The sequence below is a fragment of the Sorex fumeus genome, unplaced genomic scaffold (genome assembly GCF_029834395.1).
Source record: "Sorex fumeus unplaced genomic scaffold, SorFum_2.1 ptg000061l, whole genome shotgun sequence".
In the NCBI taxonomy this organism is placed as follows: domain Eukaryota; kingdom Metazoa; phylum Chordata; class Mammalia; order Eulipotyphla; family Soricidae; genus Sorex; species Sorex fumeus.
Window position 1 is genome coordinate 13,751,157 of NW_026606118.1, and position 144,179 is coordinate 13,895,335.

Here is a 144,179-nt window from a genome sequence, read left to right on the forward strand (position 1 = left end):
TGTGGCGTATTAGATATGCCAAACACAGTAACAACAAGTCTCATGATGGAGACGTTACTAGGCCCGCTCGAGCAAATGGGAGGACCATGACGGTGTAATATATAATATGTATTGAAGTTGGTGGACCGTCCCCCCACTGGTGACTTATGTGAGGCAGAGAGGAGAGAGATGACCACTTTCTACCTATCCACCTCTGTCACTCTAGGACTGGCTGGGAAGGCTGGAACTGATAAAGTCTGCCATGAACCTCTTCACAGTATGGGTCACATGTCCTGCGAGCCCCATTGGGTAGCCATCAAGACACATCTGATGTCTACTTGGCCTTCACAGTACAGGAGTTAATTCCCCATCACCCTATTTCTTGGGGAACCATGGGACTCAGGATGGAGCAAGAAATTGCTCTTTGCAGGTAAAGGAAAACCAGTCCAAAGTTTTCCCCAGACCTTCTGGGTCCTTGTCCTTCACACAGAAAATTATTTCAGAAGTAGAAGAGTAGTGAAGCAAAAGCAGATTTTATTCAGAGAATTTTTGAGAAAGGGGAAGGAGAGGGAGAGAGAGAACTTCAGAGAGTAACACACTCAGGAGAGAACATGGCTTCTTCAAAGGTGGAGAGAACCCCAGCACACATCTTAAGATGGCACCACATGTGCTTGACCATGTGGACACAAGCAACACATGGGCTCAGGCAATACATGAGCATGTTTTCTTTGTTCAAGCTATCTTGTATAGGCTTTTTCCCAAGCTGCCTTACTTAGGGCTTTCTAGCTAGGTAAGAATCCAGTGCTAGGGTGGTTACAAAGGGGATAGAGTTGGGAGTGATGGATGATCTTCTTTGAAACTCCTTCTCTTGACCTTCGTTTCTCCTGGAGCTTCTATTGGAAGGTGGGTTCAGCCATCTTTGGACTGGGCTAGGTCCAGGTAAAGGTCTTCTCAGGCCTTAGTTCTCAAGTTCAGAAGGTGGGTCCTGATAGCCTTAGGACTAGGTGGTATTCTTCCCAGAATTTCTTTGCTATGGAGTCCCTTCCCTAACCTACTTACCTACATCATATATATATATATACATATATATATGTATATTTACATATAAAACAACTGGAGCGATAGCACAGCAGGTAGGGCATCTGTTTTGCAGGCAGCCGATTCAGGTTCAATTCCTCCATCCCTCTCGGAGAGCCCAGAAAGCTACCGAGAGTCTCCTGCCCTTATGGCAGAGCCTGGCAAGCTCCCCATGGCGTATTCAATATGCCAAAAACAGTAACAAGTCTCACAATGGAGATGTTACTGGTGCCCACTCGAGCAAATCAATGAACAACAGGAGGACAGTGCTACATATAAAACAGCAGATGGGCCCAAACATCATTCTGACTGATGTTCCTCTGTATACCCTACAAATTGGTATAGAACTGGGTATTTAATTATCCACTAAAAGGCATTACTTCAGACACAGCATCTGGGTATGGTTCTCAGTTCCTTGAGTCTACTACCAAAGCTGGATGCTATAAGCTGAATTGAGTCTCTCTGAAAAAAATTAAAAGCTACCAAAGTCCTATGCCCCTTATCATGTGATTGTGTCCTTCTTTGAAAGTAGCACTTGGCAGATGATCAAGTTACAGATAAGTCATTAGAGTAAGTCCCAAGGCAGTGTCCTTATAAGAGAGGGAAAATATGTAAAACTCTCACACAGTTCAGTAACAAAAAATAAAACAAAAATCAAAAAGCAAGCCAAAATGATCCAACTGAAAAATGGACAGAAGAGAGATGCTTCACCAAAGAAGAAAGCCAACAGGCAAATAAAACGATGCTCAACATCATTAATTAGAAGGAAAATTGGAACCATAGTCACAAGACATCACTTCATACAGGCTATTATCAAAAAAATTGGAAACACTAAGTGTTGGCTAGGCTGTTGAGGAAAAGGAACCCTTGTATACTATTGGTAGGCATGCAGATGGTGCTGGAGCTGTCACAACGGGTCTCTGTTCACAATTTCCAGGTCCTTCAATAATTTCTTTTTTGGCTTTTTTGGTCATACCTGGGCATTGCTCAGGGGTTACTCCTTGCTCTGCACTCAGGAATTACTCCTGACCATATGGGATGCCAGGGATCAAACCCGGGTCAGCCACATGAAAGGCAAATGCTCTATGTACTCCAGCCCCAAGTTCTTCAATATTTTCAAGTATGAAAACATTGAGTAATAATGACACTTAGACTCTGAGTTGAAAAGTAGAAAAGTTGATTGGAAAGTAGAAGAGAAAGAAATAGGAACTCCATGTAGGGAGTAACTTCTTATAGGACTAAGTTAACTCTGTTTTGTTTTTTTTTTTGTAGGGGGCAGGATTATAGGAAAACTAGATTTTTATGTTATAGGGAATGCAGGAAGTTAAAGTTAAGGGTTTTCCTGTAAATCTTTTTTTTTAATTTATTTTTTTTATTTATTTTTTTTAATTTTTGGGTCACACCCGGCGATGCACAGGGCTTACTCCTGGCTCATGCACTCAGGAATCACTCCTGGCGGTGCTCGGGGGACCATATGGGATGCTGGGAATCGAACCCAGGTCGGTCGCGTGCAAGGCAAATGCCCTACCCGCTGTTCTATCGCTCCAGCTCCTCCTGTAAACCTTTTAGATGAAAACTGGGCGTGAAGAAGCCGCACTGCTACCGGATGGACACCGTGGCGCTACTCGGTATCTGTGGCTACCAGAAGTCCACCGAGCTACTCATCTGCGACCTTCCATTCCAGCAGCTGGTGCGCGAGATTGCCCAGGACTTCTAGACCAATCTGCGCTCCCAGAGCTCTGCCGTCATGGCACTGCAAGAGGCATGTGAGTCCTACCTGGTGGAGCTCTTTAAGGACACCAACCTCTGCACATTCCCCACCAAGCACGTCACCATCATGCCCAAGGACATTCAGCTGGTGTGCCGCATCCACAGAGAGAGGGCTTAAAGTTTATGATGCTAAAATCTCAGGGCTGGGACAAATGGAGACACTACTGGCACCCACTTGAGTAATCGATGATTAACGGGATGACAGTGACAGTGAATGGTACAGCTATTTCACTTCTCGGAATTTTATACAAAACAACTAATTTGTACAGTTTTGTGACCCCCCCCTTACATTCATGGCATCACTATTTATAATAGCCAAGATATGAAAACAATCTGTGTCCACTGATAAACAAGTGGGTAAGGAAGAGGGCTGGAGACAGGATAGGGCTTAAAGGGTGAAGCGTATGCTTAGTATTCAAGAGCTCTGGGTCTAATTCCCAGGATTACATGGTTCTCAGAGCATTGCAGAGAGTGACTCAAAACAGAGAATTAAATGAAATATATGTAAATAATGAACTTATTTGTGTGTATGTATACGGCCCAGCCGGGTTCAATTCCTCCACCCCTCTCGGAGAGCCCGGCAAGCTACTGAGAATATCTCGCTTGCATGGCAAAGCCTGGCAAGCTGCCCGTGACGTATTCAATATGCCAAACAGTAACAACAAGTCTCAAAATGGAGATGTTACTGGGCCTGCTCGAGCAAATCGATGAATGGGAGGACAGTGACAGTGATATATACATATATGCACGTTTATATGTGTGCATATGCATGCTACATATAAAAATATATAAAATACTACTAAGCTATTCAAAGCAATAAAATGTTGCTATTCACAACAACACAATGAATCTAGATTATATTAAATGTCAGATGTAAAAAGACGTATGCCATCATTTCACTTCCTGGACTATTAAAAATAAAGCAAAACAAATAAATAAGAAAAACTAACAAAATTAACATACACAGGCAACAGATTGGTGGTTACCAGAGGGGAAAGCAAATGGGAGTTTGCAAGATCGGTAAAGGGCTTAATTACAGCATCTAGACAGAAACTAGAATTTGGTTTGGGGACATGTTGCAGTATATACTGGTGTGTGTACAGTGTACGCAGATGTGAACACCTGAAACAGAATATATAATGCTAATAAACATTGCAAGCCAATAATATTATAAGCCAATACTATTTCAATTTTCTAAAATGAAAACCATATTTTTCAGGCTTTAAATTCCTCTCTAGAAAGTGTCAACAAAAACCTTTTGGGGAATGATAATAGATTGACTTCGAACAGTAAAAAACCATGTTGATATTATTTATTCAGTTCCAAGGGCATTAGATCTTGCAGATGATAACCAACTACTTTTTTTTTTCCCTTTCAGACTTTATAAAATGAGCCTCTAATGGGAACGATGCAAGGAGGAGCTGGTTTTACACAGGATGAATCAAGATGCTGGAGGTCAAATAGTCAATTCAAGGAGGTAATCAATACAAGGCGGGGGGGTGGAGGGGGGCTGGAGGGAGGCTGTCCTTGCAGGGCACAGTAGGACAGAGGGAGGAAGGGCGGAAGTTGGGCCCTGAGGTGCAGGCGCAGACTCAGAAGGAAAGGGATTTCACATTTATCCTGCCACCTCCTTTGCATCAGGAAAGTCACCCAACCCTGTGACTGCTTTGCAGCTGCCTACAGCCCAGCCTCCCTCCTCACCAGGCTTGGGACTCACCGCCCTTATTTGTCCACACAACACAGAGGCCAGGTTGCTGTTGTCATGGCTGAGTTTCTCTGGGACCCCTTTGCTCCTGCCCAGGCATTGCAGAGAGCTTAGCAGTTGGCAGGTCAGCTCTCAGCAGTACCCCCCACCTCCCCGGTCCCCCATTTGCCCATTCTTCATAGAGCGAGTGACACTCTGCCTGCAGTACACAGGGTCAGCATTCACCTGCCGTCCAGGGTGCCTATCTTCAGGCCAACATTCTGGAAAGAAAATGTTGTCTTCTCAAATCCATCAGCGCCAAACCCTTCCTCTAATATGAGTATTCTTGCCCTGAAAGTCCCCAGTGTGTTGGGGCTGGAGAGATAGCACAACGGGTAGGGCATTTGCCTTGCACGTGGCCGACCCGGGTACGATTCCCAGCATCCCATATGGTGCCCTGAGCACTGCCAGGAGTAACTCCTGAGTACAGAGCCAAGAGTAACCCCTGTGCATCACCAGGTGTGACACACACACACACACACACACACACACACACACAAGTCCCCAGTGTGACCAGCAAGAGTTTGTGGAAAGTCCTACTACCCCCCAGGATCTGGGATTTCTCCACTTCCTCAGATTTCCTTCCCAGACACTTTTTTTTAAAATTAATTTTTTATTAAGACACCATGACTCACATAGTTGAGTTTTAGGCATCCTATGTTCCAGCACCAATCCCACGACCAGTGCCCACTTCCCTCTGCCAGTGTCCTCAGGTTCCCTCCCTCCACCCCCACCTCTTGCCCTGATGCAGCCTGCCTCTTTGGCAAGCACATTTTTAAAATTTGGTTGTTAGAGTTTATATCTCCCGCTTTCAGTACTGTGGACTCTGTGGTTTGGATTTACAGCTATACGCTCCTTTACACCACCCATGTGCCCCAGGCCCTTGATCCCTGCCCCCATTACTTCCTGTCCATGTCTTTTTGCTATTTCCCTTGATTTATTTACTTTTTCTTTATAAATATCATTTTCCTTCTCTCCCCAACTCTTGTCATACTTTCTCTTTGTATTTCAAGACTGCTCAGTGTTAATGCTTTCGTTGTGTTCCATTCGCCATGTTTTCCCCCAGATAGTCATAAAAATCAAAAGCTTTACTATACATCAGCATGAAATATTCCAAGTAACTGAAGCATGCTTATGGCCTCGTGTTCAGTGAGCACTGTTTACCTGGGTCCCTGCCCATACTGCTCACTGAGTCCCACACTGTACCACCTGCTACGTCACATTTGGGTCTTTAGAATGCAATGAGTCTCATTCTCTAAGAGTTTTATTGAAGACACTCATCTCCTGAAATATATTCAAACATCTGGGTTCCAGCAAGAAATTTTCATACTATGTACAAATTAGACAAGCATCACGTTAAAAGAAAAGGGAAGGAGGGGAAGGAAAAGGTGGGGAGAAGGGAAAAAGAAAGAAGAAAGAACAAAGGAGGGAGGAAGAAGAAAGGGAGGGAGAGAGGACATAAATATTGACATTTCATCATCATTCTCTAGATTTTCATGCACACCAGAAACATCTTACCAGAATATTAAAGTAATTCTGCTGAATAATTTGGTTTTGGGGCCACACCCAGAAGTACTCAGGGGTTACTCCTGGTTCGATACTCAGAGATTACTCCTGGCAGGCTTGAGGGACTTATGGGGTGCCATGGATCAAACCCAGATTAGCCGCATGCAAGGCAAACACGCTACCTGCTGTATTATTCCTCTAGACTCCCTTGCCACCCCTGCAACAATTTTATTAGGTGATGATGATGAAAAACTCAATGACTTTTCCTTCTGATCAATTTAGCAGGAAGAATGGATGATGACTTAAAGAAGAAGTTCTGCTTTCTTCACAAAAGTCTTTTTAAATTTCTGGCTTTCTGGCTGAAGGAAAGAATATCAGTTCTGTGACTTATTTTAGGAAACAGCAAAATATGGTAGTCAAGGTCTTTATTAGAATGCAAGGGACACAGAAGGAGAAAGCTAGTGTGTGTGTGTGTGTGTGTGTGTGTGTGTGTGTGTGTGTGTGTGTGTGTAAGAGAGAGACAGACAAAGACAGAGAGAGAGAGAGAGAATGATTAAAGAGAGAATGCTTTCTTTCCTACAGCTCACAAGAAGACATTGGAAAGGAAAAAGAATGCAAACTGATGGTATTAGGGTAAGAAATGAGAAGAATTAAACAGATCAGAGCTGCCCACAAATGAGGACACCTGCAAGTAAGCCCCCCAGGCCCGGAGGAAGGATTCTGTTAATTGGAGAACATAGTTTAAGAGGTGCATGCAACACCAAGCCCCAGAGGGACTGGCTGCAGGTTTAATTAAAGATGAGCTTCCATAGCATTGTCCTTGATTGGAAAAACATCAGCCCCGAGAAAACCTTGAGAAAACACATGTGCCTTGTTAATGGAGTTCTCTTTCTCTGATCCTCAGATATGGCAGGCCACTTCCCCTCCTATAATTTGGCCCAGTGGGATGACTGCCAGTCATTGGATTTAGGTTTCTTGCCAAACTGCTAACTACTCTTCCCTCCTCCAAAGACGACCCCAAGAGGGAAAAAATGATACCAATACATTTCAATATTTTAAAAGTAGGCAGCATTGATATACACAGACAATGAACATCAAACAAACAGATAAAAAAATTCAGGTCCTCTAAGATCCAAACTACAGAATTCTGGGATGCAGACATTGGTCCTTCACAAACAGGGCCTCCACTCTTGATTCTAGAGACATCTAACTATGTCTCTATAGACTATAGACTGTAGAAGCACAGTTCTAACATTCCACTGGTTTAGCAGAATCAGATAAACAGTGGGAACAGACAAGAAGAACTAGAGCCCCAAAGTTTGTAATGGCACTCTAAATGGAAAACGAGCAGAATGTCCTGACCCCATGCCAGGCTGTCTTCACCAGAGCACCTGGGGGCGGGGGGTTGAGTTTCCATCCCCGCCCCAAGCAGAACCCCAGCAGCCGAAAACCTCCAGAACCCAATCACCACTATGCTCAAGGCCACTTTTCACACACTCGGACAAGCTCACCCAAGAGGGAACTGGCAGAAAAACCTAGGTATGCAGGACCTGTGACTGAGATCTCCAAGCCCGCTCAGCTCAGGACTGGGTCTCCTCCCCCCAGCTCCCCGGTTTTCCAGTAGCTTGTCAGTCTCACCCACAAACTGCCCCCAGCACCATGTAATCTCAAAGGCCAAGATCCAGAGACTATAAACTCAAGCTCCTGGAGTGACACAGAATCTCCTGGAGTGACCTCACATACTCTAGCCCACTTACATACCAAAAGCAGCACACATTTGTTTAGCTTTAACATACTTGCTTGTATTCTCTTATATGTGGACTTAAATATTTGGCTCCAGAATGAAATACTACAGCCTTCACACACTTCCCTCTTATTGTGGTGGGAAGGTGCTCGGTGGTGGGATTGGTATTTGAATATTATCTATCATGAACTATTTGAATATTATCTATCATGAACTATCGCCCTGGAGCGATAGCACAGTGGGTAGGGCATCTGCCTTGCACGCAGCCAACATGGCCGACCCTAGTTCGATTCCTCCGCCCCTCCCGGAGAGCCCGGCAAGCTACCGAGAGTATTCTATATGCCAGACACAGTAACAATAAAGTCTCCAATGGAGATGTTACTGGGCCCGCTCGAGTAAATCTACGATCAACAGGAGGGCCTTTACTTTACTTTACTTACTTATGAACTATTGTGAACTATTTTATGAAAATAAAATATATAAAAATTGCAAATAAATAAATGGAAAGTGAATAATAAAAAACTCTAAAGGCATTCAGCATATCCTTAGAATAATAAGATGCAGTATATCTAGCTATGCTCACACCTACTGTTACTTTCCCTTCCCACTTTTCAGATGAAGAAAGCAAGAGGAAAATACCTCAGGCAGCACCGGAAATCACTGCAGCAATGTGGGGGCTAGGGTGCAGGACAATTCCAAGCCCAATGTGAGTGAGGGAATGATGGGCATCACATCTTTGTAGCTACTCAATTTGTGATCTAATGAACAGACCACCTTGCACTGTTGGGAGTTATGGGACCTTGTCATTAATGCTTGCTCCTTGAATCCCAAAAGACAGTATTTAGCTAAATACGTTCGTTTAGCTAAAGAGATTAAATCCCAGAGAATCACTTGCCTGAGAGTAGCAGGCTGAGTTGATCTTTTTTTTTAAGGTTTTTTTTTTTTTATTAAATCACATTCGATATGCCAGACACAGTAACAACAAAGTCTCCAATGGAGACGTTACTGGGCCCGCTCGAGCAAATCGGGAGGGCCTTTACCTTACCTTACCTTATTAAATCACCACAAGATAAAAGTTATGAAGTTGTCCATGATTGGGTTTCAGTTATACAATGTTCCAACAGTCCTCCCTTCACCAGTATACATTTCCCACCACCAATATCCCAATTTCCCTCCTTTCATCCCTCATCCCCAGTCTGTCTCTATGGCACATGTTTTCTCTCTCTCTCTCTCTTTCTCTCCCTTCCTCCCTCTCTCCTCCCTCTATCTCTCCTTCCCTTCTCCCCTTCTACCCCCACTTCCCTTTTGGTCATTATGGTTTGTGGTACAGGTACTATAAGGCTATAAGGTTATCATGTGTATCTCTTCACCTACATTTAGCACTCAATTCTTGTCCAGAGTGTTCATTTCCAACTATCATTGTCATCATAGTGGTCCTTTCTCTGTCCTAGCTGCCTTCTTCCCCTTCCCCCTACTTCTAACAAGTTTCCAATCCTAGGCCGATTCTCCTGACCTTTATTTCTATTGTTTATGGGTAATAGTTTCATAATGTGTTTTTTATATGGGTGTTCTTTTCACTGGATCAATCCCCTATGGACCAGCCACAGCCTGCAGGAAAATCCCAATAAAGACTATACACACCCAAACACACCTCAATCTTAGTCCCTTAGGTCTTATTCTGGTATAGACTTTTCTTGACTGTATTTGCATTGAGCAATTTGTCTGTGAAGGAAATCCAGAGACCAATGCACCAGTGTCAGATGACTTAACACCAAGGCAGGGTTCGCTTCAGTACGTATTTGGTTTTCTTTTTTTTTTTAAATTTTAATTCACAGAGCTATACCATGTTTGGGGAAGACCTAGTTCATAGAGAAAGTCCCAAAGAGGTGATGGTCCATGTGTCCTTAGACTAGACTACTGTTTAACTTAGAATCCTAGTTCATCCTATAAGCACAAGATATACAGTTGGGAAATTTTGGCTTTGCAATCAGGTTGCCTTCCTTGAAATCATAGGATCACCTACTGGCTCTATGACCACAGGTACTTAATATCTCCAAATTTTAGCTTCCTTATGCCAGTTGCCCTACTAAATGGTGGTTACAGTTCTAGATGTCTGCATTGCACAGGCTTCGTTTAACCTTCCTCAGCTCAGCTCCTAACTGGAATTGCAAACTGGATGATGCTCATGCCTCAGGGTTTCTTACCAGATAAGAACAAGAATTTCTTAACAATTTAATGATATTCTAATGACCTCTGTTATTGTTTCCTATGCCTACTGCTGGCCTGACCCACCTACACTCATACCCTTTCCTTCATTAAGAAGTTTAACAGGATTGGGGCCAGAGAGATAGCACAGTGGGTAGGGTATTTGCCTTGCACGCAGCCGACCAGGGTTTGATTCCCGCATCCCATATGGTCCCCCAAGCACTGCCAGGAGTAATTCCTGAGTGCAAAGCCAGGAGTAACCCCTGAGCATTGCTGGATGTGACCCAAAAAGCAAATAAATAAAATAAAATTTGAAAAAAAATAGTTTAACAGGATCGAAGGTAATTAAAGCATAAGCCTTTACCTACAGGCTGTGCTGGTGAACTCAATGGAGAGTGACTGTCTGACACTAAAATGGCAGGGGGTATAAATGGGGGGGGGGGGGCATTGCTTATTTGCTGTCCTGGTTGAGAAGAAGGAGGGAAGGGCGTATGCATTTATGTCTGCTGCAATTCCATCCTACTCTCTAGTGATCCTTTCACACATGGTAATGTAAGCTTGCTCCCTATAGAAGTTATTCTTTGAAAACCATTAGCACTCCAGCTTGGTATCAGAACCACAGCTTAAACTGGGGAGACTGAACGGGTCAGAGTGATAGTCCAGCAGGTAGGGCGCTAGCCTTGCATGTGGTAGTCCCGGGTTTGATCCCCAGCATCCCCGATGGTCCCCCTGAGCACCTCTAGGAGTAATTCCTGAGCATAGAGCCAGGAGCAACTTCTGGACATCACCGGGTGTGATCCCAAAACAACAGCAGCAAGAATGGGGAGTCTTAAAACAGAGCAGTAGCAATAGCATTATTTGAAAACCTGAAATGCTGACCAGCAGTGGAGCTCTATCCACCTGCTGCTAAAGACAACTCCCTCCGACAGCCACCGGTAATTTAAAGGCATTTGTCAAGCCTTGGGTAAGAAGCCAATGAAATTTTTAAACCAAATTCAATACAATTGTCTGAACAGCTAGTCATAAAACAGCCCCTTTTAATCCAGAGCATGCATTAATATCGACTTTCTCAATTACCCGTGAATCATGCCCCAAGGACTTTTCAGCAAAAAAGCAACTTGAAACCCCAACACAAAGATAATGACCCCCCTACCTCCCTTGTAATGAAGTGTCTGATGGAGATGATGGTATTGACCGTTGGTTATGATTTCAAAGGCCCTTTTACTTTCTTGTTTTTCCCCAGACAATCATCACTGAATGAATATTAAGTCTGGTATTCATGGCCAGAGGGACACTTCAGCTCCCACTGGGTATCTGTGTTTATGCACCTGAGCCTGTTAGCCATCTGCCTCTGTCTGGTTCACCCTCTGTATGGCTCGGATGGGGAAGCAAGTGGATTCAGGGGGCACAAGTGTGGCTTCTTATTCCTAGCCTCTAATGGACAGTTGCTTTGTATAGTGGCATCAAAGTAATAACTTTCTGTATTTCCACATAAGGATCATAAATTATGGAACGGCACTTTGGATTAAATGAGACTCAAGATCAAGCATGTGTTGGAACGGAGCAATAGTACATCGGGTAGGGCATTCGCCTTGCACGCAACTGACCTGGGTTCAATCCCCAGCATCCCATATGGTCCCGCAAGCACAAGCACCGCCATAAGAGAATCCTGAGTGCAGAGCCAGGAGTAACCCCTGAGCATTGCTGAATGTGACCCAAAAATTAAAAAAAAAATCAAGCATGCACTAAAAAGAGCAATTAAGATCTCACTATTTCCTAGAAGTTATAAAATATCTTATGCAATTTAAATTCCCAGCCCAAATATAACAAAATAACTAACTGACTTTGTTTACATACCTAAAATATGTAAGCAAAACATAGAAGGAGCCTGAAAATTATTTGTCATGGGACAAGACATGGTTCTTTATTATTTTTTTTTTGCATGTGACTGTCCAGTTTTAATTTGTAATTTTTTTTATTGACTGAGGTGATTTACGACATTGTTAATGACAAGGTTCATTTTGAGGTGGGCTCCCCTAGCTGGTACTCAGGAGGTCTTGGGGTCTCTCCTTGTGATTCATGGGCCCAGCCGGCCTAGTTTCAATGCAAGGTCCTGAGGGTGTGGTGCTACTCAGGTGTGCAGGGTTACCCGGCCACTTTGGCAGTGCCAGGGTCCTCTAAGGATGCACCCCATGAAGCTTGGGGGACCATGTGGTGCCAGAGAGCAACTGAACTGAGATGGGCCACAAATAAGACACGCACCATAACTCCTGCCTCTCTGTACTATCTCTCTGAACCCATCACAGTTCTCTTGACCCAGGGATGGGGTTGAGGGGCCACCTCAGCCACACTCAGAGATTCCGATAGTCACACCCAGCAACAGTCAGCCAATAATTAACGTATGTTCAGACCCAGCAGTGCTCAGGGCCACCAGAACCACCAACAGGCAGCCTTCAGGGATCTTCAGGGTTCTGCCTAGTGGTGTATGGAGGCCCAGTGATGCCAAGGATCAAACCTGGGGCCGCAGACATGCAAGGCAGGGACTCCAATTCTTTGTGTTCTCTCCCCAGTACAAGACACATCTCCTCCTCGGGTTTTCCCTAGAGACTGGAGGACAGGGTAGGGATCTTTGCTCTGCCCGCCACTCCAGGTGGGACACCGGTGTACCTGCTAACCCAAGTGAGATGATGGGAGGGCACGGGAGCAGGGATTAGGTGAGAAAGGTATTTCTCTAGGCAGTTTCAGTACCCTTCATGCACCGGTTAGGCACAGGGCATTGGCAACTGAAGCTGATGCAGGATGCTGAAGATGTTGGCAGAATCACTATTACAGGTTCATGCTCCTGAGACCATCCATGAGACGCATCACCCAATGCAGAAGAAAGACACCAGGACCCCCCTCTCTTGAATGATAGTGTACAGGGGTGTGTGTGTGTGTGTGTGTGTGTGTGTGTGTGTGTGTGTGTAGAGGTGGGAGGGCGTCTGGCACATTACAGGCGTCCCTACAGGACTGTCCCTTCCTCAGAGGATAGCATCTCACAGAGAAGCTATGATCCATGGAAGGAATTCAGCAGGGTGGAACATCTGGCTTTGAGGCAGGAAGGAGGGAGATTGCCAAGTCAGACGTGGTAGGCAGGGGGATGTCTCAGGCTGATGGGGGAGGCTGCACTTGCCACAGCTATTTTGGGACCCCAGCAACATTGGGTTTTTGTACTATGGTGGTTCCCAAAGTCCCAGGCTCCAGTTCCCACCTGTTCAGAGTCTGGACATTTGGAGGACCTGATGATAATACAGATTCTCCCCACAAAGTTCGTGCTTTCTGCTCTTTCCCTTGGCTCTGCCTGGGTCTCCCTTCCCCACACCCCTTCTCCTCCCCCCCCACCCTCTCTCTCTCACACACACACACACACATATACAAACTTTTACTTTGTGTCTGGACTCTGGCTCAATCTAGTCTCTCTATCCTAGAAAATCTCAGAGATCTTGGGGATTTCTATAAACCTATAGGAGTTATAGCTTTAAAATCTTCACTTTAAAGATATAAACAGGCAATTCTCAGATTTTTTTCCTGGGACAAAAAAAACATGAACACATGTTTGAAACAGAAAATATGATTCAGAAAAGTCAAAACAATGCTATGCAATTTTCTTCCCAGTTTGAAGACTTTATTCTGCTCACAAGCCCTTCTTACCATCACCAATTTCAGAAAAAGGGTGAGTATAACTTTGGGATATTCCAGAGATTTGAGCCTACAGTATAGACTGTTTTGACACCCCTCTCCTTCCCCCAGTTTGGGGATGAAAACCAGAAAAAGGAAAGTATTCTGCTAAGTGCTGTATTTTGTTTTCTTTTAAAAGAATAAATGATCTTATTTGTCTCCTTATTCATGACCTATCAGAAAGGAGGCTTGAGCAATGATGTTCCTTTTAAAATAATCTAATCAGCACCTTAGCTGGGCTGGAGCGATAGCACAGCGGTAGGGCGTTTGCCTTGCACGCGGCCAACATGGCCAACCTGAGTTCGATTCCCCCGCCCCTCTCGGAGAGCCCGGCAAGCTACCGAGAGTATCTCACCCGCACAGCAGAGCCTGGCAAGCTCCCCGTGACGTATTCGATATGCCAGACACAGTAACAACAAAGTCTCCAATGGAGACTTTACTGGGCCCGCTTGAGCAAATCGATGATCAACGGGAGGGCTTTTACTTTACTTTTACTTACTTAATCAGCACCATGGAAGAATTATTTCTGCTACTGACTGTAGAAAAAACCCAAACAGTAAATCAGTCTCAAACAACTCGTGACCCGAAGGGCATGCTGGGTTACACTTGACATAGATCGTCTCGAGTCCTGGCACGTCAGTTTCATGGCACCTTATTCCATGAGCTCATTTTCTATTTTGGGCTTCAGTCACCACTGGGTGGGACAGTGATACTACAAATATATTAGTCACAAAGCTGCTTTTAGAGTTTAATTTGGAAACTTCCAAACAGCAAGTGATCGTGTGCTTGTCATATCATTTATTTGGGCACATCTCCAAAAAGAGAAGAGCAGGATGAACAATACTGTGATTTGTCTCCTCAATCTCATGTTAGCAGGTCAGTTTTTTTGTAAATTTGATGCCACTTTCATCAGCCTGTGGCCGTCATGTTCACCACACAGGGTACCATTCTTGGTGCCAAGAGGAAGAAAGTAAGTCAAGACTGTTCATAGAAACACCATTTTTAGACATGATCTCTCTCTCACTGTGTGTGTGATTTTTTAAGCCACACTCACACTCAGCTGTGCTTAGGACTTACTATTATCTATGCTCAGGGATCACTCCTAGCAGTACTCTGGGGGCAATATGCAGTACGGGGGCCAGCCGAGTACAAGGCAAGTGCCTTACCCTCTGTACTATCTCTCAGTCATGAAATGTCTTGAAATGAAAACTTCTGACCTTACATAGTTGAGTGTTAATGACCCACTGGGTTAGGTTCTAACTAGATTGTATGTACTAGTTATGAGAATAAGCCAAGCCTTGCTAAGAGACTCGGGACAGTGATTAGTGTGAAAACTTAGGCAGGGTCTAAAGTGTGACCTATGGCAAGCTGACAAGTTAACCAGCTCCAATGCCATGATCACTGCTGCCCAGAGACCCCAATACTCCTAGGTTCAAGAGAAAAGTCAGATTATTATAGCAAATAGCAGCAACCAGAACAGCAACATCTGGGGTGCTGATTTCCCCAGTTCTCCTGTGAGGGAAAAGGAGGCTAACGGATCACCAACTGTGTATGTGGTACACTGCATCACAGAACAAGAAACTATGAATTTAGGGAACCTGATCTCTTATACTGTGCAGTAAACTAGCCTGCCCTCTGCACTGGGAGAAAACATTCTCCAAGGATGCTTGCTTTACATAAACTCACCTGAAAACAACGGTTCAGGATTAAGATGTGCAGAAACACAAGACCCATGTAGCACTGTAGTCCTGTTGTTCATTGATTTGCTTGAACAGGCACCAGTAACATCTCCATTGTGAGACTTTTGGCATATCGAATATGCCGCGGGTAGCTTGCTAGGCTTTGACAAGTGGGCGGAATACTCTCTGTAACTTGCCGGGCTCTCTGAGAGGGGTGGAGGAATCAATCCCGGGTTGGCCACATGCAAGGTAAACACCCTACCCACTGGAGCAATTGCATAGCGGGTAGGGCATTTGCCTTTCATGTGGCTGACCTGGATTGGATTCCCAGTATCCCATATGGTCCCCTGAGCACTGCAAGGAGTAAGACCCATGTAGACTGGATCAATTCCACATGGCAGTGAAGTTCAAAGTGTTGTGTTTTGATTTTATTTTCTAAACTAGGCTACACTAGGAATACCTCCCTCTAAAGCCCACTAGAATAAGGTGCATTTTAAGTGTTTTTCAGCACTGTACTGGAGGAGCCTGGAGCTGAAGGAGAGGTGTGGCAGAGAGAACCTGGCTTTATTCACAGTTACCCAGTGAAAGAATCAGAACTCCAGATTTCCAAGACTTACACTGTTGCTTTAATATCAGGATTCTATTTCACTGCCGGATGTGGGTGGGAGCAGCCACAGAGCAGAGAGGAGTGGAGAATGATCCAGTCCCATAAGAAAATCACTCAGGGCCAAAGAGACAACACACTGGGTAAGGCACTTGCCTAGCATGCAGCTGACCCTGCTTTGATTCCCAGCACTGAATATGACCCCACAGTACCACCCTGATCACTGAGCTAAGAGCAAGCCCTGAACACCTCCGGGTGTGGCCCTCCAATAAAAACAAACCACTCCACAGGCAAGATAAGTCATGATCACATAAAAAGTAAAAAGTGACATATTTCTGGCAATGGAAGATAATTACATGAAGTCTGAATAGTTCTTGTTGACTCTCAGAAGACAGTGAGAAACTACCTAAAACAGTATTTTTATTATAAACAATCTTGTAAGTTATATCCCAAATTCAGAAGAAAATTAATCTCTAGGTTCTTGTTTTTTAAATCTTAGTTATAACTATCCAAAATCTTATGGGATCCACACACACATTTGAGGCAGTGAAGAAAAATGACCTCTTCGTCCATTTCCATTATGACTTCCACAAATTCCAATGAGCAAATATACCAAGTCCTTTTCTTTTCTTTCTTTCTTTCTTTCTTTCTTTCTTTCTTTCTTTCTTTTTTTCTTTTTGGGTCATACTCAGTGATGCACAGGGGTTACTCCTGGCTCTGCACTCAGGAATTACTCCTGGTGGTGCTCAAGGGACCATCTGTTGCTGGGAATTGAACCCAGGTCAGCCGGGTGCAAGGCAAATGCCATACCCGCTGTACTATCACTCCAGCCCCCAAGTCCTTTTATTTTCCCAGAAAAATATAGATAAGGGAATCCATAGTCATGGAAGACCCACCACGTCCTCTTAAGCTATTTGTGCCATATTGAGACTAGAGACCCAAAACAAGGGTCAAAGGAGAACTACAACATGACCCAATGAGACATATTCCAAAGTGTCTGCACACACTTTTCCCAAGAATGGAGGGCCTGCAAGCTTAGCTCTGCAACTGTGTGACCTTAAGCTCGTTCTCAACCACCTGAGTTTATTTCACATCTGTAAAGTTAGGATAATGCATTCTCTCATAAGATTAATGATGGAATTAAATGAGATCAGCCATGCAAGTACTTAACAGGCACTTAACAGGTACATGCAAGTACTTAACATGTGATGAATGAATAGGATCCATTATCATGATTATAGTATATGGGTGCCACCCATACCATTTAAACCTAGACTTTCCCCATGTTTAACTGTATACACTACAAAAAATATTCACTGCCCTGGTTTTATTCCCCTGGGGCTGTGCTTTCATGCCTTTCCAGTAGAAAATAAAAAATTCCAATATGCTAATATTTCAATGCACAAATGCCATCGCTGCCACCTGCTGAAATAGCACACACACAGTGAATTGGGGTCAAACTCATGCATGAGATTACACAAGAATGAGTGAGTGGCCCAGTGGTTATCAATCTGGGAGCTTGAAAAATGTCACTCTGCTGCTCCTACAGATCCTAATGAAATCAGTCAGGACCGGGGTCATTTTTTAATTTTCCCAGGTGATTCAAAAGTATATTTGGGTCTAGGAAACTTTATCCCAGCTTGAAAGAGTTCAGTTTTCTTGAAGAATTTTTTCTTATCATATTTACTCAGGAGGCAAACACATATTGATCCTTCAGATCCTTCAGAAAGAGGAGTTTGATTCACTGGACCCGTCCAACCTCAAGGATCTTGAAGTTGAACAGGACATTCCAACAGGTGGATGGACAGAAAGAACACTGTGAAAACAAAACACAAGGAGGGATATAGTGGAGGCACGGGACAATTCAGAAGATTAGTGGCTGGGGCCATAGTACAGCGAGTAGGGTGTTTGCCTTGTATGAGGCCGACTCAGGTTCAATCCCCAGCATCCCATATGGTCCCCCAAGCACCGCCAGGAGTAATTCCTGAGTGCAGAGCCAGGAGTAACCCCTGTCGCCGGGTGTGACCCAAAAAGCAAAAATAAATAAATACATAAATAAATAAATAATAAATAAGGAGATCTAGTCTACCTCCCAAGATGCAGTGTCTTGGTGAAGAGGGTGTTCTAGATCATGGAAACATTTCTTACAAAGCCCCAAAAGGAGAATATACATAGAATATTCCAGAAGCCCACAAGGAAATCAGCACCAGACAGTTATGCAAAGGCTGAAAGATGAGATAGGAAAATCAAGAGGAGGACTAGGTTTTATGTAGGTGAAGAAGTAGCACTATCTAAGCTGTTGTCCATAAAGACCATTCTAGCTGCCAGGTGGAGACTAGATATAATATTGCTTATGCCTCCTCCTCAAATGCCTTGCCACACCCTCGTTTTGTCCTCAGTCACCAAGTTTTTCTAATCCCTCTCAATTCTGTCCCCGGGTGAAATCCGCCTTTCTCACTGCAACTACCTTAGCGCAAGATTTCACCAAGGACAAAATTGAGAGGGATTAGAAACACTTGGTGACTGAGAATAAGTCAGGGACACAGAATAAGCTCAGAGCTTGAGTGCTGAAAGGCAGGTGACACAGGCCCTGAACAAGAGAAGAGAAAGAGTGTGTTAGGTGCTAGGGTCTGAGACCTCTTCAAGGAAAGTTTATCCTTGCTTTATCCAAAGGCCCTGCTCAGATTGCTTGAGCCTAGAGGGGAATTACTCAAAGTCTGTGTTTTTCTGTGCTATGGCATTCTACCAATTCTCATGACATTTGTTCATCTGAACTCATATTAAGGATTTCTATCAGAGGGGCAAAAAAGGATCTTCATGGAATGAGAAGGTCATGGAGTGGGGGTGGTTGTTGGGAGAGAGGCCAGGCCATGGACACAGATATGGTCTGGTTTTCATTTCTTTCTTTTTTTTTTTTTTTTTGCTTTTTGGGTCACACCCGGCAATGCACAGGGGTTACTCCTGGCTCATGCACTCAGGAATTACTCCTGGCAGTGCTCAGGGGCCATATGGGATGCTGGGAATCAAACCCATGCAAGGCAAATGCCCTACCCGCTGACTATAGCTCCAGCCCCTTGTCTGGTTTTCTTAACTCGGGAAGATGTCTCAGTTCCTTTTTCCACCCGAAATGGCCTTAAAACGAAAGCTATAAGCAGGCACTCGGAACCCTCATCAGCACAGTAAAATCATCACATTGGGGTGCTTTTTGCGAGGCAAACACATCAGCAGAGTTGTAAGCAGCTCCATTTATTTGAGTAAATAGCTTGTAAAGAAACTGTTGGTAAACATTACAAAATTAAATACATTTTCAAAAGCTTGCCAGTATACATAAAATTCACAAACATAGTTCTCTTAAAAAATAAAATATGTTCAGAGCACCCTTGATATAAAATGCCTGGCCCCGCATCCTGGGTCAGGGCCACCTGGAGACATCTTATGGGCAGGTGGGGTTTCTGCAGGGAGGCAACAGGGCCTCATGGATGGAAGGACGAGTTCCAACACTGACCCTGATCCTGCCCACATCCATCTGAAGGTTGATCCTTCTCTAAGGAGCTGGTATGTAACTGAGAGGGGCAGGGCAGACACCCCAGGCCTTGCTCCAAATAAGAGGATTGGGGTGTAAGAACTAGGGACAGGAGCCAGAGTTCTCACCGTTAAGTCAGAATTACCATCTCCACCACATTTCCAAACCGGCAAATGCTCCTAAACAGAAAGTGAGTCGTGCTCACCTCCACACCTCTTCTCTCTCTAGGACCCCTCACTCTTGTTTGACGCTGCCCAGGCACAGAAGTGACCAGAATCTACTTCAAAGGAGGAAGCTAGTGAATTGGCTAACTTCTTTATGACCTGCTTTCATGGAGAGAAAACAATACACAGTATTTGGTTGAAAGCAGAGAATGAATTGCTACACGGTGCTTCCTTTTCCCCCAATGCCATGCAGAGAGCTGTGGGCATTTCTCGAGCTATCCAAATAGTTCTTCAAACTAAGGGTTCATAAAACTTGAAAAATACCACAAATGAGGCAAGAAGTACATGACCTGGCAAAGCATCCCAATTAATGAAATAATAGCGAGTCTGTAAGTTCAAGCCCTGGGCCAACGTCACACGTTTGTCATGTAGCTCATTGAAACGATGGATACACTCAAATCTCTCACTTTGGTGCCTACAGTGAATGTTGGACAGGTCAGCAGCACTTACATGAAGAACATCTAGTGGCCTCTTAGAAACACATATGTCCATGACTCCCCACAGTAGGATGGCCACAATTTTGTTCCATCAATGTGAAGTCAAACTCACACCTACACTTTCACTTAGTCGTCTGTAGATATATACAAGTACGAGAAATTTGACATTTGAGTCAAATGTACAACTCAAGGGGGGAAAATATTACCAATGGGCCATAAGAAAACCATCATCCCTGTATAGTTAGGTCCTAAAAATCTCTGGTTTCTCCAAGAAAATGCTACCTAGCTCCACTCATCCTTGGCTATTTGCCTGGTGTGATACTCCTTGGTTGGACTGAAACCAGAGTTATGATAGCTATGCTATTAAAATATTACACTAACAAAACCCCCCAAACAAAGGAACACTCTTGAATAGTCTAGTAGATATACCTAACCCCCCACCCCCCAAAAAAAGTTACTGTTAAGGACAACTATTCTTTAATAAAAGTCTTGGTGAAGTCCAAGCCCCAAGCCCTCTTCTTTGCCTCTTGGAGAGTTCTACCCTGTGTTCAAATTACACATTCTTCTTCTGCGGAGGGCTCAGTTTCCTCATGCCTCTTATCCGAGATAGCAGCTCCTTGATAAATTCCTAAAACAGATCAAAACAAGTTGTCAATATGAGAGGGTGACCATACTCAAATTCATGTTTAAAACCTTTTTGAGTTAGTTGCAGTGAACCTGTGCAAAGGAGTTTGGCTTGGTGTGTTAACCCCACTCAATGCCTTTTTTGCAAACCACAACACCCAAAAGGAGAGAGAGAACAAAAGGGAATACCCTGCCACAAAGGCAGGGTAGGATGGGGGGGATGGAGGGTGGGAGGGAAACTGGGATCCGTGGTGGTGGAAAATGGGCACTGGTGCAGGGATGGGTATTTGATCATCGTATAATTGAAACCCAAGCACAGAAATTTGTAAGTCTACAACTGTACCTCATGGTGTTTTACTAATAAAAATTAAAAATAAATAAATAAATAATAAAAAGACATCCAAGGAGATGGTGAAAAAGAAAATAAACAAAGTACAAAGCAGAGACATCTTGGGAGGGCCTTGGATATAGCTCACAGTGCTCAGGGCTACTCTCTGCTCTGTGCTTGAGGTTAACCCTCAGGAAACCATCAAGCGCAAAGGATCAAAATGGGGTCACCCACAGGCAAAGCTAGTGTCTTAGCCTCTCCACCATCCATCTTTCAGGCCCTATAGAGAACTTAAAAAAACTAAGGAATGATGACACTTCACCCCCACAATGCTGCCTTCTTCAGGGAGGAATCTGGGTCTGCCTCCACTCCAGGGCATTATCTGTTCATCCTCTGAGGGTTCTGGAGTTCAGATTAGTGCTTCTCAACCCTTAGTAAAAGTTTCAATCAGCGGGGCTAGGGCGATAGTACAGAGGGTACTTGTAAGCTTGCCATATATGCACCTGGCCCAGGTTTGATCCCCAGCTCTGCACAAGGTCCCCTGAGGGGACTAACTAAACCCTACCTGCTAAACCCAGCCATCCTGGAGTTCTGGATGGTGTAAGTCCTGAGGATCTGTCATCCTGCCAAGCTCCAGGATAAACCTACAGTGCTGCTCCCAGGAGTCTAAATCTTGACCCTTTCTGATTGAAAATCAGTTTTAAAATTTTGTTTATAATTCAGTACACATTCCTGAAATAAGAATGTGAAAATGAAAACCTACTACCCACAATGTACTTAATATTTCCTTCCTTCCTTCCTTCCTTCCTTCCTTCCTTCCTTCCTTCCTTCCTTCCTCCCTCCCTCCCTCCCTCCCTCCCTCCCTCCCTTCCTTCCTCCCTCCCTTTTCTTTCTGAAGCACCTTGATTTATAGTATTGTTAACAATGGCATTTCATGCATACGGACATTCCAACATTCCGACACCATACCCTCTACCAGAGTGTCTGTTTCCCTCCACCCCTAACTCAAAGTCCCCTTCAATCCACTTGAGGTTGGCCTTAGTATCTCAGTTCTGTAGACCAGTTCTCTAGTCCTGTTGTGTTTTCTTTGACTGTTTGTTATTTATTCCCCTACTAGGTTTCTTTATAACCCACATATGAGAGAAGTGTGTCTCTTTCCTTCTGGCTGAGAAGTCATGCATTTCATTCATTCATTCATTCATTCATTCATTTATTGCTTTTCTGGGTCACACCCAGTGATGTTCAGGGGTTACTCCTGTCTCTGCACTCAGGAATTACTCTTGGCGGTGTTTTGGGGGACCATATGGGATGCCGGGGATCGAATCCAGGTCAGACTCATGCAAGGCAAATGCCTTACCTGCTGTACTATTGCTCCGGCCCAGTCAATGCATTTTAAAGGGGAAGATCCACAAAGTGATTTCATGACACAGATAAAGACACCCAAGATGAAGAACATTCTAGACTGGCTCTTAGTCTATGCCCTCAGGAATATTTACCTCTTGCCTCATGTTGACAAATAGCTGGCAACAAAATCAGTAACACCTATGTCATAAATACAGTCTTTGTATTTTGGGTTTGTCATAGACAAAGCTGGCAGTCAGACTTTGTGATCAATGTGTGATAGTCTGAGGAGGCACCTCAGGGACCATGATAGCAAAACCACAAAGACTTCATCTCCATCTGACCTTCAGAAAAACAGCTCTCAGACAATCTTCTGGGCCAACTACAAGTCTTAGTCATGACCCCTGCACTAAACAATCACTTAGTCATCACCTTTGTCACAAAACAATAGTAGTGGGAACTACTCTCCCACTCTAAAATTTAACCAGATATTTAAAGTATCTAATTGCCACCATGAGCTTTTAAATAATCTTCTTGCTGCCATGGAAGTCGTATGTACTTTTACTAGAAAACTTAAAAATACAAACCAATGTGCCAATAACACTTTCCTCTGTGGAAAATGTTTTCACACAATTAAGGTGATGCTAAAAAAATATTTTTCCCACTTGGCATCATCCAACCCATTTTTCTGCCACAACACTAAAGTTTTCCTAAACAATGATTTTAATGGTTAGACAATTCTTTATTATATGGATATTCTAGTCTACTTAATGGCCCCATAACTGGATATTTCACTGGTTCCTGGCTTTTCAAATGTATAAAAAAAAAAGGCCACAGTTAATCTTTGAGCACTAATCTGCAATTTGGACTATAGCAGAAGCTGCCCAAATGACATATACATCTTAATGCCATCATTTAAGAACTTGAACAGAATAGAATAGCATTCTTCAATCGTTTTACTCCTGCAGTCCAGTACCTGTCCTGCATACTGATGGTCCAGCAGCGATGACCAAGGTGATAGACTAGTGATTTTTGACCTTCCCACCAACTGCACTGGTCTGGTTGAAGGTCATTGGAATTGAACATATGTGAAGTGAGATGAGGCTCTAGTTTAATTTTCTGAGTACTATCCAATTAAAGCCTTTTCTGGGATAAGAAGGAAATGCCACAATTTCCCACTTCTACATTGTTTTTGTTTTGTCATAAAATTAACTGCAATATTACCCCCTTTACTATGTGACTTAAAAATATCCAATACATTTCACAACTTCAAGTTTATTGTTTCTAGAATCTTACTCAAGTGACTGTTGTGAAAAGTTTTATTATTTGAGCATAGTTTTTTTGCTTTTAATAAGCAACAGGATCATAAACCCTATCATGTGTGTTGTTAATACTCAGATAGGTAACCTTTCTGCACTCTTAGTAACATTGTTCACAATAATTATTATAAAAATAGCGCTGTAGCACTGTTCTCCTATTGTTCATCAATTTGCTTGAGCGGGCCCAGTAACGTCTCCATTGTGAGACTAGTTGTTACTGTGTTTGGCATATCGAAATGTCACGAGTAGTTTTCCAGGCTTTGCCGTGCGGTAGCTTGCCAGGTTCTCCGAGTGGAGTGGAGGAATCGAACTCAGGTCAGCTGCATCAGCTGCGTGTAAGGCAAATGCCCTACCCACAGTGCTGTAAAATAAAAATTACCTAAGGAATAATGTATTCTACACTACAGAGCTTTCTTTTTCAAAACAAAAGTAATTTGGTAATTTAATTTGAATTCAGATTTTTTTCAAAAAAACATCAATCATGGTGGAATGTTCTAAAAGCTTAAATAATTTTTATTTATGGTATAGTGGCTTGAATTAAAAACTCTATTTTAAACTTTTATATAAGCAGGCTGGAGTGATAGCACAGCGGGTAAGGTGTTTGCCTTGCACGCAGCCGACCCAGGTTCGATTCCCAGAATCCCATGTGGTCCCCTGAGCACTGCCAGGGGTAATTTCTGAGTGCAGAGCCAGGAGTAACCCCTGCACATCACCAGGTGTGACCCTAAAAGCAAAAAATAAAATAAAATTTTATATAAGCAATATTGTCTGTAACTTAATGTACTATGATGTTCATATTTTAAACTGCTCATTACATTTGCCTAAGGAGGTACTCAGATGAGTAAATTAAAAAAGGGAAAGAGCAATATTTCTTTTCCTTTCAGAAACCAACCACAGCACTAGCAGCTGATTTCATTGTCTACCCTTAGTTGTTAAGCAAGATTAGAGGATCTCTAATCAAAAAACACTTTAGTGCTTTGGGATTCGTATTACTCAAACACACTCCATGGAAGAAACAACCTTTATCATTTATCTCCATAACAGACCGCTTAGATGGGGAACAGGAATAATACTTTAGTTAAGAAAAGGGCTGTGACTTTGGGGAAATGACATCTGAGTCTTGAAGACACATTCAACAACAAAGGTCAGCTTGATGCTGATTAGGGGGCCTGGGCCCCAGTAAGCATTGAGGCCCTGTAGAGAAACAGTTGAGGAAGGTGGTGGTGGGGTTCGGGATCCTACTGCAGATACAGATGGGCATGATGAGAGGTGCAGGGCCAGCAGACCAGAGCTACATAGGCTACAGGAAGGTGCCAAGAGAGACTTGGTACAGTGAAAAGCAACTGGAGCTTGTAAGTAGGGGAGAAACATCTTGGGATCACCTGTATAGACAACAGGTTTGAAGACAGTGTGAAGGGAAACCATCTCAGAGTTATTGCAATGGACCAGGATGTCGTTTACGGTGAGGTGATGGGAAGTTGATTAACATCCAGTTTGAATCTGTTAGGAACAAAGTTGCTAACAGAATTCATCTGTAAGTCAGTCTTTGTATGCCTTCATGTATTTTAGGTTAATTACCTGAGAGTGGAACTGATGAGTCACTGATCTCTTTGTCTGCTTCTCTTTACACCAGGAGTTGGATAAATATAGACTTTTTATAATAAGTCCTGAAATCGTGTAATGTTTGTCAGCTAAGTTTGATAATGTCAGTTGATCATTTTCAAAGCCACTGTAAGTGCTTACATTTCCTTCTGAATTTAGAATTATCTTGTAAATATCTACTAACAAAAGTCTTCTGGGCTTTGATTATAATGCATTTAATCTAAAGATAAATTTGGGGAGAACTGACTATCTTAATTATAGTGATTCTTACCTATGAGCATGGTATATCTATATTTAATTAGAATTTTCTTTATCTCAGCCATGTTTTATGGTTTTTCATTTATAAGTATTATACTTATCTGCCAAATAATAATTATTTCTTTCTAAATACTTAAAACTTTTGACCTTGTAATTGATATCTATTAATTCCAATACATAATCACCATGTTAGTATATTGTTATACAGTAGATTTCAATATGTTTATCTTGTATCCCTACAAGCTTTCTGAATTCAATGATTATTTCCAGCAGCTTTTTTGTAGACTCTATTGGATTTTATTAAATGTTGTGTATGAATGAAGACAAGTCAGCAAAATATCCCTATAGAGTCATTTGTATCTAAAGTATTTTGTTTAGCTTTGTTTTGAAAGGAAGTTTTGCTAGCTTGTACATGAAAAGAAATTTGTCTATTTGACATTAGTTGTTGAATTTATTGGCACAAGATTGTTCACAATATCTACAGAGTTGGTACTGATATAATCTTTCTTATTCCTGATTTTGGAATTTTTTCCTCTCTCTTTTTGTTCCATCAGTATACAAGTTTACTAAGTGTATTGATCTTTACACAGAACAATTTTTGTCTCACTGATATTATTTATTGTTTTCATGTTTTCTACTCTATTGATCTCTGCTTTCACCTTTATTATTTTCTTACTTCACCTTACTTTGAACTTGCTCTATTTCCCTTGTTCCTAGCATGGCTGCTGAATTCATTGATTTGAGATCTACTCTAATACAGTTATTTATTGCTATAGATTCACCTTGACATGCTGCTTTAGCTGCATCTCATACACTTCGATTCCATAGTTTTTCAAATTTATATTCTTTTCAAAATCATTCCTAGTGGCCCATCTGATTAATTTCTAATTGTATTTTGGCTCATTATTTAGAAACGTGTCATTCATTTTCCCAAACATTTATGGATTTTCCAAATAGCTTTCTGTTGTTGATTTCAATTTAATTCCATTGCAGTCCAAGAATATACTTTGTATTAAATTTCACACTCATTTAAGGGACCAGAGTATATCTGTCTTGGCAAATGTCTGTGTGCATTTGCCAAGCAAACTGACTCCAAGCAGGGCTTTGCCTCTGCTTTTATATATCCACTGCCAGAAAACCTGCATGTACTATCTCAAAAGAATGCTCACAAACAGTTTCCCAGATGCATGATTTTCAGGTGAAAGAGATAATCTTATGGCAACGACTGTCTAAGCATCATAAGCATGAACTATTGCCATACTCTAAAAATTGCACCCTTATCTCTTTCAACCTTTCAATCCCTGGTTGAAATGATAAGTAAGGATGGATGAATAACCACCCTGGAAAATGTGGATACTATATTGGAATCTGGCAATGGTTACGCTTAGTCTAAGAAAGAGAGAGGATGTGACATTTACTGGAGGTCTTTCCATGTAGCTTTGTACATGTTACCATATTGAATGCAAAAGCTTTCGCCTTTTTACAGATTGGAAAATGTGAAGCTCTGGTTCTTTACATATTACTGTGCATGGTCATGTAGGAAATATTTAAATCCAAGATTCTTGATGTCAACTGAGTGTTGGAGACATGTCCTGAGCCCTCATCTTGTCCCATTCCTGGTGCTCTGGTGTGAACAGAGACCAGACCAGCAGAGTACAAAGAGGCAGAAACAGGCCCAGCCACCCTGAGGCTTACATGGCAACACCGCTGTGTTCACAGGTGGACACTGCCCAACCCAAACCAGCGACAGCTCCTTCCTCTCACACTCAGCTTCTATTAGGAGGGTGGGGGTGACAGGCTAAATGAAAAAACAACTTCCAAGAGCCTTAAAAAGGGGGATGCGTAGATCAACCTCAATCCCAGTGTTCAGATAGGATACAGACAGAGAAGAAAAGAAATCAAGGGGGGAAGGAAGAGAACATTAAGTAATGGGTTACCAGGCATCAGGGTTTCAGTCATACCAGTGATATGGGTGAGGGATGTAGCCATCTATTCAAAACACAGATTCAACACAACTGAAAACATGAGAACTAAGTGGTAACCACTGAAACCTTTGTAATATGCCTGTCAAGTTGATAGGCAGGGGTGGAGTTGGGGGTGGGATGGGGAAGGAAACTGGGAACACTGGTGGAGGAAAGTTGACTCTCGTGAAGGGATTGGAGTGGAATTATTATATGCCTAAAATGGAACTATTTGTAACTTTGCAAATAATGGCCCTCATAAATTTTTTAAATGAGATTAGAAGCTCTGCATTAATATAAGAAATCCAAAACCTAAAATCTCTGCTCTGGAATGGAAGCCTAACCCACCCTCCACTGCCAGACCCTTGGGAAAGGTCTGACAATTATGGCCAATGAAGAATATGTTGTATGACCAGCCCTGGCCCCCAGCAAGAAGGCGGGTGCTTTGTTCCGAGTCTGCATAGGCTGTGAGTCTCACAAAAGTGCTTCTTCCAAAGAAGCCCATAGGGAGCCTGACAAACAAATGGGCAATTGCCGAGGAAATCAGCAGGCACCCCTGTGACTATGCGGCCAAGGCCCCAGCAGCACAGTGCCTGCCTAGCACATTCCCTGCCTGTGATCTTGGCCACTCCCCACCACCATAAGCAGCTACTCCCTAAATCAGCTGCCTCAAGGATACTGTGCATACTTCCCCTGTCTCTCTAGGGGGAACCAAGAGAGTGTGCTGGCTCTTCACATCATGAGGGGGTGGAGGCAGACCTCAAAGCATTCCTTGGTGGCATTTCCCAACCATCTCACTTCCCCCCCACCTGTCAACCACACACACACACACACACACACACACACACACACACACTTGACAGGCACATTACAAATGTTTCAGTGGTTACCACTTAGCTCTCATGTTTTCAGTTGTGTTGAATCTGTGTTTTGAATAGATGGCTACATCCCTCACCCATATCACTGGTATGACTGAAACCCCGATGCCTGTTAACCCATTACTTATTGTTCTCTTCCTTCACCCCTTGATTTCTTTTCTCCTCTGTCTGTATCTTCTCTGAACACTGGGATTGAGGTTGATCTAAGCATCCCCCCTTTTAAGGCTCTTGAAAGTTGTTTTTTCATTTAATTTCATTACACACACACACACACACACCATTGCTATAGTTTGCATTCTATGAAAACAGAATCTTTCAATACGTGCTCCTTTTGCCTGACTCTTTCCCTTAACTTAATGCTTCTGAGACTCATCAATGTTGAATCTGGAGAATTCTCTTCTTTATAACTGAGCAGTATTCATTATGTGAGGCACATTCATTCATTCATCTATGGATGGACATTTGGGTTGTGTCAAGATTTTGACCATTGTGAATAAAACTGCTATGAATATAATGAATATACCTGCAGAAATGTCTATATGGTCATATACTTTTTCGGTATTGGGGGGAATAAATATCTGGCAAGGCAATGGTAGAACTGCATGTTTACTTCTTGCCAAATCTGAAATCATTTTCCATGCGGTTGCACCATTGTACATCGCTACTGGCAGACTATGAGGGCTCCAGTCATTTTACATCCTTGTCAATACTTGGTTTTGCCTTTCATTCACATGCTTTATACATTCTGGAGTATATGCACAGTGATGTTTCTAGAAGCTGGCCTTTAAGTCTCTGACCTTCCTTTCAGTTCCTTTATTGGCCAACTACCTCTGTTGGATCTTCTGATGATACAGTCACGCATCACTTAATGATGAAGATACAGTCTGAGAAACACCCCAGTAGGCAGTTTCATCATTTTCAATCATCACAGTGAAACACCTACATGTCATGGCCTATGACACATACTAGGTCACGCGGTATGATCTATGGACCACCACCGCGTAGGCCATTCCTCATTGACTGAATCATCTTTAATGTGACAGGTGGCTGTGTGCTAGCATGCTCCAAACCATAGTCCCCAGAAGTCTCTTGGCCCCAACAGGGACTTTCAGATCCCAGCTCTAGTTCTGCCTTCACTAGGGATTCCAGGACCGAATTTCTTTTTCTTTTTCCTTTTCAACTTTTTTCAGACTGAGATTGCATGGCTTGTAATAGTTTTAGTATTTATCTTGTAGACATAGAACACTGTATCACACCCACCAATAATGTGCTAATGTTCCTCCACCACTGTCCACAGACCCCTTCTCAGGTCTGTATTTCTTGGAATGCCAAGAAATCTCCAATAGAAATGCCCCTGGGAACTTTAAGGTCAAAATGACCAAAAATGAACCCACTGGTACCTAATCTTTCCAAAAACCAGTCTCTTACCCTCAAGAATTCAGTGTCCATCATTGCTGTCTCTACACAATGCACAATTCATGATGAGGATATCATTTTTCTCATATATATATATAATGTCGTTCCTTTCAAAAATACAAATATTTAAGAATAGCTAGGATACTTAGAAAAACTGCGGGCTCACTGTTATCAATGATAAAAACCTGGATACAGCCTAAGAAAGTATCAACAGAGGAATTATAGGATATGACTATATCACATATGACTATATATTGACTATATATAACTATATTATAGGCTATTACTATGATAGTATTCTATATAGCAATAAAAATAAATAAAATAAAGCTTCTTGTGTCAAATCTCAGCAGTCTAATGTTGGGTAAAATAAGTAAGCTGAGGGAGAAAACCTGGAAAATATTTATACAGCTATAAGGCATGCAAGATAATCCACATCTATATTTGGTCACGGGAGTTCAATTCATCTTTGTTTTCCTAACACAGTGCTTAGTGTACAGGAGGTTCTCAGCATTGGTTTACAGAGTAAAGAAACACACACATAATGCAGTGAATTCATGTAACTGTAGCATACACTGGAGGCACCTAGAGGAGACACTGAAAGCTTTGTGCACCCACTGGGTGGGGCATGGAATTGCAGAGAGTGTCAGTTGGCCTCGGTCACTATGGAAGAAGTCTCTTGATGTTCTCCTTAGAGCACTGGAAAATAAACCCATCTGAAGGGTAGAACCTAAGAAGCTTCTATACATATACACACATCCCAAATACATATATACACACTACAGACACCGCCATCAGAGAACTCATGCATAATACAAACCTACATCACAGGTCTTACACATGCATATACATAGCACACATATCATGTACATATAGGTAGCACATATACACCCCTGCCCCTCCACACACACACACACACACGCACACACACACACACACACATGCTTATATGACACACAGGAGACAGAAAGAATGAAGGAAGGAAGGGAGGGAAGGAGGGAGGAAGGAAGGAAGGAAGGAAGGAAGGAAGGAAGGAAGGAAGGAAGGGAAAGGAGGAAGGAAGAGAAAGGAGGAAGGAAGAGAAAGGAGGAAGGAAGGAAGGAAGGAAGGAAGGAAGGAAGGAAGGAAGGAAGGAAGGAAGGAAGGAGAGTAAAGAAGGAATGAGGGAAAGAAGGAAGGAAGGGAAAGAAAATAGGAAAGGAAGGAAGGGAAAGAGAAGGGAAGGAGGAAAAAGGAGCACCATAATACAGGAGTTTGAAAAATCTGAGAACATGCAGCTACCTGATTTCTGGGTGACTTCTAAGAACGAAAGAAGCCAAGGTCTGTTTCTGAGGGGACCTGGCAGCTGCCATGAGAACAGAAGGTCCTTCCTCGCTTTGGCATTTCTGCATGTAGGGTTGTCATGGCCCCAAGCTCACCGCCGGATTCCTCCTGGGCCCTGTGCCTCTCAACTCCCCCCCTCCTGTCGCAGGCCTGAGCCAGAGGCAGCAGATGGACACCCGTTTTGTAATTATCACCATAGCCAGGCGTCTGAGAGCCTTCCCGAGCCAGTGACTCATCTGTTACTGCATTGACAACACCGGGTGGCTGTAGTCCAGACAAGGCTATCGGAAAGGAGGAGGGTAACATGCAAGTCTTTGCCCTGTGCATCATGAAACTGCACTCAAGTCATTCTTTCCAACACTGAGTCATTCAAGAAGGTAAGTAGATATTACATGATTTTTTTTTACAAGAAATGATCCAAAACAGTGCTCTAAGGCTAGAGAAAAAGCCTAAGAGCTGGGCTCCTGCTTTGCATGTGGGTGTCCAGGCTTAATCACCAGCACCTCATGGTCCCATGAGCACCATCGGGAGTGATCCTTATGCAAAGAGCCACCAGGAGAAAGCCCTGAACCACATAGTTCTGTCACACACACACACACACACACACACACACACACACTCACAATTAACAAAACAAAAATACAAATGCTGTTTTGTGAATGGTGCCACCAACAGAGTAAGAGCGTCTATCATGAAACCCACTAAAGTGGGTGCCCAGGAGAATTCTGTATGTTTAATTTGTTGTTCCAGAAAATCATCATCCACTCCTGTAGTACCCAGAGTGAAGCGGAGAGAAGCAGCAGGTGAAGATTGTGAAAGCTGAGTTCCGCATGGGTCAGTACAAGGTACTATCCTGTAGTACGATCTCTACCCTATTCCCTTGAGGGTATCATCAGTTTGCCTTAAAAAAATGCTCCTTAAAGGGTCACATGCCACAGGCTCTGAGTCTCCCTGTCAAAGGGCAGCAAGTCAAGCCAATGCACACACCAGTTTTACACAACTACCTTACACTTCTTCCCCAAAGTGTCAGATGAGCATGTGGAAGTCAGGGAAGGTGTGATCAAGTGGGTGGAATGAAGAATTTCCAGATTTACTAGAATTTAGTCAATGGAAGGACATTCCTGCCTCTCTTAAAATGATAGTAACACCTGAAAATTGTTCCCAGTGGCAAATTATCCTTACTCAAAACTCTGAGGAAAAGTGCTAAATATCATCAGCAAACTGTTACTAGCTTGAACATCCGGGTCACTGAGGAGGCCAACAGGCAAGCAAGTGAATCAGTCATCAGCCAGTAAAGAGCTGGGGGCTGGCTTTGCTCCCTGCTGTCCCAGGCATTATTTGGCACTGCAGGAACCATCACAGGCATCACAGAATCTTTCATCACCCTTTTTTATGGCAGCTGGGGGCATTGTTTATCTTTACAGAGGTTCATTTGCTAACAGGGCACACCAGAACTAATCCTATTTTTCATGATCTGAAGAGAGGCATATGAATCTGTTATGAGTTAGAGTTGGTGCCTGTGGTGTTATAATCACTTCTGTCAACAGAGATTCCTGAGGGTCTTAGCTGCCTTCTGGGGGTGACATTTTTTCCCTCCTCCTTTCATGTAAAACCATGGACACTCTTCTGTCCATTTATTTTCTTTCTTCCTTTCTTTCTTTCTTTCTTTCTTTCTTTCTTTCTTTCTTTCTTTCCTTCTTTCTTTCTTGTTTGTTTTGCTTTTTGGGTCACATTGGCAATGCTCAAGGGTTACTGCTGGTTCTGCACTCAGGAGTTACTCCTGCCAGTGCTCGGGGGACCAAATGGGATGCTGGGAATTGAACCAGGGTCAGCCATGTGCAAGGCAAACTCCCTACCTGCTGTGCTATCACACCAGCTCCCCAATTATTATTTTGACTCTAAAGATTAATTTGTTCTGTTGGTGATGGCAGTCCCACAAATCTATTTTGGAGATCCAGACCATTACATTTAGACTCACTTATTTTGTACCTAAATTCCAACCTTAGATGGTATGTAGCAAAGCATCTCCGGTGCTCTCACCCTATTTCCACTTAACAGTATTTAACTCTCCCTCCCTTACCAATACGTTTCACAGAATCTGTACACTTGTAATTCAGACAACACCAAATAAAATCCACCTACATAATCTAATCACAATAAATAATCACTTAGAGTAAATTTGGCAAAATTATACTCTCCCTCTTTAAAATCATGATGGGAACTTAAGAGTTATTTTTATCAAGAATCAGATTATCAGCGAAGGAGAATAGACTTTGCTACCTGAATATACCTGAATTTTGTCAGATTGAAAGAAACCCATTTCAAAAGTGTTTAAGACCAATCTTTAATTTTGCCTCCCTTTGCTTAAGACACAGAAGTCCTCTGTCAAATTGCCTTTACTATATAATCTTTCTCCTGCCCACTGAAGTCTATAAACAAGAAGAGAACATAGAGTTGTTTTTAAACACAAGCTTGACTCATTTCTTAAACATAATCATTCATCCTGAATTTAATGAAAAAAAAAAGGCCATCAAATTATAATCCATCATTTGAAAATGCCAACCACTTACAGGTCTTCTACCCTTTAAAGCCTGTATCTCCTCCATCATGTCTTTGATAAAAATAACCACCATGCATTAGTAGTGAGAAAAGCTTGCAAAAGCAGAGACTATAAAACCCAGCTCCTGGAAGCACGTGGCTGCATTTGCGGCTGCGCAACATCTTATTATCTCATTCCTACTTTGGACAAACTGGCAGGCTACCGAATGTAACCTGCCCACATGGCAGAGTCTGGCAAACTCCCTGTGGCGTACACAATATGCCAAATACCAGTAACAATGATGGGTCTCATTCTCCTAACTCTGAAAGAGCCTTGAATATGGCACTTTTTTAAAAATCTCAGGGCTAGGATGAAGGAGACATTACTGGGGCCTGCTCAAGGCAATCGACGAATAACAGGATGGTCGTGATCATGATTGTGATCGTGATGCATTAGTAATGAGAAAAGCTTGCAAAGGCAAGAGGCACGTGGTGTTTCCTCTAATAGCATCTCCTTCTTCCTTCCACATTTCACTACTGTCATCGTTATTATTTTCATTATTCTAATAATCATACTGCTTCTAAGAGAGTGTAGGGAGGGCTGGAGCAATAGCACAGCAGGCAGGGCGTTTGCCCTGCACGTGGACAACACAGGTTCGATTCCCAGCATCCCATATGGTCCCCTGAGCACCACCAGGAGTAATTTCTGAGTGCAGAGCCAGGAGTAACCTCTGTGCATTGCCAGGTGTGATCCAAAAAGGAAAAAAATAGAGTGTAGGGAAAAAATTAACTTCTCTCAAAATAAGGTGTAATTTTTGTCCATACTCCTTGGAGAGAGGCTTTATACCCCTGGAATGTCCTGCTGAAAGAAGCTGCCTTTGTTTACCTGGAGCTCTTGGACCATACCAAAGAGCCAACACTGTAAATCCATAGTGGGCTGGGGGGAGGATTGGCTTTGGGCCATTTTACATCAGTGAGCTCATCTCAAGGGACTGGAAACTGAGGTCAGCCGTGCAAGGAAGGGTCCATGTCTTTGTTACTAAACCTCGACAGATTCTGCAAATCCAGACTCCAGTGAACTCTCCTGGGTGTTCATCCTCTATAGGAACAGCCACACCAAGCTGGGAGAACCAACATCCACCACTGGGAAAAAGACATCTCGGCTTTACATTTGGAACATACCTGGACCTGGTTCCATTAATCTTTTCCCTTGGCTGATTTTAATCTTGACATAACCATCACCACAAACACAATAAGTTTCAGGGAGTTCAGTAGGTCCCTTTTGCCAATTATCAAATTCAAGTTGTGATGCTGGGAAGTCTGGGACTTGCAAGTGAAGATCGAAGTGAAAATGGTAATCTGGAGCCTCATCTATCATTTATAGTTTAATAAAGTCCTGGATCGTGCTCTCTGAGTCCTTGTCTTTGCCAAGCTTCTGTGCTGGCTTTAATGAAACGCTCCAACCTCCAAGTCTGAGATTAGCAGCCTGAATTCCTGATAATACGGGTTCATGTTTGTCCATTTGCAAACCCTGGTAGACATCCCTTTCCCATAAACACCTCATGGTCATGACATTTCCCTTTTTTGTTTTCTAATGTTGAATCCACAGATAGCTATCCTCAGAGCTTATTCTTAGCTCTGTGCTCAGGGATCACTCCTGGTGGTGCTCATGGGCCACAGACAGTTTCAGGGTCACAACGGGGTCGGCAAGATGCACAGAAAGCATCTCACCTCCTGAACAATCTTTCAGTCACCTGACCATGACATTTTTATGGCCAGTAGATGACTAGGGCCTGGTAATGCCCTTACCACCTCCTCACAAGACTTGGTTCTCTGGTATGAGTCCTAGATGTATGTCAACATATTGGCTTTGATGGTTAAAAAGTTAGATAAAAGCACAGTGTCCGTCTCATAGAATGGAATGAGTGTGCAGAGAGAAAATTCTGATGTCTATCAGAAAGCTATGCATGCTACCCTGAACTATTGAAAAAAAAAAGATGTTTAAAAAATCCCTGGGTGGATAGACTGACCACTCCCACAGCAGATGGAAAGACAGATGCTCTCGAGTCCATAGCGAATGCATTTTCTGTACTTCAGTCTAGAATAATGGAGGGCATAAGAACTCAAACCAATGAAAAGAATGAGAACCAAGAGAGCTCCCCACTCCCGACCTCAATACATAAACACCATCTTGACTAGCTGACCCAGTCCCCCATCCTTATTTCCACAGTGTCAGGGCTGTCACTATTGATTGCTCAAATCTAAGTATTAACTAAAATAAAATTACTCCTTGCTGCATTTAAGAATACTTTTTCTATCCTTTCTATCCTTACATCAGCTCTATTTTAATATCAACCATGTGAGAAATGTTATTTATTCGAGGGGAAAAAATCAAAACACCTTTCCTATGAGTTAATGAATTAAACATATTACTGCGGTGCCCACAATTATTAAAGTGTCCAAGACAGAAAAAATTTAGATACCAAGAGCCCACAGTTTGGATTATGAATCAAAGATGGGTAAATGTAACCCCTTTTTGTATTAGTCAGAAACTCACATAGGATGACACCAAGGACTCAAATAGCACTGCAGCACTATCCTCCCATTGTTCATCGATTTGCTCAAGTGGGCACCAGTAATGTCTCCATTGTGAGACTTGTTACTGTTTTTGGAATATTGAATATGCCACGGGGAGCTTGCCAGGCTCTGTCGTGCAGGCCGGATACTCTCAGTAGCTTGCTAGGCTCTCCAAGAGGGATAGAGGAATCAAACCCAGGTTGGCCGCATGCAAGGCAAATGCCCTAGAGATTACTCCTACCCAAAAACATGCTTCAGTAAAACTCATGGTTCTTCAAAATATACTTTTCAAGTTTAATAACTCAAGAATATCATTATTAGTGAGCTTTAACTGTATAAGTATATATATACATATATATTTGTTTTTTTTTAACATAAGAGCTTTACCAAGAGCTTTAACACACACACATATATACATATATATATATATATATATTTTTTAACATAAGAGCGATACCAAGCAGTGCTTGAGTGCCAAGCATCCAATTCAGTGTTTCTCACATGTAAGGCACATGCTCTACCACTTGGACCATACTCCTGAATCCTGCATTTCGTGTTATAGAGAAGCACTACTTTATATAGAACAGATTCAACTAGCTTGTGCCAAGCTTTGTCATGTGCTTTCTTAAGTACTCTGACTTCTCCATATATCAGTTATTGTCACCTTAGACGACTGACATTGCCTTTTTGTGTTTCAAATGCTTAACTGATAAGCATTGTGTCAGCCTCATAACCTTATTGGGAAGCGTAAATGTGTTTATACATATGATGTGGCTACAGTAATGCCTGGCATGTGCTCAGTAATTATCTAGTTTACATTACTGCTGCTGCAACTATCACTAAAATTATTATCAATGCAGATAATCCTTATTGAAACCCAGGGAGGTGATTATTATTAGATTCATTTTTTTAAAGGAGGACATCAAAGCTCAGAGAAGATGAGAAAATTGCTCAAAAGCTTTGTGCTGGGGCTGGCATAAGATTCTGGACATTAAATCCAGCTTTCCACCACCCACAGAGCCGCTGCACAAGACTATAAATAAATGTATCTGAATCAGCAAAGATTTTTTCCCCCTTAAATTTGTAACTTCAAAGTGGCATAATAATTGTATGTAAAATCCTTTGATCAAAAAATAGCACCTCCAGAAAAGGCTACTTTAAAAAGTACATCATTAATTGTTAGGCATTTAGTTGAGATCAAACCAAGTCCTTAAGGGGCCTTTTGTCTTGCTGAGTTGAACATCCTAGGCAGATGGGCAGAATGGAAAGTACCAGGCTGGGTGTCTGAACCTCAGGGATGAGTCTTAACCACTGTGTTTGCTGATGTGAGGTGTTAAATTACCCAGAGCCTCTACCTCAAATCATGATTGTCCAGGTTAAATAAAACAATGCTTTGGAAAAATAGGTTACTATTTTTATCATCATCCATTGTCAGCAAAATGTTTCTTACCATTATAAATGCAAATGAAAAACTATGCAAACTTTCTTGAAATGATCCTTTAATAGATAAATGAACTTGAGTAAAATTCCTCAGCATGTAAGCCCATCTTCATCCCTTTAGAAACCATGAACTAAAACAGAGAGCACAGATAAATGTTCGCTCATGACCCTCCATACCTTCAATCCAGTGCCTTTTCTTTCCTTCCTTTTTAAAGTTATTTTTCTTTTTTTTTCACCTCATTAGCTTCCTTCTAGAACCACATGAGGAGAACACTTATTCCAGATACTGAGGGGGATTTAGCCCCGGACTATGAATACTTTACTCCCCAGTTAGTACAATGGGAAGAATAAGGTTCATTAAAGTCCAACTTTTCCCATCTAAATACCCAAACATGAACTTCTCCATCGAGGAAAAATAAAAAGAGAGAGAGAGTGATGAAGTGAGTAACTGATACATCTACACCTACCAGTCTGGATCTGTCTTCTGTCTTTGCACCAATTCTCCACCCCGCCCCCATCACATGAGCGTTCATCAGCCTAATCGTCACCTTTCTTGACTATAATCCTACAACTCTTGCCTAATCTTTCACAACAATTTAGTAGGCGCTTTAAATATCTAATTGCTTAACTTATTCATACTAAATCTTCAACTAAGATAAAGGATCTCTGTTCCCCAGCGAGCTAAGTGCGAAGTCTTTCCCTCCTTTATATTTCTGCTTCCAAAAAGCTTAAAGTCAGACTCTCGGCCCTTAGGCAAGAGTTCAGGATGTCAAACTCCTACAAATGAGACAATTATCTCCATAAGTATTTATTATCTCAACAGCAACATATGAAATGATTCTCTTACTTCATTCACATACAATAAAAAAAACCAAACAACAAAAACCTCCAGGCTTTTAATTTAGCAACTTCATGCTGCAATCCACCACCAACAGAATAGAAATTCAGAGCAGCATAAATTCACTCCTAACATTCAGACATAGGCACACACCCCAAATTATCAAGAACAGATTAAAACAGACGGAAATGTGGGATTCAGATTAAACAGAGACCACAGAGAGCAAAATCATCTCAACAAATGAAAAAAACTGTAGCACTGTCCTCCTGTTGTTCATTGATTGGCTGGAGCAGTCTCCAGTAATGTCTCCATTGTGAGACTTGTTGTTACTGTTTTTGGCATATTGAATATGCCATGAGGAGCTTGCCAGGCTTTGCTGTGCAGGCAGGATACTCTCAGTAGCTTGCCCAGCTCTCTGAGAGGGGCAGAGGAATCAAACCTGGGTCAGCCCGGGTCAGCCTCATACAAGGCAAACACCCTACCTGCTGTGCTATCGCTCCAGCCCTTAACAAATGAAAAAAACTAAGGCTTTTTACCAAAGCCATCAGACAGCAAAATAATAAATTGCATCTATAAAATAAGAATTACTGAAACACACCAGTGAATAGGGCTCCAGAACTGGGTCTTGGGTTTTAAAGGGCTAGAATATAAGATAGCTGAAAGTTTAAAGGGCTAGAAAATAGTCAGGAAAATCTTTCATAAAATAGCATTAAAAAAAATGGCAACAACTAATAAATATGACTTTCCATCCAGAGATGTAGCATCTAAATAACAAATCATAACTATATAATACTGATAAAGAAATTTTAAAAAAAATATGTATATTGGGAGAACTAAAAGATATGTTTTCAGACTTAAAGATCTGGGAAATTTTTCTAGAACACGAACAAATGGATCCACACTCAAGTACTTCACTCTGAAATTTCAAACTATGTAGATAGTCCTGAAAATAGGTCACATGTAAAGGTCTAAGATTAATCCAGATTTCTTAACACTAGACGTGACACAATCTTAGTGTGATGGCTTTCAAATTGAGCTTTCGAATGAATTTTATGCTGAAGTCTATACCATCCTGGTAATCAAAAGATACTTTTTGTACATGCAAGGTTAAAAATTTGCCTTTCTATGCAGCCTTTCCTAGAAAGTAAGTGGAGGATATATTCTAAAAAAAATAAGGAGACTAAGATTTAAAAAAAGAAAGCATCTAGCATAGGGCAAAAGTAAACAAAAGACTAGGGATCAAAGTTACTCTGCCCAGAAAAATTCTCCAGATTGTGATTGTTGCACAGAGGTTCCATGATGAAAATGTGAACAGGTAGGGTGATGGTAATGTGTTTAAACATACTTGATAAATACATTGGAGATTTCACTAAAAACATACAAATATATCTTTTATTATATATACATTACAATAAAATAGGTAGTTAAAAGATTAGGTAGTTATCAACCCCAGGAAAAACAAAGGGCTACATCTCTCTGGGGAGTGAGGAAGGGATTGTGAGATGGAGTGTGGGGAGGAAACTGAGACAATGGTGGAGGAAAATGGATGTTATATTGGAAGGTCTGATGTTGCAATATTGTATGCATGAAAACTTACCATTGACAGTAATATAAAATTGTAAATCACAGCAGTTAAAGTAAAATAAAACTATAAAAAATAAATTTTAAAGGAGCCAAGGTTACGTTTCAGCATTTGGCTTAAGGTGAAAAGCATCTATTTAAAATTCAATATTATAAATATTAACTACTGAGTTAACAAAATACTTATCCATTGAGGGGCTGGAGGGAAATGAAATTTGTTATGTATGAGAGCTATAATATTTCTTCTTAAGTCAATAAATGAAAATGCACATTTAATAAGATAAAAGTAAATAATAGGGAAAGAGTCAAAAGTAGGGCATAAAATTATTGAAGTATATAAGTACAAAATATATTTTAGGAAGAGTAACGGAGGGATGGGAATGATCCAGTTCTTTTTTATTTTTTTTTAGAAGTCTACTGGTTTATTTGGGTTTTGAAACTTGAATTGTATTAAATTAATTAAAGCATATAACTTAACAAGTAAAATTAAAAGTTTACATCTTTTTGACTATAAGATGAAATGAACATAAAGGGAAACAGAAAGTTGTGTTAACTGAAGCTCAACTAAGTAACTGGTCTCAAACAAATGGTCATAAAACTATCTAATTACTTAAAACTTATTCTCCTTTAGGAAAGAATGCTTTCTTTTATTTATAATTATGCGTCTTCAAAACTAAGAAGTGTTTTTTTTATTCTTTAAAATCTTTATTATTTAATTATTTATTTTTGGTTCTATAACTTGACATTTCTTATTTTTTAAAAAATTTTTAATTTTTATTTATTTATTTTATTATTTTTTTTATTAGTGAAACACCATGGGGTACAGTTGTAGATTTACAAATTTTTGTGCTTGGATTTCGGTCATACCATGATCAAATACCCATCCCTCCACCAGTGCCCATTTTCCACCACCAGGATAATATCCCTACCCCCCCCATCCCCCCCATCCTCCCCTGCCACTGTGGCAGGGCATTCCCTTTTAAAACTAAGAAGTGTTTTGATGTTGCACAAACTATATGCTAGATATTCTAATTTATCTGATGTAGAAAGGAACAAATGAACAGTTCTTTATGAATATTTTCATAATTCATCAAAATCCTTAATTTCGTGTGCCCTTTCAGTCACAAAGTATACATTAAATGCTTTAGTCTATTAATATGAGCCTTTTATACTTACAGATATGGATATAATAATTATTCAAACAAAGCACGAAATTTCTTCTGATAAAGGTAATTCTTTTGAATAACAAAATTGACTTGATGCTATTTTTCTTTTCGTTTTGGGGGCCATAGCCAATGGTGCTCAGGGTTCACTCCTGGCTCTGTGCTCAGGGACCACTCCTGGTGGACTTGGAGGACTCTATGGTATGCCAGTGATAAAATATGGGTCTGCTACTTGCAAGGCAAGAGTCCTACCTGTTGTACTATTGTTCAAACCCTGGCTGATGCTTTTTATTTACTTACTTATTTTTTTTAGTTTCTGGGCAATACCCAGTTGTGCCCAGGATTTACTCCTGGCTCTCTACTGAGGGATCTCTCCTTGTGGTGCTCAGGACACCATATATGGTACCAAGGACTGAACTGCGGTCAACCACATGCGTGACAAGTGCCTAACTTCCTGTATTATCATTCCAGCCCCAACTTGAAGCTTTTTAAAAATAAAAACTACACATGGAAAGAATGCATTCTCGTTAAAAAGTATCAATCTTTCACTAAAACAATTCCAAGTGCTTTCACAATTACCTTTGAAATTGGCCTTAAATAAATATAAAACAAGCAACACCCCGAATTTTATTAGTTTTAGGTCTTGCTGAATTAGACATGTTTAGGCATATATAAGGATGTTAATGCTAGTCAGGCATTCTTATTTAAATATGATTAAAAAAACACCATAAATTATGTAGTATAGTGAAATCAAACCCAGTCATTGTTGTTCTTTTTAGCTTCAAAATCAATTTAATAAGAAAATAATTCAAACATGACAGTAAAAATGATTTACCTCTGTTGGTTTGTAGCAGTCTACAAGCGCTTCCTAGAATGAAATACACAGAAGGTGAGTTTAAGGGTTTTAAAAGTTAAATCATTTCATCTTTATAAATTTTTTTTTAAACATGGCAAATCAAAATTTCTTACTGAGTATCAAAACTGCATTTTATTACTGCATCTGATGGACATCTGAAGCTATGAAAAGCTGTGCTCTTCTTATGCAAATATACCTTACACTCCCAGAACACACACACACACACACACACACACACAAATACACACACCTTCCCTCTGGACTGACAACTTAGTTAATAATAAATTGTATAGGTCCAAGTGAAAAGAGATGGTGAAAGTCATACCAGCTGTGGGAAGTCAGGAATCAAAAAGATGATTTGATAGTAGCAAAAGCCTCTTTCAAATCTTTGTATCATTACATTTTCCACAGGACCAGCACCGACTTCATTATCACTTTTCATTTTCATAATTGGGATGCTATCTACTCATGACTAAATTTACCAACAAGAAATAATTATTAAACTGAGACTGTTTACCACTCAAGAGACTCTAGTAATGATTAACACATTAAGTCCATTAACACACGAAAATGTGCCCTTTAATGCACTGCCTTGTGTGATCATTTGTCTTTGCTGATAACCTCCCCCCCCCCCCATTAGCAGTAATTATCAGAGAACAACGACAGGTCAGAGGTTAATTGGTTTTAGAAACACCCACACACAGATTTTTAAATGATAGATTTGACCTCATGTGGGAAGGGAAATAAATATTTTATTGGCCTGGACTAAGGAAACAGGAGATATCTCATCACCTACTGTTCTACTAAAATGCGATGCAGACTCTAACAGAAGATATTTCATTCAATAAAAATTTAGGTTATGAACAATTTCCCTAGGAATGAAATTCATAAGTGATATGACCAATAACTTTAAGGTCACAGACTTGGATTTAGACACTCCTCACTTGAGCCTCTTCTTGTCCACCAGATCCTAACTTTCCTCAGGCACCTATCTTTTTGGAGAGAGAATCTGCACTCTCCCCCAAAAATGAGGCTGGAGAAATTCATGTCTATAAGGTGCATCCTCAAGTACTTCCTTATCCTCAGGCATTTGGTTTCCGAAAATGACTGCTGTGTAGGCTACCATTGTTTTTCTATCAGCAAGTGAATTCAAATATCCATAGCTGGAAGGTTCTAAGCTTTGAAGGGTACTTACCTGTAATTTTAAAGCTCTTTCTTCTTCACTGTCTGCGTCAAGAAGATCATCAATGTCAATTTCTACATCTGGCATTTCTTCTTCCTGGGGGGCAGCAAAGGAGGCAAAGGAGAAGAATTCTGTTTAGAGAGAAACTACAAGCAGGAACCCATGTGTTTGAGTGAATACGTGAATCAAGGCTGGGAAGACTTAGAGGAGGGAAATTAATCAACCAATTAATGAACTGACCGATTAAGAGGGTGAAAGGCTACGAGGAAGAGTAGGGAAAGAAGGAGAAGGAAGGAGAGAAGAAAGAAAGAGGAGAGGAAGGGGAAAGGAGGAAACAGAAGGAAAAAGAAGAACAGGAAAGAGGAGAAAGGAAGGAAAGGGGCCTAAGTACAAAGGAGTATAAGTCACATGAAAACAGCATGATTTTCCCAAAGACAATTTTCTAATTTCTTAGAGAAAACTACACTCGGGCATATACAGAAGGGGAGATTATTTAGCAGCTTCCTTTTTTCTTTCTTTCTTTTTTTCTTTCTTTCTTTCTTTCTTTCTTTCTTTCTTTCTTTCTTTTGTTTTTGAGCCACACCCTGCACTTCCAGAGATGCTTAGGAGTTACTCCTGGTTTTGTACTCAGGAATTACTCCTGGCAGTACTCCGGGGACCTTATGGGATGGTGGGGATCCAACCTGGGTTGGCCGCATGCAAGGCAAATGCCCTATCTGCTGCATTATCATTCTATTTAGCATTTTATAGAAAGGCAGAGACTGTTAGTTTCCTGTTAACATCTACCCTTCGGTAGGTGATTCATTGATCTTTTTCAGGGGTCTGTGTCTGCCCTTCCAGGGTCTGTGTGGGGGAAGTTGATTCCTCTGGGGGGCTTTCTGAGTGGAAGCTCTGGCTCCAGAACAACCCCAGTTACTGACTCAAGAGAGGGCTCAGACACTTCTGGAAGAAGGAGCTCCTTGAACACCCATGTCCTGCTGGCGACTCAGCTGAAGAAGCTGGGAACTGAGAAAGTGTAGAAGCCATTAAGCAACAGAGAAACAAGTCTGGGCAGAAGGCAGAGAAACAAGAAGAGAGAGCTCTGGGCAGTGCCAGCAAGTCATCTCCCTGATCTGCCCCCCCGGGGTAAGCCCTAGAATGACTTCAGCTGGTGTGTCATATTCCCATTCCTGAAACCAAGGATATGCCAAGAGGAGATGCAGCATGACCAGTTATGGAAGGTGACGAGGGACATGGGTCATTTGGAATCTGAACTTCTAACCCCAAACTACTTCCTCCCTTTCCTTTCCTCCATTTCTGGGGCTTCTCATACCTCAAGAAGTGGGAAACAAAATTGCACTTAAAGAGAGCTGTAGTGGGGAGCTGGAGAAATAGTATAGCTGGTAGGGCATTTGTCTTGCATGGGGCCAACCTGGATTCGATTCCCAGCATCCCATATGGGCCCCCAAGCACCACCAGGAGAAACTCCTGAATGCAGAGCCAGGAGTAACCCCTGAGCACCGCAGGGTGTGACCCAAAACCAAACCAAACAAATATTCAATATAAAATATAAAAAAATTTTATATAAATAAAAGCTGTAATTTATGGCTAGAGAAATAGTACAGTGGGTAGGATGCTTCCCGTGTACACCCAGATTTGATCCCCAGTATCTCATATGGTTCCCTGAGCCTACCAGGAGTAATTCCTGACTGCAGATCTAGGAGTAAGTTCTAAGCACTGTGGGTGTGACCCCCACCCTCCCTATCGCTGCTCAAACACACCAAAAAGAGAAAGAGCAAGAGAGAGAGAGAGAGAGAGCTATAATTTGGTATTCTACTTTCTCCTATGTCACCTGCTCTCCACCTCCTTCCAGCCATCAGGAGGTCAGGGAAGTGCTTTCAGTACTGGGTTAGGAATCCCTGTGCCTTTACCAAGTTTAGCTGTTCCGGGTAGTGGTGCCATGTGGTCTTAGGGGCAATCCTACAGCCCTAGTGAAGTATGTTTATTAAGAAATAATGCTCAACCATTTTTGTTATTTTTTTTCACCCAGAGCCAAAAGTGAGTACCCACATGTTGTTTTGAGAATACTGAAGCAATGCTATGGTACATGTATTTATATGTATTCATCTGTGTTATATGTATATGTATGTTAGCATTCGTGCTTCTATACAAGTATATGTACATATGTGTGTGCATGTATGTTTATATGTTATATGTGTATATTTGGATGTGTGAGTATGTGTACTGATCTTTGCTCCTGACTAAGCTCTAAATACCCTGGAATTTCCTGGGGTGGGTGAGGATAGAAGTACCTTTTGTTCTAATAACAAATCTGGGTGAATTCCTGGATGAGGGCTTCATTACCAAGAACAGTCACCTGGAACTTTCCATTCCAGTTCCATTCTCCTGGAAAGAGAGAGGAGCTGGAAATCAGCTTACTAACCAATTATACCAGTGTGATGAAGCCTCCACAAAAGTCCTGATTGTTGGAGTGTGTAGGTTGGTGAACATATCACAGGAGTGTGAGACATTCAAGTCTAGTCTATGGAGGCAGATTCTGCACTCTGGGTGCTTCCAGTCTTCTGCCTATATATGTTCAAATGGCTGTTCACCTGTATTCCTTATAATCTTGGTTACAAACCATTCAATATCTGTGAGCCATTCTAGTAAATTATCAAACTTCTGGAGGGGGCCTGAGGAACTCTAGTTTACCACTAGTTTCTCAGAAGTATAGGTACAGTGCAGAAGTAACCTGAAAGTTTCCATTAGTATCTACAGCAAGTCTTATGAGACCAAACCACTAACTCTGAGATCTGATGCTAATTCCAGGTAAGAACAAATTAAAGGACACTCAGTGGATGTGACTCCCTCGCTTAAAGTGTGGAAAGCCCACATACCTGGTGTCAAAAGTGGTGTGTGTACAAGTGTGAGGGTTAGGTAAAAACACATGGTTGGGGAGCGATTTCCCCCTCAGCTCCTCTCAGTGTCACAAACTTCCCAGGGAAGAGCTTCAGTGAGCTGCAGGAAAAGCCCCTGTGAATCCTGTTCCCATGAGCAATTCCTGTTTAGATCCTTTGCTTGGGTGTTAAGTGAAACAATCCACTTCAAAGCCAGTGTCTGATCATGGTGGGTGTTTCTGGTGCCATTGAGGAACCAAAACTATGCCATGGCAGGCTTCACTAGTGGAAGGGCAGCACAGGCCAGAGTTTCCATTTACTGGAACTTCAACAACCCATTCCAAGAACAAAGGGCCTGTATCTAGAAACACCACAGGATGCCTAAAACCTGAACCTCCCAAGCCACAGCCAATCAGAAGTGCATTGCCAGGGGCCCACAGCACATATGGTACTCCTAGATCAAAAGCACAAGCTGGTAATGAGCTAAGCTTGGGCATAGTCTATCATGTAGAACTGTGAGCTTCAAATTGTAAAGATCAACCAATCCTGTAATAATACTGTTTAAGTTCCCTGTTTCCTACTGTAAACCTTACAGAAACCTTGCTCTTTAAGAGCTCAGGACTCTCAGCTTCAACCCGCTGCATCAGTGTTGCCTGGGAGACCAATCTGGAGCTTGTGATAAAGACCCTTGTGTGTTTGCATTAAATTCAGCTCCTTGGTAATCTTTAGGAAACTGAGTCACAGGTGTAACAGTCATCACCAAACTTCTTCCTGATGATAGGGAAGTTCCATATTCATTAATTTTTGTACTTGTCCCATATTATTATTTACCCATCAGCACAGCTGGTAATATAAAAATAAGAGACCGGGGACTGGAGCGATAGCACAGCAGGTAAGCCGTTTGCCTTGCACGCAGTCAAGCCAGGTTCAACTCCCAGCATCTCATTTGGTCCCCCGAGCACCGCCAGGAGTAATTCCTGAGTGCAGAGCCAGGAGTGGCCCCTATGCACAGCCAGGTGTGACCAAAAAAGCAAAAAAAAAAGGGTGACTTAAATATTTGATGAGAATAAGGCAATAGTGTGATAAACAGTGCTAAGAGCACAAGTTCTGGACTAGACAGCCTGACTCAAAGATCATCTCTGACCTCCAGGGCAACCTCAGACGCGGAGGCAGGCCAGCTCCTGCCCTACTAAAGCCCCAGCAGCTGCACTCATGCCCCAAAACTGCTACACCATACCTCTGGCTGGCTGGACTGCCCAGTTAAATATTCTGGATTTTCTGGAATGTGCAGCCACATTCCTGGCCACATGACATCTCCACACTGTACAACACTGACATCCCAGTAGTAGCACACCAGATGGGAATGAAATGTAGAAGTCAACCTTCTACATTTCTCAACTTCTACATTTCTCAACTAAGAAAAACATCAACACAGAAGGCTTAACTTGCAACAACAGCATAGTATACCCTCAGGCAAGGACTTAATGTCACTTGGTGAGATACAATTTTCACAAATTTTTTTCTACAGAAATAATTTTTGATCATTCTGTTAGGCATTTAGTGGTAATAAGAGACAAGATAAATGTTGTAGACCTGCTGTGGGGGCAGGCTTGAGGGGTGGTTGGGGAAAAGGAGTCAATAGTGAAAAGAAGGTGACAGTGGTAGTGGTATTGGTGTTGGAATATTGAATACCTGTAACAAATCATTAAAAACTTTGTAAAACTCGTTGCTTAAAAAAACTGAGGGGGGGGTAGGGAGAAAGGCCAGCTGTGCCAATGACTCACTGTATCTCTGAATTTCTTCACCTCCCTGGCCTCAGTTGCCTCTGATAAAATGGGAGAATACACAACAGCTGCCTCAAAGGCTGACCTGTGGTTTAAATGAGATTATTGCTACTAAATTGAACTTAGACTAGTGTCTGATACACAATTCTGCCTTCAATCCCAATTATATTTGCTTTCAAGCAAACCACTCTGAAAGCTCAGATAAAACAGAAAATCAAGCCTAAAACAGAGGCTCAATCCCAACACCCTTATTCTTCTGAGGTTAAAAGCTGGCTCCTTCAAAATATTTCATAATAATACTAATGATAGATGGGGGAAGCATATGTTCTCAGAAAATTTTAATAACCTCAGAGCTGGGAATGAAGGCTTACTGCTGGAAATTAGTAAAAGGGAATAAAATTAAAAGACAGTTTCTTGGCTCCCAGGATGGTGGGAAGGCAATGCAAGGTATCCACCTTGTGGATATTATTATATTATGTGGATATTATTATATTATTGTGAGGGCAACAACTATGAGATGGTACCCTGCCAAGCCCTAGGGAACTTTCCTACAAGTGATAAACAACAATCTGCCTGTTACCTACTTAGAGGTGGCAGGTCACAGTGACTTCCCCCTTCCCTAGAATCCATCTGTCCACTCTGTCATATATATAGCCTGTCTGCCCTACATGTCCTCCACAGTAGTATGGAGCTACTGTCAGCAGCAAGATTTCATTTTCCAGGCCCCCTGGGGGTCACATGGACAGATGCAGCCTCCATAAGACAGAAGGTTCCTGATACCCCATTGTCAGGTCACCGGGAAAGACCCGTGATGCTCTCCTCTATGGTATCAGCCTTCATGGTCATCATAATACTGCCAGTGCTCAGCCCCTTCTTTGTGCTCATTTGAAGTCCTGGCCGCAAGGAAAAATGCAGGGGAAGCCGAGGGTCACAGAGAACAGTTCATGTTCATCTCTCCAGGTCAGACCATCTCTCCACAGTGAGTGCAGTCCAACACACTGAAACTCCCAAAGAAAATCACTAGATCCTGAAGGGGACCTGGGATCCAGAAAGCAGATGGCAGAGGGGAAGCCCTTACGAGAATAGCACACACAGACCCTGCCCAGGCCAATGTCACTGCACCTGCACTGAGGGTGAGCCAACTTCCATAGCAAAGCCGGTGTTCACAGCACATCCCTACAGCACACTGTGACTTTTACTACCATCAGATACACCCATAGCCCGTTTCAGCTGAGTCAGCTCCAGAAATGCCAAGCAAAAGAAATAACCAACGCATGTTAACCAGTGTGACGGTCTACCCAACCTTCTCCTAAGTTTTCCTATCCTCCCTACAAAACAGTACTTTGGAATAAATACCCAGTAAGGAAACAGAAATTTCTATTTCTGTTTTTAATGAAATTGAGGATGGAGAGTCTATTCAATGAGCCCCAGGCAAACAAAGGACAACCCGTGTCTGCTCTAATTCGAGGAAATAAGGACTAAGAACTAAGCAGAGTCCTCTGCAGAACAGCAGGGCAAAGGGTTTCCAGCAAGCATTTAGCTCTGTGCTCTGCCGAGTGTCACTAGTGTGACAAGGTAAAGTCCTACCCAAGAGGGGATCCTCAACAGGACTGCTTGCAGCTCCTGATCAGGTACCGCACTGGACCCACATGCCTCTGTCTTGCAGACTGTCCAGTAAGGGAACCACAGCAGATAGAACTGAAAATTCAGTTTCTCAGTTACACTGGCAGGATTTAAAGTATGGTACAGAAAACTGCATCGCTGAAGAAGGCACCATTGGGCAGCACTGTCCCCAGGTCCATGACCCTTCCAGTCCAGACATTTGGGAAGCAGAGCTCCCTCTCTGTCAAGGGTGCTTGGTAGGAGTAAAGAAAACACCTAGCAGAGAGTGGCTGGGTCAGCACCCCAGGTATATGGCTGGGAGACTCTGGGCTTGGTGCTCCAAGTAGGTAAACCAATGCAAACTAAGTCATCACTGAATGATGGTAACCGTCACAAGGCTTGGGCTCTGTTCACCCATCGTGGCATATCATGGCACTTCCTGACCTACTCTTGACTATGAGAAGTGAGAAGGAAGCCAAGGTCACTTGTGCCATTGGAGGCAGAGTAGAAATATGTTCTGGAGTTCAATGAAATGGAACCAAATCTGATCTGGTCATTCAGACCATGGAGACAACTCTGTGGGAATCATGGGAAGCAGGACCAATCAGAATCCTGTGGAAATGTGAAATTTCTGTATCTGTTGAGGGTGGGGTCTCCCAAGAATACTCAGGAGTACCAGAGAATCCTCTCAACTATTCATGGCCATGTGAGCTGGCAGTTCAATGTGAGGGACAGGGAATGGGGTGCTGGGCTTACTCAGGTCACTCTTGCAGGGCTCAAGGCCTCCAGGACTAAACCCCAAGACGCATGAGAGGCCATGCAGTGCTGGGGATAGAACCATGTTCGACCTCATGGAAGGCATGTGTATTAATACCTATACTACTTCCTGTATTTTCTATTTTTAATGAGGAGCATGGAAACACCCTAGATTCCACTGAGGAATGGTGGAATTGGTGAAGGGATTGGTGTTGGAACACTGTATGCCTGAAATTCAGTCATAAACACCTTTGTAACTTTGTAATTCATTGTGATTCAATTAAACAAAATTAATAAATTCCATTAACAACAAAGTCTCCAATGGAGACGTTACTGGGCCCGCTCGAGCAAATCGACAATCAACGGGAGGGCCTTTACCTTACCTTTACCCTTACCTTACCTAATAAATTCCACAAGGTTCTCACTAGTTCTGCTGCTGCTCTTACACGGTGACTTCAGAGAGTATCACTGAGTCACTTCAGTGATAGACACAACCATTGCCAATGTACTGACTCATAATCCAGTGGGTGTGGGGACTTCCCCTCAGGAAAATAGTTCCCCAAGTAGTGGCACTGGTGACAAAGACTGAATCAATTACTTCAGCATTGCTGGGGCAGGTCACGAGCTAACATTGCTCCCCAGTTGGTCAGAGGGCCTTCCTGCAAAGCCTCTTCTGGGGGGCCCTCAGAAAGGATCCTGGATCAGTGCCCAGCACCTCACTATGGGGATCTACTGAGAAGCCACAACGTACAACATGTGGTGGGTCAGGAAGCAAAGGGATATTTTTTGGTACCTGAAGAGAAACAGTACAGTCACTTTAGTGAGGAAAAGTGAAAACGCCCAACTCTATGGCCAGAGCAGGTCTCACGGGGATGATATGATGACAGTTGACCTTGTGGAATGGAAAGACTAGGATAGCGTGAGAGACAAAATATGGGTGTAGACAGACCTGCAATCTAAGTGTCAGGCCACTCCAGGCTGCAAATATGAACGTGTGTGGAGGCCAAACAAGGAACACAAATGAGAATTCAGGTTGTCTGGCAAACTGTAGAACACAAGTCCCACAAAACACTTTTTGTTTGTTTTCTTTCCTTTTGAGGGGAGGGTACTCAAATATGCTCAGGAGGTCTGGGGGCCCCACCAGTGATTCTCAGACATCTGAGCTGGTGGTTCAAGCAGCCATGCTTCTCAGGCCTGTGAATTACCCATGCTACTCAGGGTCTCCAAGGCTGTCCCCGATTATGCTCGGGGAAACGTGGTGACTGGGATCGAACCTAGGTCACGTGCAGGCAAGGCAGGGTATCTCCTGGTCCTCTGGTGCCATCTTTGTAGGAAATCTGCTTGGCCCTGTTAGAATGTCTGTGTTTTCAAAGAGTGGAAAATAGAAATTTGTGGGATACAGATATCCTGATATAATAATGCCGTAAGAAAGTGTGAAAATTGAACAAAACACTTCAGCCTACGCACGGTCGGGGTCTTCTCATCTTGCATATTGGAGCTTCAAGGAACTTCAGATCCAGGGAGCAAAAGGAGAGACAGGAGGGTCCAGGGTGGACATAAAGAGGCTCTGAGAAGTAATTCCTCTTCCTGATGTGAGCTCAGGGGCATCACCTGGTGTGATGCAGGTGGGAACAGAGATAGACACACACAGAGACACTGAGGCACAGGGAGGGAGGAACAGCTGAAGGTGGAATGTTGGAGAAGGAAGAAGAATTGGTAATGAAAGATTCTAATTGCAAGCCCCAAAGATGCCGATAATGAGTCCATCCTAGACATTCACAGCCATCTCCGGCCTCAGCAAGAGCAGGACCCACACACTACACTGTGCAACTAAGCCCCCAGCAGCCAGGACTGCAGCCCCCAGCAGCTCAGAACTGCTCAGGCACAAAACATAATAATGCAACCAAGGCGGATTTCCAGAAACCCAGTCAGCCTGCACAAAAAACACACATACATACACATCACACTCAACATGTACACATACACCACGATTAACACAGGCAATGTGTGCACATTCCTGCACATTCCCATCACATTCAACATGCATGCATGCCCACCCATCACATATCCAACACACTCAAATGTGCACACATACCACACAGACGGGCAAACACAGACACCCCATTCAGTATGCACACACTCACATATACACATGCACACACATGTCTAACTAGCCAGAACGTGCAGCCCATGAATCTCACCAAGCATGGTGTCAACTTTTTAAGAATTAGCAGCACTCATCTCTGCCCAGTGTGAAGTAAGTAGCAGGAATGTGTGAGCTGAGATGGCCTGAGAAGGAACTGTGGTGTCTGACTGAGCTCAACATTCAATCTAACAGCTCCCCAAAGTGACACCACCCTCAGTTCTTTCAAAGATTCTAACTGCCACATGACCACAGAATTAGAGTTCCCTGAGTGTCTGGGCAGCAAAGGGAGAATCAGTAGGGGGAGGCAGGGGTGCAGTTGGAGAGTGGGGAGCATAATACGGCAGGCACCATCCTATGGTCACAGCTAAAATACTTTTCTAGAAGCCTGCAGGAGACACTGGCACAGGAAGTATGTAAGAAATACAAATAAATGAAGTCATGAAATTTACATACAAGTGGTACTACATGGAAAGTATCATGCTAAGCGAAATGAGTCAGAAAGAAAGGGACAGACATAGAAAGATTGCATTCATCTGGGGAACATAAAGTAACAAAATAGGAGACTAATATCCAAGAATAGCCGAGATAAGTACCAGGAGGTTTATTGCATGGCTTGGAGGCCAGCCACACATACTAGGGGAAAAGGCAGCTCAGATAGAGAAGGGAGCACTAAATAAAGGGTGTTGGGAGGATCCTTCCAGGATGGGAGATGCATGCTGAAAGTAGACTATAGACTGAACATGAATGCCACTCAATGCCTCTTTTGTAAACCACAGCACCCAAAAGGAGAGAGAGAACAAAAGGGAATGCCCTGCCATAGAGGCAGGATGGGATGGGGAGATGGGGGGGAGGAGGGATACTGGGATCAGTGGTGGTGGAAAATGGGCACTGGTGGAGGGATGGGTATTTGATCACTGTATAACTGAAACCCAAGCACAAAATTTGTAAGTCTACAACTGTACCTCATGGTGTTTCACTAATAAAAATTATAAAAGAAAGAAAGAAAGAAAGAAAGAAAGAAAGAAAGAAAGAAAGAAAGAAAGAAAGACGCTCAGGGGAGATGACTCAAGGGTTTGGAGTACATGCTCTGCATGCAGAAGTCCCGGGTTCTCCAATCCTCGTCTCTCTCAGCCCCCTAACAGCTGTGGCCCCAAAACCCAAAAGCGAGATGAACTGAATCTTAGGATGATGTGAGTCGTCTAGGAAAATATTTACATTTCAGAGTTTCATTTTAATGACAACCCAAAAATACTGCCAGTAAGCAAGCATTTCTAAGAATCAGCCAGTGCCTATCCTCTTGGTCTGCCAGGGAGTTCTGTGCTTACATCCGGCACTGGCAGGAAGACATGGACAGATTTAATATGTAAGTGATTTGTGCATAGCCAGAGAAGCCAGGAGACATCACTGGGGACATTAAGAGGGGACAATTTCTCATGAAAGCAGTAACATTAGTCATGACAGTGATCCATGCTGTTTGCCAGTTCAGTTTCATTTCATTGATTGGGGGAGTTAATGTTTAAGTTGCAATTTTGCATTTATCATATAATTGGAACAGCCAAAAGCCCTACTTTACACTTGGCCTTAAGTGGCATGTATTTTCATGTAGCACTGAATATTTAAGTAAGTTCTGGAAATCAGCAGAAGTGTTTGCCTCTTAGAAAGGAGGCCAGCCCCATGTTAGAACACATCCCTGCAAGCCACCAGAACCTTGGGGAAGAAGGAGGACCCTGGAAGCTTCCCAGAGGAAAACAGTTAGACACAGGCCGGATTATCAGCATCCTGAGGCTTAATAGCCAGCAGGCACCCCCAGAGTATAAAGCCACGACAATTCCCTATTTGACATTTGCTTTTGTTGGCTTCTACATCAAAGACACAGAACTGGGGCTGGAGTTATAGCACAGCGGGCAGGGCATTTGCCTTGTATGTGGCTTGCCCAGGTTCGATTCCCAGCATCCATTATGGTCCCCTGAGTACCGCCAGGAGTAATTTCTGGGTGCAGAGCCAGGAGTAACCCCTGTGCATCACCGGGTGTGACGCAAAATGAAAAAAAAAAAGACACAAAACTATTCTTTCCTGGCTGCATTTTTGCTGCCTGTGGTGCATTTTTGCCTGGCTGATTTAAACTGTTTTTCCCAGGGGACTATCTCAACTTTGGGGTTTTTATTAGGGGAATGCTCTCCCTTAACACCCAAACTGCATCTTCCCTCACTGGCCCAGGCTGCACCATTTCTCACCATGAACAAGACCCCTGAGCTTAACTCCATCCCTGACACGACCTACGGGAGCTGGGAAAGGAACCTCTTCCAAACCTTGGGTTCCCACGCCTGAAAATGGGCCAAGGACCTACTTCTCAGGGCCGGGTGAAACACCACAGGAATCAATGTAGTGCAGAACTCATGTGGCTTCAAGGGCACATCGGTCGGTTGATTCCTCTTTAAAAAGAAAACCAACATAAAATAATATCTCTACCAGGAAACATTCACTTCATTCCAGAGGCCTGAAAATTGCAAGACCTAACCCGTTACCCACTTTCTCAAAAGCACAAGGGCTGAAAGGAATAAAAGAAAGGAAAATGTAAGCAAAAATTCCCAGATGTAGAACTTTCTGGGAACAATTACACTTTGCATTTTTACACACACACACACACACACACACACACACACACACACACACATAGCTATGTGTCATTCACAGCCTCCCAGTGACAAGAGACTCAGCAGGTTGCTCCTAATGACAGCGAAGGCTGCTGGATGAGCTAGCCAGGGCTCTCTGAGGCCAGCCGGGGGCTCTCGAGTCCTGCAGCTCTGAGCGAGCAGAGGCACAGCCACCATCCTTATGATTGCTGTGTTGGTGCAGAGCGGTACCACTCAACACAGTACCCATGAGTGAGCTCCCAGGATAGCACTGAGAGGGCAGGTGGGCAGAGGCGGCCATATGTCCATCATGAAAGACAGTGGGGACAGGGCAGCTCGATGCTTATGGATGACACAAATCAGCAGTTAACTCACGTTGCTACTGGCCACAGAAGGAAATCAAGGAGTGCCCCTAATTAGGGAAAGGCTGGATTTCCCCCAAGAAGAGAAGAGGGAATGACTAGCGAGCCTGTTCTCTCTAGCTAGCCTGTGTCTAAGAAGTCACATTTGGCTATATCCTTCTTCCCAGCCACTATTGATCTGGCTTGTCTTCTGATGGAAGATGGGTTTCAACCTGCCTTGTTAGTAAAACTACTTAGGGACCAAGCAGAATTCCTTAGCCTAGAGACCCTCACTTTGTCCCAGAATGTCAGAAAGGCAGCAAGAACTCCTAAGAAGTTGCATCCTTTCTTCCATGCTGCCAAGTCTTCACATCCTTGTGAGTAACTGCATCACTGAGGGGGACTCTGAGTTTACCAGATTAGGTGTGAGATATTTAGAGCACAGACTCTGGGTCTAGGGTTTTTCACCTCCTACTTGGGAAAGAGTTCTAAATCAGCCTGGGCCAAATGTATTCAGGACTGATGAGCACAAAAGCGTAAGATTGAGAGGGTGATATGGAAATGTGACATAGAACAGACCCAAGCACTATACTCGTATTCCCATCTGGAGACCTCCAGGTGCTGACCAGCTGGCTCCCTGCAAGTTTGCAGTTTGTACAGCTATTGTTACAATGAGGTATTAAGACACACACACGCACGCACACACACACACACACACAATCTGGAGGAACCAAGGGCAAGAAGCCAATCTGAAAAGGTTACTATTGTAGGATTTCAGTTCTGTAGCTTTCTGGGGAAAAAAAGAGCAAAATAATGGGGACAATGAAAAGATCAACAGATACAGCTATTTTTAAAATGAGGTATTAAGACACACGTACACACACACACCACATACACACACAATCTGGAGGAACCAAGGGCAAGAAGTCAATCTGCAAAGGTTACTACTGTAGGATTTCAGCTCTGTAGCTTTCCGGGGGAAAAAAGCAAAATAATGGGGACAATGAAAAGATCAACAGATACCATGAAAAGAGAAACGAGCAGGCGAAGCACCGGGCAATGAAATAATTTGGTATGATACTGCAATGGTGCATACCCGTCATTCTTGTCAAATTCCACAGCATACAATACAGAATGAAACTTGATGTATACCACGGACTTTGGTTATTAGGATTGGTTCAATTTGACTCACTCAATAGAATATCAATAAAGGCTCATCCATTGTAATACACAGACCAGATGTCAATCATAGGGGAGTTAGGGGGTAAAGTGAAGGTAAAAATGAACATAGAGAGGAGCTCTAGACTTTCTGCCCAATTTTCCTAGAGATATAAAATCTGTACTTGAAAAATGAAACCTATCCAAAGATATAAAAGAAATGACAATTGTTTTAGTTGAGAGTACGCAGGATGTGAGGGGGCAAACTGATGCAACAATGGATGTGAAAAGCTTCTAGAAGTCAAACTAGCTCCACCTGGGAAAGGAGGGTGAAGTGGGGGACCCTCCCAGAGAGGGAGGGGGACCAGGGGGAGTTGTCCCATAAGCAAGTTGCTAAATCAGGAAAGCCCGGAATAAGATTCCAACTCTGAGTCAAGACTGAAGTTACCACTGGCACCTCCCAAGCAGAGTTAAGAAGGCAAGCGGGCATCTCCTCTGGCCTCAACCATGCAGGGTCGGACCCCGTGAGAATCAAGGCCACCCCCAGCGGGTCTACCCCAGAAGGAGAACCCATGGGAGGTTCCCTTCATCACCACCTTCATACTACCCTGAAGGGAGGGAAAGAGGAGTTTCCTGTGGTCCAAGAGAGCAAGTCCCTGGACACAAGGACCCAAAAGTGACCCAAGAGAATACAGGAAATCGCAACAAGTCATTTATTTAGAGCTTCTGTGGGAAATGAGCCGACAAAAGGGAACGCAGCTTTTCCAGTAGTGCCCATCGTGATTTAACATCTAATGGGTGCCACTCTGGGCAGACCCTGGGAATGCTCCCCATGTCCATCCTTGATCCCTCCTCTCCCTCTATCCATCACCAAGGCTATCAGTTCTTCATCTCAAGGGTCTCCTGCATCTGCCCTTTGATCTTGCCCTACTAGCTCCAAGTCTAAGCTAAGTCACCGTGAGCGGTTATTACAACGATTTCCCTACATCTGCTCCCACTCCCCTCCACTCCAATTCCTACTCTTTAGCTAGAACTGGAATTAGGCACTGTTCTGCTGAGAATCTTTCACAAATTTTGCATTTCCTCTTCACACCAACATTCTTCACACAGCCCTCCAAGTTCAGAGTGCAGGGTCCCTGATTGCCTCTCTAGCATCACTGGATATGGTGCTCCCAGATGTACAAGCCCCCTCCAGTTCCTCGTTATGTTGCTCACTCAAGAACCCAGGCACATGCTGTGCACCCATGTGACACAGTCCTCACATGACCTTGACCCAGGAAGCACTTCCTAAGGGCAAACTTCCTTGCTTTCCCTTGCCTCGTCACCCCTGAAACCGCATTCCTTACACCCCACACCTCTCCTTTGTGGCACTTGCCATATAGGAAAAATGTTGCACTTTGCCCTTCCTCCTTAAGTGGTAGGTCCTGGGGACAGAAAGCCCCTGATGAAAAGTTTTTACTTTGGAGAGGGAGTGGAGGAGGTAAAGGATGAACAGCACCTCAAGATAGTATTAGCATCTCTATTTATAGTCATGTTCTGAGTATCTCGCCCAATGGGACTGTTGTCTTCGCTTCAGACCTGGACACATGAACCAATGTGGATGGGCTATACCAATGTGAGCATGGTGCTGTACAGGATACAGCAATACTAAGGGAAAGGTTTCCCCGCCCCGCTGAACACACACTGTTTAAGATTATGGGAGCAGTGAGCAGTGCCATGATGTGGGTGTGGTGACTGGGCGGGGGGGGGGGGGAGGGGGGGCTTCCAGACACCCACAGTGTATGAATCCCAAAAGTGACTCTCAGTTTCCATGGACACCATCCTACATGCACAGACATGAATGGATACGAATGGACTCATGTGTAAGGCAAGTTTGGGAATGACTAACCATTTTCTGAGAACATGTTAAGCCACAGCTAGAGGCCTGGGCTTCACCTGACACACATATAGTGGGACTGGGGTTCTCTGGGTCTGTCACAGAAAGTCCACATCTGTATGCAAGGGGTCATGTCTACTTCCAAAAGGGGTGGGAAACCAGGGATCAGAGCCCAGAGACCAGTTGAACTAGCCATGCAGCAGTAGAAAGGAATGTTCTGTAGACTGGAGGCTGAATTAGACACCTACATGACAATGAAAAAGATAAAGCTAAGTCTGAAGACTTAAACTTGGGTGGGGATGGATTCCAAGTTCCACAGAAGGGAAAAAAGCAACAGAAGCATGAAACTAGGACCTTTGATATCATGTGGGGTGGCCTGGGTATATCACCAGTCCCCAGGGGCTAATAGAGAGCCCAAGATCTAATATTTATTCAGAAAGTTAACTGGATTTCAACTGTAGCACAGACTTTTTTTAATGTGTGTGTGTGGTTGGTCCCCAACTGAAAGTACTCAATTTGGGGGTAATCATTAAAAATCAAGTTAACTGGTATATCAACCATTATCAACCATGCTGCTGAAAAGTTAAAGCCTACCTGAAAACGAATCAGGGACTCAGTAGCATAAGACAGAAAAATCCAAGTGTGCAAAGCCCAGGCGTCTAATAAAAATATCCCTTCTTCACTGGAGAAGGGAGGGGTCTCCTACTCAGAGACCCTCTTTCCAGTGTCTGTCTTAGAAACACCAGCTGGTCTTTCTCAAGTTGTGTTTCATGTAATGACTCCATCAAGGAGACCCCTGAGAAAACACAGATTCCAGAGCACCTGGGAGCTACTGGACCCTCCAGGTAGATGTCCTATTCGGGGGAACTATTGGAAGCCAGAGCCTCATGGGACTTGTAAACCAAGAAAAGTTTGCAAACCATTGCTTACAATTCACAGGGTTTTGGGGCATCTTTTAAGTAAAGGAGCCATTCCATAATGGCATGACATCAAAGGAGGGAACTCTCATTATTATATGGTCACTAATTTCCCTGCCCCTGGGAAATTTATTCTTCACTCACTGGTTCCTGCTGCAGGGTGCGCCCTGATTGGTGTGCTGAGGATTCAAAGTCCCACACCTGCAGTTTGGAAGTGTGACCAGGCTGCACCCTGCCTGATGATGTGGCAGAGAAAAGTGGCCAGGGGATGTGGTTGAGCATGTGTGAGAGCCAACACACCTGCCCTGACTCTGGGGTACCTGCGGTTCACCCTCTGTCCAAGTGCTCAGTCTTGTGCACCCTTCCCTCTCTCCAGACCCCTGTGAACATACGTATTGCTGGAGGCAGGGAACTGACCGCTTCTCAGCTCCTGCTGGGGCCTCCACTTGGATTTGGGGTGCTAAAAATAAAACAATCATACACAGCTTTTGTAATCATTTGAGATTCAAACATAAGACAATGAGAATGGCAAGGATAAAGGAAGTGGTTGCAGGGGAACTGAGCCATTTACCTGTTCCCATACCCCTGTATCAAGCAAGGAGCAGCCTTCTTCTCCCAGTGAGGGGTCAGGTGACAATGGTACAACCAGAGCAGGGACACACGTCCCAGGGGCCAGGCCTCCCCCTCACTGACCACAAACAGAAAGAGCAAGGTGGTAGAGCCAGAATGATTAGAGCCACCATATAGCAAAGTCAGGCTTCCATCTCCTGATACCCAACACCAGGAATCCCTTAACAGAGGGGAAGTCATCAATTGGCAAGCTGTGCTCCCTTTCAGGCCACATGCTCCCTCCTCCTCCACCTCACAGATCCCAGCTAGCGGTGAACATTCATTTCATTCTATTTTAGTTGAAACACGTCGTCCCATCCACGAGCAAGCCAAGTGCCCTCCAAACCATATACCTGGCTGCCCATCTTCTGAGAGCAGCTGCTGGGAAGAAGTCCACAGTTCAACTCCCCAGACAAACAACAGGAAGTACAGTCAGTCTTCCCAGGAACTGTGCTTACAGCAGGGCCAGTTAAAATTCCTTCAACCGGAACAGTCATATGAAAAAAGCGTTCATCATCACATTTTATCAGGGGAATGTAAATCAAAACCACCGTGAGATACCATCTCACAGGCAGTGAGAATGGCATCTATCAAAAATGACAAGATGCAGTCAGAATGGCAGGGACGTGATAAAAAAAAAAAACAACAACCTCATTCACTATTGCTGGAAATGTTGCTGGTGAAGCCTCTATGGAAAATGGTATGGAGATTGCTTAAGAAATCAAAAATAGTGGATTCAGAGTGGTAGTACAGTGGTTAGGGTGCTTGCCTTACACATGGCCAATCTACTTTCAATCCTTGGCATCCCATATGGTCTCCTCAGCATGACCAGGAGTTATCCCTGACCTTAGAGTAAGGAATAACTCCTGAGAATCACAGGGTATGACCCCAAAACAACAACAACAACAACAAATAGGACCCTCATATGACCCGGCAACTTTACTCCTTCGTAAGAACACAAAAACATAAACACAAAAAGATATATGCAGAGTTCTGTTCACTGCTATATTATCTATACTATTTACAATAGCCAAGCTCTAGAAAACAACCCAAGTGTTCGACAACAGATAAGTAGATAAAGAAGTTGTAGTGTAGAGTGGAATACAATGCAGCTATAGGAGAAGGTAAAATCTTTCCTTCGCAATAATTCAGACGTAACTAGAGGGGTTCACGTTAAGCAAAATAAATCAGAGAGAGAGAGGACAAGTATGGGATGATCTCACTCAGATGTGGAATATAAATAAACAAAACAAGGGAATGAGTGGCATCGAATGATAACAATTCCCTGGACTTTAACTACAGAACTGAGCTTACCTAGATGGCAGGTAGGAGGGGCAAGAGGGGAGAAAGCAGTGGACTAGAAGTGATACTTGAAGTGGATGGTCCTGGGCACTAACCTCACACTCCTGAAGCACAAATGTAAATACTATTGTATTCAACCACAATCAAGTTTTTTAAATTTATAAAAAAAAAATTCATGAGAGTTGATCCTCTTTGACTGGGCTCAACCTAGCTTCCTCTGAGCTAACTCCTAGATTCCTCCTCCTACAACATGGCCCCATCCTTTCCTTTCTGAGTCATGAGGAAGACTGATAATACTCATAACCCTGCAGTAGCCCTTCAAGCATTGAGACTGGAGTCTTTCACAACTGTTATATGTCTGTGAACTCAGGGGATGAAGCTAGGAGCAAAGTTCACATCTCAGTCAGTGGTGGATGAATGTTCGGGTTTGGGAGGGAATGGATGGCTGGGGAGAGTACTCAGGCTGCCGTTATACCTGGAAATCCTCCTTTATCTACGACATGTGCTCTCGGCTCTGATGAGAGAATTTCACCTTTATAATAACGACTTTTTAACTCAGATAGATGCCAGGCAAGAAGCATATGATAAAATTCCAGAAACTCCAATTCCATTTTCTGATTCCGTCACAGCAAGCTTCAGTTAGTAAGTAAGGCAGCAAGTTGCTACCTCACCTGCATCTGTCACTTCTGCTACTGGAACAGACACTTGTTTCTAGATCACAAACACAGCAGATGGAAAGAGAGAAGGGGAGGCTTATTTTATCTTTAATTTTAACAAATGAATCCATTAAATGACAGATCTGTTTCGGGGAGGGGGGGCGAGGGGAGGAGGAGGGAGAAGAAATGGTAGCCAGCAACAAAGAGGCAGTTTCCTTACTCTAACTTCCCTATTTATTCCCAGAATGAGGCACTCAAGTGGTTAAGTCTTTATCCAAAGTTTTGTTTTCCGCTGAGCTGGGAACAAGCTGGACTGAAGATGATACACTCAAAACAACCTTGAAGATTTTTTTTTCTCTCTAAAAGTACTTGGAACAGAAATTAAATGGAAAAATAGGATACCTTGTTCCTACTTGCTCAATATTGACATTCAATGAAAGAGGAAGTTGAATGCTCCACCCCTGGTGGGCACCCCATAATTATCTGCTGAGTGACAGACGGAATGATTTATTCTGAGTCTCAATGGCTTTCTGCGCAAGCGAGCCAATTCAGTTTTTACAAAGGCAAGCAGGGTTAAGATTTATGGCCACCCAGTTAGCCCCTCCAGCCATAAATCCTTTCCAGCTCTGGGTTGCTCCACCAGGCCAGATAGTAGTTGAGCAGTCATAGCAATCATGTATGGTGAAAATTCCCTCCCGGGGCTCCTGGCTAGAAAGAGCAGATATCCTAAGACTATAGTTCTCAGTCTTCATGGCATAAGACAGAAGGATGCCCTTTCCACTCTCACTGAGTCAGCTTCTTCAGCCCGCACAGGCTCAAGTATCATGTCTCTCCGTATCCAGTACGTATGAGAAGATGGGGGTGAAGAACATTCAGGATCTGATAGCAGCCTTTGTAGTTTCCTGTCCCCTGATCCTCCCACTATCCCAGGGGTTCTGGCTCACTAAAAGCCACCGTGATCCCAAGAATAGCTGAGATAAGTACCAGAAGGTTCACTCCATTCATTGCTTGGGGGCCAGCCGCTCATGCTAGGGGAAAAGGCAGCTCAGATAGAGAAGGGAGCACCAAATAAAGGGTGTTGGGAGGATCCTTCAGGATGGGAGATGCATGCTGAATGTAGACTATAGACCGAACATGATTGCCACTCAATGTCTCTTATGCAAATCACAGCACCCAAAAGGAGAGAACAAAAGGGAATGCCCTGCCACAGAAACAGGGTGGGATGGGGGTTGGGAGGGGGTGAGAGGGATACTGGGATCATTGGTGGTGGAGAATGGGCACTGGTGGAGGGATGGGTATTCGATCATTGTATAACTGAAACCCAAAAATTTGTAAGTCTACAACTGTACCTCATGATGTTTCACTAATAAATTTTTTTTAAGAAAAGCCACCCTGATCACCTGCACATTAAAACCTATCACGATGGGCATCATTTGTTTCTGTCGGCAGACAAACTGGAGAAGTGGGGACTGTGGGTAGGGTCCCTATATCTGTTATTTCTTTAGCTTCCATACATGCATGGTATCTAATACACATGCAAGCACATAAATTCACACCATTTCTTGAATAAATACATTGAAGCAATAGCACAGCGGGTAGGGCGTTCGCCTTACAAGCGGCCAACATGGCCGACCCGAGTTCGATTCCTCCGCCCCTCTCAGAGAGCCCGGCAAGCTACTGAGAGTATTCGATATGCCAGACACAGTAACAACAAAGTCTCCAATGGAGACGTTACTGGGCCCACTCAAGCAAATCGACGATCAACGGGAGGGCCTCTCAAACAAAATGTTTAAGTCTCAAATTAACCATATGAGTGGTTACAAATAAAAGGAATATCCTTAGGTCTACTTCATTTCCTCTGGAAATGGACCCAGGATTAGGGATAAAGCATAGCCTATAAGAGAGGCTATAAATAGTAACTATTCTATGTGTGTCAGTGAAAACAGGTCAAAGGAAAACTGGGCATACATTCTTTTCATAACTCTTTATTGATAATTTATCCCAAACAGAGAGCATCTTGGATCAATTGTTATATTTATGAACTGGCTCAATCTCCCTTTAAGATCTGTGTCAATAATTATATGCAACGCATGAGTACTTAAACCAGTGCACCTTCCCCACTTATATGCGGAGATGCTAAAGAACAGTGAACATCTACAACCTAGTGGCTTAAGTAAAGAAAACAGGATCTTAAATTATGGAACAAATTATAGGAGAATCTTTTACGACTTACAGCTAATCAACCGAGGCATTTTTATCAGGTTGGCAAATGACAGAATCATTTGGAGCGAGAATAACCAACTTCCTTCTAAGTGTTGGCAGTTTCAGAGTAAAGAGGGCACAACCGGGCAAAATAAAATGTAAGAGAATCATAATTAAAAGCTAATTTATCACATTAAAGTAACATTTCCAAAGCCATCCTGAGAAAATAAATAGTTTCTTGATAGACCAAGTCTTTGATTTAGTGTGAAAGAAGAACTTGTCACTGACATCTGTGGCCGAGCACTGTTAGGTTCTCGTCTCTAAGTTAAACATACCACTTGTAATCCGCGGTGGGTGTATATTGTATAAAAAGAAAACAAGTGAGGGGTGGTGGTGGGGGGGGTGAGGGGTGTAAAGCAGAGATAAACCTCAGCTCCAGCCGTGCCCCAATCAATCCTCAAGAACTGGGACTATGAATAGGCTGACTGACCTTTGGTTGGATCAGGGAAAGGTCACAAAAGTGGAATTATTTGGGGGGGGGGAAGGGAGGGGGAGTGGGAGGGAAATGAGAGAAGAAAATCTTAACGAATTGGATGAGTGCCAGGTGATGGAGGCTTAGAACTATGAGGTCAGTGGTTACTGATGTAGGCAGGTAGATAGGGAAAGGCTCTCTGCAATGAAACAAAGTCTCATAGAAGAAGAATTCTAGGACCAACCCACCCTGTGGAGACAGAGAATAAGGACTTGATAAGACCATCCCCAGACCCTGAAGATATGGGCCTCCTCCCCATGAAATTCCTCCTTTCCGAGAACCCCCCTTTCAATCCGGTTGACTCCAGCGACCCAGCCCCAAGGTGATTCCAGGACATTCCAAGTCAGATGATTCTCGAACCCCTTTTCAATCCGGTTGACTCCAGTGACCCAGCCCCAAGGAGATTTCAGAATCTTCTGAGTCAGAAGGATCTATAAGAACCAGCTCGAGAGCCCACTTGGCGCTCTCTCCACCCTCGGAGAAGCCCGCGTTCCCTCTGGACGCGTTACTCTCTCTCTCTTACTCTCCATTCCCCCGCTTATCTGCTTATCCCTTTCTCTCCCTCTCCAAAAGCCTCCAAATAAAACCTGTTACTTCACTGCTCGTCTACTCCTGAAATTCTTTTCTGCGAGCGAGACAAGAACCCCAGAAACCTCGGGTAAGGCTTGGGACTGGTCTCTCCTTTCCTGCAAAGAGCGAATTCTCGCCCTAACTTGAGTCCGAGGCTCCCCGAGCAATCGGGTGGCGGGGATTAACTCCCGTGCCGAGAAGATCAAGCGGACTTCAGGTGTGGCTTGACGGCCACCTTGTGGGGCTGGCGGGGCTTAGGCCCATGCCGAGCAGGTGCTCACTGCAGACTTTACCGGTCCTAGCCTACCCAGGGTTCCGGGTGGCAGAGGAGGGTGGGGGAGAAAGTGGCCGTCTTTCTCCTCCCCACTTCACATAAGTCACCCGTGGGGCCCAACGACATCAGTTACCATGGCAGGAGCAGCAGTTGAAAGAAATGGAGCCTGAGGAAATGGAGCCTGAGCTGTAATTGGCAAGAGTTGCTCAAATCAGAATGGAGTGGTTAGAAAGGATATTCTCAGTCCAAAGAACCTAGCAGAGGCTGGTGGAGAATTCCTTCCCTCCTCTGGATCACAATTTGCTACTTTTTTTATTTTGTTAACTGACTTTGGGCTCTATCTCTGGAGAGGTTCTTAGCTGCTGTGGATGGGCTTTGAGAAACTCCCCTGATGAGTCTGAGAAGCAGCAAGTTTGGGAAACCCAGGACTTGGTCACCTCTCATCTTCCTTCCTCCATGAATCAAAGCCTGACCAGTAACTGCCGGCCACAACTTCTATAAGGGATTTTTACAGGGCTGGAGTGATAGCACAGCAGGTAGGGCATTTGCCTTGCACTCAGCCTTGCCTTGCAATCGAGCCGGGTTCGAGTCCTCAGTCCCTCTCGAAGAGCCGGGCAAGCTACCGAGAGTATCCCACCCGCATGGCAAAGCCTGGCAAGCTCCCTGTGATGTATTCGACATTCCATATGCCAAACACAGTAACAAGTCTCACAATGGAGATGTTACTGGGCCCGCTCGAGCAAAATCGATGAACAACGGGAGGACAGTTTGAAAAACGCAGAAAAAGAGAACCCCAAGTGTTTATCTTCTCCGCCAGAAGGTTGAGCAAGTGTGCAAACGTGCCCAGGCCCTGCTGTAACACTCTTCAGTTCAGCACAAACAATGGGCCAGGGGTCAAAGATGATTAAATACTGCAAAGCTTGGCTGAAATGCAAATTAGGTCCACAAAATAAATGGGAAATGCCAAAATGGACCCGCCTAAACTTACAGTCAACCAAATCTCAAGCACTAAATCTCTTTATGAGGACCCCAGAGAGAGCATTTGGCCTCTCTTGAAAGAGACACTTCACTTCATCAACAGAAAATTTAGAAACAAACAAAAGAAATTGCCAAGTGACTCATTCTCTATGTTGAGTCCTCAAGTTCCTGTCCCCCTTTTGCATTTCATCCACACCTGGACCAGTTTCTGAGCCCACATAACACCCCACACCCTAATTCAAGACCACTCTGATGCCTGTGACTATGTACTTCTTTAAAAGAGCAAGGTCCCTCTTTTTAAAGCAGCCTATTGCATTTAGTGCACTACGGCATTTAGTGATTTTAAGGGGTGGATGTGATGTGCATTTCTTTCCTAATATACCATGGAGATCTGAGTGGAATATACATGTTTGATTTATTTTTTTCCCCTCACGACTCTAAGCATTGCTCTTTGTGCACAGTTACAACATATAAACACATGGCGGAAAAATTTATTCTGATAAGATTTACTGAGTACCTACTATATGCCAAGAATTGCTCTAGATCCTGGAAACAGAGTAAGAAACAAAATGCATTCCCTCCTAGAAATCAGATATACCAAATTATGTAGACTGACTCTACAGGGAAAATGAAAGCAAGAAAGGAAGATAGGGATATTGAGGGTGTTGCAATAAAAAAAACAAGTTGATAATGGAATATTTATTGAGAAAGAGTTCTGAGGGAAGTAAAGGATTGGACATGCATCTACATGATATCCAGAGGAAGAATGCTTCAGGCAGAAGAAGTACACAAGTATTTTTCTGAGGAGGAAACACCCAGGGCATGTTCAAGGAACAAAGAGACCAATGGAAGGGGCAGATCATGATGGAAGGGGGGAAAGTGAGTCCTCAGAGGGATAATGAGTGGGAGGTAAAGCTCACACAGGCCATAGAAATAGTTATAGAGACACATAAAATATAATTTGTAATTTGCATTAGCAGGATCACTCTAGCTTCTGTGTTGAGAATATAAAAAAAGGTCAAAAAGTGAAAAAAAGAAAAAAGAGCAGGAAATGCTACTAAAATAATTCACGCAAGAGAATTTGAAGATGCTAAGAATAAGGAGGTCAGACTATGGGTATATTTTGAAGGTAAACTCGATTGTATTTGATGATCAACTAGGCAGAGGAGTCACAGGCTAGCATGATGTCAAGGTTTCACTCATATGTGTGATGTAAAGATACACAGCAAGGTAGTAATGAGGGCCAAAGGCAACACAACAGGGCAACTGATCCACACCATTGGGACTGGGGGAGGCGATTTGGGAAGGGAGAGTTAATAGAGTCCTTGGGGCGAGACACGTGCGTACACTGGTGTCAAAACTGTGTTCATGAGAAACCATGATTAACAACAGTATTAAACCACAGAATCTCAATCAGTACATTTTTTTCTAAGAAAAAAAGAAAATGCAAGTTACAGGGGGAAACTGACGTGGGTTTCAGTCTTCAGCAACTGTTAGGATGGGGTCGCCATGATTGACATGAATTGACAAGCATGAAGAAGAATTTCTGTGTGAGGAACGTGGATGGAGAACTGAACTTGAGCTTTTACACGACTAGGTTTTTAACCCAGCTTTTACACGTCTGGGTTCGAGTTCTCCACCCGGCACTGAAGAGGAGACAGACAGTAACAAGTACTTGACTAAGAATCAAGCAAGGTAGAGAGATCCAGTTTAAAGGTGGAAATTTGGGATTAACAGGTATAAAGACAGCATTTTTGTTTGTTGATTGCTTTGGAGACAAGGCCTGGAGGTGCTCAGGGCTTACTCCAGGCTCTAGCTCAGAGATCACTACTAGCAGTGCTCTGAGGACGGTATGAGGTGTTGAAACACAGGTCAGCTATGTGCAAGGCAAGCACCCTACCCAATGCTCCATGTCTCTAATCCCAAAGACGATATTTCAAATCAAATCTGAAAAAAGAACCCCAAGAGGTTGAATGCATGATAAGAGAAAAGAGCTGAGGACGAATTCCTGAGGCCTCTGATATGTAGAAATTAGATACTTATCTCAGCCATTCCCAGGAATGGCTGAGATTAGTACCAGGAATTTTGCTCCATGAATGGAAGGCCAGCCACAGGCTCTAGGTGTAAAGGAAGCTCAGATAGAGAAGAGAGTACCAAATGAAGGGTGTTGTGAGGGTCCTCCCAGGGTGGGAGAAGCATGCTAAAAGTAGTCGATAGACCAAACATGATTGCCACTCAAAGCCTCTCTTGCAAAACACAGTACCCAAAAGAAGAGAGAGAGAACAAGGGGGAATACCCTGCCACAGAGGCAGGATGGGACGGGGGGGGGAGGTTAAGGTTGGGGGGGGATGCTGGGACCCATGGGGATGGATGACGGGCACTGGTGGAGGGATGGGCACTTGATCATTGTATAACTGAAACCCAAGCACAAAATTTGTAAGCCTATAACTGTACCTCATGGTTTTTCACTAATAAAAAAAAATAAAATTAAATTAAATTAAAAAAAAAGAAATTAGATACTTATCAGTTGAGTTAGATCACACACACACACAGACACACATACACACATACACGACAGGCATTTGAACTGAGTAACAAAACGACACAGTTACTCACAAATCCAGATCTGATTCTGGATTTCTGGGGCGGGGGATTTCATGGGATGGGGGTGAGGGTGGGCGTTGGGGAGGGGATGGGTGTTTTCTTTGGAGTATAGGATTAATAAAGGATTTCAAGGGTTTTTGTGTGTGTGTTTTTGTTTTTTACAAAGTCAAAATAGCTTGTCTGTCCTCTGAGGACAAAGATCCAGCAGAAAGAAACATTACTGTGAGGCAGGCAAGTGAGGAAACCACCCAATCATTATTCGAGATCTGGCTAGAAGGATGAGGCTAGTGCTAAGAGTCCTTGCTTCAGATGCAGACAGTGTAGCCTCCCCCAGGACTGGAGGCAAGCAGTGTCTCCAGGGCACAGGTGCCTGTCAGGCCAAGTGGGAACTCCCTCTGATGCTCTCTAGTTCAATGAAACAGGCAAGGGGAACTCATTTGCTAAAATGACGCTAGTGGAGGAGCATGGAAGAGAAGAGAGAGGAACAATGTGACTTGATCTTCCAGGGAAATGTCAGAGAGGAAGCTCTGGGCAAATATGGTCGAAGTGCTGGGGCTGGCTCGCCATGAATCATCTCCAGTTTCTAGTGAGTCCCAGAAACAATGGAAAGAATAAACAAATGAATGAATAAGAAATTCATCTGAGACAGGTCCACAAGCCAGAATGCAGAAAGCACGACTCTCTCTTTCTTCCCCTCCAAAACGAAGAGCAGCAGCACAGGGACAATATGTAGTTTGACACTTGGTCACACACCACCTTGCACACCATGGATGCTTCACTAAATAACTGCTCGCAAAGGACGGTTTCTCAAACCTAACATGAGCTTTATCTTTACGGTAGAATATGGTATTTCCAAACACTGATTCTAGGAATATTAGGCCAAGGGTTCAGTGTCAGTTATGAATCAGTGACTTGGCACTGTTAAGCCTATTTTCTTTAAAAAGCTGGCATAAAACAACTATCACACAGCTACAGTTCCAGGTTTTGTTGAGAAAAGCAAAACTGAATAAGAAAGTCCTCTTTCCAGACTCATAATAGCTAATCTTCAACATCACCTCCATGCCAGAATCCGTGAATTTCACAATCAAGTGTTTAATTATTCTCATCTCAACCCTAGCCTGGTAGATGCTCTTATTACAAGTGAAGAAATGAAGGTTTCGAGATGTTCCGTGATGCATTCTAGATCAGGCAGTTAACAAAATCATCTTCACTCTCATTCCATCTACAAGTGAGATGAAATCCAGGGTAAGCTAAGGACTGGGAGACCCTGCTGAGAAGGTGCCTCCTTGACTTTCCCCTACCTGTAGTTTTCTGGGTGTGATACATATTGAGGACTGGGCAGGGGTAGGGAGGGGAGGTTACAGCCCAAAACAGAGCTGTGTGGTTTAGTAAGATTAGGAGGAAGTAGGTGGTAACTGTTGAAATGAGTGTAAAAGTAGTCAGAGCTAAAACTCTGAAACATGGGGTCAGAGAGACAGAGAGATATCTCAAGAGACTGGAGATCATGCTTTATATTTAAGAGGCTTGGGCATGATTCCTGGAACTCTAAGGTGGCCTAAGAACCACCAGGAAGAACCCCAGAACATAGAGTAACCCCTGAGCACCTCTGGGTATGGCAAAAACATCCAAACAAGGGAGCCAGCGAGATAGTACAGGGGTTAACTACATGCCATGCATGTGGTCAACCCAATTCAATACCCAGAAATGCATACGGTCCTCAGAAAACTGCAAGTAGTGATCTCTGAGCACAGAACCAGGGGTAAGTCCTGAGCACTGCCAGGGTAGCCAAAGCCACAAAATATTCCAAACAAAAACAAAACACTCCATACTGTGACCATCTGTCTTAAGTGTTTACAGTATTCAAATTCTCTCTTCATTGTTCTGAAGAAAGATTTAGAAAGATCTAAACAGGGGTGGCCTTCGACAATGAGATCAGACAATCTTCCTACCGAAACAAACATTAAAATAGTCAACATCAAATGATGAGCTGAGCCAAACACCAAAGTTCCCTCAACAGAGAAGATGATGAGATTTGGGCATTTCCCAAGTATTGTGCACGGAAATCAGAGTGCTGGGTGAATTCGATCAGGGACACCCAGGTGTCTTCCTTATTCAATTCTTTATCCAGAGTCACATTAAAATCAAATAACAGTGGCCATGAAGAAGGGGACACTGATGTCAATTAAAGTTATTGAAATCCCTGCAATCGGCTCAATTGCATTAGGATCCTAGCTGCACTGGTGCTGTGTCAACAGAAAGGAATGGATTAAGCAGCCCAGCCCTGGGCAGGACAGGACAGCAGCAGAGCCCTGGTCTTGCAGATGTGAGGCCCTGGATTCAATTCCTTGCAGAGCAACAACAAACAAAAAATAATTTTAAAGAGAAGCGGCTCAGAGGGTGAAAGACAGGGTGGATGCAAACATTTCATCTCCAGTGGGCACTTTGGGCCTGCAGAGACCTGTTGGGGTGATTTCAGTTAGATCCTGGGGAGCAATATTTAAAGACGAGGAAGTGTTGTACGAGAACAAAGGGCAATTAAAATACTCAGTAAGCTGGCCGCTTCCTTCTTTTACTCTCCACTAATCAATCTGCAGGTGGACCTGCCCACCAGGATAGGCAGGTCAATGACTCCCAGGCAGTGACCTCTCTCTCTTCTGCCTGCTACACATCACACACAGTCATCTGTAAGCCCTGTCCTTTATCCTGATCAATCCAGCTTCCACACAGCACCTGCATCCTCATGACAATATCCTTCCCGCCCACTGTGCTCCCCCCATCATTCCCCCCTCCCCCCCCCCCCCACCCCCCCCCCCGCCAAGCCCAAGACACACGGTGACCTCCGGGCCACTAATTCTCTCCTGACCTTTGGCCTGTCCACTCAGTCATTCTCTACACATCAGCCACGGGGATCTTTCCAACATCCTCATGCACCATTAACCATTGAGAATATGTTGTATAAACAATTGCCAGAGGGTCCAATTAAGCTACTCCTAAAAAAGATTTAATTAAATAGATTATCTCACCATAAAATTTACAACACCATGATGAGATCAATCTACTATGAATCAGAAATCCTTGATTCTTTAAGTGCAAACAATAAATTTTCAACAAGACAAATTACAGCAGTTTTGCCAGAAAGTAAATAATCCCAGATCATAAACAGATCTGACTCCACCCTCAGCAGGTGGAGTCACTGTTAGAGTAGAATATTCCATTTTGGTTTCTCCACACTGTTAGATTTTCTGTGGGAGGAGAAATTATTAGAAAGGATCAGATTTAAACATAATTATTCAGCATCATGTTTAACCGTAGGTTGAAAGCAGAAGTATTGCAGAGAGTAATTCATTGTGGAAATATAAATGATATCAAGAAACAAAGCATGTGAAAATAAAATAAGATCCCATGAATTAAGGATAACTCTTACTAAACCGAGTCTGGCCTCTCCACTTTGAAACCCCTATGTCAAAGGTTTCATTTCAAACTTAACAATCTAATTCCCTAACTTGACCCACAAGGTTCTCAAGGTCCGGCCCCACTGTCAGTATCAGACATGCTGGTAGAATCGCTTTCTGATCTTTGCCCCTTTATTAAAAAACAAACAAACAAACAAACAAAACAGGGTAGCTGACTTTTCACCTTCTAGACATCTCCTGGGAGAGACTCTCCTCAAGCTGCTACTTCAGGTGACCTTCCCCTCTTCTCACTCTCCAGCACAGTCCTGACCTTTGCTTCCCCTTCTCCAAGGTGCCTGGGTTGGCCAACCTCTCCATCCCCTTAACGCAAGCCCCAGCTCCTAGCAGAGCGGCAGCTCTCCGAGGTTGCTGGTTGCCTCCCACACAGATGAGGAGAGCAGGCTGACTGGCCCCAAGCTTTACCCACCATGCCAGCTGTGAGTCAGGATGGAAGGCCTCAGAGAGCCTGAGAGCACCAGAAGACCCAGGTCAAAGCCCGACAGCGTGAGGGAGCTCACTGAGTGACATTTCTTTGATAACACTCATGGCGGCAGGCCCAAGGACTCCTCAGACATCTGCTCCTCAGACAGACAGTAGCTTGTCTCCTTCAACCTGAATGCAAACTTGTTCCTACAGGAGCTTGAGAAGACAGCACAGAGGCTAAAACACACTCTGTAGGCTTCCTGGGATTAATGTCTTCTCACCCTACCTAGATAAAATCTAAATGAGGGTGGAGGTGTGACCCAGGAGGCTCCTTTTGAGGTGTGACAACAGCAATGGGGACAGCCTGGCTCTTATCAGCAGCATCTCTCCCTGCCCCCAAAAGCTCTGGTGACTCTTCCTGGCAGGTCATGCGTGCAACTCTGCTGCTCCCTCTGAGGACGGGCCGCTGTATAGCCTGTATTGACTTCCTGGGAGGTAAAAGGCGTGTCTGTCCTTCCTGCTGGAAGCCAGGGACCTTGCTATGCCTTGCAACTCATTTCTCAGCCTGAATCCCTGAGAGACAAAGAGAACCCTCACATTTGCCCATACTGCATGAGAAAAACAACTTTGTGGTTTTCAGCCACTGACATTGGGGACCAGTCCTGCTATAATGTAATCTACCCCACCTAGAGCGATAGCACAATGGTAGGGCATTTGCCTTGCCCGTGGCTGGGCTGGCCAAGCCAGGTTTAATTCTTCCGCCCCTCTGAGAGAGCCTGGCAAGCTACTGAGAGTATCTTGCCCGCATGGCCAAGCCTGGCAAGCTACTCATGACGTATTCAATATGCCAAACACAGTAGCAACAAGTCTCACAATGGAGACGTTACTGGGCTCGCTCAAGCAAATCGATGAACAATGGGAGGACAGTGTTACAGTGCTACCCTCGCTTGATGGGTCTACTGAGATGATTTGGCACTGATGGTAGGGAATGTAAACGGTCACCAGGTTCCCATACAGACAAGGAGCTTATTGAACTCTTAGGGCATGGTTATCTTCAGCTCAGGGGTCCCTGAGCCCCACACCAGCATCAAGGGCTATCAAGAAGCACTGGCATCTCCAAATCACCAACAGTGATAAGCATTGCTTGTTAGTGGTCAGAGTTGGAACTAAGTGCTAGGGATTGTACTGGGGGAGGGGCCCTGCTAGAAAAAAACCTATGGTTTATGTGAGGAAAGTCCCGGATCAGGTTGGACAAGGCCAGGAAAGTGAAGTAATATTCTGGTCAAGAATGGAAGCAAGAGCCTGGGGGCTCTGCAGGGGCCAGAGCATCACTGGTGGCCAAAGCTGACCATGACTTTACAGGGAGCACTCTTATGCCTGACGCCTTTTCTGCCATGACCATCCTCTAAGCAAAAACATTGTTGTCCCAACTGATAAGGGAGACGGAAGCTGGAAACATAGCTAAAGCCATCCTGCTAAAGTGAGAAATGGAAAAATGAGAAGGCACATATTAAAATCAGTCACCGGTTGGAAATGATCACTCTAGATAGGAACTGAGTGCTGAAAGTAGGTAAAGGAACAAAAGTGGTAACATCTCAGTATCTGTGTTATCTGTGTTGCAGACCATACTGCCCAGTAGGAGAGAGAGAGAGAGAGAGAGAGAGAGAGAGAGAGAGAGAGAGAGAGAGAGAGAAGGAGAGAAGGAAAGTGCCTACTATAGAGCCATAGAGGTAGGCAGGGGGTGTGGGGTGAGAGGGAAACTGGGGACATTAATCATGGGAAATGGATACTGATGAAGGGATGGGTGTTGGATCATCTTATGACTGAAACCTGATCATGAACAGTTTGAAACTGTGTATCTCATGGTTATTCAATTAAAAAAATTTTTTAAAAAAAATCAGTCATCATCTGAAATTCACAGAGGGGAAGGTTTACAACAAAATGCAACATCCCCAATCCCAAGTACCACAAACGATAGTCCAGCTCTCCAAAAGGAAGTCCTGGCTGTCCAGCCATGAGTATCAGGGCAGCATAGAGGAGTTCGTCACTCTCACAAGTAATGGATGAGCAAAGACCACAAGCTCGTGATGGAGCTGTCTCAGCTGCATTGGGAATACCCAGAGTGGCTTCGCTCAAAGTCATGAATGTGTTCATGCTTTATGTAACCCACTCTCCCATCTTTGGGGATGTCCACAGAATACTGTGTACTGTGTGTGCTCTGGGTACAATAAAGTAAAATAGATACAGAGGCTGCTCTCAGGAAACTTTTAAAGTTGAGTGGAGAAATAGTGGGGTTCCCCTGGGGACAAAGCAGGGGTCACTTTCCCCTCTCTTGGGCAGAAAGAAGTTCAAAACATGCATAAAATGTGTTGCACCCCTGCCCCAGTGTAAGTAACGGTGAGTCATCACACCCTGGAGATATCAAGAGGTGTGATGAGGAGATGCAACAAAGAGTACACATCCATATTCATGAGGAGGTGGCTGGGTGTGCCCCCACCCCCTCAAGAAATTGGGCTTGTCTGTGAGCAATGGAAGGAGGACAAGAGATGCCCATGCAGGATCACCAGGAGTGGGATTTACATGTGACTCCACCTGCAAAGCATTTACTGGAGAGCCCAGGCATTAATTTCTGGCCCCATCCGTGTCAAAGAAAAAGATGCTATTTAATTAACCTAACTGATTTTGATCATTAAAAAATGATCCCCCCATTAAAAGCCAGAACATCTTGACAGTCAACCCTAAAGAAATAGGTAGACCAGAGACTTGGGGGATGAGGAACAAGCCTCCCATGTGGCTGGTTCTGGTTGTGTCTCTAGCACTTTAGCTGGTGCCCTGATCACCACAAGGGGTCCCTGCTGAACACAGAGCCTGGAATACAGCCTGAGCATCATTGGGTATGCCAGCCCCCTCCAAAAACAGAACGAAGAAAACAGTCCCCAAATGAGCGGAACACTACATCAAGGTCCTCTGCTGATCTCAGTTGAGATCAGCTTCTCTCTGCTGGCAACTGTGTATGATTTTACATGCATCCCTGGATACGCAAGACATCTTAAGGCATGTTCCAGTTTGGTAACTTAAGTAGGAACCAAAACTCATATCTCAGACTTGTAATAAACTCTCCAGGAAATATGAACACTTGGAAGCACTTTTCTAAGCATCATATTTCCTCCAAAGTCTTCAGGCAAGGAACAACATATTTGCCATTTCCCTTTCCATTTCAGTTCTGTCAAGTAGAGAGGGTCAAAATGATACACCCCTTTCCACCGTTTTGTTTTGTTTTGTTTTGTTTGGGGGCCATAACTGGTAATGCTCAGGGTTTCCCCCCGACTCTATGCTCAGGAATCACTCCTGGGGTTGCTCAAGGTACTATATGGGATGCCGGGGATTGAACCTGAGTCAGCCGAGTGCAAGGCAGGCACCCTACCTGCTATGCTATCTATCTGTCCCCTTACCAGCTCTTTTTTTCCTGTTGCAATGTTGAAGCAAAGAGAACTATAGAAAATGCAAGTGGAATTCATGGCAAACATTAACCAGAGTTGCTTGTTAGTAGTTCAAAGTGATTCGTAAAAAGAAAGGAAAGAAATTACTCTCTTTCAAATGCAAAACGTCTAGGTTGCTAGAGTATGCATAACAAACAGAATCAGAATCCACAACCTACAACTCTCAGTTTAAGAGTACCATGATGGGTTTTTACAATTATAGCATGTCTGGCGATGAACTCTAAACTCACATGATTCACCTTGTTTAAGACTCATGGCCCCACTATAAGGTAGGCACATAGTTTTATTATGTCCATTTTACATCTGGGCAAATAGAGAACTTGAGCAGCTCTGAACAGAATCTGAAGGTGTACAACTTGGAGAGCCAGGGCCAAATCGAAACCAGCCCTTGATCCCCAACTTCACTAAAATGGTCCTGCTGCTCACTACCTCAAGATTTAGCCACACAGCCTACCTGGTAAAAATGCTGAATTTAGTTCAACCGACCTTTACTCTTCTTTAATACCATTTCCACCCAAGCTAGTGAGCTGTACCGTTCCTGACAACCTCAGAGTTTTCAAAACAAAATAAATTCTTATTCCGTGCCTGCATCCTATTTCCCCACTCCATCTAGCAACTGAGAGTGAAGAAGAGGATATATTCTTTACCCTGGCAAGTAATTTTATTTTAAGTCTTCAATTAAGGAAGAAACAAAAAGAAAAACCTATCGAAGACACAAATCGAAAATAAATCAAGTCACAATCAAGAGCTTCTGTCAGGGTGAGGGACTGCTTGGTAAAATGGGCCACTAAGTCTGAGGGAACCTCCTGGCCCCGCTCTCTGGGTGTGACAATTAAGGTTAAGAACAAAGCCTGGTGCTCTATCTCCAGTCTCAAAGGTTCCTGCTCAGGTGACATTTTTCCTAATTAAGGAATAATCACTTGATCACTTGATCACTTGACTTCCCATTAATCATCGATTTGCTCGAGTGGGCGCCAGTGATTTCTATATTTGTCACTGTCACATGCTAGTATAGCCCAATGGCATCTGTTCATTCTAGGAACACGAAGAGCCTCAAACCAATCGTTCAGGGTCTTGACAAAGAAGTCTGATCATCTGGTAGGTGGGCGGCCACGCAGTCTTTTGACATCCCCTGGAATCCTTTCGGTAACGGCTCTAGTCCAGCAGTCATCTCCAATCTCATTATGTGACCAGCCCATTTGATTTTCGATGCCTTGGCAAACGAGACAGCGTCCCTGATTCTTGACCATCGACGGAGGTCGGAACTCCAGATTCTTTCTCTCATTTGAGTGAAACGTGATACTCCAAGCATAGCTCTTTCCATTCCTCTTTGGGAGACCCAAATAGCATTCTCATCCTGTTTTCATAGGGCCCAGGTCTCTGAAGCGTATGTTAGTGCAGGAAGAACAGTGGAATCAAAGAGATGTGCCCAGAGCCGGAGGTTCTTCATCCTCTTAGCTATTTCTTCAACGCTCTTGGAGGCATTCCAAGCCGCTCTCTTCCTCCTGCGCAACTCAGGTGCCAGGTCGTTCGTCATGTTGACTTCTCGACCTTGGTACAGCATAACTGTTGCATTCAGAGATGGACATTCTGTTGAGAGTGAATGGAACGTCAGGAACGAGACTGTTTCTCATAAACATTGTCTTCGTGAGATTCAGCTGTAGTCCGATCTTTCCACACTCACGGTCAAAGTCGGCCAGCATTTGTGCTGCTTGGCTAATGTTTGGTGTTATTAGAACAATGTCATCAGCAAAGCAGAGGAGGTGTAGTTGCCAACCGTCTATCTTCACTCCCATTCCTTCCCATCCCTGTCGTCACATGACGTTCTCGAGGCTGGCACTGAGAGTTTTGGTGAAATGGCATCACCCTGCCGAACCTCTCTCTTGACATTATCATTTCTTTGTAGAATGGTGAGATTAATTATTATTAAGAAATAATAAGCAGAAGAAACATAATGTGCAAGAAACCATTTTCTAATGTGAGAAGTGGGCTAGATGGGGTAGCAGGGCATAGAGTAAGAGGGAAGAACAGGGAACAAGAAACAACACTGATAATTAACAGTTAAGTATTTAAAACCAGAATTTGTTTTGCTCTTTATTCTTTTTATTTCATATTTTAGTACAGTTCAAACTTCTCCAAATATACGTCACCACATCTACTTACTGAGGGAATAAAAATTGGACTTCCTCCCTCCTTTGCTCTGAGCCCATGTATCTCTCTGTTAACCTTAGTTTTGCAGTTAGATATAAAGGTTTTTTTAGATTTTGTTGGGTCTATACCTTTACATAGTTTCTTTATGCTACACATATCAATAAAATAATCTGATCTTAGTCTTCCTCCTCTGACCTGTTTAATCCTGACAAGCTTTATTCCTGTTGTACATAGAAAGATATCTTTTTTCCGGTTGAGCATTTTGTTGTGTCCTTTTCTTTTTGGGTTGGTGAGTTTGGGGTCACCTAGTTCAGTGACCAGGCTCCATGAAGACCAGAATTTTTGTCTGACCTAATATAACATTCAAAGTTCTCTTCTGAGAACAACCTGAATTTAAAAGCTGAAAAGGAGAGGGCTGGAGCAATAGCACAGTGGGTAGGGTGTTTGCCTTGCATGCGGTCAACCCGAGTTCTATTCCCAGCATCATCCCATATGGTCCCCCAAGCACCGCCAGGAGTGATTCCTGAGTGCAAAACCAGGAATAACCCCTGAGCATCGCCGAGTGTGACCTCAAAAAGCAAAAAAAAAAAAAAAAAAGCTGAAAAGGAAGGGAAAGAAAGGCCCCTCCACCTGGCACTTCCTAGAAATTTCCCTGGAGCAAACTCTCCCAGAGATGAGCAGATTCCATGCCCAACTGATTATTTTGCTCCAGGATATCTCCTGGATGGCCAGCCTTCCCAGAAGTAGCCAGCCACTTACCCAACAGTCCAAAGGAGACAGGAGAGAAATTGCATTTCTGAACACAGACTGACTTAATTTCACCTAAAAAAAATTATATATATATCTATAGAAGCTACCCCCAGGGCCCCAAAACACACTATTTTGAAAAGACGTTTGTGTTCATTACAGCACTATTCACAATAGCCATTATCTGGAAACAACCCAAGTGCCCAGGAACATATGACTGGTTAAAGTAAGTGTGGAATATGTACACAATGGAATACCTTATAGCTACAAGGGAAAAAATGAAATCATGCAATTTGTTAGGACACGGATAGAACTAGAGGGTATCATGCTGAGTGAGTCAGCCAGGAAGAAAGGAAAGATACAGAATGATCTCAGTCATAGGTGAGATATAAAGGAATGTAGAGGGGCCAGAGCGATAGCACAGCAGGGAAGGCATTTGCCTTGCACATGGTCAACCCAGATTCAATCCCTGGTATCCCATAATTTCCCCCCAGCACTGCCAGGAGTGATTCCTGAGCATGGAACCTGAAGTAACCGCTGATCCAAAATGCCAAAAATAAATAAATAAACAAAAAATCAAACATAGTAAGGAAGGAACATATGGCCAAAGGCAACAGAACTGGGGAGTTGGTCCACAGAACTGAGCTTACTGGGAGCAGGGGTGGGGGTCAGGGCAGGGAAAGCCTGAGAGGGGTCCCTGGATACTGATAGTTGGAAATGGGCATGCAGGTAGGTGCAGTATTATAACAGTGTATGCATGAAACTGTCATTAACAGTTTTGTACATCACAGTGCTTCCAAAAAAAGTGAGAAAAAGAAAACAATCGGGAAGAAATTATGGCAGGTCCTCAAATAACACTTGCCTCACTCAGTGTTGTTTCCTTCTAATCTTGAGGAGAACAATGCTCTCCTGGCATCTGCTGAAGGGAACATTATTCAGGGGACCGCTTTCACAGCAGGTCGCTTTGCTCAAGGTCCCAGTTTTTAAGAATCGATCGATGTCGTCAAAGGAGCACTGACTGCACATCACTTACTCCTCGCTTCAAATCTATCAGGGGCCGAGAGCTAGGGCAGGGGTTAAGTCACGTGCCTTGTATGCAGTGTACCCTGGGCACCCTGGATGTGACCCATGCTCCCCCAAATCTGACGTCTTGTTCCTGAAAGGAGCTATAGTTTCTCTACCTTGCTCTTATCCAAACAAACCTAAACTCTAACTAGAGTTAACTAGAGTTAGAGTTTAGGTTTGTTTGTTTGTGCCAGGTTTCCTAGAGCAAGAATGTTGTAGACACCGACTCATTCCCCTAGCACTGAATCAGCCCCTACTTCCTTCTTAGACCATGATGAGGTCCCTGATCACTAGGAGTCACCTTTTAGTGGTGACTCACCCTGCCCCGTCGCTGCCTCCATGAGAGTCCTACTGGATCACTCTATTGTCACGTCACATGTTCTCTAGCAGAGATACAGGCTGTCACCCAAAATCTTCACAACACATGCTTAAAACCGTACTTCCAAGTGGGGCTAGTGCAGTTAGACCAATGTCTGCATCTAACAAAATGACAAAACCCAAGAGGCAGAGCTCAAATGCCTGATCTCTGGGTGTAAAATTCCTTCAGCAACACCAGATCAAACACAAAACTACTTCGACTTAAGGCCCAGAAAGCTTATTAAAGTGCTTTCTCCACAGTTTCAGCTGCTTCCATACCCAAAGTCTCTGCCATGCCTCTGACCGGACCCCACCACCTCAGGACCGAGTGCCACAGAGAACCTAATCTGCAATACCAAGGCACCTGGGTCTTTGCGGCTGAAAACTCCAGACCTTCTCAGAGTCAGGGTGGGCGACCTCCCCGCACCTTCTGCAGACCCAGAAGCCATGCCTACCCACCCCCAACCGCCATAGCCATGTACGTTCATCTACTGGCTTTGTTCTAGAGACTCATAAATAAATCTCAAAGGAAAAAAAATGGGAAACTATGTGTTCTCTCCAAATACTCTCCTATAATTCTCATGAAGCCCCTTTCATGCAGGTGGGACTGATGTCCCCATTTTGCAGATGGAAAAACTGAGTCTCACAGAGGAAGGCCCTGGTGACCAAGAGAAAGAGAGGATGCTGTGTATGAACCTCCACTATTCTGCCTCCGATAAAACAATCACTATTGTTCACTCGGTGAATACAAACAGTCAGACACCCATGGATCACCTAAGTGGATTCCGGCAACATCCTTTTTGTAACCCCCAATTCTACAGAGAAGAAAACAGAACAGAAATGGAACAGTCCTTTCCCCCAGGGTCTCACAGTTAATTGGTGGCAGAGTTCCAAGTACGCCCATCGTGCCCTGGGCACCCCTCCCCCCCAGGCCTCCCACACTGGCACTCCCACAGGCAGACACTGCGGGCTTCCCTCCCTCCCAGGAGGAAGTGGGCTGGGAGGATATTTTAGGAAGTAGAAGAAAGGTCTGCAAAGGACTCTGTGCTCATAGTAGCAGCGAGAGTCTAGAAAGCCAACACGTACAGCGAGCGGACGTTTCCCTGGAGAGCCGGCTGAGCCCGGCGGCAAAGAGCTCGCTGCGGCTAAGGAAATCAGTCACCCGAGAGGTCTGAAAATCCACAGATCAGAGAGCAGCCCCAGGTGCCTCCGTCTCTCCGGAGGCTTGGGCAAGAGCCCAGAAGCAGTCCGAAGCTGTCCGTGTCTTCATTTTGGGAGGCTATTTACCACTCCCAGGAAGGTCCTAAAATAACACTTGCCTCACTCAGTGTTGTTTCCGTCTACAATAGCCATGCACCAACAACTTAAAATCCTCTTCACTACGCTTGATATAGTATTTTGGACAGCCAGGAGAACTTTGAACCCCAGGCAGCTTTTCACCTTTACAGATTCTGGACAAGAAGAAAAAAGGAAACAAAGCAATCCAGAAATGCATCTGTTACTCTACACACCATCATCCCCTGGGCCACCATACTGCTTCCTGCAGGTTTATAAATCAATGTCATTGACTCTCCTTAAATGGAAAGATTGAACTTCCAGGGCTGGTCACACAGACTAGCACAATAGCCAATCCCACCTGCTGTCACCCGCCTATCCTCCACCTGCAGCCACAAGCCAGATAATCAATCAGTCTTGCTTCTTTTCATAACCCACAAACAATTTCCTTTAACACCTCCTCAACCTCTGCAGATCCCACCATTCTCTTCGATTATACTTAGGGCTTCCTCTGGCCTCCCAGGGGGGGTCGTGTTATCAGACAGAGAAGCTAGACACCTGTCCCAGATCCCCAACCCTGCACCAAGGTGGGCTGTATGTCCCCAGGTCACCATAAGACTGTCCAGCGTGGTGTGAGAGCACAGGCAGGTGTGGGAAGCACAAAGCCTCTGCATCAAAGGTGTCGTGTGGTCTGTGGGATGGTGGCAGGGTGGCAGGAACACCAAGATGCCCGTAGACACACACATGTGCCCTAGGAAGTGGGGGACTAGGGGTTCCAGCGCACAGCTGTATGGGGGGCGGGGGGGGAGAATGCAGAATCATGGAAGCTCATTACCAAGATCTCATCAGCAGATCAATGAGCAACTGTGGGAGAAGGAGAAAACTCAGTGGGGTGAAGCACAGGCTCCGAGTTTGGTCCTCAGCACCATGACTACCACCCCACCCTGCACATAACCACTGGGTATGGCACTGGAAGTCGCCAGCACCATCACTCAGCCTGAACAGTACATCACTGGGCACTGAACTATCACGCTCACACAATATGGACACCGATTACAAAAAGTGACCCCAAACCTCCCGAGTCTTGCTGGGGAGCCTCCTGTTCCCCCCCCCCATAAAAAAAAAACCTCTCCAATATTTACATCATGGCCAAGTATCAAAACACAATAAAGAAGAAAGCCATAGAGCTGAGAGAGGTATGTCCTTACCATGGAGTAAGTCTCTCCCTGCTAACACCCGAAGGGTCCCTGGGCAGGCAGACCACGGGGGCTCTGAGGCAGGCCCACTGGCCCAGTGAAAGGCAGAGGGATAGTCCAGTGAGTAAGGCACCAGCCTTGCACACTATCCCCGTAGGGTTCCTTCTCCAGCAACCCAGATGGTCCCTTGAGACCTTCCAGGAGTGATCCTTGAGCAACCCCAATGTGCCTCAAACTCCAATTCCACCCTCAAAGTGTTTTTGCACTGCTCAGCTCTACCTCCTTCTAGCAGGGAAAGTCAGGAAGGCAGTATAGAGAGGAGACAATGGAATCAGAGCCATGGTAAAATCGCTGCCCGCCTCTTTGCCAGAGCTCCACACTCCCAGGACACTCACGCATGACCCTTGGTCTGCCGGCTGCAGTCAACAGACAGATTCCAGTCCTGAGTTGCCAGGGCACCTGTACTTCTTATCTACCAAGAGAGCTAGTCCTTCCCAGCACAAATCTGACCTAAAAATCCCATTAAGGTGTAGTGGGGCGTTGTGTGAGGGGTATGGTATGTTAGGGGGAACCATCCCTACATGCTCCTACTCTATTCCCACAGATTTCCCAGGTGATTTTATAGCAACAAGTAGAAAACAGGTGCATATTTTGTTCTTCTAGAACCATCCATGCACTTCTCCTACAGCTACAATTCATTCCTTTTTCACACACACACACATACACACACATGCACACACACACACACATACACACACAGAGTGCTGACCACCTTGCAGTGTGAAAACAACTACAAAACCACCCAGCACGATGTATGTTGGGAAGGAGGGTCACATGTGCAGCCTGGGGAACAAGAATACCAGGATTTCTGGGCAAAGGAAGATGGGAAACAGGACATGACGTCATGAACACAGGAAGCCAGAGGCTGGCTCAGGGACTCTCAGGGGGCTGGCCTTCAATAACTGGCTGGTCTTCTCTCTTCCCTGAGTGGCCTCTTCCCCAAGTCACTGTCACCAGCATTAAGAGACCCACTCAGCAATAAAGAGTGTCAGTGATTTCAGTCTTGGTTAAATCCAGACCCCTGTAGCAATGACAGGAAACTGACTTCACTCCCTGTAACTATCCAAAAGGAAAATCTCACATCTGTGATCTGTGATGTTGGAAAGTGGACTCACTGAAGGTCACCAAGCATTCATCTGATGATTCATCAGTAGAAAGAAGTACATTCATCTAAGGGCATTAAATGAAGAACAAGTACCACAAATGAAGTACAGAGCCTGGAACTTTGTGGATATCTCTAAGCAGACAGTCTAGATCAAAATTCTGCCTTGTGCTTTCAGCACCAACACATACAATCAAGGGGATAGTTCAATCTGCAGTCAAAGAGACTGCCCCAAAGCAAGAACGAGACAAGAAAGAAGTTGTCAAGAAAGCCAGGCACAAACTGTACCGTGGGAAGCTGATCTCAAGCTGGGAATCTGGGAGCAAGTTCTGGTTTGGTACCTTATAGAAGCCGAGGCAAGGAGAAGGATAGACACAACCTCCAAAGATAACTCTCAAACTAGCCTAAGGTCTGGATGTAAGAATCTCATGGGCTCTAGTCCCCAAACCCACAGTCCCTGGCATAAGTCTCACCAGGGGCCCCCCACTGGTCACTCCAGTGAGGAGAATCCTTTTCTTCTGGAACACCAGGTAATGGACCCAAGTTGTGGATACCCCTGGAGGAGTTTTAAATTATTTTATGGAGTGACTTGTGAATCTGGAATGTTGGGTCTAGAAATCTTGTTCTCTACTGAAGCAATTAGGACCAACAAACCCATCAGTGTCTAAAATTACCAGGAATTGAGATGGAGTGAATTTATATAGACACAGTAAGCTATAGCTCAGGAAATTCTGTAATATCATAAATAAATAAAAATCAATAAAGAAGGGGCAGGGGCTGGAGAAATAGCACAAGGGGTTGATTCTAGCCTTACACATAGCCAATCCTGGTTTGAGCTCTAGAACTGTATATGATGCCCAAACACTGCTAGGAGTGATCCTTCAGTGCAGAGCCAGGGGTAAGCCCTGAGCACTGTTGGGTATGACCCAAGACTCACTAAGCAATAAATAAATAAAAGAGGTAAAATACTCTAGTATTCAGAGTTTGAAAAAAACAGCCTGTAAAAATCTTCCTGGATATTAGTCATTAGACTTTCAAATGGCTGGTTTTCATCAAAAGTATGTACTCATGTTCAAAACTAGTTCTACAAGAGGAACATGATAGTTAATAAGCATCTGTTATCGATTTCCATGTTGTCATATCTGAAGTTTACACGTATTAAAGGGTAGACAAGCACGTTGCTAGCTGAATCTGAATTTGCATCATTTGTGTCTTAAAGCGTGACTTTCATCCGGTTCCAGCTTCCCTCTCTCTTCCCTTCACAGCTACCATTGCTGCAACAGCTGGGGACCACACATGCCTGGCTGGTGCTTGCTGGGAGTTGCACATTTTAGTTGCTGTTCTCTCACATTTGCTCACTGGTGATGGCACCTCTTGTGTTGTGATGCTTTAACACATTTTGGTTGTAATGATCTTTGGGGGTCAATGTGCTACTTACATATATGCTCACCAGAGGTCACATCCTGGCTGCGATGCTCAAATATTTTTAGTTGCAGCATTTGCACATACTAGATTGTGTCAGAGACTGAACATTGTTGTATTGCCAGGAGTCCCCAAGACAGTAGGGTTGCAGGGACCACGCTTGGCATTCTGTGGACTGAACCCAGTACCACACTTTGCAAGGCAAAGCTACTTTTACTTATTTTTTTTAAATCTGAATTACCGTAAAATACAGTTACAAAACTTTCATGTTTGAGTTTCAGTCATACAATGATCAAACATCCATCCTTACACCAGTGCACATTTTCCACCACCAATGTCCCCGGTATCCTCCCTCATTCCACCCATCCCCCTGTCTCTATGGCAGACAATTTCCCCCATTCTCTCTGCTTTTGGACATTATGGGTTGCAATACAGTTACTGAGAGGCCATCATGTTTGGTCCTTTATCTACTTTCAGCACACATTTCCCATCCTGGACAATTCCTCCAACCATCTTTGAACTTAATGATCCCTTCTCTGTTCCAGCTGCCTTCTCCCCCAGCTTATGAGGCAAGAAAAGCCACTTTCAGGCACTAACCCAGCTCCCGAGCCCCAAGTTTCAGCCTTATTAAAAGATAAATACTTGGGGAGTGGGGGGAGAAGTGTTCAAATTCTTGATCTATAAGACTGTGGATTCAACTCTGATACCATCAAATGTGAAAGGTGGGACTTTGAACAAATGACTCACGGTCTGCATATACACGTGTTCTCATTGTTCCCAGAAGTTCCATTGGGCTGCTATGTGAATAGCATGAGCCTCATTATGATGAATAATGGATATTGCTAAAATACAATTTTAAAAATACTGCAAGTTTGCCATGCTTATGGTTCAAATTGAATTTTCCCAAACAGATCAAGTGCATGACAGCCAGGTTTTACTTTAACCGCACAGCTGAGCAAAACACCAGCCTTCAACCTGGCCAAGTCAAAAGACATGACCATGCTTACTCAAATAGGTAGACGCTGTGAAATGATTAAGCACCTACTCAGAGCTTGCTAATGATCTTCCCTGCTTCTCAAGTGTCCACATCTCCACCAGGGAGAAAATTGTTAAGGTGCTTCCTTGCACTTAGAGACGTTATCACTAGCTCCATACTCCAGAATTCGCCTTTATTTGTAAAGAGAGTCTTTTTTTTTTCTTAAATTGAAGTAATATTTTACCAGGGCATTAAACAGTCCTAAAGAGTCAGGAGTTAAATATTTATAAAGACTCACTGTATTAACCAACTCACTCTCCCCGAAACATGCTCAACTTATCAAAGTTCTGTCTCTCAGGAAATGATTTAGTATATGTCCTATGCCCATCTGTATGACTTCTGGCCAAGACCACACTGAAGCACATCCAGGAGCCCAGGTCACAGAGACACTCCCGCCAGGGCTGTTGCTTTGTGGTTTCTGGTTCATTACTGAACCTCTCTGTACTGGTCCACCCTTACAAAATTGGACTGGTCATCACACCCATCTCAAGAGTTTTAATATTAAGAGTATGAATAATTAATGTGTGGAAGCCTTAGAATAGAACCCAGCATATAATAAACACTGTGTAGGTTCTATTCTGGTTGTTTGAGGTTTTATTATTAGGTCAGTAAGGACTAAACAACAAAGCAACATTCAAACCACTGTATGTATCAAAACAAGACCTGAGAGAAAATTGCTCTTCACTATTTATTATCAAATGTTTGGGAAATTGCACTTATTTAAAGCACATTTAAACACAGAAAGTCCTAATAGAAACATACAAATAGATTGCCTGTTTTACTTTGGCACAGATACTGTGGTAACCCAGCTGGGTGACCAAATATTTTTTTAACTAAAATTCATAGATATTCATATGGAAAAATTAACATGTCTCATTCCTGACCCTATCCCCAAAATTTACTTGAAGTAAATACTTCTGTGAGTGGTTATGCGCATGTGTGCATGCTTAATGAAATAAAGCAAATGTCTTAGAAAAAAAAATATGGGCCAGAGAGATAGGACAGAGGTTAAGATACTGGACAGAGAGAGTGTAGAGCGATTTAAGATGCTGGCCTTGCATGAAGATTACTGGTCCATTCCCCCGGACTATATATGATCCCCTAAGCACTACCAGGAATGATCCTTGAGTACTACTGGGTATGACCACAAAATCCAAAGACAAAAACAAACAAAAATAAAGAATGTTTATTGCAGAAGTAGTATGTGGTAGGCTGCTTGGAGGATGCAGTATATTCTAAGCAAAAGTGCACCCTCTGGAGCTGGCTGTTGAATTGGGAGAAGTGCACATAAGAAACTGCAGACACTGTTGGTGGGAAATGGGCACGGGGTGATGGAACACTGTAGGACTGAAATCTGACCATGAACATCTTCGTAACTGTGTATCTCACAGTGATTCATTTTTTTAAAAAAAAATGTAACTCTATAAGAAAGAAAGGAAGGAAGGAAGGAAGGAAGGAAGGAAGGAAGAAAGAAAGAAAGAAAGAAAGAAAGAAAGAAAGAAAGAAAGAAAGAAAGAAAGAGAGAGGGGCTGGAGCGATATCACAGCAGGTAGGGCATATGCCCTGCACACGGCACACCCGGATTCAAATCCCAGTATCCCATATGGTTCCCTGAGCGCCGCCAGGAGTAATTCCTGAGTGCAGAGCCAGAGAGCCAGGAGTAACCCCTGAGCATTGCCGGGTGTGACCCAAAAACGCAAGAAAAAAAAGGAAGGAAGGAAGGAAGGAAGGAAGGAAGGAAGGAAGGAAGGAAGGGAGGGAGGGAGGGAGGGAGGGAGGGAGGGAGGGAGGGAGGGAGGGAGGGAGGGAGGGAGGGGAGGAAAGAAGGAACTGCACCACAATGGGGGAGCACAGGACGGTGCCAGCTGAGTGAGGCTGTGCCACACAACTTTAACACATTTATAAACATCAAGGAATTTTCGTGAAAGCAGACTGATTCCCACCTAAAACCAAAAAAAAAATCATAAAAGGTATCTCAATTGGACTTCAGAGGATCAACAGAATCTTCACTGAGAGGCAGGAAGGGTTTGAGGAGGGAATGCTGAGAATACCATGATGGAAACTCACAGTGCCAACTTGAATTCAAGGGGAGATACTAGAATGTTTATAACCTGAAGTCAACAATCTGAGCCCCTTATTACTAATCCTTGGTAAAAATCACAGGTGAGTTGTGTGACCGAGTGGTTACTTAACCCTCTTTGTGTCTCAGTTTCTTGACTGGTCCCTTCACAGCTACCTCTTGAAGACTGATTAAAAACTGAACTGAGTTCCTGGCACACAGAGGGATCAAGATCAGCAACTGAATAGCAAAATAACCATACAGATAGAAATATATAGATATATGCATTTTTCTACTTATGATGGAATGATGCCACAATAAATACATTGTAAATTGGAGCTATGTATATATTTTTAAAAATGCATTTAAGAAACCAGAAGGATAGTTGGCTTGCATGCAGCTAACCCTGATTTGATCCCTAGCACAACATGGCTCCCAAAATATCTCCAGGTGTAGTCCTGGAAGCCCCCAAGTATCACCGAAGGAGATCTTAGAGGCCTGGGTGACCCTCAACACCAAAGGCCCTGAGCAGCACCCCATCCAAGGACCCATTAAACCACTGGATTATTTGAGAATCACTAGGAGGAACCTCCAGGTCTAAACATCCTGTCTAAACCTGACCTGCCTTAAGTGTGCTCAGAACACTGCATTCGTCTACAGTTGAGCAGAATTGTCTAACACAAATAATAAAGGGTTGAATGTCTCATGAAAGTTTTTGACCATTAAACCAAATAACAAAAATTCAGTTTGTGGAATGCAGGCTTCCTACCGTCATGAATACATGGATGGCCACACCGCTGGTGTTATGAGAGAGAGTGGAATGCATACTGACAGCCCGTGGAGAAAAGAGAATTCAAACTTCAAAAGACAGTTCTTACTTAGTGTTCTTTGATTGCTTTTGCACCGTCATAAAGTCAAAAAAATCCTAAGACTAACCAGAGTCATCTGCATAAAAATAAGTATTCTATACATAGCTACATATCTACAACTCACATAAAACATATAATCCATATATACTATGTAGAATATACTATGTAGAATAATATATCTCTTTTTTTTCTTTTAGGGTCACACCTGGCGATGCACAAGGGTTACTTCTGGCTCATGCACTCAGGAATTACAACTGGCAGTGCTCAGGGGACCATATGGGATGCTGGGAATCAAACCCGAGTCAGCCACATGCAAGGCAAACGCCCTACCCGCTGTGCTATCACTCCAGCCCCATAATATATCATTTAATGTAACATAATTAACACAGAGATTTTTAAAAACCTATAAAATAAGCATCCTTACTGGCAACGAATCAATAAAATACATTCCTTAGCAAAAAATGAGAAGAGATTCTAAACACCAAGAACATAACAAGTTCTGTAAAACCTTGATGTGTTTTACATGGTATCGTGGTAATTAATCCTTACAAAATGAAACACATCTTGTGCTAAATTATGAAATCAAAATCAGGGTCGGTTTCATGAGAATAAAATTAGAGGCCCACAGGGGAGTAAGATTAAATTCTGGTCCCGGTTTGGAGCCTGACTCAAGCCCTTTAACTTTCAAACATGGACATCAATCATGGATTCCCTGTTTGGACAGGAGAAATCTGAGTGGCAGAAGCTGCAATATCCTTCTGCCATGCTGTGGATGATTGTGTCAGGGAAGAGAGGATCCCACTGGGCTCCTGGGATTCTCTGATACCACTGAGGTCATCTGTGGGTAAGGTCAAGCAAGATTCAGCTCTCGCATGTCAGAGACGAGCAACGGTGCACTGGAGTTGGCTTTTCTCAACTCTCTATAGAGAGACTGTTACTCTACCTTCTGTTTCATCTTATTTGAGAGGACAATTGCATTTCCAGGAATTTTGCAAGTCAATTATTGAACCCTCATCATTACAAATAAACATGCTGGCAAATGAATTCTACTGACAAAGCTAATAGATTTTCTAAACTCATTGCTGTCTAATGATTTTATGACATTTCGCTCTTCTCGGTGCTCCTAAGGTCACTTACACAGATCATATGTGTAAGGAAGAAATACCACTTCCTGCCCCACAGGGCAATGACTTCAATATGTTTCCTGAAATCCACCAGGAGCTAATACTGACACCAAGGAGATTGACAAAGGCTGTAAATGTAAGGTTTTCTCCTGAGAGCGAGTTGTAAAATATTTACCAGCAACCCACTGATCTGAATTCCCTCTCAGACAAAGAAAATCAAGAAATTGTATTGTGGAGAGGAGTGGAAGAAGTTAGAAAAGTGGAGAGAGCAAGGGAGTGGGAACATGAGGGGGAATGGATGGAGAGAGGGAGGCAGGAAAAGCCAGAGGAGCAAACTGAAGAGGGAGGGAGAGGAGAGGAAAAAGGAATACACAAAATTATGTGATGGATTTTGTATCTTGTGGAAACCAATGGCTCAATCTAAGCAAATTATTGCAGATAGCTAAATTTCACTTTTCCAGAAAGTCTCTCAAAATGTAGCTCACACACACACACACACACACACACACACACACACACACACACACACACATACCCTCTGAAGCAGAAGCTACCAAAAGAAATATCCTATTAGTGACTCTGGTTAGCCCTTTATTGCCCTCAAGCACTGACATGCACTGAGCTCTTTTTGCCTAATATAAGATGGCTCCAACCTTATGAGCTTTTTATAGACTGTCAACTCCCAACTCCTCTGTCAGGCTGTCAGCTGTCACTTCGAGCTGTTCTCCCAGTTCTCAGATCTAGCAGTCTTGTTGGCTGCTTCTAAATCAGAGGAATGAAGGAGTTGGAACACCAAGCTGGTGGGAAAAGGCCAGGGCTCTCTCCAATAAAGACCCTTGGCTCCAGGCAACCTCTGGAAGGTTTTCAAATGAAGCCACACTGCTTTCTTTTAGGTTCTTCGCTGGATTCCAAATCAATGAGGTTTGCAGGATTAGTGACCTCAGGATGGATGAGGTCTTACGAAAGACATGAAACCTGCAACTTTAACAAAATGGGAGAGCACTGGCCATGGAGGTGTGATGGCCTGGGTTTGAATCTTGGCACTGGAAACAAAACAAGGGTCAGAGAGAAAGCACAGGAGTTAGGCACTTGCCTTGTACATGGCAGACTAGTCGGATTGATCCCTGGAACTGCATATGGTCCCATGAGCATAGAGCCAGGAGTAAACCCTGAACATAGCTGGGTACGATCCCTAACTAACAACAGCAAAACAAACCCCAAAAAGCCTTAATTGAGACAAATTTAAAATTTTAATAAAAGAAGGTCCAGAGAGATAGTACAGTGGGTAGGGCACTTGCCTTGCATGTGGCCGACCCAGGTCCAATCCCCTGTATCTCTTATGGTCCCCCGAGCCCTCAAGGAATAATTCCTGAGCACAGAATCGGGAGTAAGCCCTGAGTCCCTGAGTACCACTGAGTGTGGAAAAAAATGTTAATGAAAGAGAGAACAGTTCCTCTATGTATGTGACTATCACTAGCACATATACTCTATTTTTTTTAAACTGTCTCTTTCCTTTTTCTGAGGCAGGAGAGAACCTCTTGGGCCCAGCTCCATGACCGCCTTGCCCAATGTCCACCAAATGTCCGAGTATCTGGAACAGAAACCACCAGAAACAGGAGACAGTGGGTATAGAAATGGTGGAGACGAGGTTCCACCTTCCAACAGTGAATGGGGTGGGGGGTGAAAGGGCATGACCCTAGTTGTGGGCATTTTACCCATCCTGCCAATCCCCAAGAGAAATAAGAAACAAAGACAGCGATAGGAACACGGGATCCAGTTTACCCAGGAAGATGGCGGCCATGGAGAAGTCACCCACAGACACGTGCCCCTGAAAGAGAGGACTCAACAGCAGGAAGAGCACGTGAGCCACTGCCAACACTGTAATCTGGGGCGACAGTGACAGGGAGACCCCTCCTGAGGACATCGACTCCTGAGGGCACCGAATTCTGAAAATGAGAAGAGCATTAGAATGCTGGCTGAATTTGCCACCTACAACTGTGCTTTTAAAAAACTTGAAATCTCGGTTCTTTGGGAAGGTTTTGTTTGTTTTTAAATATTCTGATAGCAACACAAAAGATCTAATTCTTAGTCCTGTTGCCTGTTTACCCAGACTGTCACACAAGAAAATTTTAAATAACTATAATAGAACAGCAAAGCTACCCCAGAAATAGAAGAAAATTCCAAAACTGACTCCCTCTGCATTGAGCAGTAAAGAGAGAAACAACACATGTTCTAACATTAAAAATAGAAATTCTGGAAAGAATCCCATTATGGCACAGCTCTCTCTGCCTGGCACATAGTAGGTCCATACTAAATACTAAATACAGGGTGGCATAGGTGCTGTAGAGATGAAGTACTAACACGTGAGAGTCTAAAGGTGACAGGCCTTCTCTATGGCTCAAGCTACTAGGAGTTGTCTAAAACCATATTTGAAGAAATAAAATCAACTAGTCAAGTAAACCCATTTCTAAAATAAAATATAAATATCTTCTTATTTGAACCTGACTAGGAGTCTTAAATACTCTTGCCTAAAATCAAGTTCAGACCTGTCCATCAATCAGCTAGCTGAGATTTACTATTTGGGAACATGGGTCACTGTGCCAAGAAATGCAGATGAGGCTGAGGGGAAGGCCCCACCCGTCCACAGATTATGGCACAGACACACCCACGTGATGGCCTCTGATGACAGTGCAATGGAGAGAGGATGATCTCTTCAGTGAACAGTGTGTGCTCAACTCAATGGCAACTGGAAAAAGTAATAATCTTGGTCCCTACATGTTATCACACACACAAGATGAATTGCAGATAGATTATTGATCTAAATATGAAAGAGGAAAACAAATCATCTGAAAGGTGACACAGAAGAGCCTTTATGGATGAGCAAATATTTCTGAAACATGATGCAAATTGCACTAGTAATAAAGAGAGAAGTGGATAAACTGGACACTGTGAAGATTAAGAACCTCTATTTCTTAAATGATACCAGCAAGATAGTGAAGAAGTCAACTCCCTAAGTGGAAGCAAATGTTTACAGGATGCATTTCTGTTCCCTTCTAACAAAGGGCTGATATGTTGAATATATAAAGATTAATATCTTAGATGTAAAAATAACAGCAAAGGCATACAACCCAATGCAATGTTGTTATTTTTTTTAATGGGAAAGGGAACTGAATAAACAGGTTGCAAAGAGGAAACACAAACAGTCAACAAACATGCAAAAAGGGGTTGGGTTTCATAAATCCATAGTAAATGCTGATGAAAGCCATAATGCAATACCAGGATCACCTTCATTAAAATTAAACTCCTTTTTTTTTTTCTTTTTGGGTCACACCCGGCAAATCACAGGGGTTATTCCTGGCTCTGCACTAAGGAATGATTCCTGGCAGGGCTCGGGAGACCATATGGGATGCTGGGAATCAAACCCGGGTCGGCCGCATGCAAGGCAAATGCCCTACGTGCTATGCTTTCGCTCCAGCCCCAGATCATTAAAATTGAAAAGAAAACATCACATGAGTGTCAGGGTGAAACAATGGGAATTTTCATACAGTCAGAATATAATCAAGTTTGATCATCACAACAGCAAGAATAATAACAAGAGAAGAGAAATTTCATTAATTCATTTACTGGTTAAAGTTTAAATAAGTTAAAACAGTTAATAAGGGACCAGAGAGATGGTACAGAGAGCAGAGCACTTGCCTGGCACATGGCTGGCTCGGATTCAATCCACAGCACCCTACACAGTTCCTCAAGCACCACCCAGGAGTGATCCCCAAGTACAGAGTCAGGAGTAAGCCCTGAGCACTGCCAATGTGGTCCCAAACCCAAATAATGATAATATTGATAATAACAGCAGTATCATATTATCCTGGGATGGGGTGGAAGGTCGGTGATGGACAGAAACGATAAACTGGGGACCTAAGTGCATCCCATTTCCTGATCCGGACGGCGGGTATAGGCTGGGCTCAATGTAAAGAAACTCAACAACCAATAACTGGGTGAGGAAATGTAGTAAAGGAGGGATGGTTTAGATCACCCATGACCCCAGAGTGTAGGGAGGAGGAGGACAGAGAAGGAAAGAAGTAAGGGGGCAAGGAAGAAGATAAGAAGGGGAAGTAATAAGTGACCCGGGATCAGGGCTTGAGTTAGAGTGGTGATGTATGACAGTGGAATAGCTATATATCCCAAACAGCCACTCAACAACACTGAAACACAGGATCTAAGCTGCAACCATCGAACTCTAATGTACCTGTCAAGGGGGCAGTCCGGGGGTGAGAGTGAGGAGGGAATATGGGATCACTTGAAGCAACTGGTAGAGGGAAGCTGACATTGGTGGGGGGGGGGGGGGAATCGGTGCTGAAATATTATATACCTAAAACTCTATCAATAACTTTGTAAATTATCGATAACTTTGTTCTTTAATTACATAAAATTTATTTTTATAAAGAAATCCATGTACTTTGTATGCTATATGCTGTAAATATATATGTGTGTGTATATATATATATATATATTTTTTTTAATGAGCACTTCCATTCATGGTCTCATCTCCAATTTCTTTCCCTTCCAGATCTTCCACTGAGGCAGGGTCCTTTCAGCCACAGCATCTTCCCATTAACAGAACACACTGCAAGAAATCTTATCCTCCCCTGCCTGCCCATCTGGAATCATTTCTTCCCCTGTGAGTTCAAGTTCAAATGTGACAAACTTTCTCAGGAAGGTTTCTTCTAGTTCCACCACACTGGCTACAGTCTAGTACTCTTTCTCCCATCTACCTGTTTTATTTCCCCGCCCCCCCCCTTGTCATCACCTAATTTCCTTGTGCGTGTTTGTTTTCAGAGCACTGGATCTCCGTCTCCCCAATTCAAAGCTCTAGCTACACCACTTGGATCCCTAGCACCTAAAAAGTGTCTCTGGTGTATTTATCCAATGGATTTGAAACATAAATCCCCAAAAGATCCTGCTTACAAATATTTATGCCACGTTTATATATAATAATCCCCAGCTTGAAGCAACCAAGATGTCCTTCAATAGTTGATGGACAAATTGTGAAACATTATGCAGTGAAACTGTGTTCTGCTATATAATGAGCTATCAGATCACAAAAAGACATGGATGAATCTTAAATGCAGATAGCTAAGTAAGGGAAGCTGAAAAGGCTTTATACTAGATGGTTCCAGTTATATGACATGCTGGAGAAAGCAAAACTATAGCAACGGTAAAAACATCAGTGGTTGCCAGGGGCTCAGGAATAAGTGGGGAGGATTAAATGGGTGAAGTATAGGAGTATAGTGTGTGTGTGTGTGTGTGTGTGTGTGTGTGTGTGTTAGAATGGTAAAAGTATTTTACATGATACTGTAAGGGTAGCTAAATGACATTAATCTGTCAAAGCCCACTGAACTTTACAATGCAAAGAATTTTACAATGCTACATATCTAAATCTACATTTAAAAAATTGGAGGTTGCCAGACTGGAATGAAGATGGTGACTATCTTACAAGTGCAGGAAACAACCTCAGTGAAGGAGGTTCAGGAAAACATAAACCCTAAGTAACTGAAGATAGTGGAATCTATAAAACTAAGAGCAAAAGCAATTCCACATAAGCAGTGGACTCCCCTGGATAAAGTCATCTCCCATAGAATATAACAATTCTGAGACTGCTCTGTTCGTATATTACCAAAAAAAAAAACAATTAAGAGAATGGTGGTGGTAAAAGCAGATTTATCACTGTTGAAGTGAGAGCTTAAAAAAAAGGCAAACGGTGGAATCAAATATGATTCATGTGGTAAAAGATCAGAATCGCAGGCACAAGCTTGAACTCATATTTACCTTAATTAAATACGGATAGCTACGCAGATATATTTCCAGAAGTATGATTATACATAGGGTAACATGTAAACATATATCCCCATATTCTATCAGCTGTGAGGTCCTAAGGATGCCTAGTAGCAACAGGCATATCTAGTTTCCATCCCTTAGTGCTGAATAGCACTTGTTGAAAAAAGCAGGCAGGGCTCCCAGGAGAAATGACTATTCTAGGTTTGGGGCAAGACATATACTAGATGAATCTAGAACCTCTTGTGGAAAGGAAGGAAATCCTTGTTGGAACATTGTATGACTGAAATTCAATCATGGAAGCTTTGTAACTGTGTATCTCATGGTGATTCAATTAAAAAAATTGTAAGTAAGGAAATCTTAATTAAACATACACACACACACACACACACACACACACACACATACACACAGTGATGGTAGCACTGTAGCACTGTAGCACTGTCCTCCTATTGTTCAAGTGGACCCAGTAATGTCTCCATTGTGAGACTTGTTCCTGTGTTTAGCATATGAATACATCACAGGTAGCCTGCCAGGCTTTGCCCTTTGGGTGAGATACTCTTGGTAGCTTGTGGGCTCTCCAAAAGGGGCGGAGGAATTGCCGGGCCAGTCATGTGCAAGGCAAATACCCTAACACTTTGCTATCACTCCCGCATTACACTGCTGGTAATATGTCAAATATGCAATGGATCCAGTAGAAACAGCCTGCTGTCGTCAAAGCTGAAATTATTTGGACTACAGAATAAAATTAAAAGCTTTGAATTATAACCCAAGGTACATGATATCCACAGGCCATGCTAATATATATTATCAACTAAATAAACAAATGGAGGAGTGGTAAAAACGCTCCATTGCTGAAGAATTCCATATAAATTATGGAGATGCCTCAGGAAGCAAAGTGTATCTCCCCATCCCTTACGAGTGAACTGCACATACTGACTTCCTTGCCAAGAGTACAGTCTGGAAAGAGTGCAAGGAACCAATTTTATAGTAAATAAACCTGACAGACACCATAACCTTGGTCAGGTGGCCTTGGCCAACATCAGCAAGAGTGAGTCTTGTAACAGAACACCCCTTGACAGGATGTAATGAGACTGGTTTTTAACCTCAGTGCTTTTTCCTCCCCAAGCTTCACGACCCAAATCTAATCACGAGAAACACATCCAACAAACTGTATATGAGAACATCCCACAAAAGTACCTAAACAGCATATCATACAATTTTCAAGATCATTAGAAATAAGAAGAATCTGAGAAATTGTCATTTTTTGTCATAGCCAAGAGAAATCTAGGAAACACGACAATTAATGTGGTCTCCTACATAGAATCCTTAAAACAGCAATGAGAAGCTAGGTAGAAACTAAGGGAAAATATGGATTCAAATTAATAATAATGTAATATCTCATAGTAGTAGCAAATGACCCATACTAACTTATGATGTTACTGGTTGCTAAGTATATGGGTGCTTTCTACTATCTTATACATAATTTGTCTGTATATTTTATAAAAACCATCTAAAAGTTTATTGAATAAAACAAGTGTGCATGGCAGAAGGCAAATGGAAGGACCAGTGAATAGATTTGGCAAGAGAGATACAGGTCAGAGACACAGTGATGGATGGAAGGATGGGCAGATGTTGGCATGACTGATGGATGGGTGTGTAAGGTGGCCCGACAAACACAGGACAAACACACCTGAGAGCACGTGGATGAACATTTGGACTCAGAATATGGAGACTGGAGTCCTGTCAGTGGGAAGGAAAGACAGCAAAGGCTCAGGGAGATACAGGTTGACCAAACAGGACAGAATCCAGACAAGTTCTCTGCTCCTTGAGATCTGAGAGCTAATGGCAGCGTTTTGTGTGGGGATTTCCAGTACACCAACAAGATCTACTTTGCAGTGTGTCAGAAGAGAGCTTTATGATGCCCGACAGCAAGGCTAGGGTGAAGGGAAAGAAGCCCCTGTAGAGGAGCAAGAAGGATCTGGGGGGCTCCTGAGGGAAAATCAAGGTCAGTTCATCCCCCTAGCTTGCCTTCTGAAAAATGGAGGCACATCTTCAATGGAAACAGACATTTCACCAAAATGACAGGCATCCTGATTTCCTCAAGTGTCACTCCTCCTTATTTTGAAAAGATTAAGAATCTAAAATGAAAAAAAAAAATTCTTGATTTTTTTTCTCTTAATTACTGGCAATTTAAAATTTTTTAAATTGTTGGATACTTCAAAAAGTAGGGAAGGCAAAGCATCATGAAAGCTGTTTGGGACATGATGAAGAGGGCTGGGGGCGCCCTTTCTGGCAGGAGATGATAAAAAAGAGCAAACATCCATGCCCACTGCCTTTGAAAAAGAACTTCAGAGAATTACATGTTCGCTGGTTTAAAACAGATAAAATCAAAATTACTCAGAACAATACTTTAAAATTGCTATTGAATTATGGTCATATCAACACATAATTAATTATGTAATTATGTGGTAATCATGTAATTATGTGTATAGTACATAATTAATATTATGCTATTAATGCTTATTATGTATATCTTCAGTCTCTTTTTCAGGAACATGTGAAAGATACTCTATAAGAATTATTTATATCCGGGGCTGGAGTGATAGCACAGCAAGTAGGGCGTTTGCCTCGCATGCAGCCCGACCCGGGTTCAATTCCCAGCATCCTATATGGTCCCCCGAGCACGGCCAGCAGTAATTCCTGAGTTCAGGAGTAATCCCTGTGCATTGCTGGGTGTGACCCAAAAAGCAAAAAATATATATTTTTATCCTGAATGCATGCTATCTCTTATCACCCAAGTCAAATGTGATATAGCTCACATTGCAGAGAGGTGATGCTCTTGAATCAACTCAGCAAGATTTTTCATTTTGAGGTACTTAAGAGATACTTATGTATTCACAGAACCTGGTGTGTGACCAACATTTTCAATCAAGGTATAAGTTCCGCAAAATAAAGTATATTTTTAATGATGAAATGTCTCTGCTTTTTGGTTAAAGAATATACCTTTGATTTGAATATAGGTATTCCACAAGGCTGAATTAGTTGTGTCAAAACGATTACAGATGGAGCCAGAGTAATAACAGAGTAGGTAGGGCATCTGGCTTGCACGCAGTCAACCCAGGTTCAACCCCTGGCATCCCATATGGTCTCCCAAGCACCACCAGGAGTAATTCCTGAGTGTAGAGCCAGGAGTAATCCCTGAGCATCACCAGGTGTGACCCAAAAAGCACAACAAGCAAACAAAAAATGAAGATCACAGATGTGACTAATGATGCTTTCATAAATATCTTGAGCTTTTCTGTGAATGATCTTCAGTTTTATTAATCCTCTATATACCCCCAAGGGGGGCTATTTCCTTTAAATGGGGAAGGGAAAGGAAGCCCAGCATAAAGACAAGGAACAATTTAGTGAACAAAGGTGGTGGGGATGCCTGAGTCCTCGTTCTGCCAGACCAAGCCACTCCTAAGCCAAGGAGATGAGTGGGTCTAGATGACAGTTCCTTTATAATGCCCACACCCAGCACAATGGTTGCAAAAAGAAGCTATGATCACAATGAGTAGAGATCCCATAAGCAAAATCAACTCTTTCCTACCTACAATAAGAGGGACTTTACAGTTTGTTTTTACCTCTTCACATGGGATAGTTAGGAGCTTTATGAAAAATGGTTTGTTTTCATTTCCTAAAGTGGGGTCAAGAGAAGGGAAAGAGTCAGGATCCCGCATTTCTTAGAGAAAGACAGAGTCCACCGTACCCAGAGGACACGACCTGGGCCACAGAAGTAGATGGGGGATGGGGGCATTTCAACATCATAGCAATGGCTGACCTCAAATTTGAATTTCACTTAATATGTTTTATAGTTATCCGTAACTCATTCTTTGCCCTCATTCACAGTTTAAATTGCTTTATGCAAGTAATCCATTTAAATTGCTTTATTCTAGTAAGTCATCAATAATAAGTAAACAAGTTCCTCATTTTCTTCTTCTTTAAAGTAATGAATTAACTCAACCATAGGATCTCTCACTTATTAAATGCAGACCTCTATCCTGTCAGAAATCTAACAGCGGAATATTCCAGAGGTTTGAATCGTGATTAGCAGCTAAATGATTTCAGAATCTAAGGAAGGTGTAGACGATGGTCTTCCTATTAATCTGGATACACACATGTTCTCCATCCGTTAACATCCATCCACATAAACTGCTTCTGGCTGAAGTATACAGGTGCTGAACTATTTGGGATTTGATGAAGAAATGGAGTATTTTAGCTCAACCAAAGTCACTTGTCTACCAAAGATAATACATTTTTTTTCAGTTGTACTATGTGTAGGATGTTTTCATTTCAGCAAGCATAATCATGTCTTAGCACCAAATCAATGATTCATTTTCTTTTGACTTGTCAGAAAACTGCCACACCCCAATGCAGACAGGAGGGAAAAAAAACAGTTGGCTAACTAGAATTGTTATGCAGAGTATCAGCCCTCAAAGAGTAAGTAGAAAAGTCATGCTGGCCAATCTGAAAACCGAACCCCTGACCTACTTTTCTTGAAATAGATTTGATTCCATTAATATCAACAGAAATGAATGAAGCAACCATGTAAGTTGTACTAGTGATATCAAAACTACAAAATATCTCAGCAGATGACTGACCACAGACACTCAAAATAAAATAAAAACACCCCTTAGCAATAATAATAATAATAGTAAGCATGAGTTTTTCACTTTGTATTTAGAAGAAGCATTATTTTTCTTTATGTTTGTCATCATTTAAAACACAAGAAAATATAGCCACTCTGTTTTCCCTAAGACTTACCTCAGTGGGTTCCTAGGTTTCAAACTCAAGATTCCATGTAACACAATGGAGCCAAAGCATCCCACAGTTCCTGTTACTGTGAATCTGAGTCAAAGATTTCATTCTCACCACGATAAGTCCTTGAGAGATAGTGGATTAAAGTTTTTCTAAAGAAATAGCTGCATTCTGCATATGGTTTACCTAACAAATAATGTATAAGAAGATGAAGCATGTGGGAAAATGTAGTAAATTAGGCACCGACCACGACGATGATGACCATCCTGTTATTCGTCGATTGCCTCGAGCAGGTCCCAGTAACGTCTCTTTCATCCTAGCCCTGAGATTTTTAAGAAAGTGCCATATTCAAGGCTCTTTAGGAGAATGAGACCCATCACTGTTACTGGTACTTGGCATATTGGGTACGCCACGGGGAGTTTGCCAGACTCTGCCGTGTGGGCAGGTTACATTCGGTAGCCTGTCAGTATGTCCAAAGTAGGAATGAGATAATAAGATGTCATAATAAGACAAAATTAGGCACCACTGGCTTGCAAATGTATCAAATAGGTTGGAATGCCTGAGAATGTAATTCTCGTGAATATCACTCTGGTGGAGATAAAAATCAGGTCCAGATGGATGTTGGAACATTATATGGTGGAACTCAATCATGAACAACTTTCTAACTGGGTATCTCAGTGTGATTCAATGAAAGATAAATAAATAAATAAATAAAACTTAAAATTTTATTTTAAAATTTAAAACTTGGAGGAGGGGGAATCAGGTACACAGCTTCTAAGTCTGAGTCTCTTTTCCCAAGTGATAGTTTAAACTTGTGTGTCATACTAAGTCCCTCTGACCTTTCATTTCCTTGTTTGAAAAATGAAATAACTGGGGTCAGGGTGATTATAGAGCAAATAGGGCACTTGCCCTGCATGGGGCCAACCAGGATTCAATCCCCAACACTATCTATGGTACCCCTATGCCTGCCAGGGGTGATCCCTGGGCACAGAACAAGGAGTCATCCCTGACCACTGCTGAATGTGGCCCTACCACAAAATCAAAATGGGATAACTAGTGATGTCACAGAACTCCTGTGTGAACTGCATGAGGCTGATGATATGATCATCGAACAAAATCAACAACTGTCCTAAGTTGTGTATTTCACTTCCTATCAGAACAGTCTGTGAAAATTTTTAATTTCTTTTTCCTATTTTGAAATGTTAGTTCTAAAACTAACTCTAAACCAGCATTTCAGGAATAAATTCTCCCATGAATATAAATTTCTTTAGTACAGATGTAGCCAATCTCTTATTCAGGCTCATCTGTCACCTTTTGAGAAAAATTCCTTCGCATCTATGATTTTGCCCTCTCAGATGCTCCTTTGACATCTCAACACAAACCATCCTCAAATTAAAATAAATACCACAATTAGTTCATTATGTGCTGCCAAGAGAAAGGACAAATAATCAAAACAGGAAAGCACCCCCTTCAACCCCCAGCCAATATTGTAAATTGCACATCAAAAAGTTTGTAAGTCAAATGCGCTTTTCTTAAAGGTTAAGCCAATTAAACCGAAAAAGCAAAAAAAAAAAAAAAAGCAGACACAGGAGCTATGAATATCTGTATTGTCCAATTTCCCATGCAACTTGGAAGTCCATGGTGGGGAGAAAGTGTTGGGGCTGAGGGTGAGAAAATTCCAGCAGGGATTCTCAGCCCGAGCCTGTCCACCCCAGAGGACAGACCCTGCAAGAGAGCTGTATACACTCTCACTTGTGCTCTAGGAAATGAGCTAGGAAAACAGGTGATCCTTCCTTAGCAAGTCTAACTCTTGCCTCAGGTTTGCTCTAGGAGAAATGATACTTCTGTTTCTTCTTCCGGGGCCTTCCTCTTTAATAAATCTCACTTTCTCCAAAGTCCCACTGACTTCATCCTAGATGCTGTCTAAAAGGTAGAGCATTTAACTGAACAACTGGCACAGCAGGAAGGCACTTGCCTTGTGTGGCTAACCTGGGCTGGATCTGGGGCCGGAGCGATAATCCAGCGGGGAGGGCGTTTGCCTGGTACGTGGCTGACCCAGGCTCAATCCCCGGCATCCCATATGGTTCCCCGAGCACCACCAGGGGTAATTTCTGAGCGCAGAGCCAGGAGTAGCCCCTGAGCATTGCCAGGTGCAACCCAAAAAACAAAACCAAACAAAATTAAAAATTAAAGGTCCCCATATGGTCCCCTGAACACAGCAAGGTGTGGCCCCACACTAAAGTACATAAAAATAAGAAAAGAATGTTTAAAGGTGGAACGCTTAAAGGTTCTAGATGGCCCTTGTTTTTCTCAGTGGAGGAAGCAGTCCTGAAGACAAAGATCAATCATGACATATTGCTAAGGTCACCCAGCTGGTGAGAGTTGGAACAGTCTCACAGGCCAGCGCCCTTCCCACAGCCATGGAAACAGTCCAGGTTTTGACTTCATACCTGCCAACAAGGTCCCTGAGCCCACAGATAATACACTTTGCCCTAGCTTATTAATTCCTAAATTGCAGCTGCTGAAAGATTCCCTTTTTTATTTTTTATTTTTTTTCCCTTTATTTTATTTTATTTTTTTTAAAGTTGTAGATTTACAATTTTTTGTGCTTTGGTTTCAATTATACAATGATCAGATACCCATCCCTCCACCAGTGCCCATTTTCCACCACCATGGATAATATCCCTCCCACCCCCATCCCCCCATCCCCCCTGTCTCTGTGGCAGGGCAATCCCCTGTGTTCTCTCTCTCCTTTTGGGTGTTGTGGTCTGCAAAAGAGGCATTGAGTGGCAAATATGTTCAGTCCATAGTCTACTTTCGACATGCATCTCCCCTCCTGGGAGGATCCTCCAAACATCCTTTATTTGGTGCTCCCTTCTCTATCTGAACAGCCCTTTCCTCTAGGATACCCGGCTGGCCTCTAAGTTATGGAGTAAGGACTCCCTTTTTTAAATTGGACCCTTATGCTCTTTTAAAGGAGAGTTGTATTGTTTTTAGCCATTGACATTACATAGAGAATTTTATCTGACTCTTAACTTGAAAACAGATTTTGAAAAGAGTATACAACCACTATGTAAATGTGTTACCACGCTATCAAGACTGCACAGGAGGGGCTGGGGTGTGACTCAGTAGTGGAGCACTGACCCTGGGTGTGTGCGGGCTTGAGTTCCATCCCTAGCACCACAAAGGGAAAAACACTGCATGGGAGACAATCTCCACGCTCAAAAGACTGCCAAGCACAAATGTCTCGGGGTTCTCTAATAGAAAGAGTTTCCTTATTTTTCCACTTTTTCTCTTGAAAGGATGAAGTTTTATTATTCCTCTTGAAATAATAAAATCCATCCATGAAAATATCTGTTGAAGAAAGGGAGGGAGGGAAAAAGGAAGGAAGGAAGGAAGGAAGGAAGGAAGGAAGGAAGGAAGGAAGAAGGGAGGGAGGAAGGAAGGAAGGAAGGAAGGAAGGAAGGAAGGAAGGGAGGGAGGGAGGGAGGGAGGGAGGGAGGGAGGGAGGGAGGAAAAAAAGGGAGGGAGTAAGGGAGGGTGGAAGGGAGGAGGGAAGTGAGGGAGGAGGGAAGTGAGGAAGGAGGGAAGGGAGGAAGGAGGGAAGGAAAGAAGTAGGGGGGAAGGGAGGAAGGAGGGAAGGAAGGAAGTAAGGAGGAAGGAGGGAAGGAGGGAAGGGAGGAAGGAGGGAAGGAGGGAAATAGGGAGTTAGGAGGGAAGGAGAGAGTGAGGGAGGAAGGAGAGAGAGAGTGAGGGAGGGAGGGAGGAAGGAAGGAAGGAAGGAAGGAAGGAAGGAAGGAAGGAAGGAAGGAGGGACTAAGGGAGGGAGGGGAGGAGGGAGGGAGAAAGGATGATGGTTTCCTGCCCTGACAGTTATTTCCAGGGTTTGCCCACAGAATTCTTTCAAAGACAGAAAAGACTCCCTTTGATCACTTTTCCTCAACCATAAAGTGAGGCTTAGAGACGAGTCCACACTCTGGTCTCTTCCTTTTCCTCAGTTTTAACACAGCAGAACAGATTTCCAAAATGCCAGTGCTGACTAAGAAAAACCTGCTGAGAATTTATTGGCCAGGACTTTGAAGCCAAGGCAAGAATCCAGGCTTCCATTGCTGGTTCCACCAAGACTTGTGTGAGCCTGTCGTTCTGAATCTTATCAGCTGATGAGAAACTTGCCACTTCCCAGCACAGCGTCCCCGCTCCCAAGGAAATGAACAATTACTGTGCAAATAAACCAGTATTCTCATGCAGACTGAAAAATGAAAATTACGGAACAGGATAACAAGAACCACGATTCCTTCCTTTGAAGGCCCTCAGGTCCCATGCCAAATACATGGCCGACCTGGCTGACGCGGCCAACCCGGGTTCAATTCCTCTGCCCTTCTTGAAGAGCCTGGCAAGCTACCAAGAGCATCTCAGCCTCGCGGCAAAGCCTGGCAAGCTCCCCGTGATGTATTTGATATGCCAAACAGAGTAACAACAAGTCTCACAATGGAGACGTTACTGGGCCCGCTGGAGCAAATCGATGAACAATGGGAGGACAGTGCAGTGCAGGTCCCATGCCATTGTGCCTTATTTGGAGACAACCTCCTTTGTTTCCACAAGTTCCAAGGATGCCAGAGGCATACCATTCATCACTGTGAACAAGCAATCAAATGAGGGTGCAAAGAAAGAGCAGTTTGGGAATTTGGATAGAGCCAAATTTCATGAATACAATTAATTTGGGACCTATTTTACCCCCAACGCATCCCCTGCAATCTGCTACCCATTGCCCTTGATGGCAATTTTGTTCTGAGTCTTTTTATCCTGCTGTTTAATTTGTGGAAGGATGTTCAAGCACACCCAGCAGTGCTCAGGCTTACTCCTGGCTCTGTACACAGGAGATACCGTGGCGATATCCAGGGTACCACATGTGCTGCCAAGAATTCAAACTGAGGCTGATTGCATGCAAGGCAAGAAACTTAACCCCTGTACTCTCTCTTTGACCCTGAGTGTGTTGTGCGGGCGGGGGGTTTGCACCTACCCAGTGGAGCTCAGGGACCAAGAGGGCCACATCAGCATACTCAGGTGGACCTGTGCTGCCAGGGATAAACCCGGGGCTTTGCACATGGCATGAGCACAGACTTTGGGGCAGCCTCCCCACTGGGCCACACTGCCCCAGTCCCAGCAGCTCGGAACATGGAACAAGTGGAGCCAGGTGTGAGAGAGGTATGGCGGCGGCAAGGGCCAAGAATCCTGGAGAAGCAGAGCAAGGGCCGAGACAGGATGCCAGAAAATGGACCAAGAGGTGAGAACACGGCCAGCAAAAAAAGCCTGGCAGCCAGCCTGGTGGGGGAGGCACATACTAATGGAGGAGGCTTCCTGGGAGGTATACCAGATGCCCGGAGATGACCTGTTTCTTAAGGCTGGTCCTTGAAACCAGTCTAAGAAACAGGTGACAGGGAGACAGTCGACAGTCAAGGTGGAAGAGGAAGTTAACATGTTTCTGGCAGAAGGCAAAGCAAATGAGAAGGGGTGTCTGCATGAGGAGCTGAGCAAACAAGACGAATGGGTTGTGGGGGAGGGGTGAGGCTAGTGAGATGGGCAGGGCAGGCCAAGTTCGGCTAAGTGCCCCTGCTGAGGCAGCAGGAGCAGCAGCACTCTGGATTTTAGAGTGGCAGGACTGGGTGGCACAGAGACCAGGGCTCTGGGGAAGGGGCCGAGATGGTCATCAGCCCACCATGATTCTGTCACTAACAGAGTCAGGGTGAGCCTGATGCTCGAACTCCCCACCCCTCAGGGTTTTTTTTTGTTGTTTTTTTTACATTTTTTGAGTCACACTCAGCGATGCACAGGGGTTCCTCCTGGCTTATGCACTCAGGAATGACTCCTGGCAGTGCTCAAGGGACGATATGGGATGCTGGGAATCGAACCCAGGTCGGCCGTGTGCAAGGCAAGCACCCTACCTGCTGTGCTATGTCTCTAGCGTCCCCAGCCCCTAATGAGTTTTGATTAGCTGGCAGGTTTAACACTTGCAAAGAGTCAAGGGCTCATGGATAGCAGGGATGCAAGGAAGAGCTACAGACACCCGTCGCCGCCCCCAGAAGCAATGGTGGCAGCGTGACCATGGAACCTTGGGCAAGGAACAGTGATGACCTAGCTTAGTGTATTCCTCTTGGGAACACAGAAATGAAAGTAATACCCCACCTTGCCCCTACCTCTGCATCATGCAGAGATTGAGGCCCTCCACGGAGGGTTCTATCCAGGTGGGGTTGGGAGCAGCACCAGTAGCTAGGCATTAATTGTAAAGGAGGGAAATAAAAAGTATCCACTTTGTGCCACAGTTGAAAGTGATGGGTGTGAGCCCAGGTGCAGGGCGAAAGCTGAGGCGGTGAGAAATCAAAGAATCAGATTCCAGAGAACAGGGGAGCAAGCAGCGACAAGACGCTAGGCTGCTGGGTGTGGCGGGCCACGGAGAGGCAAGAGAGGAGGGCGCCAGTGTGATCTTCGGCCAGGACATCTGGGATGTCCACCCACTCAGGGCATCGAGGAAGCAGAGAAAGAGATAGATGGTGGAGAGAGAAAACTCCTTTTCAGACCTGCAGATTCCCATGGGCGGACATCGAAGTGGGGCTGTCCATTTCAAAACCCTAAATTTGTTTGAAACCCAGAAAATAGATCTAAGCTAAAAATACAGCTGTAAGAGTTGTCGGGCATATGGACAGCAGCTGAATCCATGAGAATTATCTTGTGACAGAGAAAAAAAGTGAGAAGGAGCAGAACAGCAGTCCAGACAGATGTGCAGGTCAGCACTGAAGAGATGGACGAGACAGAACATCCAGAAAGGAGCCCACAACAGTGGCCAGAGAACAGGATGTGGACCAGGAGAGAGGGCAGCTCACAAGCCCCGGGACAGAGGTGTCACAGGGAGATGGTGACAAGTACCTAACCTCACAGGAGGGCAAGGAAAATGAAGACACAAACCAACCCCCTAGTCTAAGACTCAAGAAGGTCCTTGACAATGTGTGTGTGTGTGTGTGTGTGTGTGTGTGTGTAGGTGATAGAGGATTCGCCAAGGGAAGTACTTTTCATGGCCAGGGTTGATGTTCACAGAGAACAACCTCACCTGTGTTCTCAATAAGTTGGGGTACAAGAACCAGTAGAAAAGGGAAGGCAGGCGATGCAGCCAGAACAGAGGGCAACCAAGGATGGAATGGGAGCACCCAGAAGGAAGGAGGAAGCCTTGAGAACAGCTGAAGGGAAGTGGGAAGACAGATAGGTGTGCAGAAAAGACAGTAGGTAAAGATCTGCAAAGATGGGGCTAGAGCAATAGTACAGCGGGTAGGACGTTTGCCTTGCACGTGACCGACCTGGGTTTGATTCCCAGCATTCCATATAGTTCCCCGAGCACCACCAGGTGTAATTCTTGAGTGTAGAGCCCTGCTGGGCTCCACTCTGCCCTTCACCTAGGAAGGAAGAGAGAAGGCTCCCCTGGGGAGCACTGGGCAGGCAGGCCCAATGGGACCAATCGCTGGGAACTGACTCATGCCAAAGATTGGAACTGCAGGGAGAACCAAGTTTAAAATTTGGCTCTTGTTATGGCAGTGGGTAGGGCACTTGTCTTGCATGCAGCTGACCCTGGTTCAATCCCCAAAACCGCATATTGTCTCCAGAGCCCCGCAGGAGTGATCCCTGAGCACAGAGCCAGGAGTAAGCCCTAAGCACTACTGGATATGGCCCAAAAGCAAACCAAAAAAAGAAAAAAAAAACCGTGGCTGCTGCTATAGTCTTTCATTTTCTGTTTCGAGTCAATAAGCCAATAAAACATAGGATTTTTTTTAGCAATGCTAAATTTAATCAGAAATAATACAAGCATTTGATGTGGATTACTATCACAAAGTCATAGACCTGTTTTCTGTCCAAGCCATTGACTATGTAAAAAAACACCAGCAACAAATTTGATTCTACAGTCAACATCCTTGACTTTTTGAAGTTTTCTGACGATGGATTTATTTGTCATTCATTCAAACAAATAATTAATGATTGATGAACAATACGTACTCAGGACATACAAAAGAAGCTTAGAACAGGTGTTCCCCTGAAATTGTTGGAATATAACTGATCTAACCATATATTGAAAACCACCAAACATTCTAGAGTGATAAGAGCTCTAGAGAAAAAGGAAAATAAGATAGAATATTTGCTGATAGGCCAATGGTTAAGGCACTTGCCTTGCATTTGACCAACCCTAACACCACATATGGTCCCACCAGGAGTGATTCCTGAGCACAGAGCCAGGAGTAAATACTGAGCATATGACTATGTGACCAGAGAGTATGACCAGCCCCCCCCCTTTTTTTAATTTGCCAAGGTTCAATTAAAACACACCAACAATTGCTGACCCCTAAGTACCATCCTTCACAAATCTTACCAACAAATGGAGGCATCTTCTCCTGACATATTCCCAACTTATAAAGAAATAACCAAAATGCAATGGTGGGTTAGGGTTCGGATTACAACTATCTTACAGCTTCTTCCACTTGGTGTCTTTTCCATTTGGTCCTCATAACATCCTGTAAAGAGGTTGGGATGAGTCCCTTTAACTCTGGGGAAAATAGACTCAAAGAGGTTTAGGAAATTGCCCAATCTCTAACTACAACTAAGTGCTGGGGCGGATGTAATTTCAGGTTCATCTGACTTCAAAGCTTTGCTCTTTAACCACTGCCCCCAGGTCCAATTTCCCAGCCTGATCATTGTTCCAAAGAGAAGCGTGTTCAACACGGTTTTCTTTTCTTCTTTTGACAATTTAGATTTCTTTTATTCAAAGGTTTTCATGTGCTTAATTTATTCCTTAATATCTACAGATGGAGCTGATGGAGTTTGTAAAGGCAGTTTTGTTAAGAAAGAAAGAAGGAAAGAAGGAAAGAAAGAAAGAAAGAAAGAAAGAAAAAAAGAAAGAAAGAAAGAAAGAAAGAAAGCTATTCATTCTCAAATACCAACACAGATGGGGATGACCAGATAATCCTATAGGCTTTGCATTCTGGATAGCAGCTCCTACCTGCCAGCTCAGACACCAACAAAATAACAGCAAATCACATTAATCTGAGGGTGAAGAGAGGACCTCGATACAAAGGAGATCTCCAAACTCAAAACAAGAGCCCCAATCAGGTTCAGGAATAGACCACTGACAGTATTTTCCCCCCACACGCAGTATCAGCCTACTTAAAGCATGCAACTCACAGTTTACCAAGAATACATGGAAAACAAGCAACATATGGGGTTCATAGAAGATTCCAGACTCTTAGTCCCACCTCAGGAAGCAGAATAATGCAATAGTTAAAATGCATCTTATTTCTGGACACAGTTTTGCTCTGCCACAGCCAAGCTGAGAATCTTGGTGTGACTTCTTGACCTCTCTGTGCATTATTTTCCTGTCCATAAAATGGTAGTATCAAAGAATGTGACTGGAGTTCTACACAGTATACCTGATATGTAGAAATGTCAAGAATAATACATTTCTCTAATTCTATTATGTGTGTGAGCTCTTCCCTGTCAAAATATGCATTTTTCAAATGGCAAGTTATACCAGAAACCATAAAATATACAAAAGAAAGCATGTGATATACTCTTGGAAATTGACTCGAAAGGTATGTTAGCTATCTTTATGGACTCAACTTGAACTTCAAAGGAAACAAAAGCATAATTAAATAAATGAGATTATGTTCAAGTGAAAAATCATTTGTACAGTGAAAGAAAGCCATATAAAAGCTAAAAAGGCAAGTTTCTTTTCTTTTCCAAGGCATCTTGACTGGGAAAATATATTTGTTCACATGTATTAGGCAAAAGGCTAATATCCTAACATACATAAAGAGCTTTTAGAACACATACAATCAATTCCATAAAAAAAATAGGCAAAAGATTTGAACAGACACTTCCCCCAAAGAAGAAGATATGCAAAATTCCAAAAGGCACATAAATATGCTCAACTTCACTAATTATAAAGGAATAAGGGAAATGTAAATCAAAACCACAAGGCACATTACCTCAAACCCCTAAGAATGGTCTATAGAAAAAAAAATGTAAGCAAGAAGTTCTGCTAAAGATGTACACAAAGAATTAGGTACAGAGATGGTGGGAATGTAAATTGGTCCAACCTCATGGGAAATGATATAGATATAAATGATATCTCCTCTGGACATTCCCATTGATCTCTCTCTCTCTTTTATAGTCTTTCTATCTTTCTCTCTGTCTCTCTCTCTCCCCTTGCATTTGTCTAAGTAAATTTCTCCAGTAAAACTATTTTGCTTCACTAAAAATTAAATGAAAATGATACAGAGATTCTTTACAACACTCAAAATTATATGATCCAGAAATACCACTCTTAGTTATTTTCTACTACATAGGAAAACACTAACATAAGAAGATATAAACACCACTTTGTTGAAAGCATCCTTATTCACAATCGTCAAAACATGGAATCAACCTAAATGCTTATCAACAGAAGACTGGATAAAGACACTCTATGGAATATTTCTCAGCTATTAAGAATAAAATCTTGCTTTTTGTAACAACAAGGATGAAACTTGATTATGCTAACACAAATGAATCAGAATGTGAGAGACAATTATGGAATGCCTCTCTCAAACACAAAGAAAGCAAATGACTAGCAAATGCAACAAAAAATAAGTCGCACCTTGAGAAAAACAAGGTCGTCACCGTAGTGGGCAGTGAAGGTGTGGGATGAATGGGCACAGAGGGCCAATCTGAACTGAGTGCTGGGACTTTAGTGATGGATGCATAAGACTTTATCTACATACGGAGAAATTAAACTATATTCCTGAAATGTACACATTGTTGTAAAATAATGGTAAATCAAAGCTTAATTTTTTAAAAGTCGCATGTTGCAATCCAAAGAAAATGTGTCATGAAACCAAATGAGAGGGTCATAATCAGCAAACTTTTGAAACTAGAACGGAATACTATTTCTAAACATAAATAATCATTTGAGGTAAGTAATAGTTTCTGTAGCATAGCAGTTCCTTTGGCATAGTAACATGAAGTGCCCTGTGAATCTGTTTTCATACCTCAGTGCTTCTGTGAATGTGTCAGGCAGCAACTGAGATCATTCTTTCCATGGGTCAGCACCAAAACACCAAAAGACTGATTTACAGAATGAGAACAATAAGGAATCAGGGAAAATGAATGGTGTAACATAACAGATGTTACTTTTTTAAATGCAGGAGCAAAGGGGAAGGGGTTGGGTGTGTTTTGGCGGGGGGACCCTTCCAAATGGACAGGCAGAATAACTCTGGAAAACCTCACAATCTGTTTATGGACGGGTTTCTATAGGCGTTTCAATAGCATGAGGTTCACAACAGGATTTATTTCCAACGAAACTCAAATTGCAAAACTAGAAGTACAGATGTTATCTCAATGCTGGGCAAGATGGGGAAAATTGGAGTGACTTATCCAGTAAGCCACTTTGCAATACAAGGTGTCAAAGTAGACACCACACCAAATTTCAAATGTGCTATAAAACTGCCAGGGCTTGGAAGAGAGACAGAAATGTAGCTTTTCAAAGCAGAAATGTTATGTCTTAAAATCCTTCAATGTGAATGTAGATTTAACGTACCAATGCTATTACAACCAAATTCCTAGCTAACTTAACTACCTGTCCAAGAAGGTGAATTGAGAAATAGAAAACAAATTATTTCACTGCACTGACAAACCAATCAAAGCACTGACCTATGCATCTGAAGTGTATGTGCTGTGGTATTTAAAACTTCCACCCTTGGACTAGGGGAGAGCCATGGGCCTCAGCCCTGCCACATGATTCTTCTGGAGGACTTTAAGGGGTCCTAGTGAATCTGCCCAATCAGAACTGGTTTAAGGTTGCTCTACTGGTCCCTGGAAAAAACAGGTCAAAGATTAAGGCATGAGCAGAGTTGTCCGCCCAAGGAGGCAATTTGTCACTAGTGTGGACCAAAGGCAGGACTGGGGTGGCAAAGAGTGTGGACAGAGACTGGACGTGCAAACGAACACAATGCCACTCCAGGTGGGACAGGAGGATGAGCAGGAAAAAGAAGGAACACCGGGATGGAGATGGATTCTCCCAACCACAATCCCCAGCTCTGAGCTCCTGGAGGTCTGAAAATGCAAAATTCAAAGCTTAAGGTAAGTGGATAGAAAAACAAATTTTACAAAAAGCTTGCTAGCTTACTTCATTACTTTGAAACATTCTATGGGGTCGATTCCAGTTTGTTCTCTTGCATGGGACCCTGCAAAGTTACAGGCAAGCCTATGGTCGGTGTTGACTCTGGGCAATACTGCCTGGGTTCAAACTCCCACCAGCATCCCCTGCCAGCTCTGAGCACTAGGGAAAACCTCTTCAACTCCCTGTGTCACTTTTTCCTCATTTGTAAGGCAGAGCTAATAATAGCACCCTCTTTTGTAAGATCTTTGTAAAGATCGAATGAATTGGTGCTCACAAAGGGCCTAGAACAGCACCTGGTATGTAATACACACCGCACAAAAGCGATTATGCTATTCTCCACATAAAATTAATTGGTCACTGCAAAGTCCTAGATAAGATCCAGCCAGAAAGTTATTCTGAATGTGCCTTCATTCCCACTCCTTTCTAATTTTAAATATAATGCTCCAAAATACCTCATTTTCTATTCCAAAAAGGACAAGTCTCCAACTACTGAGCTGCTGGATATGCATCCTTCTGAAATGAAACATGTTCATTTCCCCTCACATCCCCCTCCGCCCAGCAATTTGGCAGGTAGCTGGGGTCTTTGAACAGTTTGAAGTCTGAAAACCTGGCTTTCTTGTCAATTCTATGTGATGAAACATTGAAAAACATTACCAATCTTAAGTATAAAAAGGACACCTTTACATTCATGAGCTTCAGAGCCAGGAGTCAGGGTAGGTCCTTCTGATTTGCGAACCAGGGGCTACCATCAGAAAAGGCTACTATTCAAGAGAAACTGGATTGAAAATCAAGCCAAAATTAAGGAGAGACAAATGCAAGATGACACTTCTTCATAGCTTTTTGTAAGTTTCCTTTTTTAAAGTTTTTACAATTTCATTCAAGAACTGTGATTTACAGTTATTAATAGTTGAGTTTTAGACATATAATATTCCTGCACCAATCCCACCATCGGTATCAACTTCCCTCCACCAACGTTCCCAAGTTCTCTCACACCATACCTCACACCACACCCCTCCATCCCAATCTGCCACCCTGACAGGCAACATTTTAAAGTCTGGTTGTTGCACAGTGCCCAAAAAGGGGGGGGGGGGAGAGAGAGAGAGGAAAAGCACCTGCCACTGAGGTAGGCAGGGGGTTGGGGTGAAAGCAATGGGAGGGAACCTGGGGACACTGATGTTGGGAAATGTACACTGGCGGAGGGATGGGCGTTGGAACACTGTATGACTGAAATCCAATCATAAACTGCTTTGTAAAATAAAATAAACAAATAAGAATAATAATACTAATAAAAATAATAATAAAGTTTGGTTGTTGTAGCTGGGGTCCCATGTTTTCAGTGCTGTTGACTCTGGTGTTTGGATATATAGCTATGCCACTCTACTACATTACTGATGCTACCTAAGGCTCCTGGTCCCAGCTCTTCCACCACTGTCCTTCTTCATCCTATTTTCCTCCTTGGCTTCCATTTATTCATCACTATTAAGTGAAGGTCTACATTCAGCCTAGTCACTACAAATTACCAACAACCTTCACACTGATATATAATCCTTCAGCCTCAAATGACAGCACGAACAACTTGAAGAGAAACACTTGTCACATTTTAATGACATGTGGACTGCTTGTAGCATCTTTACCATTCCATCATAAAACCTCTCAAATCTCTAGGTACTTGCCACATATTGAAAGTTTAAAGTGGGAAGAATACAAGGAGAAGATTCAAGGTCATATTTGCCCTCTAAATTATGTACCTAAACGACATGTTCAATGCAGTGAGCATTTCAATACCCCATCTTCCCTAAGTACTCAAAGAATTTTACAATATATATGATTTTCCAACCTGTGAAGGGTCTGGGACTCTCCCTAGTTCCCCAAGCTACATATAATTAATCTCTCATAAAAGGTGCATTGTTAATTTTAACAACAGTTTTTCTATTAACTCAAATCTTCAAATCCAAAATGGAGAATAAAGGCCTGTATGAAATTAATCAAAATTAATTGGATTCCACAGGGGCAAGACTATGCACAATCTATCCACCCAACACGAATCCCATCTAGAGAAAATGCCGTGTTTCTGTAAAGAGTTTCACCAACTTCCTATAAAAAATACATATATATGTATATATAATCCCATGAACACTTCCTATTTGGGCCAGTTTTTATGGATGCAATTAAGGTGGCTTTTAATAAGAGCTGGACTGGAGAAACTATATTTTTACAAGCCCATTAGTCATATAGTCAAGCTTCATTATATCATAATCATTCATCAGTAGTTGCTAATGAGAAAGCTGTTTCCTTGTGCAATGAGAAGGTCAGGAAAATATGTGTTCACAATAGACCATAAAAAGTGTGAACGACAGAATACCCACCAACCAGTGAAAAAGCCAGGGGGTTCATCTGGCTTTCATTTCTGCTGAAGAACTTAACAATTGCATGGATATGAACCTCTCTCTAACTTGGGGACCAGATGCTTAACTATGAATCCTCTTCATTCTCCCACCCTCTCCCAAACTCTACCCCCTTAAGAGAATACCTCCTCAGAATTATTGTTTTATTACAGTCTCTCATAGGGGATTGTTGGGACTTCAGTCATTTTTCTGGCTTACGTTTATTACAGTTTATGCGGAATATTTCTGCTCATACCCAATGCACACCCACTAGTTAGACTTGGGTGTAACCTTAGCCCCTGCACTGTGGGAAATCACGGTGTCCCGGCAGAGGGGGGCGCTGGTGGGGTTTGGCCCTCCTGAGCACGGGCTCCTTTCCTTCTTCCACCTGGGCATCCTTCCAGGTTGCCCAAGGCTCTTTCGTTCTACGCCCATCAACAGGAGCAACTTAGCTGAGGCGTGTGTGCGTGTGCGTGTGCGTGTGTGTGTGTGTGGGGGGGGAGGGCAGATGGGAGGGGGGGAGAAAAACCCACCAGAAAACAGCTTCAACAAAGCCCAACGTGGAGCGTTTTGGTAATGCACAGAAGCCGTAAGAGAACGCACGTTGAGGCTGGCTGGAAAAAAGGGAACGCGTTCATCTCAGGGTTTAGGTGTAAAACGTCAGGAACCAGGGGCGTCTCTGAGACGCCCAGAACCTCTCGTCTCGGTTCCCTCTCCATCAAACCCCGAGCTTCCCCGGTTCCCTGAGCCAAGGTGAGCTCCGGCTTTTGTGTGGCCTCAACGGGAGCCCGGCAGCGCCCGCGGCTCCCCAAACCCGCCGTTGCGCGGGACCCTCGAGGGCGCCCGCGACTCTCCCAGCACCGGGCAGTGGGACCTAAGGAGAGGGTGGCCCCCCTCATCGCTGCGCCCAGGCACCAGAGGGCACCCTTGGAGGAAGACCCCCGCCGCGCCCGGCGCCCGGCGCCCGGGTACTGTGTCCCCGCCAGGATTCGGGGGCGGGGGTGATCCTCGAGAATTCCCGGGTGCGCCCCGGCAGACCCGCCGCCCGGGTACCTCGCAGCCGTAGAGCTGCCCGAGTTGCTCCACGATCCACTCCTCCAGCACCAGCCGCTTGCGAAGCTCCTTGCGGTCGTATTTCACTGTCACTTTGCCCTGCTGGTGGCGCCGCTGCTGTTGCTGCTGTTGCTGCTGCTGCTGCTGGACCTGCCCGGTCGCCGCGGTGGCCGCGGTCACCGGCGTCGCCGCGTCCTCCCGGGAGGAGCCGCTGCTGGAGCCCGGGCTCCCGCCGGCGCCGCCCCGGGGACTCTGGAAAAACACCCGCGCGCCGCCGCCACCGGCCCCGCCGGCCGCCTCGCCGCTGCCCGTGGCCACCGACATGTCCCCGCGCGTGCCGGAGCCCGATGCGGCCCCGCGGGAGGCGCGGCGGGCGCCGCTAGCACCTGGCACCGGGCAGCGGCATGCGAGGGCCCCCGCCGCCACCTGCTCCGCGCCCTGCACGCCCCGGGGCCGCCTGGCTCGTGCCGCGCTCGCCCGCCGCGGCGACGACACCGACACGGAGGAGGGCGGGCAGGGGAGGGCGGGGAGGAGAGAGGGGCGGGGACCGCAGCCTTAAAGACGCCGCCGACGACGACCCTCGACGTCCGGCCGCGGGAGGCGGACCCCGCGCCCCGGGAGTTGCGCTCCCAGATGCGCGCGCGGTGGCCCGAGCGCACCCGGCCGAGAGGACGGGCGCGGTTCCCCTCTGCCAGCCCCCGGGACCAGCCTGGCGCCTCCCGGCAGCGTCCTTGCTCAGCTCGGTCCCCGACCCCGTCGACAACTCGGCCTGGGGAGTGGGGGGGAGGCAGAGGGTGTCCGCGCTTTTGCTGCCTCCCAGGCTGGCGGGGAAGCGTCGCCTCCCCTCCCGGCCCCACCCCGCCGCTCCAAACACATTCCTATTCATGCCATTTCCCTCTCGGATGCAGAGAAAGATTGACGAGGCGATATTTGTGCAATCAGGCAATCACCGAGCCTGAGAAATTCTCTGCAGACCAGTTTTTCTTTGCTCATGAAGTGTCTATTCATAAGCAGAGCGAGAGGATCGCTTCATCTCTGAAAGAGCCGAAGGCTAGATGGTCCTTTGACTAAGGGACTGGGGACATCCAGACAGCAAACATCTCGCTAAAAGAAATGATCTTGCATTGCTGATACTGCATTCATTCCCCGCGTGGCTAGTTTTCCTCTCTGGGTGCCATTTCCAACCAACCTCTTTTTTAGTGCGGAAAAGCAACAGCACCGGCTAACTCTACTTTTGAAACATCGTGCCAAGGAGCACATTTACAAATGAATGAGCTTATTATAAGGTTTAGGGCCAAAGGCATGGAGAGGGCAGCTATAAACCCAAGACTGTATGTGTTGGTGTGTGAAATTATAGGGAGACAGTAAGAGATTTCTGTTGCACTTAACAATGCATTTCTGTTCAACCAACTGAGAGAAACGACAAAGATGCCCAAACACAAGTCAACCGCTTTTTATGTGTTTGAACAACAATCTGGCAAAGGTTACTGGCAGCTGCTCAAGGAAGTTTCCCAGAGATAGAAGATAATCAAATCATTGGCCTCCCAACACTGCGCTGGAGAGGGCTCTGTGTTGGGATCTAGACCCACTGCTGCATGAAATCAGGGATCATCAAAAGCTGAAGGCACTGCTTAGTTCTGCTTTTCTGACTCTGCAATGAACTGGCACACAGGTCTGCTCTGCTGAGAGGTAGCATCAACTTTTCCCCTCTTCTTTTCCTGCTAGAGCTTGTGTAGGGATTTCGCCCCAGAGTGTCCCCCATTTGAAGCCCATCACGAGGACACACACATCAGGCTGGGAAGAACAGAAGGAGCAGACCACTGAAGGCTTCATGCGATAAGATGTCTTGCATGTGGCCAACTGGGTTTGATCCCCTGAACCCGATATGGTCCCCTTTACACTTCAGGAGTAATTCCTAATTTAGGGCTGGGGCCCTGACAACATAAGAAATTGGGGAAGGAGTCAAGCAAAAAAGATCTGTGTCCCATGAAAGAAACCTAACTTCCAGGGAAACAGCTTATTATTGAACCCCATCCCCCCTAGAGATTGGCGAGTATTCTCCACATCACCTCCACCTCTGCCTGCCTGGGGGTGGGGAGTAGGGATCATCCTAAACCCTGAACACATGGTTAAGACATGAGTTAGAGACCAGGGCTAAGGGAAGTAATATAGGAGGTAAGCCAGCAGTGTGCCAGGGCCCTCTGGGTTACACAGTGCATCAGCTCAAACACTGATCTCTCCCAGGAAGGCCCTCACAGACACACCCCCCAGCACCGTTTTTGATCTACAGACCCACAGCCAGGAGTATCCTCTGAGCACTGCTTGATGTATCCCCAAATCTCCTATGTTACACCTCTCTGCAAAAATTGGGATTGCTATCCTGGAGGTGGAGGAGGAGAAAGGACCCTACCTAGAATGTCTCCCCACCTAGAATGTCTTTCTCCAGATACCTGGTACTCATCCACATTAATCTACACTGGCCTCAACCAACTGAACTAGCCAGAATTTGAATTCAAAAGAAAACCAGGTAGAATTTTAGTTAATAAAGAGAAACTATGTAAAGTCCCCTGCTTCATTCTAGATATATACATCATTTTGAAAATTGTTTCTGAGATCCAGGGGAATAGCTAAGAAAGAAATTCCAGCTCCTATATTTTGAATCTTCAGACAATGAATTCAGTCATTCAAAAATAGCTTCAAAGAATGTATAAAACTTCACCGACTTCTTTCTGAGAAGTTCCATGCTACATTTTTCTCAAGACAGGGACTGATTTCTTCTTTGTGTTTGACTCAGATTTCACTTATGACTTTAAAAATTATTGGTACAAGAGGCCATCCAAGAATACATCTGGAGAGCCTGGAGAGATAATACAATTGGTAGGGCACGTGGCCAATGGTTTGATCCCTGGAACCCATATGGTTTCCTGTACACTTCCAGGAGTAATTCCTGAGTGTAAAGCCAGAAGTAATCTCTGAGCCTTGCCAGAATGTCACCCCTTCCCCCCCCAAAAAAGATTATATCTGGTTTATCTTACTTATATGAAAATAACTAGTGAGGAATCCTTAGACCACTTGATCTTCATATGCTCAACTAAGTCATTATCACTTAGAATTACAACTTCCAATCACTACTTACATGCAAATCAGCTTTTGGCCACCAGGAATAATTACATTTGAATGAACTCTGTTTCCTGACCCCTTCCAACACACAACTAAATGCCTAAATAATTAAAACTCAATGTTGACATCTTGACAGATAAAAGAAAAACTATTGTTTGCTGGAAGAGAGGTTCAAAAACTGAAGACAAAAAAAAAATCTAGGAAAAAGCCAGAGATCTTTTGCATAGATAACTGTTTAAATTCAGCAAAACCATTATTTCTTACCTCTACACCCAGTGCATATATTAACTCAAAGCAAACATTTTCATTTCTAACAATTCAGACAAGTTTTTGAAATGCTGGTTATTCAAAAACAATGAATCATTTGAATTGAATTGAATGATCTGAGACCTTTCTGGAAGACAAGATGAGGTTTTTTTCTTAAGGCAATTAATTACTACCTAATGTGAGCATAATCTGTAGGAGTTTAGTCAATCCTTTATCAGTATCCTCTTCTCCTGGCTTTGTGTTTTCTTGCATATTTTTTACTTTCACTCTGACTTGGGGCAACTTTCTTTTAAGACTTATATAGATACTTTATCCCTGAAAATTAATCTTTATGCTAAAACACTGTTAAATCGTGTGGCAATCAGGAATTCCAGTGTTTTCTTTTTCACCAGGGAAAAGGGATTATATACAAATATTTATACTCATATACAAATTTCCTTACTCCTTAAAGAGGAGATGTTGCAATGTTTCTGCAACACCTGGTAATCTACCTGGAGACTGTGATAATTACAGCCCAAGGCCCACAAACCACAACACAGAATTCTTTTTTTCAATAATAAATGTTAGTGCAAAATGCCTAATTCCAAGATATTGAAGATTTGATAAAGTGAAGACAAAAGAAAAGTAATTTTTAGTCTTGGTTTTGGCATAAAAGTAGAAGGAACTTTATTTGTCCTTTGATATTCTGTTAACTCTTGCTCCAACACACTCCAGTGCTGGAACACAGCATTGTCTGTGTTCTTTAGGGAGTGAGAGCAACACAATTGGTCATCTCATAATAGTGTAGTTTTCCTTTTTTCACTTTCTTTTTGGGGGAGGAGAGGTATTTTGGTGTGCAACTCTGGCCCCAAATAGCCAAACAGAGGTCATATATGAGATTCTCCTGGAAATGCTTCAAAAGAACACAAGAATCAGTGTATTCTGGACATTCACGTGCAGCTTTGCTGGCCTCCAGACTCCCTGAGGAGAAGGCAGAGTGAGTGCCTGGAGGAGGAGGATCATGAGGTCACTGGGGACAGATTTGAGTACAAGTCGCCTGTTCTGGTTACCTGCAAAAACCCATGATTGGCCTTTCTGGGTTGGCCCTAGCTTCTGTCACATCACAAAACAATCACAAATCATCCTGTTATTTGTCAATTGCCTCGAGCAGGCCCCAGTAATGTCTCCTTCATCCTAGCCCTGAGATTATATTCAAGGCTCTTTAGGAGAATGAGACCCATCATTGTTACTGGTATTTGGCATATTGGGTACGCCAAGGGGAGTTTGCCAGACTCTGCCGTGTGGGCAGGCTACATTCGGTAACCTGCCAGTTTGTCCAAAGTAGGAATGAGATAATATGATGTTATAATAAGATGTCGCACGTCCGCAAATGTGGCCGCGCGGTTCCGGGATCTGGTTTTTATAGTCTCTGAATCTTGGCCGCTGATGGGATTACACGGTGCCAGGGGGCCAGTTGGTGGGTGTGACCCCCGCCTACTGGAATTTGGAGGATCTGGGTGGAGGATGCTCGGCCCAAATCCGGGTAGGCTTGGAGATCTCGGCCCCGGAACCCGCGTGACTTTGTCCCTTTGCCAGTACCTTCATGTGTGCGGAGAGTGGTCTCAGCATGGTGGTGGCTGGTCCTGGAGGTCTTTGGCTGCTGGAGCCCTGGTCGGGGCGGGGAGGAAAGCTCAACCCGCTCCCCTCCAAGGGATCCTGGCGAGCGAGGACAGTCAGAAGTGGGGGCAGAAGACTGTCACATACTCTGTCATAAACGTCACCACCCTGTGCCTCTTCATCCATCTATAAAAATTATCAGTAGTGACTGTTCTTGGGGAAAGGAATTGCCATGAGGAATAATTAGAAATAAAGAACCAGGAAATGTATATTGTTACAGGAGAAGGGGTCACAGATGTGGTGGAGAGATCTGACTCGCCATTGTTCCACTGGTGCCACAAAGACATCAGGACTGTGACTTGAACAGCAGGAAAAGAGCTTTGTAGGGATCCTGCTCTAACACTTGTGCACAGGTCCCATAAATATGGGAGAAAGCAATGTCTAATTCCTTAACTTGATCTGACCCCTTCCCCTCTCTTCCTTTTATTGCAATAAAGAGGCAAATTCTAAGATTTAAAATGTCATTTTTGGTCATCTTAGCGCACCAAAAACCCTGATCCAGAGACACAGTAGCGAGTCCCAGAAGACACCACAGTGCTAGAGATCTCCCTGAGTCCCATACCAAGCCAATTTCACCAGAGCACCCCAGATGGAACAGATGCAGTCTCCCCACCTACTCCCCAGATGGAATCCCGGTGACCAAGAGCTTCCACAAGCAAAGCCCAGGTATGCAAGTGCCAGGACTAAATCTCCAGGCCTCATTGGTGACAGAGGAGTCAGGCTATCTTGAATCCCAACATAGATTAGTGCCTTACAGAGATGTCTCTGGACCCCAAGCATTTACAATCTATAAGTCCAGAAGCACGCAGTTGTCTTTGCGGCCATGTAAGCTCTCATCATTTGATCACTTGACATCCCATTATTCATCGATTTGCTCAAGCAGGCGCCAGTAACATCTCCATTCAATCCTGTCACATGCTAGTGTAGCCCAATGGAGTCTGCTCGTTCTAAGAACATGAAGAGCCTCAAATAGATCATTCAGGGTCTTGACGAAGAAGTCTGACCACCTTGTAGGTGGGCGGCCACAGGGTCTTTAGAGGTCCCGTGGAATCCAGTCAGTAATGGCTCTAGTCCAGTGGTCATCTCCAAATCTCTTTAAATGTCCAGCCCATCTGATTTTCAACACCTTGGCAAACAAGACAGCGTCCCTGATTCTTGATCGTTGATGGAGGTTGAAACTCTGGATTCTTTCTCTCATTTGAGTGAAATGTGATACTCCAAGCACAGCTCTTTAGATTCCTCTTTGGAAGACCCGAATAGCGTTCTCATCCTGTTTGCATAGGGCCCAGGTCTCTGAGGCATATGTAGGAAGAACAGTGGAATCGAAGAGATGTGCCTGGAGCCGGAGGTTCTTTGTCCTCTTAGCTATTTCTTTAACAATCTTGAAGGCATTCCAAGCCGATCTCTTCCTCCTGCACAACTCAGGTGCCAGGTCATTTGTCATGTTGACTTCTCGACCTAGGTACACATAATAGTTGCATTCAGAGATGGTCGTACAGTTGAGAGTGAATGGGACATCAGGAACAAGACTGTTTCTCATAAACATTGTCTTCCTAAGATTCAGCTGGAGTCCAACCTTTCCACACTCACGGTTGAAGTCAGCCAGCATTTGTGCCACTTGGCTAATGTTTGGTGTTGTTAGAACAATGTCATCAGCAAAGCAGAGGTGGTGTAGTTCCCGACCATCTATCTTCACTCCCATTCTTCCAATTCCTGTCGTCGCATGACGTTCTCAAGGGTGGCACTGAAGTGTTTCAGTGAAATGGTATCGCCCTGCCAAACCACTCTCTTGATGTCAATGATCACCTCTCTGTAAAATGGTGAGATCCTTGTAGTGAATTCGCAATACAGCTCATGGAGGATTCTGATGTATTGAGTTTGAACGCCCTGATTGGCTAGGGCTTCGATGACCGTTTTCATCTCAACAGAATCAAAGGCCTTCTTTAAATGAATGAACGTTAGACAGAGTGGCATCTTGAACTCCCGAGAAACCTCAATGAGTTGGTTATTGTGTGGATATGGTCGATGGTGCAAAATCCTTTGTGAAACCCGGCTTGCTCGCATGGTTGTCCTTCATCTAGTGTTCTGCCAATCCTATTCAGGATGACTCGAGGGAACAGCTTGTAGATGACAGACAATAGGCAGATCAGGCAATAGTTGCCAATGTTGTGAATGTCTCCCTTCTTGTACAGTAGTACAATCCTGATGGTTTTCCACTGGGATGGAACCTTCATTCAGACAGGTAGTGTGTGAAAAGCCGAGCCAGTGTATTGAGGAATACCGATGGCAGATTCTTCAGGTCTTCAGGTCTGATTTTGTCTGGGCCAGGTGCTGTTCGTTTCTTTACTGATGAAATGGCATGTCAGATTTTGGAAGGGAGAACATTGGGAATAACATATCCATCCTGTGGAATTTGGTATGTCGCCAGTGAACGTGGCTATCAAAGAGATCTGAGTAGAAGTTATGGATAATCTTTTCCATTGCCCTTCTGGAAGATGTGATAGATCCATCCGGATGTCGGAGGGCAGTCATCTTGGTCTTGTAGTTGGCAAAGAACAGGCGGGTGTTGCGAATGCTTTTCCCGGCTTCTGCTGCATCTACCAGCACTGCTGCTTTTCTCTCTTTAAGGTCTTCCTTTATAGCTTCTTTGCACTGCTTTGCGAGCCTGGACATTCCCTTGCGATTGCCTGAGGCATGCGCCAATTCACGTTGGTGATTAAGCTCAAGAGTTTTCAAAGACAGGCGTTTTTTTTGTGGCTATCTCTCTCTTGGTGTTCCTCGCACAATCATGGAGGTGCTGAACCAGTTGATCTTATTCCTCCTCAATGTTGTCAATGATGGCATCTTCCCATGTTGCAGCAATAGTAAAAAGAGTTCCCAGCTTATGGTTGTTTTCTGGGAGTTCTCTTCTTAAACTTTGCAGCCCCTTTCTCCCTGCTCTGTCAAGTAGAATTTTGCACGAAGGAGATGGTGGTCCGATCCTGTTTGGAATTTTGGGACAACAGTGACATCACGATCATGATCACGATCACGACCATCCTGTTGTTCGTCGATTGCCTCGAGCAGGCCCCAGTAACATCTCCTTCGTCCTAGCTCTGAGATTTTTTTTTAAAAAGTGCCATATTAAAGGATATTTCAGGCTTAGGAGAATGAGACCCATCATTGTTACTGGTATTTGGCATAATGGGTACACCATGGGGAGTTTGCCAGACTCTGCCATGTGGGCAGGTTACATTCGGTAGCCTGCCGGTTTGTCCAAAGTAAGAATGAGATAATATGTCATGCAGCCACATTCGCTTCTAGGAGCTGGGTTTTATAATCTCTGGGTCTTGGCCGTTGATGGGATTACACGGCGCTGGGGGGCCAGTTGGTGGGTGTGACCCCTGCCTACTGGAGTGTGGAGGATCTGGGTGGAGGATGCTCAGACCCGATCTGAGCAGGCTTGGAGATCTCGGCCCCGGGACCCGCATGCCTTTGTTCCTCTGCTGGTACTTCATGTGTGCAGAGAGTGGTCTCAGCATGGTTGTGGCTGGTTCTGGAGGTCTTCGGCTGCCAGAGCCCTGGTCGGGGCGGGGAGGGAAACTCACCCCGCTCCCCTCCAAGGGGCCCTGGTGAGGACAGCTAGGTGCGGGGGCAGGAGACTCTGTGCTGTTCTCTTCCGGGAGCTGGGTTTTATAGTGACATGGGTCAGGCAAAACTGTCGATTGAATATGATGTGATCAATTTTATTGTGGAACCATCCACTGGGAGACTCCCATGTCCAATGTTTAGATTCGGCCTTCTGGAACTGTGAGTTACCATAGATGGCCTTGGTCAACATGATGAACTCAGACAGTCTCTGACCCTGTTCGTTCCATTCTAGGCCATAGGTCCTGATGTGGAGTTCTTCGGCTGGTCTTCTCGATCCTATCTTGGCATTAAAATCACCCACAATGATCTTGTAGAAAGTGTGGTCTTCTTATAGAACTTCTCCAGCTCCGTGTAGAACTTCTCAATTTCTCCTTCATTATAATTGGATGTTGGTGTGTAGACAACGAAGAAAGAAACTGCTGGCAGTGATCCACATCTATTCAAGTGTAATCATCCAATTTGGGTTGTTAGGCATTTGAATGAATCAATGCTCATGGCCAAGTTCGTGTTGACAAGGACACCGACACCACTGATGCCTCTTTTGTCGCATATTCTGAGGAAGAGTTCTTCTCCAGTGTCAAAAACAGCGTGATGTGATTGATGTCTTCTTGTCTTGGTCAGACCAATGATGTCATACTTGATCTTTCACGCTTGTACCATCAGGTCCTTGATGAATGCATCTGATGCCAGCATACATGCATTGAAAATACAAATTGTCATTTTTGTCTTTCTTTGTTTTGGCAGCCTAGTTTGGCCTTGAGATTTTATTTGCCTCTTCTTCCACATTCTTCTCAACACTGCCTTATTGGTGGCTCCTTCAGGGTCAGGAGAATGAGACCCATTGTACTTACTGGTTTTGGCATATCGAATACACCACAGATAGCTTGCCAGGCTCTGCCCTGCAGGCAGGATACTCTCGGTAGCTTGCCAGGCTCTCTGAGAGGGATAGAGGATTTTGGGGCAGCCTCTAATCGCCCTAGTAGGTGTTCCTATCGTTCAAACCATATTTGAACCCTATCAAATATGGTGCGGCAATCCTGGAAGATGGGTACTAAGTGTCTTATGATGTCTGGAAAGCATCCGGAAAGCATCCTGGAGCATGGCAATGACTGGGTAGTGGAGGTAGTGGAGGTAGTGGAGGTAGTGGAGGTAGTAGAGGTCTGTTGGTGAGGTATTTATCTGGTACCAGTAGGGTGGGTCTTTTGTGTGTAATCCAATCCCTGGGTCTTCGAGGTTGGTGGTAGCAGACAGGGCAGGGTAGGGTGGGGCTCCTGGTTTTAATCCCTTTGTCACCTGTGGTTGGTGCAAGCAGGCAGAGGATCTCTGTCCCCAGGTCCGTTGAGCCTAGAGTCCAAGGTCTCAGAGTTCCACTTATCTTGTTCTTTGGGGCTTCACTCATGCATGAGTCTCGACCTGAGTGTCTGGAAAGCATCCTGGAGCGTGGTTGCGGCTGGGTAGTGGAGGTAGTGGAGGTAGTGGAGGTCTGCTGGTGAGGTATTTATCTGGTAAAAGTAGGGTGGGTCTTCTGTGCATAATCCAACCCTGAGACCTTGGACTCCAGGCTCAACAGACTGACCTGACCTGGGACAGAGATCCTCTGCCTGCTGCCACCAACCACAGGTGACAAAGGGATTAAAACCAGGAGCCCCACCCTACTCTGCCATGTCTACTTCCACCAACCACCCATGAGCTCTCATGACATTGAAAATGAGCAATGAAAAATAAATGATCTAGCGTCTGCGCCTGGCTTGAATGGTGGTGGGAAAATTCAAGCAAAACATAATGCCCAGAAGTAGAGAGAGAGAGTATTGGGGAAATTTTCTGCCCTAGAGGCAGGGTAAGGACTGAGATGTGGTGGTGGGTGGGGGGGTGGGGGGAGATATTGGAGACATTGGTGGTGGAAATCGTGCACTGGTGAAAGGATGGGTGTTTGATCATTATGTGGCTGAATCTCAAACATGAAAGCTTTGTAACTATCTTATGGTGATTTAATAAAATAAAAAATTATTTATTTATAAAATTATAAAATAAAATTATAAAATAAAAAATAGCACTGTAGCACTGTCCTCCCATTGTTCATTGATTTGTTCGAGTGGGCCCAGTAATGTCTCCATTCTGAGACTTGTTGTTACCGTGTTTGGCATATCAAATACGTCATGGGTAGCTGGCCAGGCTTTGCTGTAAAATAAAAAATAAAAATAAATAAATACAAACATAATGTTGGTTTTGCATGTCTGTTTTTGAACCAGATGCATTGAGGCTGAGAGGCTACTCTTCACCCTGTGTTCAGACGATGGTATGTTTTCAGATGTTAATCCCAGATCTCCTGCAGACAAGCACGTGCTCTAGTCCGTCCACTGACCTATCTCCTTTGTCCACTTCTTTGTCATCCTCATGGCTTCAAGGCCATGGTCTTATGCACCATGTCCAAACATTGTGAACAATGTAAACAGTTCCCCATTCAGTTGGACTCCCCTGTGTTCAAAGTCTTAGCATCTCCACAACTTCTCCAGATCGTTTCTACAGATAAGTAGGCAATTTCTGCAAGTAAACATGGTTGGCATGGTATGTGTGAAATTCCCTCCATATTCCCCACTCACTTCAGATTGAACTCAAATCGCTCAATGCAAGCATTCAAGGCTTTCCTTGCTCTGGCCTTCATGTTCTTCTCCAGCACCTATTCACACACTCCCACTGCATGCTCCCCACACTCTCACTCTGCCCATACCTGAGTGAACTTGGCGTCCTCCAAGAATATGGAAAACTCCCTGCATCTTCCTTTGTGCTGATAACCTCCCCTCCCAACTCCCCACGAACCAGGCTGACATTTTTTCCCTCTTCAGGGTCATCTTATTGTCTCATCTCCCTGACTCCACACTCTCCTTTTATTTTAGTCTTAGCTCAGGATTGCCCTCTTCCTTCCCCATAGCCAACATCTGTCTCTGGTCCTATCATTTATCAATGCTCTGAGACCATATTTCTGCTCGAATTCTGCCTCCTCACACAAGCCCTCTCTCTGCATCTATTCCTTCATTTTTCTTACTTCTCCCATTGATACTTGAAGTTATATATAGACTTGTTAACTGCCCCACTCTCCTACCACAATATAACTTTCATGATCACCAGAACCCAATAGCTCACCCTATTTTCTCCACTTCTTAGAATACTCTGAAACTAACAGTAATATAAGGTGTCTCCTGTTAACACAAAGTCTGTTGGCACATCTGCTTCTCCCATTGGAGTGTAAACAACACAAAGCAAACAGGTAACTCACTGGAGTTTATATGCTCAAAACCAAGAAGAGTACTTAACTTCTTTCTTATGGGCATCCCAAAGAGTGAAAGAGAAAACCATGTCCATTCCTACATATAACTTTTTCTGGGGGGATTGGGGAGGAGTCTTCTACGTGGTTCAGGAGTCAGAGCTCATGCTTGGAGAGACTCAGTGAACCAGCCTGAGCACTTGAGTCCAAGGATGTGAGGATGCTAGACTGCTTGAGCCCTGTGGTACTGCAGAGCACCAGGATGACCCAGGATGAGCTCGGAAGCCTTTAGGAGCACACCCAGCACTGTTCAGGGAGTAATGTGATGACGGAGATCAAACTCAAGTTGGCCACATGAAAAGCATGTGCCCTAAGCCCTGTACTGTCTCCCCAGGCCCTCCTATCACGTACTAGCTTCTGCAACAGAGATATACAGAAATTCAAATCTTCCATCTCTTCTCAAAATCTGCCCAATGTGGCAATGGGTCTTCCAAATCATAGGAAGTCATACTACACTCTTCACCTCTCTCCTAAAACTCAATAGGTGTGTACTATATTTTTCTGCAGCAAATAAAGAAAACAACTGCCACCCAGTTCCCCCCTGCCCCCACTCCCTGGCCCAGGAGCACATGAGCTGACTCATTAATCCCTTTTCTCCAGTTTTTGTTTGTTTGCTTGTTCAGTCTTTTCTTTTCTTTTCTTTTTGGTTTTTTCTTACACACCTGGAAAGCTATCCGTGATTTATTCAATATGCCAAACACAGTAACAACAAGTCTCAAAATGAAGACGTTACGGGCCCGCTCAAGCAAGTCGATGAATAACGGGAGGACAGTGCTACAGTGCTACAGTGACACACCTGGTAGTGCTCAAGGCTTACTACTGGCTCTGTGCTCAGGAAACCAGAGGGTATACCAGAGATCAAACATACGTTAGACACTGCAAAGTAAGCACCCTGCCTTCTCTATTATCGCTCCAACCCCTCATCCCCTTTCTCTGGTAGTTGGATTGAGTTCTTCAATACCTTGTTGGTTTGAGACTATTCTGACACATGAGCAAAGAATCGGGTATGAAATCAGATGGTCACTCCAGTGTGCTCTCACCCAGGTCTGCCATCAGCCTCTCCAGCCTCTGTTTGTGCCTCTGCAAAGGTAAGAATGATTCAGAAGAGGACTGGAGCAATAGTACAGCAGATAGGGCATTTGCCTTGCACTTGGCCAACCCCAGGTTTAATCCCCAGCATCCCATATGGTCCCTCACCCAAGCACCGCCAGGAGTAATTCCTGAGTGCAGAGCCAGGAGTAACCACTGAGCATCGCTGGGTGTGACCCAAAAAAGCATTAAAAATGAGTCAAAAGTAAAAGGGAATGTACCTGCCATGGAGCAGGTGGGGGGATAGGGTGAGGGGAGGTGGGAGGGATACTAGGAACATTGGTGGTGGAAAATGTGCACTGATGGAGGGATGGAGTATTTGATCATTTTATGACTGAAATGTAATCATGAAAGTTGTAAGTCTGTAACTGCACATCATGGTGATTCATTAAAAAATAAAAAATATTTTAAAATTAAAAAAAATAAAGAATGACTCAGAAGACTTGCACCTCAGGTGCAAGACACCTGCTTTGTTTCACCCCAGTCACTGTGAAGGAGGCATGGCCTTGCAGGGCACAACTATGCACAGACACAGGACACAGTTACCTGCTGTCTGTGCTCCTTTGACTCACCAAGCACATCTTGCCATGTATAGACTGTCTACACCCTGCTTAATAACACCAGACTCTATCCCTGGTCCCACGGCATTGCCATCTTTCTCACAGATTTTCTAACCCTTTTCTTTCAAGCTCTGCACTTGTTTCGCCATAGACCAGAGGCAGTTTACCAACTGACACATACCCAGGAACCCAACTCTGAAAAGCACCATAACAAAAGTTCTTTCTGTGATCATGAATGTTTTCAACACTTTAATAACTATGATCAAAGCAATAAGATTTGGGAATTGCCCTCCAGCTTGATAAGATGAGACACTAATTTCAATTTCCTTCTCTGGAAGTCTGATAAAAATAGAGCTAATCTGAATGGCCCAGAAAGATTTCCACAAGGGACAAGACCATGTGGCTTCCAAATTGTTTGTACACCACATGGTCTCAAAGATGGTGTGAACATCCTTCCGTGGGAAATCAACATCCTTATTTATATGCCCCTTCTGACAGCTGGAAACATTATGCAGTGTTGATTATGATCTATTTTGTGTTGTGTTGTGTTTCCTATTTGTTATGCTTTATTATGTTTTTCATTGTGTTGGTTGTGTTATATTGTGCATTGCGTTGGTGGTGTTAAATTGTGTGTTGCATTGTCTTGTAAAAGGTTCAGTTCCAGGCACAATGAGAACAGAATTTGTGTGGAGAAATATTTAGAAAATTTGATAGGACTTTAGCAATATTATGACAGTAGACATAGGGCTTGTATCTGTTGAGGGACCCGACATTCCAAGTGTCAATGATATCTGGAATGACAATATCCTTATGGAAGTCAAACTTCTTTTGAAAGAGAGAAGGAAGAGAAAAAGAGGGAGAAAAATGGGTTTTCTTATTCCTGAGATGTCCACATTTGACTCTGCATGAAGGTGTCCTTTATGGCAAAATGAACACACAACCAGAATTAACATGCTTCTCTTACCTGGAGCAGGTTTATAATAGTTTGGGTCTAATAATACAAATAATGCCCCAAACTTACTTACATATTTCAGTCTCCTCTCACCTCAGTTAAGGGATCTTTAGTACAAGACCACAGGGTTACAAGGGCACTCATGACACAATAGAACCACCCTTTCCTTCAGTTGTCACTTGACTTGATAGACCTCAGGTCATTTTGAGAGCCTTGGAGAACAGTCAGCTCTCTTTAAAGGGAGATAAGTCTGACCCTTGCAGAAAGAGTGAGCACAGTTCCAAATCTGAAGTTGCCAACTTCCACTGGATTGTTGACAGTTTTCCTGTTCATCTCTGCTTTGAGAATAGAGCTGAGAACCTTTGAAACTGGTAGCAATTCTATATGGCATCTGCTTTGTCCCATATTCCCAGACATGTGGGGTATAAATACAATGCTGGACCCACCCAGAAAATATGCTCAAGTCTGGGTGTTGGGTCCTCAGCACTGGTGCTGCTCCACGTTCCAAAGTAGAGCAAGGGGGGGTGGCTGGAGCGATAGCACAGCAGGTAGGGCATTTGCCTTGCACGTGGCTACCTGGGTTCGATTCCCAGCATCCCATATGGTCCCCTGAGTACTGCCAGGAGTAATTCCTGAGTGTATGAGCCAGGAGTAACCCCTGTGCATTGCCAGGTGTAACCCAAAAAGCAAAAAAAAAAAAAGTAGAGCAAGGGTTGAAGACAATTTCCCCAAATCTTTTAAAATAATCAGGTATAAGAACTGGATTCCCAGACCCTGGTCAGCTTTCTTCTATTCTTTCCCTCTCTTAACCATTCTCTCTTCAGTGGTTTTGATCCACAAAAACCTCAGTCATGATCTTCAATTTCCTCATAAGTGCTTAATCAAAGCTATCGATTCCTAGTCAGTCACTGTGAATTTCATCATTCACTTTGAAACTGGTAAAGCAATTTGGCAGCCTTAAAATATAAAAAGGATGGATCTTCTGGGGCACCTCAGAAGTAGGGCGGATCAAATCCTCTCCCGGCCAAAGTCCCTTCTGCCTCACTCACACACCAACAGCTGCCACCAAGCCTACAACTGGACTTCTCTGTCCCACGACAAATCTCCACAGAGATGGTGAACTGCCAAAATTTTCAGATTCAGGTACATGGGGGTAAATTTTAGCTGAGATCTCTGGGTCTTCCTGGAATGGGGGGTGGGCTATCTGCACCCACCCTACCCCTCTACTTCCAGAAGCCCTGGCAGCCACACCCACATTCCACCACCTCCACTATGTAAGCTCACTGCCCAGTTAAACATTTTGATTTTTCTAGAGCAACATCCCCAAACTCTATAATACTAACATCCCAGTCAAAGAACACTAGATTGGATGGAAATCAGTAGATGCCAACTAAGCTTGATTAATAAAAACATTAACAGAGAAGGCTCAACTAGCAATAGCAGGTTAGTAAACCCTCAGAAAAGGAAGTAATATCCCCATGGTGACATCTTCACAAATTTTCTTTTACTGGAGTATTTTGATAATTCCTTTAGTCATGCAGTGGTAACAAGGAATATAAAAGAAAATATTGTTGGACTGCTTTGGGGACAGGGATAGTTGGGAAAATGTGGACAATAATGGAGGGAAGGTGACAGTGGTGTTGGGATTGGGGTTGGAATATTGAATGCCTGTAACAAAGCATCATGAACAACATGCTGTAAAAATTAAGCAGAAAAAAAATTTTTTCTTAAAAAATTTTTTTTATTAGTGAAGCACCATGAGGTACAGTTGTAGATTTACAAATCTTTGTGCTTGGGTTTCGGTCATACAATGATCAAATACCCATCCTTCCACCAGTGCCCATTTTCCACCACCATGGATAATATCCCCCCCACCCCCCCTCCCACCCTGTCTCTGTGGCAGGGCATTCCCCTTTGTTCTCTCTCTTCTTTTGGGTGTTGTGGTCTGCAAAAGAGGCATTGAGTAGCAAACATGTTCAGTCCATGGTCTACTTTCAACATGCATCTTCCCTCCTGGGAGGATCCTCCAAACACCCTTTATTTGGTGCTCCCTTCTCTATCTGAACTGCCCTTTCCCCTAGAATACCCGGTTGGTCTCTAAGCTATGGAGTAATCCTCCTGGTGTTGATCTCAGCTATTCTTAGGTATTAATCTCATATTTTGTTGCTTTATATCCCCCAGATGAATGCAATCTTTCTATGTCTATCCCTCTCTTTCTGACTCATTTCGCTTAGCATGATACTTTCCATATTGTACCACTTGTATGTAAATTTCATGACTTCATCTTTTCTAACAGCTACATAGTACTCCATTGTGTAGATGTACCAAAGTTTCTTTAACCAGTCATCTGTTCTTGGGCACTCAGGTTTCTTCCAGTTTCTGGCTATTGTAAAGAGTGCTGCAATGAACAAACAAGTGCAGATGTCACTTCGACTACACATTTTTGCCTCTCTGGGGTATATTCCCAGGAGTGGTATCGCTGGGTCAAATGGGAGCTCAATTTCTAATTTTTTGAGAAACGTCCATACTGTTTTCCAAAAGGGCTGAACTAGTCGGCATTCCCACCAACAGTGAAGGAGTGTCCCTTTCTCGCCACATCCGCACCAGCATGGTTGCTTTTGTTCTTTTGAATGTGGGCCAGTCTCTGAGGTGTGAGATGGTATCTCATTGTGGTTTTGATCTGCATCTCCCTGATGATTAACGATGTAGAGCATTTTCTCATGTGCTTTTTTGCCATTCGGATTTCTTCTTTGAGAAAGTTTCTGTTCATTTCATTGCCCCATTTTTGGATGGGGTTGGATGTTTTCTTCCTGTGGAGTTCAACCAGTACTTTGTATATCCTTGATATCAACCCCATGTCAGATGTGTATTCGGTGAATATCCTTTCCCATTCTGTAGACTGTCTTTGTATTTTGGTCACTGTTTCTTTTGAGGTGCAGAAGCTTCTTAGTTTAAGATAGTCCCATTTGTCTATCTCTGTTTTTACTTGCTCGGCCAGTGGCGTGGCATCTTTTAAAGTACCATTAGCCTCAATGTCATGGAGGGTTTTGCCAACTTTGTCTTCAATGTACCTTATGGTGTCTGGTCTGATGTTGAGGTCTTTAATCCATTTTGATCTTACTTTTGTACATGGTGTTAGACAGAGTTCTGAGCCCATTTTTTTGCATGTAGCCGTCCAGTGATGCCAACACAATTTGTTAAAGAGGCTTTCCTTACTCCACTTCACATTTCTTGCACCTTTATCAAAGATTAGATGATCATATGATTGAGGGGAGATGTCAGTGTATTCAACCCTGTTCCATTGGTCTGCAGTTCTGCTTTTGTTCCAGTACCACGCTGTTTTAATTATTACTGCTTTGTAGTAGAGTTTGAAGTTAGGGAGGTTGATTCCTCCCATTTTCTTTTTCCCAAGAATTGCTTTAGCTATTCGTGGGGGCTTTTTTCTTAAATTTTTATTAGTGAAACACCATGAGGTACAGTTGTAGACTTACAAATTTTTGTGCTTGGGTTTCAGTTATACAATGATCGAACACCCATCCCTCTACCAGTCCCCATTCTCCACCACCACCAGTCCCAGTATCCATCCCTCCCCCCATCCCCCCATCTGTGGCAGGGCATTCCCTTTTGTTATCTTTCTCCTAGAAAAAAAATTTTTTTAAATTAAATTTAAAGGATTGGTTCTTAGGAACAGGCAAAAGCATGCCAGTTATGGAATAATAAATGGATCAAAGATATTTGTATTTTTATATAAATTTTGTATTATATTAATATGTATTATTATATAAATTTTAAAAATATATCATTCCAAGAAGAAAATTCATTAGAATAAAAAAAGAATCTGGAATAAAAAAGAGAGTCAGGAATATTGTAGATACTATTAATCATAATATATTGAAAAAGTAAAGAACGGCATTTTATTTTTTAGATTTAAAAGAAGAGAAAAATTTATTGTACTATGTCACAGACAAGTTTAGAAAAACAGACCCAATTGTAATATCATGCATCAAGATAAAACAATAATGCCATTGACCAAAAAATGAAGCAAACAGTAAGGTGTAATATCCTCAATGCAGACAGCAAAGCAATGAGTTGTAGGATTAATAAATGCTATTAACCTCCTTTTCTCTGACTGTCCAACCCAGAGAGAGAGAGAGAAAATTATAGGAAAAATTTCCACTAGTGCCCTTTGGCTGTCGGGCCTTATGAATGTAAAAAGAGTCTTTCTCTTTCTCTCTACAAAAAAATCCATAAATACCAAAGACTAGCATATAACACATGATGATAAGCTTCAAAATACTTCCCAACTGTCACTGTAATATATCATAAAGCGGCGATTGTAATCACAGTCGTCTGTTCAGAAAATATAGATTCAAGTACATTCATGAGTTTAGTAAAAAAAAGAAAGAAAGAAATGTAGTTTTTCGTTATGCAAAGACCACAACCAGTCATGTTTAGGGCTTACTCCTGGCTTTGTGCTCAGGGATCACTCCTGACATTACCCAGGAAACTGTAGATTGTGTCAGGGATCAAATCCAGGTCAGCTGCATGCTGATAGAACCCGCTGCTCTATCACTCCAGCCCTTAGAATTGCGAAATCTTTCTGAGAAGGAGAATAAGATTCTCTTTAACCTTTGGTACCTGATCTACTATTTTGTCCTGTAAGACACAAGGCAAATCCTCAACATGGGGGGTGGGGGGGAGGCTATTTAGTGAGGGTGGAGGGAATCTGCAGTTGCCAATCCAAGAATGTGGCTGAGGGTTGGCTCTTGGCTATAAGCTGTGCTGTGAATGGGGAGATCATGTCCCACTTCTTCCAGGCCATCTCCTCTTCTGGGTGCATGTGTGTACTCCATTTTACAGGCCCCCCTTCAATTCTGTTTCCCCTGACACTGTCCCTCACTCTTCTTCTTCCTCATCACTAACCTTCTTTCTCTTGTTGGCTCAAGATATGGTCATTGACAGGGATAAACCAACTGTTTGGTACAACAGACGGTGACAATCCTGAACTGGAGTGAACAATGATCCCTGCGCCCCTAATCCACAGCTGTCCTTGGAATCTTCGGATGTGACTTCATTTGGAAACAGTGTCCTTGGGGGAAGGTCATACTAAAGTAGGGTGGGCTCTTAAGCCAACTGAATGGTGTCCTTATAGAACCTAAGGAGACACCAGGACACCAACAAGCTGGAAGAAGATGGTGTGAAGGGGCAGGGAGCGAAAGTCATGAGACAACAGTGCAGAGATTAAAGATACAAGTTCCAAGTGCTGCCTGAACCATTGGAAGCTAAAAGAGGCAGTAGGTTCTTTGCCCAACACTGTTGGACAGAGTAAGGTCCCATTAGGCACAGGTTGATTTTTCAAAGTACTCAGTACTATGAGCAAAGCTATTTTCTGCTGTTTTAAGACACACCTTTCAATGGTACTTTATTACTCCAGTCCTTGGAACAAATTCAGTCTTTGAGTGTGTGGCTGACTGCTAACTGCAGCCTTTTGCTGAACTGAGGTAGAAAATAAGCTTCATCTCCATGTTACTGCACCAACAGCCTGAGTCTCTGCTTCGAGGGCTGAGACAGGGCCACCAGGTTTTCACTCTGTCTGCTGGGGTCCCAGGCACAGAGATCCTGGGCCTCAGGCCAACTTCCTGCCAACCTTTCTGGAAACACCTCCTTGCATTCATAGATTGGGCATTCACATTCCAGCCAGAGGTTCCCACAATCACCCACCAGTCAACCATATTGAGAGGTTTTGCTCTTAATGGGCCAGGGAGATAGTATAATGGGTAGGGAGTTCACCTTGCATGCAATGGACCTGGATTCAATCCTCAACATCCCATATGGTTCCCTGAGCCCACCAGGAGTCATTCCTGAGTGCAAAGCCAAGAATTACCCATGAGCACTGCCAGGTATGACCCCAAAATAAGATGTTTTATTTTTCACTCTCTTGATGAAAAAAAAAAGAAGTGGATACAGGAAAATCACAGTTAGAGTTAAGAATCTTCTTTCTTATTTCATTATCTAATTATTTTTAAGTAGAATGACTAATTCATATATAACTGCCCAAAATATCTACTGATTTATGGATGGAAACTAGGTCCAGTGCTTAGTCTGTAGGCAAGAGAATGTTCTAAAGACATTAGCCAGGGGGGACCAGCTTGTAACAGCAGTGTCAGGGGCCAAACTCAGGGATCACATATGAGAGCTATGTGCCCCAGCTCTGATACTTCCAATATTTTCAATATAAAATCAAACTGGTTTCAACAAATTTGTGGTGCTAAAAAATGTATTTTAGTTAACAAAGTTATAAAATCTCAGAAGAAAATAGTAACTTTGCTTGGCATATTAGTTATTTATCCCTAGTACATAGAATAGTATTTGGCAAGCAGTAAGTTTAATGAATAAGCACATGCCTACCTAAGTCAATTTTATTTAAAAATAATACTTGAATACCAAATGCCTTTTGGGAATAAATATTTCTCAGTAGGCAATATCTTTTCTAGACTCTTACATGCAGTTAACTAAGATAAAAACATTGAGAATCACTTCAACATTCCAAAAACCAAGATTCAACGAGAATATTAGTATGACTACTGTACTAGTAAGAGTACCACTTGCAGAACCTTGTTGAATGGCAACCACTGTCATAGCTGCTTCTTTAACTTCTAGCTGCTGCTTTAATCTTCACAATTCATCATTTTACAGACGACTTGATGGAAATAGAGAAGCTAAATAAGTTGCCTAAGTCACTGAGCTAGTAGGGACAGCACCCTCAGTGTGGCCGCTGCCCTACTCAGCCTCTCAGAAATGTTCCCTTCAGTAAACATTTCTGTAGTAGTCACTGCATATAGGACTGGTGATGGCACTGAGATGAAGGAGCTACACCAAGTTCTGCTAGGGAAAGTCTTTCCTGGGTCCTGCCTGCTCGCATCATTCCAAACCCAAGAGTCCCACCATCTGCGGTGAGTGCTGAGGTTCAGATTCCATAGTCTCTAAGTTCTTTCATTCTCTCACCCCTCTGTGTCAGGCAGGGAATCCTTCCAAATGCAACACTCCCGCATGAGGTGAGATTTAGGGTTCAAGTGGAAATGTGGAATATCTAGAGTTGTCAACTGTCTTCCTTGCAGGGAACAGTAATGTTGGCACGTAAATTAATTTAGCATATTTGAAAGGATGAACTTTGTATTTGCTTAGACAGCTCTCTTCCCAGATGTCACATTTCCCCTGGATATGTTACAATGACCAGAATTGAAATTAAGTTTTAAGCAGACAAGCCAGAGGATGACAGCAGGAGGTGTAGGAGGAAGGGTGATGCGTCCTTTTTGGTCAAATTTTCTGGGAATTTCAGTCCATTTTCTTAGCGATCATTAGCAATTACTGCAAGGTTGGGGGAATTTGTGCTAACGGGGAACATTTACTTGATGTGCTCGAGATAATATGTGGATCATGTTTACTTATCCAAACTGACCCCCCCCACCCAGGACATCTCCTGAGCTGTCACTAATTAGCTGATCTTTTTATGATCATCAATAATATCTTAAAACTATTCTTTAAAAACTTTAATTGATATGCTTCTTTTTCTGGGTAGTAAATAAATACCAGGCATGGAGTCCCTGGGACAAGTAGTTCCATTTGGTCCATGAGCCATCCGCTCTGTTTATGCACCTGCTTACAAGTTATCAACCCAGTAGCACTGTAGCACTGTCCTCCCTTTGTTCATCAATTTGCTCGAGTGGGACCAGTAACGTCTCCACTGTGAGACTTGTTGTTACTGTGTTTGGCATACTGAATGCGTCACGGGTAGCTTGCCAGGCTTTGCTGTGAGGGCAGGATACTCTAGGTAGCTTGCCGGGCTCTCCGAGAGGGGCGGAGGAATCGAACCCGGCTTGACCTGGCAGGCCACGCACAAGGCAAACGCCTTATCACTGTGCTATCACTCCAGCCCAATGTGAGTTCTAATACCAGGTGCAAAGCATACTACGGAAGTTTCTTCTGTGCTCACATATTATTCTGATAGATGAGCAGCCTCTCCCGAAACACAGGGAAACAAGAGACCCATCCTCTCTTGATGAAGCTCAACCATTTTCAATCTACAAACGTAATTGTGTTGTCATTGAGCCTTATTCAGAAGAGGGATAGCGAGGCTGAAGAGATGCTACAGGGGTTAAAGCATTTGCCTTGCATGTGACCCACCCTGGTTTGATCCCTAGCACCACATATGGTCCCCCTGAGAATCTTCAGGAATTCTTTCTGAGCATAGAGCCAGGATTAAGCCATGAGCTCTGCCAGATGTGTCCCTCCACCTGCCACAAATGAGACGGGGGAAAAGCCTGGAAGAGAGTATGGAGTAGTTTTTCACAGGGCGGGCCTGCACATGACATATCTCACATTCTGCTGACTAGAACTCGGTCACTCCTAATTAGAAGGGAATCTGAAAATACACCGTGTGCCCAGGGAGAAATGAACAGATTCTGATGAATTTTTAGCAGCCTCTGCTATATAATGGAGAATTGTGAGATTACTGATAAAGTCTTAACTTTATTTCCCACTTTCAATAAAAATGCACCATTCTGGGAGCTAGAAACATAGCTCAAAAGGCTAAGAAACATGCCTTGCATGTGTAAAAGCCTGAATTCAATGCCCAGTACCACATTCCTCCCCCACCCCAGCACAGTCATGGGGACCCTGGTGGCCCCCAGCATGCCAGGGCCAAAGAAGCACTGAATCACCAGGCCCTGAGCACTGGGCAGTATGTCACACAGTTGTGTTGAGTCAGGCTGGGTGTTGGCCCTGTGAACTGCTAGACATTGGTGGTAGAAAATGTACACTGGTGACGGAGGGATGCAACTCTCAAACCACTTTCTCATTTCTCACATTAAGAGCTTTAAAGGGAAGGACTTATAGAAAAATTATTGCTGAGTGTTCCCCTCAAATCCTCAAAATCTGCAGGTGAGTAGGTTGAAGTTCTCAGTACTTACCTTCAGTGTCATGACAGGGTGGGTTTCCGTGGAAGCTCCTGGAGTCACAGTAACCTGACACCTGGTTGACTGGCGATTGGGCAGCAGAGCCAGGAGACGATCGACCATTCTTCCAAAGTTTATAAAGAAAATATGAGCTTTGTCCATGACTCAAAAGCAAATCAAGAGTGAGATCCACAGATCCTCAGGATAGAGCTGAGATCAAAGATGGTCTTGGCTCCTCATCAAAAGAAACTCATGGAAGATTCTAGAATCTCATCAGAAAGCAGTTATGAAGTACTTCCTGGAGATTCTAGAATCTCATCAGAAAGCAGTTATGAAGTATTTCCTGGATACAGGGGACTTGGTTTCATAACCAACCAGAGACAACAGAGAAGCTTCATTCACATTTAAAGAGAGCTACATGTGACATAAAATACAAGAGATTCAAATGATAAGATTTGGGGAAAGAGTTAGAAGAGAAAAAATCCCCACCAACTGACCTAAGGGCCCAACAGGAAAATAAAATGTTAGCTCTCCAAACTTGTCAAGCCCATATAGGTAGTGCATATCTTATTGTTTTGAAGACACATTCCTTCATCGATGTGTCCTGGGTACCAATTATTGCCACGAACTCTTCTAGGAGCTTGGGAGACAGCGGTGAACAAACAAAACTCTTGCTTCTGTGCAGTTTGGATATGTTAGTGGGAGGAGACAGAAGATAAATAATAAATGTGGCAAGGAAGCAAAATAAAACGCTGTTTAGCAGTTGATGAGTTCTCAAGAGAAGTGACAGCTGTGAACATGAATTGGACAGGGAGTGACAATAATCACTCAAAGTTGGCTCTGCAACTTCCCTGACTGACCCTCTGCCCTGAAGCCCAAACCTGGGAGGACTCAGTACTGTAGTAGATAATGGGAAACAGCCCTAAAAGCCCTAAGCAAAAGACAGGAAGACAGAGACAGAGACAGACAGAGACAAAGAGACAGAGAGAGAGTAAGAGAGGAGAGATCTACCCACAGCATTGAGCCCCACCAGCACCATATCTGTAGTTTGCTGCAGAAGAGGAAGCTCAGAGAAGCAGGAAGCTTTGGCATTATACTGAGGGAGCAGATCGATAACTAGGTTGAGTCTGGTTTACTGAGCGCTTGTTTGGAGATTGTAGCAAGGGAAGGCAGCTACTTATATAACCTTGATCCCATAACAGTTACTCTATTCTGGGAAAGTCATCCTTATCCTCTTACACTAAGCACACAGATTCAGGGATTCAGGAAGGACACCCACAGAGCAGTAAGGAAGAGAGGGGAGACTCGCCTAGCCAGTCATATTAGTAGGACCAACCCTAGTGATCAGTGGAGTCATATCCAGATCACCCTCACAACGTGAAATCTGGTCAACTGGAAATAACCAGAAAAATTCTAAAAATGCTATGAAAATCTTCTGGTTCTTTCATCTTACAGCGAGGGATAAGAATAAAATCCGCAGAGACGTTTATTAGATGGCAAGAAACTAAAGTGATGAGACAAATCACACTCTAGGATTGTGGGGCTTTCATTGTAATAGTTGCAGGCTCATTGATGATGGCTATTTTTAAAACAATCTAATAGTCATGGAATTACTTCTCAGTCCTCTAATACTATGAACTACACTATACTTTAAAAATACTCAAGTTTACCTGCGAGGCAAAAATAAAAAACAAAACAAAAAAAAATACCTTTGTAAACTTTAAAAAAATCAACTTTGCAAACAATGTAAGATGCAGCTATCTGATAATAAAGAGTACACCCTGCCCCTCCCCAATTTTTTGTTTTTAGACCACACTCAGCAACTCGGAGGGCTTACTCCTAGCTCTGTGTTCATGGATCACTTCTGGTAGGGCTTTGGGGACCATATGAAGTATTAAGAATTGAATCCACAAGAAAGGCAAGTACGTTACCCACTGTCATATCTCTCCACCCACCACCTTTTTTTTTGTTATTTCAGTAGTTGTCATTTTTTAAAAAATTTTTATTAGTGAGACACCATAAAAATTAAAAAAATATATTAGTGAGACACCATACCCAGATCCTCCAAATTCCAGTAGGCGGGGGTCACACACACCAACTGGCCCCCTGGCGCCGTGTAATCCATCAACGGCCAAGACTCAGAGACTATAAAAACCAGCTTCCGGAACATCTTATTATGACATCTTATTATCTCATTCCTACTTTGGACAAACTGGCAGGCTACCGAATGTAGCCTGCTCCACACGGCAGAGTCTGGCAAACTCCCCGTGGTGTACCCAATATGCCAAATACCAGTAACGATGATGGGTCTCATTCTCCTAAAGAGCCTTGAATATAATCTCAGGGCTAGGATGAAGGAGATGTTACTGGGGCCTGCTCGAGGCAATCGACGAATAACAGGATGGTCGTGATTCGTGATTCGTGAGACACCATAAGGTACAGTTGTAGACTTACAAATTTTTGTGCTTGGATTTCAATTATACAATGATCAAACATCCATCCCTCCACCAGTGCCCATTTACCACCACCACAGATCCCAGTATCCCTCCCACCCTCCATCCCCCTCATCCCACCCTGCCTCTGTGGCAGGGCATTTCCCTTTGTTCTCTCTCTCCTTTTGGGTGTTGTGTTTTACAAAAGAGGCATTGAGTGGCAATCATGTTTGGTCTATAGTCTACTTTCAGCATGCTTAATGTTCTAATAGTATGCATCTAAGAAGAAATAGATTTTCCAAAAAGGAAAATAGTAAACTAGATTTACTCATAAAGAACTAGACTTACCTAAAAAGAAAAGTACACAACTATTAAATTCCCAGGACCACATTATCAAAGTAAAGGGTGGTGATGCACTCTGCAGAAATTTAGTCTCTTACTAGTTATGGGGATTAAATAAAAAGTTTAAATGCCACTGGGTTTCAGTCCCTCTAAATGTTACAGGCAATTTCCTTCATGCCTCTGTCTGGTCCCGGGGGTGGCCATAGAAACTGAGTTTCCTTTCCCTGCAGCTGACCCAGTGTCCATCCCCACACTGTGGTTGTCTCCATTGTAAGGGTATCACCTTCTCCTCTCTAAGAACACCAGTCACGTGGGCAGAGTTGCCCTACTCCAGCGTGGTCTCATCTTAACTAACTGCATTTGCAACAGCCTGAGTCCTGAATATCACTGTATCACTGTCATCCCTTTGTTCATAGATATATTCAAGTGGGCGCCAGTAACAGCTCCATTCATCCCAGCCCTGAGATTTTGGCAGTTTCTCCTTACTCGTCTTTCCAAATGCTG

The 144,179-nt window shown here is 43.6% G+C and overlaps 1 protein-coding gene across 1 annotated transcript; it reads right to left on the reverse strand.

Moving 5' to 3' along the window:
* Nucleotides 1-19,250: 19,250 nt before the first annotated feature.
* Nucleotides 19,251-117,843, reverse strand: PPP1R14C (protein phosphatase 1 regulatory inhibitor subunit 14C). Its single transcript, XM_056125968.1, has 4 exons — nucleotides 117,352-117,843; nucleotides 43,448-43,531; nucleotides 42,232-42,264; nucleotides 19,251-20,837 (listed from the first exon to the last, which is right to left on the reverse strand). The coding sequence occupies exons 1-4, from the start codon at nucleotides 117,673-117,675 to the stop codon at nucleotides 20,763-20,765; spliced, it is 516 nt and encodes a 171-aa protein (XP_055981943.1). The 5' UTR covers nucleotides 117,676-117,843; the 3' UTR covers nucleotides 19,251-20,762.
* Between the last annotated feature and the right edge of the window lie 26,336 nt (nucleotides 117,844-144,179).

Coding starts and splice junctions, on each gene's coding strand:
- PPP1R14C (XM_056125968.1), bottom strand. CDS start 117,675: ATGTCGGTGGCCACGGGCAGCGGCGAGGCGGCCGGCGGGGCCGGTGGC. Junction 43,532..117,351: donor GGCAGCTCTACGGCTGCGAG/GTACCCGGGCGG, acceptor GCTGCCCCCCAG/GAAGAAGAAATGCCAGATGT. Junction 42,265..43,447: donor AAAGAGCTTTAAAATTACAG/GTAAGTACCCTT, acceptor ATTTCATTCTAG/GAAGCGCTTGTAGACTGCTA.